The sequence below is a fragment of the Schistocerca piceifrons genome, chromosome 6 (genome assembly GCF_021461385.2).
Source record: "Schistocerca piceifrons isolate TAMUIC-IGC-003096 chromosome 6, iqSchPice1.1, whole genome shotgun sequence".
Taxonomy (NCBI): domain Eukaryota; kingdom Metazoa; phylum Arthropoda; class Insecta; order Orthoptera; family Acrididae; genus Schistocerca; species Schistocerca piceifrons.
In genome coordinates this window covers 183402500-183546678 of record NC_060143.1, presented here as the reverse complement: position 1 = coordinate 183546678, position 144179 = coordinate 183402500, and positions in this window count along the sequence as shown.

The following is a 144179-nucleotide window of genomic DNA, read 5'->3' as shown; positions in this document are numbered from 1 at the left end:
TATACAAGTCTACAGGAAGCGATTCTGATGATTTCATTTTATTTATAGCCTTCATAAAAATTGACATATAATCTACATCTATATGCGCAAATAACACTTCATTTCAGTCTGCCTCCTATTATTGTCTGTATTTTGCATCTGTCTCAATAACTGGCCTACACTGGTTGTATTGACACTTCTGCTTGTTGTAATGTCTACACGTGCCATAGACACCGGAAAATTTTCGAGCAGCTGGCGGAGTGAAATGCATAGGGAAGGGTCTTGCGTGCTTGTGTATGTATGTGTGTGTGTGTCTGTGTATGTTTGCGTAGGCCTATGTGGCCCAGCGGTTCTAGGCGCTTTAGTCCAGAGTCACGCTGCCGCTACGGTGACTGGTTCGAATCCTGCCTCGCGTGTGTGTGTGTGTGTGTGTGTGTGTGTGTGTGTGTGTGTGTGTGTGTGTGTGTGTGTTGTGTGTGCGTGTGCGTGTGTGTGTGTGTGTGTGGGCCGGTCGCTGTGGCCGAGCGGTTCTAGGAGCTTCAGTCCGGAACCGCACTGCTGCTACGGTCGCAGGTTCGAATCCGGCCTCGGGCATGGATGTGTGTGATGTCCTTAGATTAGTTAGGTTTAAGTAGTTCTAAGTCTAGTGGACTGGTGACCACAGATGTTAAGTCCCATAGCGCTTAGAGCCATTTGAACCATTTTGTGTGTGTTTGTGTATGTACATACAATGGCGAGGTAGTCAGCGTCCTTACGAAATTTGTGGAAACAAATGTGGTTGAAACGTCTGACTTAGCACAAAACAAGTATTGAATGAGACGTGAGAACCGTGAAATGGGAAGAAGTAAGGGCTCATGTTATAATGAGCAACAACGATAATTCAGTTACCTCCCACAAATATGTTTTCGTCTCTGTGTCATGGAAGAAGTCGAAGCAAACAGTCCTACAGCTCTGTTAAGATCACTCTTAACATCCCAACACTTAGATCTTGACATGTTACGTCCTGTCGACATAACAAATCACCTGATCATCGTCGCCCATGAGTATTAGTGTGCAAAACTCATTTAGCAGCTTTATCTATCCTAATTTCGTGTACCGTTATTACTGTTATTTAGGCAACGAATAATGAACATACGTAGAACCTGTGTTCCTTGGCAGTCCATACTAATATATGTGAGTAGTTAAAAGTAAAATATTGAATTTCTAGATCTTAGGAATTGAATGGGCAGTCTCACATTCTGTGTCGTGTGTGTTACTTAATTACTGAACGAGTACTTTTTTTTTCTTCGTGTAGCGTAGCACTGTGCTTCAGGAATCAAAATAAAATGGCGCAGCCTGTTCATAAATTGGCCCGTTGTGTGGTAATTCGTTCTTCGTATTTGAAGGGGATCACCGCTGCAACAGTCGAGGGTGAGTTGCGGAATTACGGCAAAAATTCACCATCATATAAATCTAAGGTGCAGTTGCGGAAACGTTTCCCGTGTGGTCAAAGAATCCTGAATGACGTAGAAGAAAGTGGCATAACATCCCTCTATGAAGAAACCGATCTTGGAAGAAAAGTGGGTGCTTTGGAACCCGAAAACCGGTCTTTGCAAATAGTGGCATACTACTACAAACTTCTGACGAGACTTTGGAAGCTCACTAGACGAAGCTTCACGTTAAGACACCCATCAGACTAATTTTGGTCCACAACCACGCTCCAACTCATTCATCGCAGGACGCACTTACGCAGGCTGCTTCTTTGGATCAGCAAAATTTGTCTCACCCGCCCTGGCCAGCCTTCTTCCCTGTGTTCCCTTATCATGGCATCCAGTGACTTCCTCTTTCCCCCATTGAACAGTCCATTTCGTGGCGAGAATTTCCAGAATGATGACACGATGGCTTTCGTAGCGAAACCTTTCCTCAATACACACAATGCAAACTCCTACAAATCAGGTCTCAGTTACGTTAACTGTCAATCAGGAAAAGGTGTCACATTAAAAGGCAAATACGCACAGAAATATTCATGAACCGTGAATTTACTATCAAAACTCTTTCTCTACTATTTACTTTATTTACTAGCGATTCATCAAGAACATTAACACATTTAATCACACTATGTGAGCGTGGAAGTAGTTGCCAGTGGGTAACTGATGAAAACAAATCAAATTTCTTTCAACCAATGGGAATTTTATTCCTAAAAGCCAATTTTTTAAACAGATTTAAAATTATAATCATAAAGCACCCTCTAAATGACAAGTTACAATTTATTCAGAGGCAGAATGAACAAGTTTTGACTGTATGAGCTTTCGGGCTGAGAACTTTGCCGCTCCCTTTTGACACGGCCGTAGTCACAGCTCACAACAACCTCTGAAAGAATAGACAGGTGCAAATCTGCAACACACCGGATTACTTTAAACTAAAAATTTTAACAACTCACACAAGCACATAAACTATGCACCCCGTAGGAGGGATGGAAATAGTACAAAACGCTAATATTAAAATATTAACTTGCCACCGAAGGTGCACCTTGATTTTTTAAAAAAAAAAAAGTCTTACGGTGGAAGGGTGATGACTTTATATACTAAAATGACCATCTAAATAAAAACCCATGAAGTGCAGTCTTACATAAAATATACAAGGTTGGCCCAAACAAGCTCTATATTACACATATACCGCCTCTCAAGATGATAGGCAAGATAAAAACATATTTCAGGAAATCGGCCGTTACACTTCAAGCAATAAATTCGTTAACACCGAATCCGACAAACATGACAGAGGCACTATTAACGTACGGCAGACCGACAGACAGACAGACGGACACTAACTGCCTAACAAATGCGGACGGGAGACAGACGAGCAAGCTGGGTACGAGAGACTGACCAAGAAAACAAGTAGAATTCAACAAGTAAATGATACAGTATATTACGAATCACTTAACTTCTAATAAACTGCAATGTCTGGCGAAGGCCTGTCGCAGCACCCACAAAACGCTCTCCCGAACCGTCCTCTGCCAGCCGCTTCAACGGACGCAGGAAGGCGCGCCGATCTCCCGTCTCACGGCGTCGCAGCTCGCACCGGCCAGACCGGTGTCGGCTCCTGTTGCTCTCGTGTCGGCCGCGAAGCCACTATCTCTCGCTATACGGCGCGGCCCACTGGACTGAAGTGGCGACCTCACATGCGCCGACGCTCAAGACGGACAAGTCGTCTTGTGTTCTAGTGCGCGACCGAGCAACCGATCGATCCAACCGCCAATGACCATTGCCTGAACAAACTCGAGCAGACTGACGGCCTAACGCATATTAGCACTCCGGACGACAGACAGACACTTACTGCCCCACACTGACCCGGCTGACCAACTGACCCACTGGCGAGCTCATAGCGCTCCTTAAATGCACGTGAACAGGCAATCTTCCCTCTTTCCTACCAGAGGGAGACACCAAAGCTGCGATTGCCTCAGCGGCGCCACCGCCAGAAACGGAGGGCGACTGCTTCACACTACGCGTTGCAGCGCGTTCTTCAAAACAGAAACTTTTACCACGGCTCAATTCACACCAAAGCCAAGTTTTCGCCTGATTTTTTCAACGTTGAATTTTAAATTTTACGCCTACCTCGTGTATTTAGTTCAATTTAATCGTTAAATGTCGATCGTCTAGTAACAAATTTTGTATTTTTCATGTTTTCATGTGTGGTTGTAGGTTTGGTATCGCGGCGGACAAAAATTCGGAAGCATTTCGAAAAATGTTCCTAGCCAAGTTTGTGCCGTTGCATTTGACCACATACAGTACCTATGTATTGTCCTCAATAACCTGCAATTGTCCTTCGTGGTCGGAACAGTGTTGAGTGTAATTGTCGGACCTAAGAGAGGTCGAACGTGGGCAAGTTGTTGGTGCTCCTATGGTGGATGCTTCCATAACCAAGGTACCAGAGGTGTTTGTGTTTAAGGAGACACCGTACCGCAGATTTGTACGGCACATAGGAAGAAACCTCAGCCGCTAAATCACAGCGTGGACGACAGTACGTGTTGAGTGATTGTACTCTTCCCCGTGCCCTTATGTGTTCTTTACACCTGCCATTTCTCATCACGAAATAAATTTGTTAAAGTCTCTGCAATCGAGCTGTTAGGTGCTAGACCGTTGACAGTTGCATGATTTTGGTTTAAGTTTTGGGTTTCGTTTCTGTATTGAGGTATTAGTTTTGTCCGAAATATTATTCCTTGTTTTCTAAATATATTTCCCATTTGGTATGTGAGTTGATTGGGAAAATTAATTTATACTGTTTTCTTCTAACTATGCTACTTGTTTTAGTTTTTACATTGTTTATGTCACTGTGTTGTCAGCGAGTCTTCATCTGTTTCTTTTTCATATTTTTGTGTTTGTTGGACTGTGCATTTTTCTGTTAAGTTCATCTTCTAGTGTTTCTTTGTGTCCATTTTTAATGCCGCCTGTTTTAAAATGGTTATTTCCTTCAGTAAAGTGTTTAGCGATAAGTTTATCAATCTGTTTATCGTTTATCTGACTACAGCTTGTTTATATTTCCGTGGGAAGTTTTACTTTTCGTTTACTCTTGTGGGTAACGGCCTTGCCGCAGAGGATACACTGGTTCCCGTGAGAGCACCGAAGTTAAGCGCTGTTGGGCGTGGCCGGCACTTGGATGTGTGACCTTCCGGCCCCCATGCGCTGTTGCCATTTTTCGGGGTGCACTCAGCCTCGTGATGCCAATTGAGGAGCTACTCGACCGATTTGTTGCGGCTTCGGTCAAGAATACCATCATGACGACCGGGAGAGCGGTGTGCTGAACCCACGCCCCTCCTATCCGCATCCTCCTCTGAGGATGACACGGCGGTCGGATGGTCCCGGTAGGCCACTCGTGGCCTGAAGACGGAGTGCATGGTTTCTATTCTGTGTTTTCTCTATAACGTGAAATATGTTGTTGTAATTACCCTGTCTTTTGGTTAGGAATTTTGGATCATCGAAAACAGTTTTCAACATCTTCGTCATTATCTTTACGACGAGAGCACCGGTTTCCTTGATCTCAGACAATGTATTGTTAAGGTGAGTGATACGGGCGACTGCCAGCGACAAGTGAAACGTCAGGTGTCGCCCCCTTCCGCCGCGGGGGAGCCTGTGCAGACACGTCGCTGGCGGTGCCTATCGGAAAGCCGTATTTCGCACTAAGCCCTCGCCTGCGACCTGCCCCCTCACTCCCCTTGCCACCAGAGTGTCCACGGAGGTAACGGCGTTTCTCGTAAGCTCTTCCACGCAATCGACTTCTCTTGTAAACAGAGGCGGCTCGTGGTACACACGGCTTGCTCTCCCCATCACTCACCCACTCGGCTGGAATAAGCTGCCTTCTCTTGCTGCACTTCCTGCAACGTAGTCTACTGTCCAACGCATGCTCCAAGCAATTGGTATTCGCACTGCCAACATTACGATAAATAATTCAGCACTGTCTTCCTTTTATATAACTAGTCCCACATATATTCACTTCAAATATCTTCTTACATTGTAAAATGTTATTCAGATAGTGTTCATAAGGCAGTAACGAACGCCTTTTCGTTACTTTACTAATCAATCAGACAATTTTACTGGGTTTTTTGTAAAACTGGCAATCTAATGCTTGTCAGATATGCATTTAAAATATAATTTTTTTGTGGAGCAGAGGCGGTTGAATGATGTAGAGGAGAATGTCCATAGGTGAGGTAATTTCAATTAAATTTTATTATGATTAACCAAAAGCAACCTTAATTTTACTGTGTCTAATTTACTTTGATTAAGATTGACAAGTTTACTGCGTACACAAGAAAAGATATTAATTAAGAAAGATGCTGTTTACATACCACGAGGTTTCCAAGCCCCATGGACTAATGGTAGTGCGTTCATATGTCACGCTGTTCAAATACTGAAACGGAAACGCATGTTTTTACCTAAGATATACTAAAGTGCATTATGCAGTTCATGTTATTAAACAAAACTGCCTTTTGAAGGAGAAAAAAGTTGAGAACTTGTGTATTTGGCACCTTTTGTACTAAATTTTCTTACGCTTGTTATTCCAAATTCATTTGCGTTGTACGTAAATATGCAGTTTGGTATGAAGTCAAATTTAGAAAACAACTTCTTCTAAGCTGTAAAAATATTATACAATATATTTTCGATTACAATAAGTAAACTTGTTACTTGTTGTTGCTTTGAGTGTCTGATGTTAAATTTTATGCTATGTTTCAGAAATTCTTTACTGGAAAACGTATGAGGATTGTTACTTCTTTCCGATAGTTCAGTCGCAACTTCCTGTAATTCTTTTACTGACTATCCACAGAATACATCGGCTAACCATCTTACCGGCCTACTTAGTGCCTCCTCTTGCTGAGAATCGAAAATAGCCGCCTTTTCTCTAAAGGGTTTTGTATTTTTTCAGAGTTTTCTTTCCTCTTGAAGGGAGCTGTTTGCAGCTGTTATTGAATTTACTTTCCCGTAAGATTTAATGCGTTTTGTATTGTTTGCTGAGAAAAACGTATCCTATTTATCTTGTGTTTCCAAATCCACAGCACAGAGCATTCTGTTTTACTTTCATTACGATTAACATGCTTTTTTATAACTTTATGAGTTTATCACTGTAAGCGCCGGTAGCCGTAGCGATCTCCCATGGCTACCTGTTCGACACAGTGTGAGAAAAACTTAGACAACGCTAGTCAATTAAGAATCTACCGAACTCAAGTTTAATAAGAAGTTTATGAGTACACAATGACCATACATCGAAAAGTAACAAGTACAGATACTACGGAAAAATATTAGAAATAAGAATATAAGATCACAAAACAAACAGGAGGATATAACACAGCAAAATATCCTCCATTCAGTTCATTTAATAGATGTAGTGAGGGCAGAACCGGTAAAAGTGCGGAGCTATAAAAAGAGAGAGTAAAACAACTTGCCTGAGCTACTGAGCTACCCTCATTCACATGAATCTAAAAAGTGTGAAATTTGTCGTCAAGATAGAAGACAGTTCACACATGCCATATTCCCTCTCAGAGAACTCAAATTAACTGAAATGTCTTCATGACTTATGTCAGTCGTATAGTAGACTAGACTTATTTCCTATCTAGTTATCCCAAAATCATTTCCAGAAAATAGACTTATTGTCCATCTACCAACCGCTGTTGACCAGACGGATTTCGGGCTATGTCGCTTATCTTCAGATAATTTATCATAGTTACAAAGTAACTGAAGTCTTAGAGTCTTAAATGACGAACTAAGGTTTCCTCCGTCGTATGACAAGGGAAATACAATATTTTTCCCGATTTGGCAAATTGTTGCTTAAAATTCACGAACGTTTATAAGTCTAGCTGCTGTAGAAGATACAGTCAACCGGCCCTAGACCTCATTTCACTAGTCAAATTGTGACGCCTTACTTTTTTCAAGTACGTCAGTTCTTACTACAACTGTGGACACTTATGCAGAGTTATATAGTGGCAACGCAGACCACAATAAATTCCCGTAGTGATGTCTCTGCTTAAAATAAAGTGGCACTGTCCACATCGACGTTTAGTAACTAAGTTGAATGATAACTAAAAGAAAATGCGCCATTTACTATAGAAACGAAAGAGAAACTATTAGCAATGATTGGAGCATTCGACGTAAGGAAAAGCTCGTGGGACAGATGTAAGGTCTATTTCTCGACATGACTTGTACTCAGTTGGTCTAGCATGTGTGTGACTCTTAGGAGATTCAGCCAGGTTACAAGCTATCCTCGGTGCGCGTTGTTTCGTCCTGTTTCACCAAACTGGCAAACCAAATCATTGTGAACCCTACAGTGGAAGAGAATTTCATAAATCATCTGTAAATTGCCAAGCAGTTTGGCCTCAGGGAAAAGCCCAACATTCTTGCAGTTACAGCGATACGTGCCTTTCATCCATGTTACTCGGCCTTAGTCGAGTGCCGTTCTTTAAGCTAAAACTTGCTAGGACTTTAAGAGTTACAAGACGGGCAGTGTTGCAAAATACGCAAGGTGAGAACGAAGTGTATCATCAGTTGAGCGTTCCGTAGGTTCTCGACACAATATCTTATATAGCTAAGACAAAACGGAAAAACGACGTACTGCGAAGCGATTGTCCGTATTGGATGCACGAGCATAAACAGAAGTCTACATTTGCATCCGTACTCCACAAGCCACTTGACGGTGTGTGGCGGAGGGTACCTTGAGTACCTCTATCGGTTCTCCCTTCTATTCCAGTCTCGTATCGTTCCTGGAAAGAAAGATTGTCGATATGCCCCTGTGTGGGCTGTAATCTCTCTGATTTTATCCTCATGGTCTCTTCGCGAGATATATGTAGGAGGGAGCAATATACTGCTTGACTCCTCGGTGAAGGTATGTTCTCTAAACTTCAACAAAAGCCCGTACCGTAGCGTCTTTTTTTCAGAGTCTTCCACTGGAATTTATCTATCACCTCAGAAATGCTTTCTCGATTACTAAATGATCCTGTAACGAAGCGCGCTGCTCTCCATTGGATCTTCCCTATCTTTTCTATCAACTCTATCTGGTACGGACCCCACACCGGTGGGCAGTATTCAATCAGTGGGCGAACAAGTGTACTGTAACCTACTTCCTATACTTTCGGACTGCATTTCCTTAGTATTCTTCTAATGAATCTCAGTCTGGCATCTACTTTACCGACGATTAATTTTATTTGGTCCTTCCTTTTTAAACCACTCCTAATGACTGTTCCCTGATAATTATGGAATTATCTGCTTCCAGTTGCTGACCCGCTATATTGTAGCTAAATGATAAACGATCTTCCTTTCAATGTATTCGCAGCACATTACACTTGTCTACATTGAGATTTAATTGCCATTCCCTGCACCATGCGTCAATTCGTTGCATATCCCCCTGCATTTCAGTAGAATTTCCATTGTTACAACCTCTCCATATACTACAGCATCATCTGCAAAAAGCCTCAGTGAACTTCCGATGTTATCCACAAGGTCGTCTACATATATTGTGAATAGCAACGGTCTTATGACACTCCACTGGAGCACACCTGAAATCACTCTTACTGTGGAAGAATTCTCTCCTTTGAGTATCACATGCTGCGTTCTGTTATCTAGGAACTCATCAATCCTATCACACAATTGGTCTGATAGACCATATGCTCTTACTTTGTTGATTAAACGACTGTGGGGAACTGTATCAAACGCCTTGCGGAAGTGAAGAAAGACGGCATCTACCTGGGAACCCGTGTCTATGGCTCTCTGAGTCTCGTGAACGAACAGCGCGAGCTGGGTTTCACACGATCGTCTTTTTCGAAATCCATGCTGATTCCTACAGAGTAGATTTGTAGTCTCCAGAAAAGTCATTATACTCGTACATAATACTTGTTCCAATATCCTACAACTGGCCAACGTTATAGATATAGTGTATAGTTTGGCACGTCTGTTCGACGTCCATTCTAGAAAACGGCGATGACCTGTGCCCTTTTCCAATCTCTACTAGAGACCTACGGTACACCGCTGCAAGAAGGGGGGCGCGTTCCTTCGCGCACTCTGTGTAAAATCGAACTGGTATCCCATCAGGTCCAGCAGCTCTTCCTCTTTTGAGCAATTTTAATTGTTTTTCTATCCCTCTGTCATCTATTTCGATATCTCACATTTTGTCATCTGTGTAACAATCTAGAGAAGGACCCACAGTGCAGTCTTCCACTTACAATTACAGAAAATGGATGATTTATTCAAGAAAAAGAGCTTCGCAGAGTGAAGTCAATAACACGTTGTTCCACCTCTCGCTCTTATGGAAGCAGTTATTCGGCTTGGGGTTTCATTGACAGAGCTGTTGATGGTACGAGGGATATCGTGCAAAATTCTGTCCAACTGGCGCGTCAGATCGTCAACATCCCGAGCTGGTTGGAGGAGCCTGCCCGTAATCCTCCAAACGGTCTCAATTGGGGAGGGATCCGGCGACGTCGCTGGCCAAGGTAGGATTTCACATACACGAAGACATGTATTAGAAACTCTCACTACGTACGGGCGGGCATTTTCTTGCAGAAATTAATCCCGGACTTCTTGTCATGAAGGGAAACGAATCGGGGCATATAATATTGTCGACCTACGACTGTGCTGTAAGGGTGATGAGGGTGGCAACCAAAGGGGTCCCGCTGTGAAATGCAATGGTATCCCAGACCGTCGGTCCTGCTTTTTGGGCTGTATGACGGTTGAAACTCACGTATCTCTGTTCACTGATTAACACTGTTAATGACGTATGCATCTTACCTGAGTAAAACTTCTTGTGTGTTCCGGGTCAAAGGGATACCGAAGGGGACAGAATTTACATGCACTAGCAATACTACGTCATGGAAATCCACATTATTCCTTCGTGTGTGGCTTCTAGTTCGAAGGCAGTACCAAGAAAGAACTCAGCCCATTGCCCGGATATCAATACTTTTGATACTGTCATAACAATTCAAATTTTACAAAAAGGTAAAGTATTTCAAGTGAGACTAAGTAGGTCAGGGGAACAACGCTAATTATATAAAACACTTTTTTGAACGAGACAGAAGTAAAGATAAACGAGGTATGTGAGTGGTCTGGGTGGGAATGTTAGCAGTGTATTATTTAGAAGCGGCGAGTAAGTGAAATTTGTCTGATCGTTCAGTACATACCTTCAGCAATAGGCCTTATCTTTGTTTATTTCCATTATTTCAAGGTAGTTCATCTTCCCCGCTTTTTGGATGTTATGTAAGGGCTCTTTTCCACCATTGAGTTGTACCCTTCCTTAAGCAGGTGGTCTGCAAAAGTAGAGTCTTCTTTTTCCAAATCTCCAACTTCTATATGGTTGTACCTTACAGCGGATGGATATTGCCCTGGCAGACTGGCCTGTACAGAATGTTCCACCTTACAAGTGATTTTGTATGTTCTACTGTTTTCCAAAGTTGAAGTGCTGTTTTCACATTTAACAAAACGTTGTAAGTAGGCTGTTTAGGTTTTTATGTTGGTAACGCCACGTAGCACTCTGTATGAAAATCACTGACTGTGCTGTGTGCAGTCTATGGCTGGTTGGCATTGTTGTAATATTCGCTATTGTAGTGTTGGGCAGTTGGAGGTGAGCCGCCAGCAGTGGTGGATGTGGGGAGAGAGATGGCGGAGTTTTGACAGCGGATGATCTGGACGCGTGTCCTTCACAGAGAGTAAATTTGTAAGACTGGATGTTATGAACTGATATATACATATACTATGACTTTCGAACACTATTAAGGTAAATACATTGTCTGTTCTCTATCGAAATCTTTCATTAGCTAACTAAGCCTGTCAGTAGTTTGTGACTTCAGTAGTTAGAATCTTTTATTTAGCTGGCAGTATTGGCGCTCGCTGTATTGCAGTAGTTCGAGTAACGAAGATTTTTGTGAGGTAAGTGATTCATGAAAGCTATAGGTTATTGTTAGTCAGGGCCATTCTTTTGTAGGGATTATTGAAAGTCAGATTGCGTTGTGGTAAAAATATTGTGTGTCAGTTTAGTGATGATAAGAACAAGTAAAGAGATAAATGTCTAAGTACGTTCAGTTTTGCTCAGCTGTTTGAAAATCAAATAACGTAAGAGATTTATCAGCACAATCATTCATGAGTTTTTCTAAGGGGAGGTTTCAATGTGTACAGCAGTGTCGTGCACATAAAAATATATTCTAAATGTGCTTGATTTAATCTTTCGACTACATTCAGAGAGACTTCCCAAATATAGAACCGTGCCCCCTGTATCAAAGTGTTGAGGTGGTGAGTCGAACACAGGGCAATGAAGACATGAGGTCTGTTGGTTTTGTATTTTATGCGTTGCGGAGTGCGCCAAGGCAGAACTGTAACCATAGTTTGATGCTGTTTTTGTTTGTACTTAACTACGTCTACAAGTTGTCATCTCTAATGGAATGAATAATAGGCGCTGAATCACTGAATGAAAGGCAGAATGTTTGTGGATCACTGAGTGTTAAGGATTGGCAGATATTGCGTCAGTGGGGAGGAGCTTCCTGTACATCTTGAAAGTACGACTGTAATTATCAATATCTGTGGTCAGGCATAAATAATTTATGCAGTTATTTTCTAAATTCCGTTGTGAATCTGATATTCTTGTGCTTAGAATATAACTATTTGAGGAATGTTTATAGTTATCTGGCAGCGCCCATCCATAACCAGAATACACGATCAAAATAATTATACCACCCCTCAACCTAGCAAGAACGTGGATTATTTTCCACGAAATGTCTTAAAAAATTATCCGTGAAGATTTCCTCTAAGACTGGAGTCAGGGGGGATCCCATAGCTAGACCACCTAATCGTCTGTCTATGTTTCCGTTAAAACGGAAATAATTTTGTATTAGGTAAGTGTATGTTCCTAAATCTAATGTAATTTCTGACAAGTGAGTTAATTCCTGATTTATCAACTAAGTCTGTGAGATAGATTAGTCACTACTGAAGAGGTACGTTAGTTAATAAGCTGCTGACACCAGAATAATCTCGTTTATTATTAGAAGCGATTTGGATTTCTTTAGAACTATTCATAATTCGCCTGAATTAATAATGTCATGATTGGATATTAACTTAGTTTTGATTATAAACCAGGTTATTTTACACTCTGATTAATTTGTATCATGGAGGTGCGAATGAAAACACTACAGAAGGAACTGGGATATTGTTTTTATGGGATTTAGTGAGGCCATAAAGTATGTGAGCTATAGATTTTATAATTTTACACAGTTCAATAACACTTTTCAGTATATCATTAAAACTGAAAAAATATCTAAACTTGTCCCCATTGCCTCAATACATAAGGAAATCGAAGTTTTAAACAGCTTTAGGAGGAAAGTGTTAGAGCAGTCTAATCAGACGAAGGGAATACTTGTGTCTTAATGAACATACGTAACTACAAAATCGAAATACAAGACTTCCTAAATTCCCTCAGATTCCAACAGTTGCAGAAATATTCTACAGAATCATACTTTTGTAAAGTTAAAAGTATTACTACACTGTTAATGTGTTATTAAAGTAGCACAGAAATTGTCAATTTGCTAGATACCAGGAAGCTGAGCAATTCAGGGAAAGAAGAATGAGTGAAACAGTCAATGTACCAGCTGCGAGTGCTGATACTGGCTTCAGAGCCATTGCATGCGTTCTTCTAACTACTCAGACAAGATGAATTTCCTCTCATTTAACTGTTTCCATCTCGAGAAGACGCTCCATTAATACGCAGTGCACACTTGTGTCGTACTGCTTTGTGTGTGCCTCACTTTTACAGATGAAATTTATGCCAGGATAGGGGTTAGAGACTATCTTATCAACTGATTTGCCACTTAGGAATAACAGATGTAGGGGCAGATGTGATGCCATTAGAAAATGGTAAATGCTTCCGATCTGTTGCAAAGGAGAATGGGAAGGGGCTTTGTTTATGCAAGAGATAAGACAGATTTTAAATTCTCTGAGATGGAATTTTGTCAGGAGGGCGAGTTGCGTCGAAATTTTGAACGTTGAGAGATATTTCTACTGAATTACTATATTATGTATTCTGATGTTTTATATACGTTCAGCAATGATTATTCTAAACTCAGCCTTAACTAGGTTACTGTTGAATTACACACACACACACACACACACACACACACACACACTCACTCACGCTAGATAATTTCGGACTGTTTAATGAAAGATGGAATTAAAACTATTGTGACGTTACGTTTAATGGTACCGAGCATCTCCTTGCGCTTTTTAAATTGGACGGAGGTTATACAGGGTTTCGTTAGGGATGTAAATGAGGGTATAATAACACAGATGGCCTTTAAGGATGAGAAATATGCTACTTTTGAGAGCGATTGTATCTATCTGCTGTGTTGATGGCTATTTTGCAGCGTGAGCGATTTTGTGTATCAGCTGTATTGGTAGCTGCTTTAAGGGGTAGTTCAACGCACTCAGCACTAAGTTTATTTGAAAAATAAATAGATATTTACGGTTGCTAAGGAAACTGACAGCGAGAATAAACTATGTGTAGGCGATGCTACTCTTTGCTGATATATCATATTTGACACTGGATTAGTAGCCTAATGCTTTTTACTATGGCTTAAGATATTCGAACAGAAAGATGTGTTATCAGAGAGGGGCTAATTTTATTGTTGCACAGCAGCAGTTATGGAATTAGTTCGATTTAAGTTGATTTAAATGCTGGTGGGTAATACCTTGTGAATGGAAATACAAAAATGATTGTTTTGTTAAAGAGAACTCTGTCTTTCTCTTTCCAAGCATTTATCCCGGCTGGCGGGGTCTGCTGTTACGGTTAACTGGATTTGGCGTGTTGATTTTAAGGGGTGGGCAGATGTCCTTCCTATCACCACGCTGTACCCCTCCCCCCCCCCCCCCCTCGGACAGAATGTCTGTACCCCAACTGTCTGCATCTAGTGCAATCCAAGGACTAATGCGAACATGTTACAAATGTCTGATAGTCGTGTAAATGAGGCGGAGAGAGGGGACCAGCCCGGTATTCCCTAGCAGGATGTGGATAACCGCCTAAAAACCAAATCCAGGCTGGCTGGCACACTGGTCCTCGTCGTTAGACCGCCGGACAGATTCGATCTGGGGCCGGCGCGTTCACTCGAGTCCAGGAAGCAGCGCGTTAGCGCGAGAACTATCGCATAAATAAATATTTATTTGTAGCAACGTTGGGCGTCAGCCGGAACAGACGTCAGTTAATCTGCTGATAGGCCGGCGCATGTCAATAGGGTTCGCGCGGTGACCGCCAGGAGCGCTGTCAGACGCTTTCTCCTTGCTGCAACGCGCGCTCCATGAGTTTAGTAATTTGCTTCGACTTTTTAGTGTTCCTTTTACTGTTTTACTTACTTAGTTAACAAAAAAATTTAATATTCGTTGCTCTGGAAATGTTTCATAGTGTTTTTCCTGCTGTTACGTGAGCTTAAAATAAGCTCCTCGTGTAAATAAGCGTTGAACAGATATATGTCGCCCGGATATTAATCTGGCTGCGGAGATTCGAGGGTTGCATTCCCTCATTTCCTCATCGAGGACTCGCACTGCCTGGGCTACTCTCAGGGTGTATCTTCGACGTGGAAGAGCTCCAACCGTGCTTGTCGCGTTGTTGCCCGTTTGCGCGCCGTCACTGCTGCCTGCCTGCCTGCCTGCCTGCCGCCGCCTGGTGCTTGCCGCCGCCGCCGCCGCCGCCGTCGCTTGGTCGCCGTCTGTCCGTGCTCGCCGCTTCTTCTTCTGCCGCCGCAACCTGGTCGCCGCTTCTTCAGCCGCCGCCGCCGCCGCCGCCGCCGCCGCCGCTGTCGCCGTCTCTTGGTGCTCGCCGCTTCTGCTGCCGCCGTCTCTCGGTGCTCGCCGCTGTCGCCGTCTCTCGGTGTTCGCTGCCGCCTGCGACCATGGACGCCCCGACTACCACCATCATCTACACCTCTCCTTCACCTGCCCCCACTGTAACGTCATGGAGTGCTTCCTCTGGGATTCACCCGTCTCATGCACCTCCCCTACTCACAGTCTCCTCCCCATCTATCTCCTCTCCATCGATGTATCCCCACCTGTACGTCACTCCTGCTCCTACCCCTGTTACTGCCCCTGCTGCTTCTCCCGCTCCTGCCTCTGTCCCCGCTCCCAACCCCCCTCCCCCTCCTGTCACCCGCCGAGACGACTTTCCCCCTCTCCCCCCTGCGACTACCGCTGCTTCCCCTGCCAGAGTCTCCGCCCGCCGCGCCACAGTCGCCGCCACAGAGCGCCCTACCCTCTCATCCAGTGCTACTGCCTCACAGGAGGGCCCTGCCTCCCACCACCTCCCCATCCATCCAGTCCCTCATCCCTCCTCCCAGGCCACACCTGCCAAAAAATCTTCCAAACGGCCCAGTGGCGACCTCTCCTCTACTCCTTCCTCCAAAAAGCCACTGCCCGCCCCACCTCCCACTGACCCCGCTATGGATACCACCCCACCTCCATCCTCTCCAGCCCCCTTCCTGCAATACCTTTGTCCTAGCCAACCCTGATCCGAAATTCCTGGATGCCCGTACCCTCACCCTTGAAATCCGGAGGTACATCCCCAGTGCACCCATCACCCAACTTATCCCTCGCAGAGACTCTGTCCTCACCAAGTCTCCCTCTCCGTCCTTCCATACTGATCTCCTCCGGCGCCTTCCCCGCATCACCTTTGGGCCCCACGCATCCCTAACCCCATTGCTTACATCCTCCTCTCCTCATCAACCCCAACCGCCTCGTCGTCCGCCGACCCTCACTGCCATCATCACAAAACTCAGCCCTGTGATCACGGAGGCTGAGGTGTTGGCGGAACTGAATGCCCACCCCTCCCTGGAAGTCCGCTCTGCCCGCCGTATTTACAACTCCTCTGGCCCTACTTTCATCATGCATATCTTTACAGAGTCCGCCTCCTCCATCGACCACCTCCTCACGCAGGGAGACCTGATTTTCAACCGCCGCCACCCTGTTGACCCGTCCCATTCCCCTCCTCAATCCTACCGCTGCCAGCGTTGTCTTCTGTACAATGACCACCTCACCCAAAACTGCAAGAACCCACCCACCTGCCCCCATTGTAAAGCCTCCCACTTCCTCAAACAGTGTCCCAACCTCACCTCCCCCCCCCATCCTGCAACACCTGCAATGAACGTCACCCCACCTATTCCTCCAAATGCAAAGCCAAGCCCCCTCCCACCAACCCTGAACTAACTGTCCCCGTTCGCCCCATTGACCCACCTATCCACCCTAACAATTCCCTCCGCCCTCCCCCTACAGCAGAAGACATCATCCGGTTCCTCACCGTCGTCCTGCAGAACATCCACCCCTTCCAGCGCCCCCACACACTCCAGCATATTTCCCTCGCTGCCCGCTCTGTTTTCCACTTAAACACCTACGCTACATATTCCCACAACCAAGCCCACTTTACCTCCACCCGCCTAGACACCCTCGTTTAAGCCCCTCTCTCCCCTTCCCACACCCTTCCCACACCCAACCCCATGGCTCGTCAACAGCATCGTCTCCTCTACCTCAACATTCGCTCCCTCCCTGCACACAAATACCTCTTCATGCATACCCTCTCCCAGCACCAGGTTGACTCCTTCATCCTTAATGAAACCTTCCTCCGACCCCACCATGTTGCCCGCATCTCCCCTTATCTCCTTCACCGCACTGACAATCCCCTTCCCCTAGCTCGAGGCGGGGTCGCTATCGGCCACCTCAGGCATCTCCCTGTCCGGCCACAACCCCTCCTAAATGACACAACCAAACACCTTCTCCTCAGCCTCTTTTTTCCCTCCCTCACCGTCACCTGTGCCACTATCTATATTCGCCCCGCAGCTCCTCTCCCCTTTGACTTCATTTCCCATGTCGACCGTACCTTCTCCACCTATGTGATCGCCGCTGACCTCAACATCCAGAGCCGTGACCCTGCCACCCTTCGGCGGTGGCATCAGTTCCTTGCCACCCTCCATGGTGACCTTGTTCCTCTCCCACAGCACACCCGTCCTGAAAGTAACTCCACCCCCAATGTTATCCTCGCTTCCCCCAACCTCCTTGGTCGCACTGCCGTTGATGTCCTCGATCCCATCGGTAGTGACCATCTCCCTGTCCTTCTCACCATCTCCTCTACCCGTCCTGCCACTGCAGCCACCCGCCCACCTGCCCCTCCAAAATCTGTCCATGACTACCACCGTGCCAATTGGGATGCCTACCGGGAATCCATTGCCTTACAGGTCGAAAGCCACCCCCTCACTTTCCACCACCCTGATGACATCACCCATGCCTCTTCCTTCCTTCAGCAGACCATCACTGATGCTGTGGAGGCTCATGTCCCTACCAAACTCATCCACCCTCACCGCCCTACACTTCCTCCACAGGCCGTCCTTCTTCTGCGTGAATCCCGCCGGCTCTACCGCTCCTTCCTCCGCACTCGTGACCGGGATACTCTCACTCGCCACCGGCAATTACAGCGATATATCCGGAACCTCCTTACAGCAAAGAAATGCCGGGACTGGTGTCAGACATACACACGTCTCAGCTCCACCCTCCCTGTCAACTCCTCCAAGTACTGGTCAGCCTTCCACCGCCTTACTGGTAGCCATCCCACCCCGCATTACCCCATCCTCCATGACGATCGACCCTTTCCTGACAACCTCAGTAAGGCTAACCATTTTGCTTCCCACCTGTCCGAGGTCTTCTCCATTCCTGACGATCCCCATTTTGATTCCTCCCTCTTCCCCACTGTCCTTGACCGCACTGACACCTCTGTCCCCCCACTCGCCCCTAGCTTCCAGTACTTGGATCGGCTACCCCCCTCCGACATCAACACTCCCATCACCATGCAAGACATCACACTCGTCCTCCGCTCCAAACGAAACACCGCCCCTGGTCATGATGGCATCACCTACCGTCACCTCAAGGAATCCCCCCCATCCTTCCTGTCTGTCCTTGCTACCCTGTACAATGTCCTCCTCTCCACTGGATTTTACCCTGACCTGTGGAAGACTTCCCGTGTCCTGCTGTTCCCTAAGCCTAACAAACCCCCCTCTGCTACCTCTTCCTATCGTCCCATCTGCCTCACCTCCGTGTTCAGTAAGGTCTTTGAGGCCATCCTCTCTCGCCGTATCCACCGCCACCTTAACCAGCACCGCCTCCTTCCTCTTACCCAATGTGGCTTCCGGCCTTCCTTCTCTGCTGACGACCAGCTCCTTAACCTTACCCATCTTCTTTCCCTCCAACTTAACTCCCGTCGCTCTGCTATCTTTGTTTCCCTTGATCTCCAGAACGCCTATGACCGTGTCTGGCATCCTGGGCTCCTTTTCAAACTCCAGACCTATGCTCTCCCCATCAACTTCGTCCATCTCGTTGCTTCCTTCCTCTCCCATCGTCCCTCCTATGTGACTATCCACAATTCCAACTCCCGTACTTTCTACCCCTCCGCCGGCGTGCCCCAAGGTTCTGTCCTTTCCCCTCTCCTCTATCTCCTGTACACTGCTGATATGCCCAAACCTCCCCCTCCTGTTCATCTTCTCCAGTTCGCTGATGACACCGCCTTCCTAGCCCTTTATCCTACCCTTCAACGGTCCCAACGTACCCTCCAAACCCACCTTGACCACTTCACCGCTTGGTGCAACCAGTGGTTCCTCCGTGCTAATCCCTCCAAGACCCAGGCGATCATCATAGGCCGCACCACCCACTCCTTCCGCCTCCATGATTTCTACCTCACCATTTACGGCCGTCCTATCCACCTCACTCCTACCCTCAAATACCTTGGCCTCACACTCGACCGCCACCTCACCTGGACCCCCATCTCCTTACCATCCACAACAAAGCTCACAATCGCCTCCGCCTCCTGAAACTCCTGTCCGGCCGGACGTGGGGTCTGCATCCTTCCACCATCCTTCACACCTACAAATCCATGATCCGCCCCATCCTTTGTTATGCCAGCATCGCTTGGATTTCCGCCCCTCCCTGGTTCTATAAAGCCCTCCAAATCCTCGAACGCCATGCACTCCGCCTCGCCTTCCGCATCCGCCTTCCGTCCCCTATGCGCATCCTCTATGACCTCATCCCCTTCCCCCACCTTCTCCTTTTCCTTGAACACATCCGCACACTATATATTGTCCGCCGCCCTGAACCCCTGGTGTTTCCCTTCCTCTCCACTCCCAACCAGTTGCCGCATCTTTACCGTTGTGTCCCTCCCTCTCTCCATCTCCACACCCTCCATCTCCTTTCCCAACACAACTTCCACCGTCTACCACTCCCGGATGATGAGCTTCGCGCTGACATCTACCCTTCCTACCAACTCCAGCCCCCTCTTCCTGCCTCCTCCTCAGGGCTCCCTCTCCTCCCCCTCCCTCCTTCTGAGCGGACTTCCCCTCCTACTCCCCGTCCGTCTCTTGTGCCTTCTTTCAGTGTCTCTGCGCTCCCTCCTGCCCTGTCTTCCCTTTTCCTCTCCCGCCCCATGTGTCTCCTGCCTCTTCGTGAACCCACGGTTGCCCCTCCTCTCTTCATCCCGCCGCTTCCCCAGCTGCCCCGTGCTCTCCCCTCCTTTTCCATCCTCTCTGACCTTTCCCTCGGCAGGTACCGCCTGGTAGTTTTATTCCTCGTCGTGTGTGCTCCAAGTGGGTTTTAAGTGTGTTGTTTCGGAGTGTTTTTTTATACTGTGGCCAACTTTTAACCTGTGCATGCGCATCCACTGTCTTCTCTGTGTCTTAAGAATCGCCAACTGTGTTTTTTAACTTTCTGGTGACTTTTTTAACTGTTCCCAATGAACTTCTACATGACAGTGTATTTTTACCTCCATTTTCTCCCCTTACTCTGTTTTATTTTCCCCTTTTTTATCTCCTTATGTATGTATTAATTTATTCTTGTTTTAGTTACCATGTCACTCGGCTGAAGAGCGGCGGATTGTGCTGCTGACAGCCCTCCCCTGCCCATATGGGGCAGGGGCATGAAATCACAATAAAGAAAAAAAAAAAAAAAAAACTGGCTGCGGACAAGAACACGATAACGAGATCGCAAGTACAACACATACAGCTTGCGACAGTGGTGACTCCGACGTGATCGCAGCTAGAGAGAGAATAAATCAGAAGCCCAAATGGCTAACAGCGAACTTCAAGAATCAGAAATTGGTGCGGGGACGGACCCGCCAACAATGTCGAGACTGGCCTTGGGGCTACCTCCGTTTTGGGCCCACAACCCAGCATTATGGTTTGCAGCGGTGGAAGAGACTTTCCTCTGCGCCGGAGTGACCGCCGAGATGGCACTAAGTTCGCACTGGTGGTCCGTCAGCTGGACCACCACTACGCACCTGAGGTTCAAAATATTATAACTTCACGTCAGAACACGGAATCATACTCGAAATTAAAGACTGAATTAATACGAAGAGTGTCCGCTTCACAGGAACAACGAGTGCGGCAGGTTCTCACACAAGAGGATGTCGGTGACCGAAAACCCTTGCAGTACCTCTGTCATTTAAGAAGCAAGTTTGACGCGCGCACGGTGCCTGTTACATTATTACGCACGTTGCGGAGCAGCCGTCTGCTGGCACAGGTGATGGCCATTATAGCATCGCAAACGGACATGTCGCTAGATGCCGTTGCGGACCTCGCGGATCGCATTCAACACGCTATCGTGCCGACATACTGCTCTGAAATTATGACGGCGTGTAATAGCCCCTCGCTGGTAACGCGGGCAGATTACGATAGTCTCGTGAGCAAGGTCGATGCGATGAGTAAGCAGATGGGCGATCTGCTCTCCGACAGGTACAGGACGTTTCTGCACAAGATATAGAAGTCGTTCCTCGGCGAAAAACGCCGCGGCCACAGATTCAAGCCGGGGAGAGATTTGTTGGTACCGCAGGAAATTTGGCGGTCAGGCGCACAAGTGTACTTCGCCGTGTACATTTCTCAGTTGTAAGCAACAGGCAGAAGTAATCGCCCCGGGCTGTCGGTCGCCGTCCTTGAGTCTCTTTATGACAGATCGCTTCCGCGGCTAATAATTCTACCATCGCGAATTATGAATGCAGCAGTCGAGATGACCTGGGATCACGTCGCCCCTTGAAGCGGAATTTCACCGTGGCGGACGTAACCGAGCCTCTAATCTCAGCCGATTTCTGAGCGCATTATCGACTGCTGACATACGTCGCCAACGTCCGCCTAATAGACAACGTCACGGGACTACCTGCCGATGGATAACGACGTAGCGCGGCAGTATACGACGCCAAATTAATCCAGTCGAAGAGCGATGCATATACCGTACTTCTAATACAATTCCCGGCTATCAGAAGGCCTCCTGGAGCCCCACAAATGGTATGTCACAACACTGTACATTATATCAATACTGCCGCAGGTCCTCCGATTTCGTGTAGACCCAGGCGTCTTGCTCCTGACCGATACGCTGTTGCCAAGGAGGAATTTAATACAATGTTGGAAGAAGGCCACATTCGCCCGCCTAGAGGGCCTTGGCCGTCACCCCTTCACTTACTGCCAATATAGAACGGTGCATGGCGTCCTTGTGATGACTACAGAGCCTTGGCTTAAATGGTTCAAATGGCTCTGAGCACTATGGCACTTTACTGCTGTGCTCCTCAGTCCCCTAGAACTTAGAACTACTTAAACCTAACTAACCTCAGGACACCACACACATCCATGCCCAGCCGGCCTACAGAGCCTTGAATGCTAGGAAAATACAGGATCGGCACCCTGTTCCCCTCCTGAAAGATTATAAATACGCATTATGTGGAAAAAGGAGTTAAGAGCGTTAGGCTGCGCAAAGGCACATACACAAATTCCCGTTGCCGTGAGAGGCATTCCAAAAACGGCATTATAACGCCGTTTTGTCTGATCGAAAGCCTGTTTATGACGTTCGGCCTGAGAAATGTTGCCCAGACATGGCACAAATTTATAGATCCCGTATTTCAAGGCTTGTAGTGTTGCTTTGCATATCTTGATGATATACTCATCTTTTCAGCGACCCCAGGAGAACACAAACAGCCGCTGTTGAGGTATTTAAACGCCTTGATGAATACGGAGTACCATTACATTTCGGGCAAATAGCCTCGCAAATAAGACTTCCTCCACTGATATTTCGGCCGCGTATCGTCCGGCCATCCTCAGAGTGAGCCACAAGACTGACGACAAGATGCTAAGCGCGGCCTTATGTGCTCCACCGCTGTGGTACTGCGCATGCGGGTCACAGACGCTGGTCAGCGGCATAGGAATACGCTTACACATGTGCTGACTCTGGCGAAGGCGTACATACATTAGATTAGCTTATCGATGTATGTTCGGCTGCGGTGACATCATGACTTCTCTGCAGTTTAATCACCCGATGAGCCGGATTCCATGCTTTGTCCAAATTAAAAATATTATCTCTATTTATTAAGTTATTAGCTAATCTGATCTCAATAGCTCCCTTGGAAACAGAATCCCAAAAGGAACAGGTGGATGTTAAAGTCTTAACATCACTGTAATTCATGGAATGCCCTGTATCAATACAATGTTCGGCCACCGCTGATTTGACTGACTGTGATAAGCGTGTGTCGGGGCGATGCTCCACACATCTCTCATGAACAGTGCGAGTTGTTTCACCTGTGTATGATTTCCCACAATTTCCGCAAGGAATCTGATACACACTTGCTTTACGAAGCAGTAAATCGTCCTTTACAGAACCGAGTAAAGCAGCAATCTTCAGGGGTGGCCAGAAGATCACCTTAACACAGCGTTCTGGGGGACTGATGACCTCAGAAGTTAAGTCCCATAGTGCTCAGAGCCATTTGAACCACCATTTCTGTCGATACATTTTTGTAGACGCTGTGGCAGTTTTTGTATGCTCATGTCATGCCAGCTCGCCGCCATGTTGTTCAGAAAGTTATGAACCTCTTCTTTCACCTCGTCGTCGGAGGTGATTCGCTGGGACCACAATTAACGCTGACAGCTACTGTGAGACTCTGAAAAAGCTCAAACGGGCAATTCTGAAGCGGAGAAGAGGAATCTTTAGCAAGGGCGCACACATCCTCCATGACAATGCTCGCCCACACATCGCTCGGCAAACCGTTGCTCTCCTGCAACAGTGTCAGTGGAACGTAAGCACCCACCCAACCTATAGTCCTGACTTGGCGCCCAGTGACTATCACCTGTTCCCTAGGTTAAAAGAACATCTGGCCGGAAAGTGATTCAGCTTCGACGAAGAGGTGAAAGAAGAGGTTCATAACTTTCTGAACAGTATGGCGGGGAACTGGTATGACACGGCTATACAAAAACTGCCACAGCGTCTACAAAAATGCATCGACAGAAATGGTGATTATGTCGAAAAATAGCTAAATGTTCAAGCTGTAAACTGATGTAAACCATTGTAGAAATAAACAGGTCTATGTATGGCTCTGTGCACTATGGGACTTAGCTTCTGAGGACATCAGTGCCCTAGAACTTAGAACTACTTAAACCTAACTAACCTAAGGACATCACACACATCCATGCCATAGGCAGAATTCGAACCGGCGGCCGTAGCGGTCGCGCGTTTCCAGATGTAGCGCCTAGAACCGCTTGGCCACTCCGGCCGGCCAGGTCTATGTACTTACAGAAAAATAGCAGACCTTACTTTTGGGATTACCCTCATACTGTCTTCTTCCCCAGCACATGCCTTCATTCTAGGTTTTACATTGAATGCTCTATGTGGTGTCACCGCCAGACACCACACTTGCTAGGTGGTAGCCTTTAAATCGGCCGCGGTCCGGTAGTATACGTCGGACCCGCGTGTCGCCACTATCAGTGATTGCAGACCGAGCGCCGCCATACGGCAGGTCTAGAGAGACGTCCTAGCACTCGCCCCAGTTGTACAGGCGACTTTGATAGCGATGGTTCACTGACAAATTACGCTCTCATTTGCCGAGACGATAGTTAGCATAGCCTTCAGCTACGTCATTTTCTACGACCCAGCAAGGCGCCATTATCATTTGCTATTTATCTTGTGATGCATGTACCGTCAGACCGATGTTCACGAATTATGGATTAAAGTTAAGTATTCCAGAAGCTACGTACTTTTTTACTAGACTCAACTCCTTTAACTGTTCCAGACCTCACGCCAGCCTGCGTGAGCTTAAACGCGTGCCTTTCGGCTTCCTCTCATAGTGGCTTGCCTGTCTTGCCAAGTCACAACACTCTACAAATCTGTTGTGGAGAAAATTCATTCGCTTTAAAAATGCTCTTGAGGTATGTGAGGTCTCTTGCAAATTGCCTTTATGCGATATAAAGTGCGCCCTATGCACTAAGGTCTTAAGGACACCTACGGTCTGTGAAGGGTGATGGCAGCTACTACACAGTTGGAAGCTGGAGTTTTAGTTATTTTTACAGACCATAAACCCCTCACCTGTGCCATTCGGTAAAATAGTGATAAATGTTCTCCTTGACAATATAATGAAGTGCAGTTCATCTCACAATTCACCACTGATGTTCGGCATATATAGAGAATCGACGATGTCGTTGCAGAATCAAGAAGACTGTAGATTTCGCACAGCTATCCCAAGCACAATAGTCTGACCTGGAACTTCGAGACCGTTTACGAATGACGCGTCTGGCCTTCGACTTGAGCCAATCGACGTTCCACCTACAAACGCAACACTATATTGTGAGGTTTCAATTGGGAAAACTCGTCCGTTCGTTTCTTCGGCGCTACGCAAGCAAGCCTTTGAAAGGCTATATACTTTATGTCACCCCGGCGTGAAGGCAACGACTAATAGCTGCCGCGCGGGTTAGCCTAGCGGTCTTAGGCGCTGCAGTCATGGGCTGTACGGCTGGTCCCGGCGGAGGTTCGAGTCCTCCCTCGGGCATGGGTGTGTGTGTTTGTCCTTAGCATAATTTGGGTTAATTAGTGCGGAAGCTTAGGGACTGATGACCTTAGCAGTTAAGACCCATACGATTTCACGCACATTTGAGCATTTGACTAATAGCTAGCCGTTTGGTATGGCCTGGAATTAAAAAAAAAAGCCTGTCGCACAAGGGCTCGTGCATGCGTACAGACCCAGCGAAGCAAGACTTCTCGCCATGTCTCTACGTCGGTTGGCATATTTCCAGACACAACAGCGCGGTTTGAGCATATTCATATTGATGTAGTAGGTCCGCTGCCCCTTCAGAAAGACAACCTTATCTACTGACAGTCATAATCCGATTCACGCGCTGGCCAAATGCCGTTCCGCTAGATAACATTTCTACAAAGACGCTAGCCACTGCATTTGTGTCACACTGGATCGCCACGGACAGAGGAATGCAATTCTAATCTGACCTGTTTGCCAAACTAAGTAAATTTTGCGTTGCATTGCATCACACAAAAAGTTCATCCTGCCAGTAACAGCATAATTGAACGCTGAAACCTGTCGCTTAAAGCCAAATTAATGTGCCATGAATCACAATGGACCTCCGCTCAACCTATGTAATATGTATAAACCGGATCCAGACGCCTCGTCGGCAGTCCTAGGGCTTTCCGATGAGTTCGTGGAACCATACGCAATTCCGCTGGACGATGTTAACGCACCAATATGTGTTGCCCACCTCAGAGATAGACTGACGCAGATCCGACCGCGACAAGCATCGCACCATCGTACAACGCAAACATTCGTACCCCGAGAGCTACGATCCTGTATACAGGCAATGTTGCGAGTAGAGGCGTCTAACTGCTAGTCACACCACCACATACTGGTCCGCATCGTATCGTCATTAGAGGTGACAAAACATTTGATATCACCGTCAACGGCAAAATGAATGCTGTTTCCATTGATAGAGTGAAACCAGAGTTTGTCCTACTAGACTCTTCACATTCACATCTGCAACGCAATCAGGTGGAACCTCCGCCCGCCACCCAGCAACCTTCAACCGCACCATCACCGGCTCCAATTGAAAGGCAAACGCGTTCCGGACGACGGGTACACTTCCCGGCACGCTTCAGGGGCGTCACTTCCGTCATCATGCAAGGACAGCGCTCCACTTTCTCGAAGGGATCTGGTGTAGCGACATCGGGCGTCAGCGATACAGATGTCAGTTAATCAGCTGGTCGGCCGGCTCATGTCAATAGGATTCGTGCGCTGATCGCCAGGAGCGCTGTGAGACGCATTCTCCTTGCTACAGCGCGCGCTCCATGTAATTAATAATTTGCTCTGACTTTTTAGTATCTTTTTACTGTTTTCCTCACTTAGTAACCAAAAAACTAGTAACATTCGTTGATCTGGAAATGTTTCATAATTTTTTCCTGCCTTTATGTGAGCTTAAAATTAACTTATCGTGTAAGTAAAGTGTTGAACAGAATTATGCGTCGCGCTTATCTTATTCTCGCTGCAGACAAGAACAAGATAACGAGATCGCAAGTACAACACACACAACTTGCGACATATTAAAAAAATGGCTCTGAGCACTATGGGACTTAACTTCTGAGGTCATCAGTCCCCTAAAACTTAGAACTACATAAACCTAACTAACCTATGGACATCACACACATCCATACCCGAGGCAGAATTCGAACCTGCAACCGTAGCGGCCACGCGGTTCCGGACTGTATCACCCAGAACCGCTCGGCCACATCTGCCGGCGGCATATTCAAAGCTGAGCAATTTAATTACTTTAACAACTTTAGAAATTTGTGCCTCAAGTGCACATGCAATCACCATTAGACATTCACCACTCCAGTTTTATGAGTGTTAATTCGAGTCAGCTCGCGGTCCGGTTCATTTGCAATGGCCATGTTGGCGTTGGGGCTGTAACTTACTAATATTTTCTCCGCCAAAACTGAAACGACTGCATTCATACATCCCAAAGTTTGCCGTGAGTGTAGGTGGCCTCACATGTCTAACGTGAGAAATAAACCTGAATAAACATTTCAGGGAGTACATGTGGTCTAGGGGTGGTTCCAGCTTTGCACGGGGGCGGACGGGGGGGGTGGAGGACGGGAGGAAGTCCTTCGTGTTCGTGCCTCTATCATAATGCTGCGAGAGCTTCCTTGTTTGTCCTCAGTGTCAGGCGAGTCATTGTGTCAGTCATATTGTTGTGTGTCTCTCAGCGTCTCGTGTTTGTGATTCAATTCTGATGCGGTGTTGTCGTGGACCGTGATGTTGTCCATGGTTCCCAGGAACATTCGAGACGCAGGTACAGTCAGTTTTAGTTTTGACAAATCTTTGCAGCACGTGCAGCCAGTTCCGTTGGAAATTCTTTATCGGCTTACGTTCAAGGCCACTTCAGAGCAGGTTCACATGGCTTACTTTGATTTTGAATCATATGTGTTTCTAGACCCGCTTCAGGTTACCAGGATCCTTTGGCGTCATGGACAACAAGCCCCGTTCACTCACTGCGATGGTTCTAATTGTAAAGATATTGTGGCGGGCGCGGAATATACGAATGTTAGAGTGTTCAAATTTCTGTCGAAAGTGATGATAGCTTTCCCAAGACCGTCCAGCTTCCGTTTGGAGATTCACGGATTATACGGCGCGAACCCTGGACTGCTCAACGTTGTTTACCAGTTTATAGTGGTGCTTGATCTGTTTACGTAGTGGCCAAACCGAGTACACCCTCTCATTTGTAGGTGTGTGGATACCAGATGCATTTAATAAACAAATGACAAGAAGGGACATGTTTAATATGTAATGTGAGTGGACACCTCCACACCAATTGCTCGTGTTGTGTCACAGTCTTAACATCCACTTATGAACAGTGTAAAAGACTAACTTTAGTGGACTTGGTTCCCCAAGTGACAGCCAATGTGCCCAATAAAGTTTCTGAGGGTCAATGCGAGCCATTGCGTGATGGTCCCAGCGCATTTCCACCGTTAACCTTGGTTAGGGACTTGGCCACTGTAGCTTCAGCGCCACCTCCACTTCAAAATATGTGTAGGATCCATGTTACACCTAGATGCAGCTATTGGCTGATCTGCAGGAGTTTCAGTAACTGGCTGAGCTCCAGATTGCTGTTCACACTGTGTTTTGTAATCGATGCCATAACACAGTAACAACAAACGAATCTTGCACCCGACCTATTCTCGCACTGAATTCACAGAACACAAGAATCAAATGTAATACACAGAACTACAATCAACCTACAAACCACTGACTACTAGAAAATACATACAATACATGACGTGCTCTTGTTAAAGAGTTTCTGTGTTAGAAGTCTGGTACAAGAATCTATAGTAAAAGACACTTATGATGATGACGAACGAGTCGCCGCCAATGTTGACTGGTGGCCAATGCTAAACAGAAACATATAGATCACAGCAGGTATGTCAGTAACGTCGTTAAGTTGCTGGCTGCACGGTCTGGATTTGCAACGACTAAAATAATTAGAAGTCGTTGGTAAAAAATAATAAATATTGTACTTAACTGGTTGCACATGATTCTTCTTGGCTGCCTACATGTAATTATTTACAGATAGCTATTGAGGCCTCACTTGGGCCATACTTTACTAAGCGCCTTGGTAGAGGTTGCTTACTATCAGCTGAAGGCTATGGTACTTGACTGCTGGACGTCCCGATCAAGAGTGGACGAGAGCTCGCTAGAAACTTGATACAAGCCGCGGAGCGGCGCTAGTGGCGCTGGTCGTGAATCGCGAGTACATCGATACTAATACGGACCGCGGTCGATAACTGCAACCTCTAACAAGTGTGGTATCGAACGTTGATACCACAAAGATAATAACGGCTGAGTCTAGAAGTTCGTTTGTGAAGGCCCAGACTACTCAGCCACGGCGAGTGCAATCACATCTACAGCAAACTTGAAATATAATTTACAAAATAGGGATTACAAGCTGTAAAAGTTTTGAAATACACAAATTTCCTCCATAATTGTTACTGATAATCCAGTACGTCAATTTTACATGGCGTCAGAGAAATGAAGGGAGAAAAATTTAAACTGCGATTAATTACAATGAATATTTAACTTGAAGAGTTAAAATTGGAAAGAAAGTTACTTAAACGTTAAGTTAAATGTTAATGTGCTTCACAAATGTTAATGTGCTCCCCCTTACTTAAGAATGCCTTTAAATGGATCTAAGCTTTCAGGACTGTCCAGCTATGCCTACGTTTAATATGTTTACTTGTATGCTGCAGGTTCGTGCAGTACGCGTAATGATGAAATCGTAGCTATAAGAAGCTGTAGCCTCTGCACCACTGCTGTTGCGCGCCACTCTCTTGAAAAGCTTTTTCAAGGTTATTTCTCACGTTAGATATGTGTCGTCATATGCACTGTGTGAAATCTTATGAGACTTAACTGGTAAGGTCATCAGTCCTTTCATATGCACTCTAGCACATTCTGGGATCTATGAATGCAGTCGTCTCAGTTTTTGTGGGAGAAAACATAAGTAAATTGCAGTTCCAGTGGAAAGAGGGCCTATTGCGACGGAACCGAACCTCATACAGGCTCGAACTAACACTCATCAAACCGCAGAGATGAATATCTAATAGTACGTGTATGTAAACTTGAAACACAAAGTTGTTAGAATGATGAATTTGCTCAGCTTTGAATTAATATTTATTGATATGGAAGTTCTCTTTAACAAAACAACAACTTTAGTATTTCCATTCACAAGATATTACGACGCAGCGATTAAATTAACTTTAATTAGCAGAAGCATTAGAAATACCTCTGGAGATATCAATTCTGTGGAAAGTTGCATTAAACAGATGTTTTACTGGACGAGCGACATGAGGTGTCATGAATACAGTGGTTTTTGCGCTCTTCCAAAGCAGGAATCACATGCTGTAGTACGAGGTCTCCATAAAGTGTAGACATCACGATACATCTGACAGGCCTTCAGGGTTTATTCTCTTCAAAGAAAAACGGACCGAGAATAAAGGTGCTCTTGAATCCACACCACAGAACCATATACGGCGAGCGCAATGGCTCTTTGAACAACAAGTGGCTTAACAGTGTAGCAAATTCCGCAGTTCTGTGTATTCACTGCGCTCTGTAGTGCATAATTTGCCTAGTCACTCCACAGAATATTGCCTGGCCAAAAATTAACAACTTCAGTCCACGCTAGAAATCGAAGAACAAATTCTGAACGTCGCTGCAGATCTTGAGGTTCTAATTACTGTACCATGTGGATCTTGTTCGTGTGTCAGGGTGAAACAGACTGCAGAACATTCGTTATTGTTGACTGTGAGATGAACAATCCTCTTGACACAACCTGAGCAGTAGCGCTACCCGGAGAACCTGCTGCGTGGAGCTGGCCGCGGTGGCCGCGCGGTTCTAGGCGCTACATTCCGGAATCGCGGGACTACTACGGTCGCAGGTTCGAATCCTGCCTCGGGCATGGATGTGTGTGATGTCCTTAGGTTAGCTAGGTTTAAGTAGTTCCAAGTCCTAGGGGACTGATGTCCTAAGATGTTAAGTCCCATAGTGCTCAGAACAATTTGAACCATTTTTTTGAAACTGCTGCGTGGTCAGTTGCAGCAACAGCAACCTTGTCAATAACTCCCACTGAGATAGGATTCCTGCCTCTTCCATGTGCCACACCAAGCTCACTCGATTTCTCGAATTTCATTGCAATCTTCTTTAAATCATTAGATGGCATTTTCCTCTCCTCAAATCTTTCAGTCGGCGATACTCTCTCAATGCCTAACTGTAATTGCTGTCTTTCATATAAAAAAATTCACTAATAGCACATCATCTTTCTTCTCGATAGCCACACTGTTCGCTCACCTTAGGGCACGTTATATGACGAAATGGATCTCATATCGTCACACTAACAGTGTAGAGCGCCATATTTGCACCTGATAGCCAAAACTGGTCCTTTTTTTTTTCAGCGTAAATCGGTTCCGCATTAATGCATTAGTATATCTAACAAGTTTTGCTGCCAGACCATAAGTACAGTCCGCACTGAGCATCGGTGTGTTCTTGCACTTTCATTATAATTACCGGGTATATCGAGCTATTTCATTCTCAGACTGCTTGGTCGGCCACCTCTATGTGTGTGCCGGAGACCAGTTAGTTTATTTATCATCGTCAATTAACTAACATAAAAACAAGCAACAGATATTATTTGAAGTGATAATTAATCGAAACCCTCAGCTGCCAACAGGTGTTGTTGATATACCTCAATGGGGATTGCTGGAAATGTGTGCCCCGACCGGGGCTCGAACCTGGGATCTCCTGCTTACATGGTAGACGCTCTATCCGTCTGAGCCACCGACGGCGCAGTAGACAGCGCAACTGCAGGGACTTATCCCTTGCACGCTTCCCGTGAGACCCACATTCTCAACTGTCCACAACCTACATTCGTATTGAAACTTCCTGGCATATGAAAACTCTGTGCTGGACTGAGACTCAAACTCCGGACCTTTGGCTTTCGCCGGCAAGTGCTCTACCAACTCAGCTACCCAAGCACTACTCACGCCCCGTCCTCACAGCTTTACTTCTGCCAGTACCTCGTCTCCTACCTTCCAAGTTTTACAGAAGCACTCCTGCGAACCTTCGCGTGAGTCGTGCTTGGGTAGCTCAGTTGATAGAGCACTTCCCCGCGAAAGGCAAAGGTCCCGAGTTCGAGTCTCGGTCCATCACACAGTTTTAATCTGCCAGGAAGTTTCATATCAGCGCACATTCCGCTGCAGAGTGAAAATCTCATTCTGGATAAATTCGTACTATTCCTAAGGGATATTTTCCCATTCATTCATGGGAATGTGGATCTCACGGGAGGCTTGCAAGGGATACGAGTCGTGGAATTCTCTGTGCCCTCGGTGGCTCAGATGGATAGAGCGTCAACCACGTAAGCAGGAGATCACGGGTTCGAGTCGCGGTCGAGGCACACATTTTCAGCTGTCCCCATTGAGGTATATCAACAACACCTGTTGGCAGCTGGGGGCTTCGATTAATTGTCATTTATTTCTAGGGAAGCTGCTTGGTCATCATTGGTATCTGTTCTTTGAAACAATACTATCTTCTAATATTATTTGTTAGTCGAGTTGTTCTAAAATGTTTCAGGGAATCATTATGTACTTGGGCCCCTGCGTACACAGTATCCACTGCGTATCCATTGTGGGCGAAGACAGCCGAACCGCATCGCTAACAGGGTTGCTCGCAGCCACGTCAGAGGAGAAGAAAACGCAATTTACGTCAGCCAGTGTGCCCGCACCGCGCCGGCGACGGTAACCATATTATCCGGCAGGCAGCGGCACATTAAGGTAATGCGCCGGTAGATTGTTTTGCTAAACAGTTGTACCGACTGTAATGCAGTTTTCTCATTACGAGAGCGGCGCTCACGTTACCTTATGAATGCGTCGGCGGGCGGCGCCCAAAGTGAGCAGCATGTCGAGGGGCTCGAAGTAACAATCCGGCACATTAGCTTTTATGCTACTTGGCACGAGATCCCCTTCGTACGCGGAGAGTAGCTCTCGCGTTGCAGGCAGAAGAGTGTTAGTGTCGCGCCCGCCGTTGCATTTGAGATATTGCCAGCCTCTACTGCAAAAACATGCTTCGTGCAGCCAGACTTCGGTTAGTATGCAATGCTGCAGGGATGAAATAACACTGTAAAACTAGGTGCTATGAAAGTGGTAAGCCGCATCACTTTTGTATGTCGTGCATTTCACGAAAATGATATCTTCCTTTCTGTGCTTCGATCCAAAATCATAAAAAAGCAGTGTTCAGGCCACGAGTGGCTTACCGGGACCGTCCGACCGCCCTGTCATCCTCATGGAGGACGCGGATTGGAGGGGCGTGGGGTCAGCACACCACTCTCCCGATCGTTATGATGGTATTCTTGACCGAAGCCTCTACTATTCGGTCGAGTAGCTCCTCAATTGGCATCACGAGACTGAGTGCACCCCGAAAAATGGCAACAGCGCATGGCGGCCTGGATGGTCCCCCATCCAAGTGCCGACCACGCCCGACAGAGCTTAACTTCGGTGAACTCACGGGAACCGGTGTATTCACTGCGACAAGGCCGTTGCCTCGATCAAAAATCATGCAGCATTTTATTTTTTAGACATAAACACCGGTTAATGTCGATCAGTATTCCGTAGATAAAAATCAAATAAGAGAAATATTAGTCTTTCTAATAGGGTCATTCGCGTGGTTCTAGTTCATTACGGAGGGGCCTCATGGTTGATTCAGTGTTTCATTACACTTTTTACCTACTTTAATGTCACCACGTGTCAAAAGCCATGATAATCTCCTTTTGGAGCGCAGACCGCTGCGAGACGTGAGGGAAGAGAGTCACAGAAGTTATGAAAGGTACCGATCGAGATTTGGAGTTATGCTGACTCCAGTGCCGTGGCTGCGCTAGGTTTCTCGGTTCGGATACCAAGACACAAAGAGCCCAATTGAGGTGGTCCCATAGATTCCCGATTCCGGAAAGCCTGTGGCCGGGGGATTACGGTGAACTCATCCTGTTGCTCCTCCGATCAGGCACGTACACTGGAAGCTGATGCAGTGCCCCTTTCTGATAGTAAATGCCATCTTATCGAGAAAGACCAAACTGCCTGTAGAGTGGGCGTGGTCCCCTAGAAGAGAGGCATACTTGTGTTGCTCCAGTGTGTCTTCCACATCACCCAGGGGATACCGTGAATACATTCCCCAGACAATAACACTGCCTCCTCCGGCCTGAACCCTTCTGACTATTGTTGCAGTGTGTTTGCTTTTAGACGTTTTACACCACAGACATTTTCTGTGCGATGGAGCATAAAACGTGATTCATTTGGAAAGACCAACTGTCGTTACTCAGTTTACCTTAACTTGGGGATATTGTTTTTTCATTTCTTTCTTTGAGTCATCAGTCTTCTGACCCGATTGATGCAGCTCGCCACGAATTCCTCTCCTGTGCCAACCTCTTCATCTCAGAGTAGCACTTAGAACATACGTTCTCAATTATTTGCTGGATGTATTCCATGTTCTACCTTCCTCTACAGCTTTACCCTCCACAGCTCCCTCTGGTACCATTCCCTGATGTCGTAACAGATGTCCTGTAATCCTGTCCCTTCTTCTTGTGAGTGTTTTCCATATATTAGCCGCGCGGGGTAGTCGTGCGGTCTTGGGCGCCTTGTCACAGTTCGCGCGGCTTCCCCCGCCAGAGGTTCGAATCCTCCCTCGGGCAGGGGTGTATGTGTTGTCCTTGGGGTAAGTTAGTGTTGGTTAAATTAAGTAGTGTGTAAGCCTAGGGACAGATGACCTCAGCAGTTTCGTCCCATATTCCTTACCACCAGCTTTCATATATTACTATAAATAAAAAGAAATAATGATGTGTAACCTTCCCGAACAGAAAATAAAACATAAAAATAATTAAATTTGGATAATTAAATTCTTACGTATGAAAACTGATAAATCTTAACTCATGAAAAACTGATAAGTTTTGACGTAAGCAGCGCTACACTATAGCCCTGTGAAATCAATCTGAATCAATCCCTGAGGAATAAACTGAAAAATTCTTACCTCGTGATGGTGTCGCCGGATAACGCTGTCTATATATCTGCTTGTCAATGGCGCAGCTTAGTGTAATGCTGGTCTATCTACTAATACTGAATAACATTTGTCTCAGATCGGAATTACAAGAAAAACTGGCTTTTCTTAGTGACACAGCTGTACAGCTGGTCGTCTGATTACTAAAGAGCACATGACAATGATCTGACAAAAATTCTGGAATATTTTAACTTACATAAATTACTGGATAGGAACTGTCAATGACTTAAGGGGAAATTATACTTGTATAGTTGACTGGTAAAAACAACTATATTCAGTAAATTTTTTACGTTATTGATAAAGATCCTCAATCCATTACACGGGAAAATTGATTATATTACAAATCTGGGTCAACTGGTGCTGATTAATCACAAAAGAAAAGATTGAAACAAATTCATATTAACTTCTCAGACAAGTGACTTAAGTACACGCATGCCATTTAAAATAATAACATATATGGTTGACTTAATTACACTGTTGATTTTTCATTATATCAACAATTATTCATTTGTTCATCAACATCTCATTCCATGGTACCATTTAGCTCTGTGGATGATCACAATTATTATTCAGTGCCATATAATAATTTGTTCTGCAGTGTGACTTTTAAAAACTACTAACTATAAACTGTGCTGTACCAGTGACAGATTACAACTACACTGTAGCAGCGAGCGACTGAAACAGCAGCAAAGACTGCTCTGACCTGCGACTCAAGTGCACCTCTCTCTTAACAGGGGCAAAGACATTTTATGTCTGAGGCAGTGCCTGTGAATTGTCGTTCCAGCAAGTGAGCAATACATCGAGATTACATTTGCTCCAGCAGGGTGGTGAATCCTTTACAACTTTTCTCTCCGATTCTTCCTTGCCTTACCATTCTATCTAATTTTCAAATTCCTGTAGCATCACTATTCAAATGCTTCGATTCCCTTCTGTTCCGCTTTACCCAAATTGCCATGATATGCTGTGCTCTGAACGTACATTTTTTTCTCAATGTGAGACCTATGTTTGATACTAGTAGACATGCCTTGGCCAGGAATGTCGTTTTTGCCAGTGCTAGTCAGCTTTTGATGTCCTCATTCTTCCGTACGTCTCCGATTATTTTGCTGCCCAGGAAGGAGAATTCCTTAACTTCATATACTTTGTGATCACTAACCTCGACATTAAGTTGCTCTCTGTTTTCATTTATGATACTTCTCGTTACTTCCGTGTTTCTTCGATTTACTGTCAATTCATATTCTGTACTCATTAGACTGTTCATTCCTTTCAACAAATCCAGCAATTCTTCTTCAATTTCGTTGAGAATAGCAATGTCTTCAGCGAATCATTGATATCCATTCACCTTGAGTCCTTCTTCTATTTCCGTCATTGCTCCTTCGATGTATACATTGAGGTGTAGAGACTAAGACTACCTCCCGATCTTACAACCTTCTTAATCCGAGCACTTCGTTCTTGGTCTTCCACTCTTATTGTTCCCTCCTAGCTCTTGTACATATTCTACATTACCCGTCTTTCCCTATAGGTTACCCATATTTTTTTTAGAATTTTGAACATCTTGCACCTATAACACTGTCGAACGCTTTTCCAAGGTCGACAAATTCTATGAAGTGTCTTGATTTTTCATTAGTCTTGCTTCCACTATGAATGTTAATGTCAGTACTGCCTCTCGGTTCCCTTTACCTCTCCTAAAACGAAACTGATCGTCATCTTACACACCCTCAATTTCCTTTTCCGTTCTCCTGTTTATTATTCATGTTAGCACCTTAGATGCGTTAACTGTTAAGCTGATTGTGTGATAAATTCTCGCAGTCTTCGTCTCTTGGAATCTTTGTATTTAAGAGGAAGAGGTTTTTCCCAAAGCCAGATGGTGTGTCACCAGAGTCATACATTCTACACACCAACGTGAATCAGCGTTTTGTTGCACTTCCCTAAAGATCTTAGAAATTCTGATGGAATATTATCTTTACTTTCTGACTTGTTTGAATTTAAGTCTTCAAAAGCTCTTTCAGATTCTGATTCTAATACTGGATAACCTGTTTCGTGTATATCGAGTCCTGTTTCTTCTGTCACTTTATTCAGACAAGTCTTCTCCCTCATAGAGGCTTTCAACGTATTGTTTCCATATATTCGTCACCTCTTCGCTCTCTGGTTTGCGTATATCTGTGGAATACCCATTGCACTCTTGAAGTTACCACCACTGCATTTAATTTCACCGAAAGTTGTTTTCACTTTCCTGTATGCTGAGTCAGTCCTTCCGACAGTCATTTATTTTTCCAAAGACAAAAGAAACAAAAAAAGAGAAAATGATGCAAATGGCTCTGAGTACTGTGGGACTTAACATCTAACGTCATTCATCAGTCCCCTAGAACTTAGAACTACTTAAACCTAACTAGTCTGAGGACATCACACACATTCTTGCCCGAGGCAGGGTTCGAACCTGCGACCGTAGCAGTCGCACGGTTCCGGACTGAAGCGCCTAGAACCGCTCGGCCACCTCTGCCGGCTTTGTTTTCCAATTTCTTACATTTTTTATTCAGCCATTTTACCTTTGTTTCCATTTCGTCTTAGCTTCCCAGCACTTCCGATTTATTTCAGTCCTAAGTGATTTGTATTTCTGTATTCCTGAACATCTTCGACCATTTTCGTACTTCCTAGATTAATCGATGAACTTAAGCATTTCTCTTGTTATCAGTGGTTTCTGCGTAGTTACCCTCTTTGTATCTGAGTTTTTGTTTCCAACTTCCGAGATTGCTCTTTTTAGAAATGACCATTACTCTTCAAGTGAACTGTCAACTGATCTACTCATTATCGCAGTCTTTACAGTCTTAGAAATCTTCAAGCTATTTCATATTTTAGTACTTCCGTATCCAACTTCTTTGCACACCGATTCTTCCTGACTAGTCCCTTAAACTTAAAATCTACTCTTCATCACTACCAAACTGTTTTCTGAAGCTATAACTGCTCTGGTGTATGCTTTAAAATCCAGTAGCTGATTTCTACCTGACCTTTATGTAATATAACTGAATATCTCCCAGCCTTCTCCAAGTATACCTCCTCCTCATGTGATTTTTAAATTTTTTGCAGAATTCAAGTGGTCTTTCTCTTGTCTCATTCCTTGTACTGAGCCCATATTCTCCTGTAACGCTTCCTTCTGCACCTGCTACTACAACCACTTTCCAGTCCCACGTGACGATTACATTTTCGTCTCCCTTTACGTACTGAATTACCGTTTAATATTTTCACATACATTCTGTCTCTTCTTCTTCTTCTTATGCTTGAGATTTCGGCATGTATACCCTTACTACCGTGGTCGATGTTGGTCTGTACTGTATTCTGATGGAGACCACCCTGTCACTGAACTGTTGACAGTAACAGACTCTCTACCCTATCTTCCTATTCATAATGAATCCTTCTCCAGTTATACCATTTCTTGCTACTGTTGACATTGCCATAAACTCACTCGTTTTACAGGTGGGGTGCATGAACTAGGCACCTGCTGCGGAGGCTGAAACGTAGGAACGTTCGCCGTACGGTCGTTATGGAGACACCGTTGCTATCCCTTTGCCGTATCTGGGCGCCCAGATGCTCAGACGTGGCACGTCTACTAGCTCTTACACATCTACGCAGCCGTCCTGTCGTCTATAGTTCATCATGAACCACAGCTGCCTTGGCGTCGGTTTCTGATAGCGTCACTTTGCCATGCAAGGTGCACTTTAAACAAATCGGCACGTGAACACTTGGCTCTGAGCACTATGCGACTTAACTTCTGAGGTCATAAGTCGCCTAGGAGCTAGAACTAATTAAACCTAACTAACCTAAGGAAATCACACACATCCATGCCCGAGGCAGGATTCGAACCTGCTACCGTAACGGTCGCACGGTTCCAGACTGTAGCGCCTAGAACCGCTCGGCCACTCCTGCCGGCTGGAAAATATATTTGGGAGAAATTATGCCAAAGTGGGCAGGCTGTTTTAGAATCAGTTACTTCACCTCTCTTGTTATATACGGAAGGGAGAAGGTGGCTGTCAATGGTAGTATGTTATAGAGCCAAAGAGTATAAAGTATATGAAGTGAAACTGGTTTAAATCATTCATTAATGACTTACATTAAGCTTTGTTCTCAAAAAAGTAACAAACAACCTTCTTCGTATTTTTTAAATATTAGAAGGCACATATTGTAAGTGATTGCGTTAATAATTAACTGATGTTATAGGCGTTAGGAGGATGAATATCTGAACTTGCAGAAAAGAGAATTAGGAAAACTAACTAAAAGTGTCTTCTATTAATATTTTGGAGCTGATGACGATGCTTGTCATGGGAAGTTTGTTGCTATAAGAGAGTGGGGATGAGTTATAAGTTAGGTTTTTCAATTTTATGGTTGAAGTGTTCAGTAGACGAAAATGGTGCTATGACTACTTTTTACGAACCCGATGATGGTCAGATGACTGAAATTGTTTGTATGAATGAAGTATTTTACCTGCAGCTCATGATAGTAGTAAGACAGTTTTGAAATACATAGAACTACAAACTTCTAAGACTTCTGCAGTGAATAGGCAATATTTTGAACTGGAAGCCATGTCCAAAAACGCACCGTTTCCGTGCTACAGCCATTCTAAAACCCGTTGGTAATTTTATCGCTTTTACAAGTAACTGATTAGGCGTGACCCAGAACATCACTTGTTCAGTTGCAGTCATTAATAGCCAAAAATATTGCTCGTATACTCGTTGACGCATTCTGTTCAACCTTATGCAGCACGGCCTCTTCTACTTAGGATGTGTGGCGTCTCGTTGGAGCAGCATAATCACGCCTGGTGACGGTGAAGATACCTTTTCTCGTAGCCGTTTCATAATTACGGCAAAAGGTTATGGGACGGAGTCGGACGTTGTGGAGAGCTATCTTGATAAAAGCTACTAGCTACTCTTCCATTATCGTGAGCTTAACCACTCTGAAGGATCACTTCAGTGTATTCTGCAAACGTGTACCTAACCAAGTTGCTCTAACATTCACAGACACGTGAATGAGTCTCGAACCAGGTCAGAGAGGTAGCATAGACGTAAAGATGACATCAGCCTATCCGTTTTAACAACCCGTCACCTATCTAGCAAACATGTTCGTACGCTCTATAAGTCCTAAACGTTTGTAACGGGAATTTCCGCACTCCCTGTATAACAGATGTTGGGCACTAACTCATAATAATACCTTGTAATCGGCAGGTGTGGATCTGATAAAAGAGACAAATCATTTGCCTTATACGTAAGAGTGTGCTTGGGAAAAGAGTGTGTTGGAAATTTTAGTTACAAAGGAAGGACAGGCATGGGAAGAAAAGTTTCTCTGACATGGAGAGAAAATTCGGTAGTATGTTGCACGTCTGACCATGGGTAGCCCACTTGGAGCATTTCGTACTTTCACAAGTAGGAAATACGGAGAGAGTTTAGTTTTACGATAGTGAGGATGTGCTGGTTAATCTACACGGGATGGGACAGGACTGCAAATTAGCAATGAAACGATTTGATGGTTGGTGCCAGGTTAACTATATGTGAAGTTTGAACCTGTTTAACGTGAGATGAGAGGAGCACGTCTAATGATGTAATGCAGGCGGATGTTGAAGACGTCGTGGACAGCATGGCGTTCAAAATTGTCCGACAAATGATAGAAATTAGGTGGAGCAGAAACGCCGGTGGCTTTATCATAGAAGACGATAATGAGACTATGAGAAGAGATTCAATACCCTTGATCAGGTAAACAAGAGTTTTAGTCTAAGGCGTGATTTCGATATTACTTTACCGTTTTACTGTCGAGGTATTTGCCGGTATTAGTAGTAAGACAGTACGGTTTTTAAGCCTGAGACAGATGTCATAAGGACAGTAGCTGATAGCGGTTCGTCCTCTAGTTATTGCCTACGTCTTGTGTGGGCTGATCCGTACGCCCTCGTGATTCAGTGAGAAGGTAAACGCTGGAGTCGAAGAGATCGGGATTTCTGCAGCATAGAAAGTCTCTTAATCGCCGGTGTGTTGACGTTAACAAATGGGAGGTGGAGGTTCAGGCCAACTACTGTTGCACGCAGTTACCTGTTGCTCGGCACCCGACTCTACATGTACTGACGCGCTAAAAAGTATCTGAACAATTGCGTTCCGAATGATTTTCGTGCAGCCCTAATAACACAACTTCTTTGTAAGTCCTCCAGTCACTGTCTGCTTCGATGGTTTGAGTGTATAGGAGGGTTTCAAACAAGAATAAGAGGTTTCGCAAAAATATCTGGTCTCTTAACTATCCTTTGATAATACGAAGTATTCTTTTTCTCCAAATAGCGCGATTAACAGCACCATGCGCTCTGAGAAAAACTCAGCTACGTATCACTAGTAATTTCAGTGTACTCAAGGTCATACGTGGATCTACACGCAGTTCTGGAGTTATCCATCACTCTTGTCATCTAGCACGTAGCTACATTTAACATCTAAGGTATTCGTGAGCAGCTAGGCATACAAATGTTTAGACTTTAAATGAAACGACGAATTGTATTGTTCTTAATCCGAATTCAAACGCAGTACCTACAGTCATTGTTAACTAAATAAAACTTTTGATTGAGACAGTAGTAGTAGTAGTAGTAGCAGGAGCAGCAGCAGCTTTATTCATCAATAGATCTCTTTTTACTAGGATGTAGGATACATCAAAGTATTTACAAGTTTAGACCAATTTAAAATAAGCTAATTCGTATACACATACATTTACAGACTTCTAGTTAGAGACAATCATTAGATATACTCCTGGTATGAAACACTTTTTCTACAAATAACTTAATAAATAATGTAATGCCACACTGTTCACTCGTATCTCACTATCAGTCACTGCACTCAGTATACACACATTGTTTCATAACACTTCACTCACTACACACACAAACACAAACACACACACACACACACACACACACACACACACACACACTGGTGATCTCTGGGCCATTTAATGTATCACAACATCCTATTTGTTATCCTGAAAAACTAAGTCGGGATACCCCGATAATAAGTGAGATGTTGATCTCAGAAAGAGGAAGAGGTGTTAGTACTGCGCTATGCATAGCTTGGGGGTAAGTTTTTCATAGCTAAGGAGGCGTTTCCACCAGCATCAGTTTGCAACGGCTGCTTAGTGTTCTCGAAACGTGATGTGGAAAATTATTCAGAACTTTTTTTTCCGATAGTAGTGTGCAATTATTTTAAATAACTTAATACCTGTTCAAACGGTTGCCTTACAAGATGGTTATAATGAAATCATTTTTGCTCTGAAAAGAAGTACTTGTAATATATCTTCACTATACCACATTATCTAAGCAGCTACTCAATGGAGCAGTTGCAGAGCGCCAAAACTCTGACCTAAATTAACATTAACGTAATCGATATCAGGAGGCTGAATTATATACTGAATTACTGCCATTAATTAACTGTATTACTTCTCACCTGCTTAATCTCCTTTAATATCATCACAGTTTTTGGTAGTGCAAAGAAGATCGGATAAGACGGAAACTACTACTTACATTAGAGAAGTCACGTAAAAGTTTTTAATTTTACAAAATTTTATGCTAAGTTTGCATCGGAAAATTGAATCCATCAAAATCCACACGATATTTTTTGGCAGTAAATTTGAGAAAGCAGAACCACTTCATTTACTAGCGAAGAGAAATTGTGTAAGCGTTAACAATGTCTATCTCAATGAACTTTGAGAGAAAAGCAAAATTTTTCGTTTACTTGCAAAGCTAAAGAGCTGTAGCTATAGTATTGTGTTATAACTGATCTTTAATGATGAAAAGTACTCCACTAGCTATCAAAGTATATCGCGATTGTAGTGGAAATGATTCTTCCTAATGCCTTCAGTCCAAACAAAAAATTTAGCAGAATTCATGGCTAAAGATTCCTAATGTTTAAGTCAATCCAAACAGAACAATAAAAGGTAAGCACTTTAATAATTCACTCCTAAGTGTGAAGCATCGTTGGTTTTTTCACCGTGTTAAAAGTCGTTAGTAAAACTACAAGTCCGCAGTTCGTGGTCGTGCTGTAGCGTTCTCGCTTCCCGCGCCGGGGTTCTCGGGTTCGATTCCCGGTGGGGTCAGGGATTTTCTCTGCCTCGTGATGACTGGGTGTTGTGTGAAGCCCTTAGGTTAGTTAGGTTTAAGTAGTTCTAAGTTCTAGGAGACTGATGTCCATAGATGTTAAGTCCCATAGTGGTCAGAGCCATTTGAACTTTTTTTTTTTTTAACTAAAACTGAATGTACTTCCTTTTACAGAATTATTACTTTCTCCTAGGTGTACACTGGAGATGTATATCGCATTTTACTTTGTTTCCCTGTATGCTGCTTCAATGTACCCTGCTTACGCACACAAAATTACACAAAAAATTTGATTGACGTGGTAGTCGGTAGCCACTAAAATAAGTTGTATCTAAGAGTTCCTATATATCGTGCAAAATTTAGAGAAATATTAACGTCTATCCTGTGACAAATTTAAGCATATAGATGAAGCATATCTTACGTGTTGTTTTCAACGATGGTGTCTTTAATACTCAATCAAAAGGGCTCAATATGCTGCGTCATAGGCCTACTGTATAGCCCGTGTACTATTGGCTTATCCTTCTTCATGGCATGCAACATTACGTGCAGTTATTACCCCAACTACTGTAGCTATTAAAAAGTATCCGATCGAAACCACTAGTTATAAATTAGAGCAAGAAAACCTACACATTTTGTCCATACTAATATTCTCCTCCCATCTTACACACCTGAGCGTACGACACTACGAACTCAGGATCTGAAATGACTGAGTTTTCTGCCAACCTGCGCCGCGCTTTCAAGGCACAGGGGTTCCCAGTTCCAAAATAGTAGAAATTATTATCCTTATTAGTGAGAGATTATACATCCCTTTCGTTAGTCGTAGCTTCTCTGAAATAATTTCAAACACTTCTACCGAAAACATTTTAAGTGAAAGAAAACAATAGTGAAATACCGTTAAATAATTACAGTATATTTTTTGATAAATTTGATAAGCCGATTTTTAAAAAATGAAAAAAGACGCGACGAACCTATTAAAATATGTGTTTTCTGTCTGTATGTTGGCAGTGTAGTTAGTTACAAGTTAGCAATTCTGAACTTTGATTTTTAACCCTATCTGAAGACACAGACATTGATCCAATATTGCAGCTGTACTATATTTTTGAAATATATTCTCAATTGCCGAATCTTTATGAAACTAGCTGCTTTAGGCATAAAGATGTTACCTAACGAAGAAACGAAAATTTTGCCGTAACGGGACTTGAACCCGAATACCCGGTTTGTGGGATCGAGTAGCGGTCCGGCAGGAATTTTCATGTATCACGAATATATAGTATCGCCATGCCCGTTGCAGAAAGTGTCACAAAGATAATGCTACTGCGAAAAAAAATTTAAAGTTTGAAATTACACTCCGAAAATATTTCTACTGGGCAGGGATCTTATCCAACGACTATTGTCAGTGTTAACAAACCATGGAAAACGTAAAATATGTTTCACTTCACAAGTAGAAAAGTATGTGCATGTATTACCATGAAATGAAATGACGTTTAGTGATAGGTGGGGTTTCGAATCCAGCACCTACTGTGTTTCTTAACTAAGCAAAATCAAATGATAGACGTGAATTTTTTCATCTGAAGTGAAATGTTGAAACTTCATATGACGAGACAGAAATATTTTTTTCCTTCATGAGACTTGAACCCGGCATCTGCGGCGTTGTTTTCTGGCCTCTAATAGACTTTATTCACCTGTAGCGTAATGTCTGCATGTCTGAGCTAGTAGTAGAATCACGAGCACTTGTTCTGATTCGAACATGGAATACACAGTCGTTGTCGACAACACATGGAGAGGCAATAGCTACTGATTTCTTGTTGACCAGTAGCTAGGAGTCGTAGTTTTGAACTTGAAGTAACGTAACAAAATATTCCTCTGTTGTTACTGATGAAGCGGCGACGATAACTGTAAAACTTATTTTTTCGCAGGTAGTTACTTGTATACATGCTAGAGATCCATAAAACATGATAAACCCGTTTCTGTCGAATTAGAAATCGACCATAGATGCACGTTTTCCTGCATACCTTGACGAATTACGAGTCTTGCATGAAACAACGAAAATATGAAACCATATCGTCTCGAGTGGGCAAAGTTCCCTTAGAAGAGAGACTCGATTTCAGATCCCATTCCCACACCAACATTTTTAACATGTTAAGCTCGAAAGAAACAAAAAGGCATAAGTGACCCTTGATCTGGTGCCAATCTGTACTTCGGTGGTGGTCATTTATTTGGTTCCCAAAATAATGAAACTGATCATGTAAATTTACTGTACTGTCTACATTCCATTACCAGTGTTTCACCCTCGTTGATGTTCATTTCATACTCTGTTTTCAGGACACTATACATTTCGCCCAACGGCTCTTCCTAATACCTTGACGTCTCTGACAGAATTACTGTGTCATCGGCCAATCTCATATTTCTTCTCCCTGAATTGTACTTCCGTTTCCTAATCTCTCCTAAGTTTCACTTGCAGACTGCTCGATGCGTTTTCAATGAAATCTATTAATGGTGGTTTATTTTGATATCTACCTTGTACACTCCTGGAAATTGAAATAAGAACACCGTGAATTCATTGTCCCAGGAAGGAGAAATTTTATTGACACATTCCTGGGGTCAGATACATCACATGATCACACTGACAGAACCACAGGCACATAGACACAGGCAACAGAGCATGCACAATGTCGGCACTAGTACAGTGTATATCCACCTTAAGCAGCAATGCAGGCTGCTATTCTCCCATGGAGACGATCGTAGAGATGCTGGATGTAGTCCTGTGGAACGGCTTGCCATGCCATTTCCACCTGGCGCCTCAGTTGGACCAGCGTTCGTGCTGGACGTGCAGACCGCGTGAGTTGACGCTTCATCCAGTCCCAAACATGCTCAATGGGGGACAGATCCGGAGATCTTGCTGGCCAGGGTAGTTGACTTACACCTTCTAGAGCACGTTGGGTGGCACGGGATACATGCGGACGTGCATTGTCCTGTTGGAACAGCAAGTTCCCTTGCCGGTCTAGGAATGGTAGAACGATGGGTTCGATGACGGTTTGGATGTACCGTGCACTATTCAGTGTCCCCTCGACGATCACCAGTGGTGTACGGCCAGTGTAGGAGATCGCTCCCCACACCATGATGCCGGGTGTTGGCCCTGTGTGCCTCGGTCGTATGCAGTCCTGATTGTGGCGCTCACCTGCACGGCGCCAAACACGCATACGGCCATCATTGGCACCAAGGCAGAAGCGACTCTCATCGCTGAAGACGACACGTCTCCATTCGTCCCTCCATTCACGCCTGTCGCGACACCACTGGAGGCGGGCTGCATGATGTTGGGGCGTGAGCGGAAGACGGCCTAACGGTGTGCGGGACCGTAGCCCAGCTTCATGGAGACGGTTGCGAATGGTCCTCGCCCATACCCCAGGAGCAACAGTGTCCCTAATTTGCTGGGAAGTGGCGGTGCGGTCCCCTACGGCACTGCGTAGGATCCTACGGTCTTGGCGTGCATCCGTGCGTCGCTGCGGTCCGGTCCCACGTCGACGGGCACGTGCACCTTCCGCCGACCACTGGCGACAACATCGATGTACTGTGGAGACCTCACGCCCCACGTGTTGAGCAATTCGGCGGTACGTCCACCCGGCCTCCCACATGCCCACTATACGCCCTCGCTCAAAGTCCGTCAACTGCACATACGGTTCACGTCCACGCTGTCGCGGCATGCTACCAGTGTTAAAGACTGCGATGGAGCTCCGTATGCCACGGCAAACTGGCTGACACTGACGGCGGCGGTGCACAAATGCTGCGCAGCTAGCGCCATTCGACGGCCAACACCGCGGTTCCTGGTGTGTCCGCTGTGCCGTGCGCGTGATCATTGCTTGTACAGCCCTCTCGCAGTGTCCGGAGCAAGTATGGTGGGTCTGACACACCGGTGTCAATGTGTTCTTTTTTCCATTTCCAGGAGTGTAGTTTATGTTTACACCTGCATCTACATGAAACCAGTGAGGCTCTTTTGGGATGGTGTTTTGTAGATGGATCGTAGAACAACTGTCAGATTAATTTTGGAACGTTTCACTGTCGGTTATCACGTGTGAAAAATGCATGCCTGAGTCCTTCCGTACGATGTCTGATGTCTGTTACTTTATCACAATGGTCATTTCTCCTTACGTAGGTGGGAGGAAGGAGTTGATGACTGACATGTCGTGAAGAGGTCTCGCCACAGTGAACAACGCCTTTGTGAAATATGTCCTCTCCAAATCTCTTATCATATCCCTGATACTCTCTCTCCCTGATTTCGTGATAAAGCGAAACGAGCTGCCCATCTTTGAACTCTGTCGCCGCCGCGAAGGGATTAGCCGAGCGGCCTAAGGCACAGCAGTCGTGGACTGTGCGTCTGGTCCCGGCGGAGGTTCGAGTCCTCCCTCGGGCATGGGTAATTTAGGTTAAGTAGTGTGTAAGCTTAGGGACTGATGACCTTAGCAGTTAAGTCACATATGATTCCACACACAGTTTTTTGAACTCTGTCGCCCTCCCCCATTGTTTCTATCCAACACGGCGCAACTAAATGTGGATGGACATGGGTAGCGCAGAGAGTTTCTTTACAAGATTTGTTGCATCTCCGAAGTGTTAATACAACGAATCAGTCATAGGTTCGCCTTCTGCACAAAATTTACGATGTGGTAGTTCTCCGAGAGCTACTTTATGTTCTCAACCTCTGATGGTTTCCAAAATTAAGACCGGATGTGTTCCGCAGTGTCTTCAGCACTCCCGTTTATGGCGTAATTTTGCACTTTTCCGTTCCGATCGCAAAGTGAGAACGTAAAGATGCCCATAACAATAGCGTCTGCCACCAAGAGTGAATTGTCAGTTGAGGGGTTTCACCTAGATTCATGCAGCCCGCAAAATGTAACTGTTCTGCATTTCCTTCTTCACGACAGTTATCGCCCACATGGTGCAGGTGCAATGAAGATGCTCCTGCAGCGGTTTTCATGAGAAGTATTTGATCACCCACTAAGCAGCATGGACTTGGCTCCCTCTAATTCCCATCTCTTCGATCTCGTGGACCGCTGGCCATGAGGACAGCATTTTCGTGCAGCAACGAGCTGAAGACCAGCATAGGTAACTGGCGAGGTTACTGGAAATTTGCTACAATGTCACAAAAAATCTCCAAGTCGGAGCGGCACCTACGTACAGAAGGATTTTTTTATTTTCACTGTGGTTTTCATTTCAGCATTGGAACACGTATTATGTTCGGGTATAATGACTTTTCTGGAGACTGCGTTTCGAAAAAGACGATCATGTGAAACCCAGCTCGCGCTATTCGTCCACGAGACTCAGAGGGCCATAGACACGGGTTCCCAGGTAGATTCCGTGTCTCTTGACTTCCATAAGGCGTTCGATACAGTTCCCCACTGTCATTTAATGAACAAAGCAAGAGCATATGGACTATCAGACGAATTGTGTGATTGGATTGAAGAGTTCCTAGATAACAGAACGCAGCATGTCATTCTCAATGGAGGGAAGTCTTCCGAAGAAAGAATGATTTCAGGTGTGCCGCAGGGGAGTGTCGTAGGACCGTTGCTATTAACAATATACATAAAGGACCTTGTGGATGACATAGGAAGTTCACTGATGCTTTTTGCGGATGATGTTGTAGTATATCGAGAGGTTGTACCAATGGAAAATTGTACTGAAATGCAGGAGGATCTGAAACGAATTGACGCTTGGTGCAGGGAATGGCAATTCAATCTCAATTTAGACTAGTGTAATGTGCTGCGAATGCATAGAAAGAAAGATCCTTTACCATTTAGCTACAATATAGTAGGTCAGCAACTGGAAGCAGTTAATTCCATAAATTATCTGGGAGTAGGGATTAGGAGTGATTTAAAATGGAATGATCATATAAAGTTGATCGTCGGTAAAGCAGATGCCAGACTGAGATTCATTGGAAGAATCCTAAGGAAATGCAATCCAAAAACAAAGGAAGTAGGTTACAGTACACTTGTTCGCCCACTACTTGAATATTCCTCACCAGTGGGGAACCCGTACCAGATAGGGTTGATAGAAGAGATAGAGAAGATCCAACGGAGAACAGCGCGCTTCGTTACAGGATCACTAAACAATCGCGATAGCGTTACGGAGATGATAGATAAACTCCAGTGGAGGACTCTTCCGGAGAGACGCTCAGTAGCTCGGTACGGGCTTTTGTTGGAGTTTGGAGATCATAGCTTCACCGAGGAGTCAAGCAGTATATTGCTCCCTCCTACGTATATCCTCATCTACATCTACTTCCCCACTTCGCAAGCCACCTGACAGTGTGTGGTGGAGGGTACCTTGAATACCTCTAACTGTTCTCCCTTCTTTTCCAGTCTCGTATTGTTCGTGGAAAGAAGGATTGTCGGTATGCCTCTGTGTGGGCTCTAATCTCTCTGATTTTAACCTCTTGGTCTCTTCGCGAGATATACGTAGGGGGGAGCAATTTACTGCTTGACTCCTCGGTGAAGGTATGTTCTCGAATCTTCAACAAAAGCCCGTACCGAACTACTGAGCGTCTCTCCTGCAGAGTCTTCCACTGGAGTTTATCTGTCATCTCCTTATCGCTTTTGCGATTACTAAATGATCCTGTAACGAAGTGCGCTGCTCTCCGTTGGATCTTCTCTATCTCTTCTATCAACCGTATCTGGTACGGATCCCACACTGGTGAGCAGTATTCGAGCAGTGGGCGAACAAGTGTACTGTAACCTACTCCCTTTGTTTTCGGATTGCATATCTCGCGAAGGGATTATGAGAATAAAATCAGAGAGATTAGAGCCCACACAGAGGCATTCCGACAATCTTTCTTTTCACGAACAATACGAGATCTCGCTTCCCACGCCCGGATTCCCGGGTTCGATTCCCGGCGGGGTCGGGAATTTTTTCTGCCTCGTGATAACTGGGTGTTTTGTGTGATGTCCTTAGGTTAGTTAGGTTTAAGTAGTTCTAAGTTCTAGGGGACTGATGACCATAGATGTTAAGTCCCATAGTGCTCAGAGCCATTTGAACAATACGAGACTGGAATAGAAGGGAGAACCGATAGAGGTACTCAAAGTACCCTCCGCCACACACCTTTAGGTGGCTTGCGGAGTATGGATGTAGGTGTAGAACATCGTTTGGAAATTAAAAAATAATCTCGTATCATAGCAAGTAGAATGCACTCAGTCCTTGTGAGGCTATTTGATAGAGCAGTAGCAGCTATGGTCACTAAACGTGACAACGGCTGGGAGAATGGTATGCTGATCACATGCCTATCGGCCGAGGATGACACGGCGGGTGGGAAATACCGTTGGTCATTCCGCGGCCTGTTCGGTCGGAGTTTAAGGTAAGTTTTTCGTAATTGTATTCCCGTAGTATTTATCTTCACTGACGGCCTTTAAAATTTTTTCAATCACTGTGAAACTAAAATTTAAGTGAAAGTGTCATTTTGGAATGACCTGCTTTCATGTGAAACGTTTCGAATACAGAAGAACATCCCACCTCAGATGGAAGTGGCTAATCCCGCCCGATGCAGGAGCGGAAGTGGCAGAATGCCGCGCCTTGGCGCACGGCTGAGGTTGCCAAATCTCGGCTCATTTGCATAGTAATAGCATGTCGCGCCTGTGCTCGCCTCGCGACTTAAACTGCCCGCCTGCGGCACGACGCAACTCGAGCACAATCGCGGGAGCCTCGGGCCTGGGCTTGTAGAAAATGCCACCTGCCACTTGCCACTGTGTGAGACCTCACTACGGGGCAGACACACGACTTCTGTCTAGTAAGGGCAGGTTTACTATTCCAGCTTAACTGTTCAGGTAGCGGCACTAGAAACCTTCAAACATTATCAACACGCGCTAAAGTTAAGGTAGCTTCAGGTAAAGATTAAGTTTATGAATTAGTATATTATAGAGCGCGAGACTGTATAATTTCCACGAAGCCAGAAAACTACATCCAGTCACTTTTGGAAACATTCGTTTCTTTCTATAAACTAGTTTTTTAATCTTTTCAGATTGATCTTCAGCTGCAACACGTGGAAGTAACATACTGTTGCCCACAGCGTGATGCTTGTACTGCATCTTTGGCAAGAAGACACTTGTCTATGGTGCAAGGGGTAGCCAGCCTATCTATTGAATCAGTGGAGTAGTTGAAGGGAGAAAGAAATGTGAATTTTTATTTAAACTCTATAAATGTAATGCAAGGAGGGCTGTTCAACATGTAAGTGGTTCATTCAGTGAAACTGCATATGCAATAATTATTGAAATATTATCAAATTCATTAAACATTCACTCACAAATTATTCAAATAATAATAAACGAAAATTAAAAAAATTTGGGTCGCCAGATACTGGAGAAAGCGTAAAAAAAAAAAAATTGAATTGAATTGGCACCAAGAGCTCACAACAAGTGAATTATATAAGGTGCCTGCCCTGGCATTTGTCTTTAAACATGAGCATTCTATGACTTCATTCTAATTTAACATATATATAAATTACTCGAGACGGGTTGACCTGGTGTAATAAATAAGGAAGGAATAAAAAGAAAAATAACAGCTGAACAGATGACTCTCTTAACGGGTAAACGGTGAATACTTTGCCTTGCGTCTTTATGAGCATCTAACACATTGAAAAGAAGAAAGCGAAAGAAGAATGCGCAGCTAGGAAAGCGGGCGTTTTCTGTATTACCATATTCATAGCATGGTCGGCGTGGCGGTGGAGTTGGCTGATTGCGTGCGGCTGCCGGCGACGTAGTTGATAGTGTCTAACAAGCCCTACGCTGAAAATAGTGACCGAAACCTGCTACTGGAAGTTATCATTACTGGACGACGGTATGCGTCAATCTGCAAGTGCAAACCTACGTGAAACTGCATTAAACAAAGCTCAAAACGATTCTAACAGTACTACCGTCATCGGACATGTAAATAAAAATGTGATCCTGAGTTAAGCTCTAGATAAGGCGCACAGTGAGTGAAGCTCACCTACTTGGATCTAAGAAACTTTGCTAAGTAGTAGACTTATTAGGTCTAATTGTGCACCTGCAACCTTTAAGCCGCCATCATGAAAGTTGCCAGTCCAGTAATCCACCTTTGATACATGGGAAATTGAGTACAACTATTTCACAAGCCTTTGGCATGAGTGAAACATAAACTTATTTCCAGCGCTGGTCGTTAGAAGAAAATCTGTCTAGTGGGTGTCACAATGAGTGCAAGGACATGATGAAATTTAGATTTGGTATGTCTAAGATGTTCACATTGTGTAGGGGCTTTGTGGCTTTATGTTTCTGTATCAGCTGCTGTTAACAACTATCTCGACGGGATGTGCCCAGAGGACAGGTCGAGGATTTTTCTTTCAGTAAGTCTCAATTATTTTCTAAGTTACAAATGTTGGTTCCTAGCATTGAAAATGTCCGCTGCAGTGATGAGTAGTGTGTTCCAGTACCCTTTATTTCTTGAACCCATGAGGAAACGTCAGCTAGTCAATATGAAAAACCTAATTCTTTGGTGTGACGTCATAAGCGAGTGACTGCGTGTGAGATCGCTCTATTTAAGTTTTTATATATTTTTAAGTTTCAGATACATATTTTAACGGTTTTTGTGATAATATTTACTATATAAGTGACTTATTAGTGGCTTCTTCATTCACCTCTGCCTTTCTTGTGTTGTGACTTGATATTTGTGAGTGTTTCGTATCGAGCAACGTAACCTCGTACCTGTCTTTACATTCCGCGCTGACCAGTTGCAGCTGTAGTGGCGCATCGAAAGCTAAGTACTAATTAATTGTTTGTGTATAGTGGTTTATTTAGGAACTTTAGTAGTCTTCAACCGGTGTTTTTTGTGTCTTCTGGTGAAATAATTTCAGAAGAACCTTTTGGGCACTGTTTTCAGTTTCGTTACTGTGACATTAGACGTTTGATTCTCTTTCTGTATTAGTCTTTTGTTATATTTACATTTGTTGTTTATTAATACTGTTAATAATAGTAGTTACTTCCCTTGTAGGGTAAGTTTGTGATTATTGTAGTCAGGTTTTTAACATCTACTTATTGTAGTAGCGGAACTTAGAACAAGTAAAATTTTACCATGAGTGAGAACTGTGGGCTTTGCCGTAGGTTCGTGAGTAGTGGATTGCGGTGTGAGACTTGTTCGAAGTATTTTCACTGGGGGGAATGCAGTGGGGAAGCGAGTGGTCATTCTCGTGAGATCCTCTCCTGGAACTGCAGGTTGTGTTGCAAGAGTAAGTAGATAGAGGAGCAGGAGCGTAAGATCTGTGCCCTTCAGGTGCAGTTGAAAAACGCACAGGAGGCGCTAGATAGGATGAGGAGGGAGAAGGGGGTTGGGGAATGGGAGCTGGCTGTTGGCAAGAGATCTGCTAGGAGAAGAAGATTTTCAGATAGTTTTACTTTTGGTGTTTACAATAGATGTGACCAACTGTCAGAGTCTAGTGGAGAGGAACCTCTAGTAGCTGTAGATGTAGGAAGTATGCAGCAGACCTCAGAAGTTACGGTGGCTAAAACAGTTGCAAAGTCGAAGAGGAAGAAGAACGTTCTGCTGTTAGGTAGTTCTCATGGCAGAGGTGTAGGCCAGCAGTTGCAGGAAGTGCTGGGGAGTGAGTACCAGGTCACCAGCATTGTGAAGCCTAATGCAGGATTGGCTCAGGTGACTGTTAACATAGGGCGGTTATGTAGGGATTTTACTAAAGAGGATCAGGTAGTGATTGTGGGTGGGGCTGGTAATAGTATTGATAGGGATGGGGAGTATAACATAGATGGTGACCTGGAAAAGATATCCACTCAGACTGGCAACACGAATGTGCATTTCGTGGAACTCTTTCAGCGTCACGATCGGCCTCATATTAATACAGCCGTCAGGCATAATAACATGGGACTTGGGGGTGCGGCTGATGACAGAAAGCATGGGTCACATTTCAGTGGTGTCGGTGGAGTCTATCAGCAGGACGGGTTTCACTAGACATGTCCTGCACCTCAACAGGTATGGGAAGGGAAGGTTGGCAAAGTTTATAGTTGACAGCATGGGTGGGGTTGGTGGGATCACTCATGGGAAAATTCCTGCAATAATGGATGTTAGAGCTGCACCTTTTTTAGATTGAAGTCCGCTGATAGGTATTTCTGCTTAAGGGAAGTCTCTCTAACAAAGGAATCACTTTTTACAAAGCTTAGGTATCCGAGTAATGAGGGAATTAGTATATTTCATCAAAATATACAAGGTATTAAAGATAAAGTTAGTGAACTGCTTATAGATGTTGACTCTGAAATTATTGGTATATCTCAACACTTCTTAATTAAGGAGATAATTCAGAGGCTTCCTTTACCTGGATACAGGTTGGGTGGCGGCTTTTCGAGGAGCGCTTTGCGGTGTGGGAGAGTAGCCACGTATGGGATAACGGCATCCCATTGGAGTACATTGATGTTTCAAAGTACTGCACTGAAAAGGTGTTTGAATGTTGTGCAGGTGTGGTTAAATTTAATGGAGCTAAACTTCTAACTGTTGTTAATTATAGATCCCCAGACTCCGATTTCACAACATTTTTGCTAAAGCTAGAGGAGGTTCTTGGTTCACTTTATAGGAAATACTAAAAGTTACTTATATGCGGTGACTTCAATATTAATTGTATAAGTGATTGTGCAAGGAAGAGGATGCTGGTAGACCTCCTTAATTCATATAATCTAATGCAAACCGTATTCTTTCCAACGAGAGTGCAAGGGAACCATAGACAAATTTTTTGTTCATTCCTCATTACTAGAAGGGCATTCTGTTAGGAAAAAGGTGAATGGCCTTTCAGATCATGATGCACAAATTTTAACTCTAAATGATTTTAGTGCTGCAACGCGTGTTAAATATAGTCATCAGATGTTTAGGAAAGCTAATCCAGTTATTGTAGAGACCTTTGTGAACCTTATCAAGGAACAAGAGTGGCAAGATGTTTATAGCGCTGATACAGTAGACGATAAATTTAATGCTTTTCTCAAGACTTTTCTCGTGCTCTTTGAAAGTTGGTTTCCGTTAGAACGTTCAAAAGAGGGTACTAGCACAAACAGGCAGCCTGGGTGGCTGACTAGAGGGCTAAGAATATCTTGTAGAACAAAGTGGAAATTATATCAAAACGTTAGAAACAGTCAAAATCTAAATGCAGCAGCCCATTACAAACAGTATTGTAAGGTGCTTAAAAATGTTATTAGGAAGGCAAAAAGTATGTGGTATGCAGATAGAATAACCATAAGGTCAGTCGTAAAGGAAGTGGCTGGTCTGCAGAGACAGGTCAAGGATATAGAATCAGTGCGTAGTGGGAATGTCCGTGCTACTGATAAGTCGCATATATGTACAGTATTTAATAATCACTTTCTGAATATAGCAGGTGAACTAAATAGAAACCTAATCCCAACAGGGAATCATACAGCGCTCCTAGAAGAAAGTGTTCCGAAACTGTTACCTGAAATGCTCCTCCATGATACTGACAAGAGGGAGATTGAGTTAATAATTAAATCACTAAAGACCAAGAACTCTCATGGATATGGCGGGGTATCTAGCAGAATACTGAAGTATTGTTCTATGTATGTTAGCTCAGTACTGTAACTTTTTCTTTAGGAGTGGTCGATTTCCTGACCGATTAAAGTACTCGGTAGTGAAGCCACTTTATAAAAAGAGAGACACTGATAATGTTGACAATTTTAGACCTATTTCTATGCCATCGGTGCTTGCTAAAGTTATCGAGAAGGTTGTATATACAAGGTTACTGGAGCATTTAAATACACATAATTTGCTGTCAAATGTTCAGTTTGATTTTAGAAATGGTTTAACAACTGAAAATGCTACATTCTCTTTTCTCTGTGGGGTTCTGAACGGATTAAATAAAAGGTTTCCAACGCTAGGTGTTTTCTTTGATTTAACGAAGGCTTTTGACTCTGTTGACCACAAAATATTACTGCAGAAGTTGAACAATTATGGAGTAAGGGGAGTAGCTTACAATTGGTTCGCCTCTTACTTTAAGAACAGAAAGCAGAAGCTAATTCTCCGCAATATTGAAAGTGATAGTGATGTTAAGTCCCAATGGGGCACTGTTAAGTGGGGCGTTCCCCAAGGGTCGGTGCCGGGGCCACTGCTGTTTCTTATTTATACAAATGATATGCCTTCTAGTGTTACAGGTGATTCAAAAATATTTCTGTTTGCTGATGACACCAGCTTCGTAGTGAAGGATCTTGTGTGTAATATTGAAACAGTATCAAATAATGTAGTTCATGAAATAAGTTCGTGTCTTGTCGAAAATAATTTGATGTTAAATCACAGTAAGACTCGGTTTTTACAGTGTCTAACTGACAACTCAACTAGAACAGATAATTTGATCAGACAGAATGGGCATATTATAAGCGAGACGGAACAGTTCAAGTTCCTAGGCGTTCGGATAGATAGTAAGCTGTTGCGGAAAGCCCATGCTCAGGATCTTGTTCAGAAACTAAATGCTGCTTTATTTACCATTAGAACAGTATCTGAAATAAGTAACACTTCAACACGAAAAGTTGTCTACTTCGCATATTTTCATACGCTTATGTCGTATGGTATTATTTTTTGGGGTAATTCTTCTGATTCAAAATGGGTATTTTTAGCTCAAAAACGAGCTGTTCGAGCTATATGTGGTGTAAGTTCGAGAACCTCTTGTCGACCCCTATTCAATAGTCTGGGAATTCTGACATTGCCCTCACAGTATATATTTTCTTTAATGTCGTTTGTTGTTAGCAATATTAGACTATTCCCAAGAGTTAGCAGCTTTCACTCAGTTAATACTAGGCAGAAATCCAAATTGCATGTGGATTGCACTTCCTTGACTCTTGCGCAGAAAGGAGTGCAGAATTCTGCTGCATCCATTTTCAATAAGCTACCACAAGAACTCAAAAATCTTAACAGTAGCCCAAACTCTTTTAAGTCTAAACTGAAGAGTTTCCTCATGGCTCACTCCTTCCATTCTGTCGAGGAGCTCCTGGAAGAGCTAAAAAATTAAGCAAATTCCAGTGTTACATTTTGATTTTCTTTATTTAAACTTACGACTTGTCACCTGAATATGTTTTTTTATATTTCATTTAACTGTTTCTAATATCGTGTTATAATTTCATGTATTGACTCGTTCCATGACCATAGAGACCTCTCTTTAATTTGGTCCCACGGAATAATAAATAAATAAATAAAAAATAATTAATGTTAAACCCAAATCTCAGAGGTCTTGTTTTCAGTGTCATCAAGTCATGCACTTGGTGTTGATCAACAGAGTACCACGAGAAACAGGGGGTAGTGTTGACACCCTCTGCACATGGAAGTTTTGATTTTAGAGGTACGACCGGCTTGTTAAAACTAGAGCCGGCCTGCCGCGGCCAGATAGGCAACCAGCTAAAATACCTTTGAGACCAGATTTTCGCCCCTATGAACAAATATTATTGAGGATTTAGCATCACAGGGTACCCCAGAGAACACCCCAGGGTGCCCCAGAGAGCTACAACACCAAGAAGAAACGCTTCTCGGCTTTTGCCAAGATCAATGTGTAGTTTTTTTAATAGATAATGGTTAAGGATAAGGAAAGGAACCTTATTTAATTTCTATAATAATGACTCAGATCACCAGCGAGTGCGATCTTTTTACAGTTGTCAACACCTTTCACCCACACTGAGACAGATTCTGATTCATTTATTTTACGACGATTCCTGGTCCTGAGAACCAATGGCTAGTCGACATGCTTGTTTTCAGTGTCACCAAGTCATGCACTTGGTGTTGAACAATAGAGTGCCACGAGAAACAGGGGGCAGAGTTGACACCCTCTGCGCACGAGCTGTTGTGTGAGTTTGTGCAGATTAATGAAACACTGTAGTAAGGTCGACTACTGCGCGACTTAACCTACCATTTCTGAGAACTGCTATTAATCACGTACTAGTTTGTGCCGTGCTAGATTCCACTAGTAACGTGTCACAGGTAAATTGTGAATCACGCAGTGAGCTATGCTATATTTTTAAGTTGCCTGTTGCATAAAATTCAAATATGGCGCCCTTTCTGTGATTGGGGGGCCAGTATTGGTGGTTGGCAAAGTGCGACTACATCTTGGAATTCAAGGGCTCTCTTGGCTAATTAAATTTGCCGTTACTGACGGTCTGAGCACTATTATGCTCTGAGGATGCGATTTCCTTGAACACATTAGGTGATTATTAGCTTATTTACGAAAGGCCATTATGTTCAAATTTAGGCCAGTGGAGAGGTATTAGTCGTGCATGCTCCAGCACAAGAGTAGGGTCTGTTCTGCAAAGGCAGAATGGGCTATTTGATGTATCCCACTGAGTGAAGAGCAAGGACTTGGCTTGTTGGAGGTACCCAGAAGAACTTACCAACTGACTGTTGTTCATCAACAATCTTGTATAAAAAGAGGTACCATTTCGGCAGTCGCCCTATCGATTGTCAACCCCAAAGAGGAGGGAATTAAGGAAGACAGTTTATGAGCTCCGTTCATTGGTCTTGGCATATTCATCACCAATCCTGTTGGTTCCCAAGCCCAGTGTGCGGTGGTATTGCCCAGTGGTGCATTATATGGCACTGAATCGAACGCTGATTCGATAATCTGTACCATTGCCTGACCTTCATAAATGCTTTACTTGTTTTTCGTGTGCTTGTTCTTGACCTGAATAAGACCTACCATCATATGCCTCTTCCAGAGGAATCGAATTTTCGTTTCGGTTTGCTCCCAGAGAAGTCACATGCTTATTAGATTATGTGCAGTGCGACTTAAATGCCTAAGGCTATTCACTTGCTTCTAGGACCCACGGCTAACAATTATGCTGCTAGGTTTATGGGTATGGTTAATATGTCCTGTAAATTCATTACCAGTTTTGCCAGCTGGTTGTCAACCGTTAACCAGGAATGGCGAGATTTTTCAGGGAGGGGGGGGGGGGGGGGGGAGACCTCAGCAGGCATCCTTTGATGCATTGAAGGAAGCAATGGCTAGTGCACACATTCGACTGATAACCAGGGTCTGGCAGTGAGTTTATCTTGGAGGAGATACCTATAAATTTGTTATCATGATCTCCTCCAAGTGAAGGAGGGAGAGAGGAAGTCTACCTACCGGCTACATCTTTCGACCCTTACCGATTGCAGAAGACGAATATTCAGTAAACCAACTATAAGTGTTGGCCACGTTGTCGGGCTTAGAATAATTGTAGTTCTGTCATGAACATAAGCTATTCTCCTTATACACCTACGACCGAGACTCAACAAGGTGATAACTATGCTACAAAAACTGGGAGGGCAGCCAGGGGGGCTGTGAACATATTCACATTCTACTGTAACTGTGAGTCGTGTTCAAAACATTTAACAATAGGAAAGAAATTTGTGCTTAATAAGTGATTTCCACATAGTACGTTTCGCACCTACTAGGTATTTGTGTCTTCACTTATGGAGATGGGGCCTGGATAAACTGAAAGAACCAGAGAGTGTGGAGAGTTTCTGAGGGACCTTTAGGGAACGACTGATAAAGACAGGAGAAAGGAATATAGTAGAAGAAGAATGGGTAGCTCTGAGAGATGTAGTGAAGGCAGCAGAGAATCAAGCAAGTAAAAAGAAGAGGGCTGGTAGATATCCTTGGGTAACGTAGATGAAAGGAGAAAATACGAAAATGCAGTAAATGAAGCGAGCAAAAGGGAATAGACAGGAAGTGCAAAATGGCTAAGCAGAAATGGCTAGAGGACAAATGTAAGGATGTAGAAGCATAAGTCACTAGAGGTGAGATACATGTTGCCTACAGCCGGCTGGTGTGGCCGTGCGGTTCTAGGCGCTTCAGTCTGGATCCGCGTGACCGCTACGGTCCCAGGTTCGAATCCTGCCTTTAGTCATGGATGTGTGTGATGTCCTTAGGTTAGTTAGGTTTAAATAGTTCTAGGTTCTAGGGGACTGATGACCTCTAATATTAAGTCCCATAGTGCTCAGAGCCAATTTTGAACCATGTTGCCCACAGGAAAATTAAAGAGACCACTGGAGAAGAGAGAACCCCCTGTATGAATATCAGGAACTCAGATGGAAAACTAGTCCTAAGCGAAGAAGGAAAAGCAGAAAGGTGGAAGCAGTGTATACACGGTCTGTAAACAGGACATGTACTTAAAAACAATATTCTGGAAATGGAAGAGGATGTAGATGAAGATGAGAAGGGAGATATGGCACTGCGTGAAGAATTTGACAAAACAGTGAATGACTTATGTCGAAACAGAGCCTAAGGAGTAGACAACATTCCATTAGTACTACTGATAGCTTTTGAAGATCCAGGCGTGGTTCAACTCCTCCATTTGGTGATCAAGATCTTTGAGGCAAGCGAAATACCCCAGACTTCACGAAGAATATAATAATTCCATTTCCAACGAAAGTAGGAGCTAACCGGTGTGAAAATTAACTAACTGTATGTTGAGAAGTCACGGTTGCAAATTACTAACACAAATTCTTTGCAGAAGAATGGAAAAATTGGTAGCAGCCGGCCTCGGGGAAGATAAGTTCCGGAGAAATGTAGGAACACAGGAGGCAATACTGACCCTACGACCTCTCATAGAAGAAAGGGTAAGGAAAGGAAATCCTAATCTTACAGCATGAGTAGACTTAGAGAAAGCTTTTGAAAAAGTTGAATGGAATACTATCTTTCAAATTCTGAAGGCGACAGATGTAAAATATAGGGAGCGAAAGGATATGTACAATTTGTGCTGAGGCCAGATGGCAGTTGGGACCATGACAGAGTGAGACAGGGTTGTAGCAAATCTCCGGAGTTATTCAATCTGTATAAAGAACAACAGTAAGGAAGCAAAAGAAAAACTTGGAGTAGGAATTATAGTCCAGGGAGAAGAAATAAAAACTTCGAGGTTTCTGACGACACTGTAATCCTGTCAGAGACATCAAAGAACTTGGAAGAGTAGTTGAACCGAATGGACATTGTCTTGCAACGAGGATATAAGATGAACATCAACAAAAGCAGAACAAGGATAATAGAAAACAGTCGAATTAAATCAGGTGAGGCTGAGAGAATTAAATTAGGGAATGAAACACCTAAAGTAGTAAATGAGTTTTCATATTTGGGAAGCAATATAACAGATGATAGTAGAAGTAAGAGGATGTAAAATGTAGACTGGTAATGGGATGAAAAGCGTTTCAAAAGAAGAGAAATTTATTAACACCAAGCATAGATTTAAGTATCAGGAAGACCTTCCTCAAAGAATTTGTATGAAGTTTAGCCATGTGTGGAAGTGAAACACGGACGATAAACAGTTAGGACAAGAAGAGAATTGAACTTAAGAATATCGGTGCTACAGAATAATGCTCAAAATTATGTGGGTAAATCATGTAACTAATGAGGAGGTACTGAGTAGAATTGGGGAGAAGATAAATTTGTGGTAAAACCTGGCTAGAAGAGGGGATCGGTTGGTAGGACACATTCTGAAGCATCAAGGATTCACCAATATACTATTGGAGGGCAAGTGTGTGGAGTAAAAGTAGTAGGAGACGATGAGATAAATACAGTAAGCGGATTCCGAAGGAAGTAAGTTGCAGATGAATAGCCGTTCACACTACAGAGTAGCATAGAGAGCTGCATGAAACCAGTCTTCGTACTGAAGATCAAACAACAACACTCCAGTCTCATGTTGATCTGATGGCGCTCGTGTATGTTCTTCACATATTGCACGTTTCCGCAAATTGTGGCGAACGTGCAATAAGTTTGTTGTATACTCTCCAGAATACAGACTGGCGTGGGTGGCTTACATTGTCTTCCAGGAGCTGTCTAAATTCTACTCTGTAAACGTTTTGCCGTGTTCTTTTATATTATGCCTGCTAGTTTTACTTTTGAGGCTTGCCGACGACATTGTGATTCTGTCAGAGTCATCAAAGGACCTGGGAAAGCAGTTTAACGGAGTGGACAGTGTCTTAGGACGAGGATATAAGGTGAACATCAACAAAAGCAAAACGAGAAAAATAGCATGTAGTCTAATTAACTAGGTGATGCTGAGGGAATTAGGTTAGGAAATGAGACATTTAAAGCAGTAGAATAGTTCTGCTATTTTGGGAGCAAAATAACTGATGATGGTCGAAGTGGAGAAGACATACAGGGTGTTACAAAAAGATAAGGCCAAACTTTCAGGAAACATTCCTCACACACAAAGAAAGAAATTGTGTTATCTGGATATGTGTCCGGAAACGCTTACTTTTAATGTTAGAGCTCATTTTATTACTTCTCTTCAAATCACATTAATCATGGAATGGAAACACACAACAACAGAACGTACCAGCGTGACTTCAAACTCTTTGTTACAGGAAATGTTCAAAATGTCCTCCGTTAGCGAGGATACATGCATCCACCCTCCGTCGCATGGAATCCCTGATGCGCTGAAGGAGCCCTGGAGAATGGCGTAATGTATCACTGCCGTCCACAATACGAGCACGAAGAGTCTCTAAATTTGGCACCAGGGTTGCGTATGCAAGAGCTTTCAAATGCCCCCATAAATGAGAGTCAAGAGGGTTTAAGTCAGGAGAGCGTGGAGGCCATGGAATTGGTCCGCCTCTACCAATCCATCGGTCACCGAATCTGTTGTTGAGAAGCGTACGAACACTTCGACTGAAATGTGCAGAAGCTCCATCGCGCATGAACCACATGTTGTGTCGTACATGTAAAGACACATGTTCTAGCAGCACAGGTAGAGTATCCCGTATGAAATGATGATAACGTGCTCCATTGAGCGCAGGTGGACGAAACTAAAATGAGCTCTAACATGGAAATTAAGCGTTTCCGGACACATGTCCACATAACATCTTTTCTTTATTTGTGTGTGAGGAATGTTTCCCGAAAGTTTGGCCGTACCTTTTTGTAACACCCTGTATAATGTAGACCGGCTACGGCAAGGAAAGCGTTCCTGAAGAAGAGAAATTTGTTAACATCGAGTATCGATTTTAGTGTCAGGAAGTCCTTTCTGAAAGTAATTGTATGGAGTGCAGCCACGTATGTAAGTGATGTATAGACGGTAAATATTTATTGCCGCGTGGCACGACCGCGTGGTTTGAGGCGCCATGTTACGGGAGGGCCGCCGGAGGTTAGAGTCGTTCCTTTGAAATGGTTGTGTGTGTTGTTCGTTGCATAAGTTAGTATAAGTAGTGTGTAAGTCTAGGGACCGATGACCTCAGCCGTTTGGTCCCTTAAGAATTCACACACATTTGGAGATGTGAAAATAAATAGTTTAGACAAGAGGAGAACTGAAGCTTTCGAAATGTAGTACTACAAAAGAATGCTGAAGATTAGGTAGGTAGATCGCGTAACTAATGAGGATAGAGTAGCATGGACAGCTGCATCAAACCGGTCTCTGGATTGAAGACCACAACAACAACAACACAGTTTTCCTTATGGGAATTTGTATTTAAAAAAAATGGTTCAAATGGCTCTGAGCACTATGGGACTCAACTGCTGAGGTCATTAGTCCCCTAGAACTTAGAACTAGTTAAATCTAACTAACCTAAGGACATCACAAACATCCATGCCCGAGGCAGGATTCGAACCTGCGACTGTAGCGGTCTTGCGGTTCCAGACTGCAGCGCCTTTAACCGCACGGCCACTTCGGCCGGCGTTTGTATTTCATTACCGACTTTTAGTATAGAGGCATTTTAATGAAAATGGTATTAATCTTAAGTTGACAGCCTCTGCTGAATTTTGCATTTTATTTAAATACTATTTTACCTCATTTGTATGAACCCACTAACGATGGTGGAAATTCACCGACACATGTTAAGCGCTAAAGGAGAATGAAGCGTTCCCTTAAGACAGAACCATATTGCCAGATATAATATCCGAACTGCGCAAAGAAGCGTGAGATAACGGAAACATCTACATCTACATTTATACTCCGCAAGCCACCCAACGGTGTGTGGTGGAGGGCACTTTACGTGCCACTGTCATTGCCTCCCTTTTCTGTTCCAGTCGCGTAAGTTTCGCGTGAAGTACGACTGCCGGAAAGCCTCCGTGCGCGCTCGAATCTCTCTAATTTTACATTCGTGGTCTCCTCGGGAGTTATAAGTAGGGGGAAGCAATATATTCGATACCACATCCTGAAACGCACCCTCTTGAAACCTGGCGAGCAAGCTACACCGCGATGCAGAGCGCCTCTCTTGCAGATTCTGCCACTTGAGTTTGCTAAACATCTCCGTAACGCTATCACGGTTACCAAATAACCCTGTGACGAAACGCGCCGCTCTTCTTTGGATCTTCTCTATCTCCTCCATCAACCCGATCTGGTACGGATCCCACACTGATGAGCAATACTCAAGTTTAAGTCGAATGAGTGTCTTCTAAGCCACCTCCTTTGTAGATGGACTACATTTGCTAAGGACTCTCCCAATGAATCTAAACTTGGTACCCGCCTTACCAAGAATTAATTTTATATGATCATTCCACTTCAAATCGTTCCGCACGCATACTCCCAGATATTTTGCAGAAGTAACTGCTACCAGTGTTTGTTCCGCTATCATATAATCATACAATAAAGGATCCTTCTTTCTATGTATTCGCAATACATTACATTTGTCTACGTTAAGGGTCAGTTGCCACTCTCTGCACCAAGGGCCTATCCGCTGCAGATCTTCCTGCATTTCGCTACAATTTTCTAATGCTGCAACTTCTCTGTATACTACAGCATCATCCGCGAAAAGCCGCATGGAACTTCCGACACTATCTACTAGGTCATTTATATATACTGTGGAAAGCAATGGTCCCATAACACTCCCATGTGGCATGCCAGAAGTTACTTTAACGTCTGTAGACGTCTCTCCATTGATAACAACATGCTGTTTTCTGTTTGCTAAAAACTCTTCAATCCAGCCACACAGCTGGTCTGATATTCCGTAGGCACTTACTTTGTTTATCAGGCGAGAGTGCGGAACTGTATCGAACGCCTTCCGGAAGAAAAATAACATCTACCTGGGAGCCTGTATCTAATATTTCTGGGTCTCGTGAACAAATAAAGCGAGTTGGACCTCACACGATGGCTGTTTCCGGAATCCATGTTGATTCCTACACAGTAGATCCTGGGTTTCCAAAAACGACATGATACTCGAGGAAAAAACATGTTCTAAAATTCTACAACAGATCGACGTCAGATATATAGGTCTATAGTTTTGCGCATCTGTTCGACGACCCTTCTTGAAGACTGGGACTACCTGTGCTCTTTTCCAATCATTTGGAACCTTCCGTGCCTCTAGAGACTTGCAGCACACGGCTGTTAGAAGGGAGGCAAGTTCTTTCGCGTACTCTGTGTAGAATCGAACTGGTATCCCGTCGGGTCCAGTGGACTTTCCTCTGTTGAGTGATTTCAGTTGCTTTTCTATTCGTTGGACACTTATTTCGACGTCAGCCATTTTTCCTTTCGTGCGAGGATTTAGAGAAGGAACTGCAGTGTGGTCTTCCTCTGTGAAACAGCTTTGGAAAAAAGTGGTTAGTGTTTCAGCTTTACGCGTGTCATCCTCTGTTTCATTGCCATCATCATCCCGGAGTGCCTGGATATGCTGTTTCGAGCCACTTAAGGATTTAACGTAAGACCAGAACTTCCTAGGATTTTCTGTCAAGTCGGTACATAGAATTTTACTTTCGAATTCACTGAACGCTTCACGCATAGCCCTCCTCACGCTAACTTTGACATCGTTTAGCTTCTGTTTGTCTGAGAGATTTTGGCTGCGTTTAAACTTGGAGTGAAGCTCTCTTTGCTTTCGCAGTTGTTTCCTAACTTTGTTGTTGAACCAGGATACCGAGCAGCATACATAGCACACGCCCGTTGGTCATCTTGACCACAATAGCCATACATCATCACGACATCAACCTTTTCGCTATTCGTAAACGGTCCATTTTAACACAGGTAATGTATCACGAAGCTACCACATACTTATACGTTTGTGACTATTACAGCGTCATCCATCACAAAGCGAAAAAAGTGCGCGAACTAAAACATTCATATTTCTTTACGCACTACTCGAATATGTAATAAAATGGGGGTTCCTATTTATAAAAAAACGCAGTTGATATCTCTTTGATATATGGCAGCGCCATCTAGCGGGCCAATCATAGCGCCATCTGGTTTCCCCCATCAAGGTAGACGAGTTTCGTTCTTTGTAGTTTTTTTGTTTGATGCTTATTTCGTGAGATATTTTAGCTGGTCACAATCAATGGACCATCCTGTACATACCCTATCGGTGTAAAAAATTTACGATTCTAAGTCAATGCAATCAAATGGTATTGTCATCTACATCATATATTTTGATACCCGCCTACTCTATCTCTCAAAACCACATAGTAGAGTTCTTTACGTAGGATAATGAACTACAAGGCACAGCCCCATCTGGAAGTGTGTGCGGTTCGCTGCATCCACAACTCAGCTGACCCTACCCGCCTTATATGGGACTTTTCCGAACACGCCCCCTCCATAGACCGTCTCCTGAAGGAGCGTGCCATTCTATTACACCAACACTGCCAAGTTGACCCTTCCCGTTCCCCTCCCCAATCCCTCCGCTGCCAGAGGTGCTTGAGGTATAATGCACACATGACATCTGAGTGCTGCGAGGCCCCCACCTGCCCGCACTGTAGACAAGCCCACTTCTTACGGCAGTGCCCCAATCTCCAGTCCCCCCACCCCCTTCCTGTAATACCTGTAACCGCCCTCTTCCTACTTCCTCCCAGAAATGTAAGGCCCGACCCCCTCCTACCACTCCTGAACTCACCGTTCCTGTCTGACCTCTGGACGCCACCACCCCTCCTGGGAATTCCCTTCGCCCACCCCCTACCGCTGAGGTCATTATCAGATTCCTCATCATCATCCTTTAGAATGTTCATCCTATTCAGCGCCCTCACATCCTACAACAGATATCCCTCGCCGCCCATTCCGTTTTCCACTTTCTCCCGTCTTGACAACCTCATCTAAATTGCTGTCATAGTGCGACAGCACTGTATCCTTTTCAACAACATCCGCTCCCTTCCCGCCAACAAGAAACTCTTCCTGCACACCCTTGCCACCCACCGCGTGGATGCCCTCCTTCTCAATGAAACCTTCCTCCTACCCCACCACACCGTTCACAATTCGCCCAACCTCCTACACCGCTCCAATAATCCCCTCCCGATTGCGCGTGGCAGAGTTGCCATTGGTCACCACCGCCAGATCCCCGTACGCCTCCAACCTCTCCTTCCCGACCCCAGCGAACACCTGATCCTTAGTCTCTTCTTCCACGGCCTTACCGCCACCTGCACCACCATCTATGTCCGCCCTAACGCCCCTATTCCCTTCGACTTCCTCTCCCGCATTGACCGTTCCTTCTCCTCCTACGTGATCGCCGCCGACCTCAACATCCATATTCGTTCCGCCGCCCAGTTACGGCGGTGGCATCGGTTATTCTCCTCCCTTCAGGGCGACCTCATCCCCATCCCCCAGCACACCCATCCTGAATCCAACTCCACTCCCAATCTTATCCTTTCCTCCCCTAACCTCCTTGGCCGCATAACAGTGGATGTCCTGGAGCCTATTGGTAGTGACCATCTCCCTGTCCTACTCACCATTTTAGACGGTCGTCGCCCCCGCCCCGACCCTCGTAATGACCCTCCCCCCAAGTATGTCCATGACTATTCCCGTGCCAACTGGAATGCCTACTGGGATAACCTCTCCACCCAGGTCGATGGCCACCCCTTCACCTACCACCACCCTAACGATGTAACCCATGCCACCTCCTTTCTCCAGCAGACCTTGTCTGAGGCCGCCAAGGCCCACGTCCCTACTGTCGCCATCCACCCCCACCAACCTACCCTACCCCCACAGGCCGTCCTCTTCCTCCGTGGTCCCGTCGTCTCTACTGTGCCTTTCTTCACACACGTGTTCCAGTCACACTACGACGCCACCGGCAACTACAGCGACATATTCGTAATTTGCTTGGGGCTAAAAACGCCGGGACTGGCGACAGACATGCACCCGTTTAAACGCTACCCTACCTATAAACTCGTCCAAGTTCTGGTCGGCCATCCGTCACCTTACCGAAACTAAACCCTACCCGTACTATCCTCTTCTCCATGATGACCACCCCTTCCCTGACACACTTGGTAAGGCCAATCACTTTGCCTCCTATCTCTCTGATGTATTTTCCATCACTGATGATCCCCAGGTCGATTACTCCCTCTTCCCGGATGTCCGCGATCGAACTGACACCTCTGTCCCTCCCCTTGCACCTGGTTGCCAGTACTTGGACAACATTGCACACACGAAACTCAATGCCCCTATCACTACACAGGACCTCACTGCTACGCTCCCCCCAAAACGCAACACCGCTCCTGGTCACGATCGTGTCACCTACCGTCACCTTCGTGAAGCGCCTGGCTCTTTCCTCTCCACCCTGGCCAGGCTCTACAATGTAGTCCTCTCCACTGGTTACTACCCCGACCTGTGGAAAACCTCCCATATCCTGATGTTCCTTAAACCTGGCAAACCGCCGTCCGCCATCTCCTCCTACCATCCCATTAGCCTTACCTCGGTCTTCAGCAAGGTCCTGGAATCTATCCTCACCCGACGCATCCACCAGCATCTCCGCCAGCACTGCCTCCTTCCCGTTACCCAGTGTGGCTTTCGGCCATCCATCTCTTACGCCGACCTTCTCCTTCACCTCACTCATTTCCTTTCCGAACAGCTTAATTCCTGTCGCTCTGCAATCTTCCTCTACCTGGACTTCGAACGTGCTTATGACGGTATATGGCATTCCGGTCTCCTCTTCAAGCTCCAAGCCTTCGCCCTTCCCATTAATTACGTCCGTCTGATCGGCTCCTTTCTCTCCCACTGTCCTTCCTACATCACCATCCATAACACGGGTTCCTACACCTTTTTTCCCTCCGCTGGTGTGCTCCAAGGCTCCATCCTCTCCCCACTTCAGTTCCTTATGTATACGGCGGACATGCCGCCACCGTCACCCCCCGTCCACCTTCTCCAGTTTGCCGATGACACCGCATTCCTTGCCCTATCCCTCACCCTGCAACGCTCCCAACACCTTCTCCAATCCCATCTTGATCAGTTCACCGCTAGGTGCAACCAGTGGTTGCACATGGTCAATCCCTCCAAAACCCAGGCGATCATTGTAGGCAAAACCACCCCTTCCTTCCGCCTCCTTAATTTCTATCTAACCATCTATGGCTGTGCTATCGCCCTCACCCCCACCCTCAAGTACCGTGGCGTCACCTTCGACCATCGCCTCTCCTGGACCCCCCATCTCCAGACAATCCAAGCCAAGGTACACTCCCGTCTCCATCTCGTCAAGCTCCTTTCTGGCCGTACGTGGGGTTTGGACCCCTCCACCATCCTCCACACCCATAAATCCCTCATCCGCCCTATCCATTATTATGCCCATCTGGCCTGGATCTCCGCCCCCCTACCGTTTATAAATCTCTTCAAATCCTTGAACGCCATGCTCTCCACCTCGCCTATCGCATCTGTCTCCCCTCCCCCATGCGGATCCTGTATGATCTCATTCTGTTCCCCCACCTCGTCCTTTTCCTTGAAAGTATACAGATCCTGTACACCTCCCGCAAACTCGATCCTCCTCACCCGCTTGCCTCACCCATCCTCTCCCACCCCTGCCTCTGCCGCGCCTGTATTCCTACATCCCACCCGGTCTCCATCTCTCCACCCTCCTTACCCTCTCCCAAGGTGGCTTCCGCCAGCTCTCCCTCCCTGATGGTGTCCTCCTCCCCTCCATCTACCCCTGCTATCAACTTTGATCCTACCCGCCCCCACTACCTGTATCCTTTCCTTTAGGCACCCTTCCTCCCTTCTCTTTCCTTTTCCCCCATCCCCTTCCTCCAGCCCTCTTCCCGCGGGCTTCCCCTCCCCCCTTCCTCCCTTCCCCCTTTCTCACCCGCCCATGGAATCTGCTTTCCCTCTCCCTCTCCTACCCCCCCCTCCTCCTCTATTGGCAGGTCCCCAGACTCGTACACGGTTAGTGAACATTCGCGCACTGGAGATCAACGCCTCGTGTTCCTGTTGTGCCGTCGTTTTGTGCTTAAGTGGTTCAGTGTTATTCGTTTTGTGCACCCACGTTCTCGTGTGACAAATTTCGTCTATGTATGTGTCCAAGTGTCTGAACAAATTTTATCTTGGACTCTACGCCCGTGAACGGCTCCATGTGTTTTAAAAAGTGTTTGTCTCCGTTTCTATGTCCACCATATTTTTTCTCTCTAATTGTCTTCATTTGTATCTTTAATGTTTCTCTGCGGCCAAAGAGCGGTATAGTATGCTGCTGCTGGCCTGCTTGCCTGTAAACAGGTTTCAAAATAACAATAAAGAAAAAAAAAGAAATATAATGAACTTGATGAAGGAGCAAGGTTCACAGTACAAGTAAGGGAAAAATATGAAAATAGTTAATTTTTGTTTTAGGCACACGAAAATAAAATATATTTACCCATTTCTTAATCGAATGACTGTCCGTCTCTTAAGACTCCTTTTTCCCCGCAATTGAGTGACGTAACATACTACGATGAAAATTCCCTTGGTGGTATTAAAACAATAAGCTTCTAAGTTAATGTAGTTAGAAAATACTGCCATTTAATTCAAAAATTTTGCACTCGCAAACTCACTCATGAAAATCCACTTAGGGGCTCCCATTGACACAGAATCATGAAATTTGGCAAGACGCAAGGTTTCATAGTACAAGCAAAGGGATAATGCAAGGATAGCGTCTTTGACTATTCATTAAAACTTCCTCAGTCCTGGATTCGAACCCGCTTTAATTTGGAATAGAAATTCTTAGCGAAGGCAGTCGAAGCCTTCCAGCCTAACAAGTCACCCCTTTCAGCCAAGGACCTCATCAAAGAGGACAAAGGAGCGGACTGATGTTCAGGACACTCGCTTGCCTTTAAAGTGGCAAAATGCCCCTAAGAGGCGGAAGATTCAGCAATGATGAATGGCATGGGGGTTCAGAAGTCATGGGAAACTACTGCATTAAAGACACATCGTATGTATCCACAGGACATGTGGCATGTAAATGAGAGTCATGATGACTACTGACCATTCTGTTATACTGGTGGGGTCTGCCAAGTGGAAGGTGCTACGAGAAATGATGGAATGACCAACGAAAGGGTAACAATCCACGAGTTTGGGCGTGGAATATCAGAAGTCTGAACGTGTAAAGGAAGCTATAGAATCTGGAAAGGGAAGTGCTACGGCTCGGTCTACACATAGTGACAGTCATTAAAGTGAAAGAAAAGGAAGACAATGATTTCTGGAGAGATTAGTTTAGGGTAATATCAACAACAGCATACAATGTTGCAGCGGGAGTAGGATTCGTAATGAATAGGCAGATAGGGCAGAGAGATACTTACTGTGAGCAATTCAGTGAAAAGCCAGTTCCCATCATAACCGACAGCAGATCAACACCGAAAGTGATAATTCAAATATATAAGCAGACATGCAAGCATAGGATGAAGTGAAAGAGGAAGTATATGAGAACACTGAAAGAATAATATACTACATAAAGGGGGCTGAAAATCTCATAGTCGTGGAATGCAGTAGCTGGAAAAGGAACGGAAGAAATGGTTCTGGGAATATCCCACTCCTGGAGTAGATTTAGCTTAATGCTTTCTTCAACATTAGAGCTTACTGAATCGATCAGGAAATCCACTCCATTCACATTAGTGTCACCACTTGTCAAAAGCCTGAATAGCCACGTGTTGTAGTGCGAAACGCTTCTAGACGTACAGGAAGTGTGTCAAGAGTTCTGGAAGATACCTAAAGCGATGTGGAGCCATGCCGACTCCAGTGCTTCGTGAGCTAGGTTTCTCGGTAGAGGATCCGTGGGGCGAACAGCTCGATCAAAATGGTTGCACAGATTCTTGGCTGGGATTAAGTCCAGGGAGAGGGGTGGGAACAGGACTACAGCAAGGCCATCTTGCTGCTCTTCGAGTCACGCAGCTACACTGCGATCTGTGTGACAAGTAGCACTGTCCTACTTGTAGACGCCTTTGTATGGACGAAAAACGGACTGCATGTAGCAGTGGCATTGGTTGTCAAAGAATGATGCGTACTTGTGTCGATTCATTGTGCCTTCCAAAGTGCTGTGGTCACCCAGGGAGTGTCGCAAAGACATTCCCCAGGCCATAATATTCCTTCCTCCTATCTGGACCCTACCAACAACTGTTGCAGGATGTTCGTTCTCAATGCAGCTGAAGACAACGGCCATCTGTCCTATGGAGCATAAAACGTAAAACCGCCACCTGTTGCTACTCAGTGGACGTGCAGCTAAGGTACTGGTGTGCATAATCGATCCTTCATCGCCGATGAACAGTGCCATGAACAGGCGCCTCCTTTGGAGGCCCGTACACAGGAACATTCTCAGCATAGTTTATGAGGAGCCACTGTTAGTAGCCCCACTACTCATCTGTATGGTAGGCTGCTCAGCAATTGTGCGTCTATTCGCCTGAACACATCTCTGCAGCCATCGTTCACCTCTGTCGTCTATGGCCTGTAGTGCATTACAGCTGCGTCGGCTCCGGTCTTGGATAGCGACCCACAACTGCACGGTATACATCAACCATGGCAGCACGCGAACTGTTCACAAAATTAGCTGTTCCGAAAAATCTTCTACCCTTAGCGAGAAAGCTAATGATGCCCGTTTGGCTCTGTTTTCGCATTCTGACAATGACTGCACTGTCGTCCGCATCTCTCCCCCCGAAACGCTTTATATACACTACTGGCCATTAAAATTGCTACAACAAGAAGGAATACAGTTGATAAACGGGTAATCGTTGGACAAATATATTATACTACAACTGACATGTGATTACATTTTCAGGCAATTTGGGTGCATAGATCCTGAGAAATCAGTACTCAGAAAAACCACCTCTAGCTGTTATAACAGCCTTGATACGCTGGGCATTCAGTCAAGCAGAGCTTGAATGGCGTGTACAGGTACAGCTGCCCATGCAGCTTCAAAACGATACCACAGTTCATCAAGATTAGTGACTGGCATATTGTGACGAGCCAGTTGCTCGTCCACCATTGACCAGACATTTTCAGTTGGTGAGAGATCTGGAGAATGTGCTGGTCAGGGCTGCAGTCAAACATTTTCAGTATCCAGAAAGGCCTGTACAGGACCTGCAACATGCGGTCGTGCATTATCCTGCTGAAATGTAGGGTTTCGCAGGAATCGAATGAAGGGTAGAGCCACGGGTCGTAACACATCTGAAATATAACTTCCACTGTTCAAAGTGCAGTCAATGCGAACAAGAGGTGACCAAGGCGTCTACCAATGGTACCCCATCCCATTACGCCTTGTGATACGCCAATATGGCGATGACGAATACACGCTTCCGATGTGAGTTGGATGTCGCCAAACACGGATGCGACCATCATGATGCTGTAAACAGAACCTGGATTCATTCGACAAAAAGACGTTTTGCCATTCGTGCACACACGTTCGTCGTTGAGTACACCATTACAGGCACTCCTGTCTGTGATGCAGTGTCAAGGGTAGCCACAGCCATCGTCTGCGAGCTGATAGTCCATGCTGCTGCAAACGTCGTCGAACTGTTCGTGCAGATGGTTGCTGTCCTTCAAACGTCCCCATCTGTTGGCTCAGGGATCGAGACATGGCTGCACGATCCGTTACAGCCATGCGGATAAGATGCCTGTCATCTCGCCTGCTAGTGATACGAGGCCGTTGGGATTCAGCAGGGACTCCCGTAATACCCTCCTGAACCCACCGATATTTTTTTCTTTATTGTTATTTTATACCTGTAACAGGCAAGCCATCAGCGGCAGAGTACGCCGCTCCTTGGCCACAGAGAATACAAAAGATACAAATCAAGACAATGAGAGAAAAAATACGGTGGATATAGAAACGGAGACATACACTTTTAAAATACATGGAGCCGTTCATGGGCGTAGAATCCAAGATAAAATTTGTTCAGACACTTGGACACACACAAAGACGAAAATTGTGACCCACGAAAGGAGGAGCACAAAACGAATAACACTGAAACACTTGAGCACACACGACAGCTCACACAGAAACACGAGGCGATGATCTCTGGCGTGCGAATGTTCACTGAGCTTGTACGAGTCCGGTGACCTGCCAAGAGAGGCGGTGGGGGGTGGGAAAGGGAGAGGGGAGAGTACAGATCCCAAGAGAATGGGAGATAGCGGGAGGAAGGGAGGGGGAAGGGGGAGGGGTTGGGGAAGCTGGGGGGGAGGGGGTGGAGGAAGGGGGATGGAAGGAAAACGAGAGAGAAGGAAGGGAGGGGTGAGAGGGTGACCAAAGGGAAAAACACTGGAAGGCAGAGGGGAAGATCAAAGTTGGTAGGAAGGGTAGATGCAGCGGAGGAGGGCAGGATCAGGGAGGGGGAGCTGGCGGAAGTCACCTTGGGAGAAGGTAAGGAGAGTGGAGAGATGGAGAGTAGGTGGACATAGGAATACAGGCGCGGCAGCGGGCTGGGATGGGATAGGATGGGGGAGACAAGCGGGTGAGGAGGATCAAGTTTACAGGAGGTGTAGACGATCCGTATCCTTTCAAGGAAAAGGAGGAGGTGGGGGAACGGAATGAGGTCATACAGGATCCACGTGGGGGAGGGGAGACAGATGCAAGAGACATGGCGGAGTGCATGGCGTTCAAGGATCTGAAGGGATATCTAAAAGGTAGGGGAGGGGGCGGAAATCCAGGTAGGATGGGCGTAACAGAGGATAGGGCGGATGAGGGATTTATAGGTGTGGAGGATGGTGGAGGGTTCCAGACCCCACGTATGGGTGGAAAGGAGCTTGGATTATCTGGAGATGGGGGGTCCATGAGAGACGACGGTCGAAGGTGACGCCAAGGTACTTAAGGTTGGGGGTGAGGGCGATAGCACAGCCATAGATGGTTAGATAGAAATCAAGGGGGCGGAAGGAAGGGGTGGTTTAGTCTACAATGATCGCCTGGGTTTTAGAGGGATTGATCTTGAGCAACCACTGGATGCACCAAGCGATGAACCGGTCAAGATGCGATTGGAGAAGGTGTTGGGAACACTGCAGGGTGGGGGCGAGGAGAGGGAAGCCGGTGTCATCGGCAAACTGGAGAAGGTGGATGGGGGGGTGACGGTGGTGGCATGTCAGCCGTATAAAAGAGGTACAGAAGGGGGGAGAGGACAGAGCCTTGGAGCACACCGGCAGAGGGAAAGAAGGTGTAGGAATCCGTGTTATGGATGGTGATTTAGTAAGGACGGTGGGAGAGAAAGGAGCCAATCTGACAGACGTAGTTAATGGGAAGGGCGAAGGTTTGGAGCTTGAAGAGGGGACCGGAATGCCATACGTGGTCATAGACATGTTCGAGGTCCAGGGAGAGGAAGATTGCGGAGCGATGGGATTTAAGCTGTTCAGAAAGGATATGAGTGAGGTGAAGGTCGTCGGAAGAGATGGACGGCCAAAAGCCACACTGGGTAATGGGAAGGAGGCGGTGCTGGTGGAGATGCTGGTGGATGCGTCGGGTGAGGATAGATTCCAGGACCTTGCTGAAGACCGAGGTAAGGCTGATGGGATGGTAGGAGGAGACGGCAGACAGCGGTTTGCCAGGTTTAAGGAACATCAGGATATGGGAGGTTTTCCACAGGTCGGGGTAGTAACTGGTGGACAGGACTACATTGTAGAGCCTGTCCAGGGTGGAGAGGAAAGAGGCAGGAGCTTCACAAAAGTGGCGGTAGGTGACACGATCGTGACCAGGAGCGGTTTCTCGTTTTGTGTAGCAATGAGATCCGTGACCAGGAGCGGTTTCTCGTTTTGTGTAGCAATGAGATCCGTGTAGTGATAGGGGCATTTAGTTCCGTGTGTGCAATGTTGTCCAAGTACTGGAAACCAGGTGCGAGGGGGGGGGGGACAGAAGTGTCGCGGACATCTGGGAAGAGGGAGTAATCAAACTGGGGATTGTCGCGGATGAAAAGACATCGGAAAGGTAGGAGGCAAAGTGATTGGCCTTACTAAGGGTGTTAGGGGAGGGGTGATCATCATGGAGAATAGGATAGTAGGGGGAGGGTTTAGTTCCGGTAAGGCGACGGAAGGCTGACCAGAACTTGCACAAGTTTATAGGTAGGGTAGCATTTAAATGGCCGCATGTCTGTCGCCAGTCCCGGCATTTCGTAGCCGTGAGCAAGTTTTGGGTGTGTCGCTGGAGTTGCCAGTGGCATCGTAGTGTGTGTGGGTCATGCGTGTGGAGGAAGTCACGGTAGAAACGGCGGGACTCACGGAAGAGGAGGATGGACTGTGGGGGTAAGGTATGACGGTGTGGGTGGATGGCGGGAGTAGGTATGTGGGCCTCCACGGCCTCAGAAAAGGTCTGCTGGAGAAAGGAGGCGGCATGGGTAAGATCATCAGGGTGGTGGTAGGTGAAGGGGTGGCCTTCAACCTGGGTGGAGAGTTTATCCCGGTAGGCATTCCAGTCAGCACAAGAATAATCATGGAACCGATGCCACCGCCGTAACTGGGCTGCGGAACGACTATGGATGCTGAGGTCGGCGGCGATCACGTAGGAGGAGAAGGTACGATCGATGTGGTAGAGGAAGTCGAAAGGAATAGGGGCGTTAGGGCAGACATAGATGGTGGTGCAGGTGACGGTAAGGACGGGGAGGAAGAGACTAAGGATCAGGTGTTCAGTGGGGTCAGGAAGGAGAGGTTGGAGCTGAACCGGGATATGGCAGTGGTGTTCAATGGCAACTCTGCCACGCGCAATCGGGAGGGGATTATCGGAGTGGTGGAGAAGGTAGGGCGAACTGTGGATGGTGTGGCGGGGTTGGGGGAAGATTTCATTGAGGAGGAAGGCATCCACACGGTGAGTTGCAAAGGTGTACATGAAGTGGTTCTTGTTGGCGGGAAGGGAACAGATGTTGTTGAACAGGATACAGTGCTGTCGCGCCATGACAGGGATTTAGACGAGGGTGTCGAGACGGGAGAAGGTGAAATGGGCCTTGTTGTAGGAGTAGGTGGCATACATTTTTAGGTAGAAGATGGAACGGATGGCGAGGGAGACCTGTTGGAGGGTGTGAGGGCGCTGAGAAGGGTGGACGTTTTGCAGGACAATGGTGAGGAACCTGATGATGCCCTCAGCGGGGGGGGGGAGGGGGGGGATGGGAATTGCCAGAGGAGTGGGGGTGTCCAGAGGACGGACAGGGACGGTGAGTTCAGCAGTGGTCGGAGGGGATCGGGCTTTACATTTTTGGGAGTAGGTGGGATGGGGGAGATTGCAGGTATTACAGGAAGGAGGGGACTGAAGGTTAGGGCACTGCCAGAGGAAGTGGGCTTGCCTACAATGTGGACAGGTGGGGGCCTCACGGCACTCAGCCGTTGGGTGTGCGTTGCAGTGCAGACACCTCTGGCAGTGAAGGGATTGAGGAGGGGAATGGGTGGGGTCGACCTGATATCGCTGGTTGAAGAGGAGGGCACCCTCCTTCAGGAGATGGTCAATGGAGAGGGCGTCCGTGGAGAAAACCCGCATAAGGCAGGTGGGGCCGGCTGAGTTAAAAATGTGGCAGACCGCCCGCATCTCCAGCGAGGGATGCACCTTGGGCTCCGCCAAAACCTCCTCCTCTGTGATCGTCTGACTAAGCCCAGCACCGAGCGGGGTGGTGCAGTGGTTAGACACTAGACTCGCATTCGGAAGGACGATGGTTCAATCCCGCGTCCGGCCATCCTGATTTAGGTTTTCCGTGATTTCCCTAAATCACTCCAGCAAATGCCGGGGTGGTTTCTCTGAAAGGGCACGGCCGACTTCCTTCCCAATCGTTCCCTAATCCGATGAGACCGATGACCACACTGTCTTGTCTCCTTCCCGAAACCAACCAACAAACTAAGTCCAGTGATCATGGCGGTGAGGGTCGGCGGGCGACGCAGGGGTTGGGGTTGGCGGGTAGGAGATGGAGAAGGAGCAGGGGTGAGGGAGGCGTTGCGGCCAAACCGGGTGATGGGGAGGCGGGAGAGGATGTCAGTATGGAGGGTGGCGCTGGGGAAGGAGTTCAGAACTGAATCCCATTTGGGAGTGAAGAGTGAGGTGTAGGCACCAGGGAAGTTTCCAGAATGAGATTTTCACTCTGCAGCGGACTGTTTGCTGATAAGAAACTTCCTGGAAGATAAAAACTGTGTGCCTGACTGAGACTCGAACTCGGGACCTTTGCCTTTTGCGGGCAAGTGCTATACCATCTGAACTACTGAAACATGACTCACGCCCGGGCCTCACAGCATCATTTCTGCCAGTATCTCGTCTCCTACCTTCCAAACTTTACAGAAGCTCTCTTGTGAACCTTGCACCACTAGCACTCCTGAAAGAAAGGATGCTGCGGAGACATGGCTTAGCCACAGCCTGGGGGATGTTTCCAGAATGAGATTTTCCCTCTGCAGCGGAGTGTGCTCTGATATGAAACTTCCTGGCAGATTAAAACTGTGTGCCCGACCGAGACTCGAAATTGGGACCTTTGCCTTTCGTGGGCAAGTGCTGTGCCATCTGAGCTACCGAAGCACGACTCAAGCCCGGTCCTCACAGCCTCACATCTTCCAGTATCTCGTCTCCTACCTTCCAAACTTTCCTGCTAGTTCTGCATGGTTCGCAGGAGAGCTTCTGTAAAGTTTGGAAGGTAAGAGATGAGATACTGGCAGAAGTGAGGCTGTGAGGACCGGGCGTGAGCCGTGCTTTGGTAGCTCAGATGGTAGAACACTTGCCCGCAAACGGAAAAGGTCCCAAGTTTGAGTCTCGGTCGGGCACACAGTTTTAATCTCCCAGGAAGTTTCACACCAGGGAAGTGTTGGCGGAGGAGGAGGGAGACGTTCTGGGTCTCGAGAAGAGAAGGATCGGGATGGGAGAAAAGGTATTTGAATAAAAAGTGGAGGGAGGAGGAGGCGGAGGGTGCAGGGCCAGGCGGGGTGACATCCATGGCATCCTCGGGGGGGGGGGGGGGGGGAAGGAGGACAGGGTGGGACCTTCTTGGGAGTGGAGGAGGTGGGGGTGCCACAAGGGCGTTTAAGGGTGGCGGAAGGGTGGGTGGTGATATGAGGGACTGGAGCTACAGGGAGGTGGCGGGAAGTGGCAGGTCCCAGCATGGACACAGTAGTCAGCGCCGGAGATGGTGATGGTGATGGTGATGGCGACGGCGACGGCGACGGCGACGGCGACGGCGGTGGCGCTGATGGCGAAGGCGATGGGGAGGGCTGGGCATGGGCAGTGGCCCATGGGGCCACCACCCTAACTGGAGCTGCAGTGACAGGCTAGGGGGTCCGCAGCTCGTGGTCCTGCGGTAGCATTCTCGCTTCCCGCGCCCGGGTTTCCGGAGTCGATTCCCGGCGGGGTCAGGGATTTTCTCTGCCTCAGGTGACTGGGTATTGTGTGATATCCTTAGGTTAGTTAGGTTTAAGTAGTTCTAAGTTCTAGGGGACTGATGAGCATAGATGTTAAGTCCCATAGTGCTCAGAGCCATTTGAACCATTTGAACAGGCTGGGGGAGTGGGGGGAAAGGATCAGAGGTAGAGGAGCGGGAGGAAGAAGTTGGGGAGGGGGCGACAAAGAAAGAGCAAGCGAGAAGGGAGAGTTAGAAGAGGAGGGATGGAAAGAGGGGAGGGCGACTGGGCACACCATGTAATGGTGGTGGTGGCGGCGGAGGGCGAAGTATACACTATGGTAGTGGTGGTAGTAGTGGCAGTGGTGATGAGGCCTGACATGACGACAGGGAAGAACTAAAACAGTACAGGAAGAAAAAGAGAGGAAAAAACTGGGGACGGACGAAGACGGACGAAGATGAGGACCAGAGTCCCACGCTGCTGGCGCTGGCGACAGCTGGCAGGAACGCCACTGCTGCTGCTGCCACGGACGGGGCCAGGGCCGCTGCTGCTGCTGCTGCTGCTGGCCGGCTGGACTGCTGCTGCTGCTGCTGGCCAGCTGGACTGATGCTGCTGCAGCTGCTGCTGCTGGCTGGACCGCTGGTGCTGATGCTGCTGCTGGCTGGACCGCTGCTGGCTGGCTGGCTGGCTGGACCGCTGCGACCGCCGCGACCGCTGCTGGTGCTGGTGCTACTGCTGCTCGGCTGGCTGGCTGGGTGGCTGGCTGGCTGGCTGGCTGGACGGCTGGCACCTGCAACCCTAACGCTTCGATTAGTGCTGGAATGGCACAATCGAAGGGCGGTAGTCGTAGCGAGGTACCGCCGGAGATGAACCCGCCGATTCCATATTCTGCTAACAGTCATTGGATCTCGACCAACGCGAGCAGCAGTGTCACGATACGATAAACCGCAATCGCGATAGGCCACAATCCGACCTTTATTAAAGTCGTGATGGTAAGCATTTCTCCTCCTTACACGAGGCATCACAACAACGTTTCACCAGGGAACGCCGGTCAACAGCTGTTTGTGTATGAGATATCGGTTGGAAGCTTTCCTCATGTCATCACGTTGTAGGTGTCACCACCCGCGCCAACCTTGTGTGACTGCTCTGAAAAGCTAATCGCTTGCATATCACGGCATGTTCTTCCTGTCGGTTAAATTCCACGTCTGAAGTACGTCATCTTCGTGGTGTAGCAATTTTAACGGCCAGTAGTGTATCTTCCACTGCTAGGGCTGCTACTCGCCGTTAGTGAGTGGTTAGTCCACATCGTGTTGAACGTTCTCACTTTAATTTGACAGCAACGTGCATATATATGGAGAATTCATCACCTTTCTAGTTTTCCATCGTTCCTCAGCTGCTTCAAAATTCATGGAGGTATGTTCCGTCATTGCGACTAAATTAAAGGCTGTTCTCTGCGGTTTTCTTTCGTTTGGTGTTCCTTGCGATTTCCAACGTTGTTAGTTCATGTGTCGTTTAGGAGGTGTGTTTACTCCGATCCCACACTTCATATCTCACCCACATTTATTACAACACGCCACTTGCACGTTTCCCTCTCTCTCTCTCTCTGTGTGTGTGTGTGTGTGTGTGTGTGTGTGTGTGTGTGTGTGTGCGTGTGTGTGTTTGCCTGCGTGTGCTGCGTTAGCGAGAGAGAGAGGGAGAGGGAGAGAGAGAGAGAGAGACAGGGGCGGGGCTGGATGGAGATTAATTAATTATTTAGTTTAGTTAATTTTTAAATTTCTATTTGTTATTGCTTTAGTGGCTAACATGATCAGAAAAAGAAAATAGTTAACAACCAAATCAGTAAAAGTAGACATAGGCAATTGCTATTAACTATATGGGTGTGAATTATTTTCTTATCCTCACCTCTGAATTAGTTAAGAATGGCAAAAACAGGTTATAATCTAAGGAAGTTTACTAACTTAAATTAGATGTTCAAGTTTCGTGAACTTATCTGGAATATTAGCAATTCATAATCGCTCTTTAGACTAGTCGTAGTTTGCTGATTTATTAATCTGCTACACTTGTCAAATATAAACGTCCATTTATTCAGATTAAATTCCACAACAATTAGAAATCCCTTCCAATGCCAAATACCACAAGACAAGACGGATGAAATTCCCCTGTTTAATACCAGTACTCCGAAACAAAGTACAGTTTTCCCTTCTACCAACGTACTCCAAGTTCTATTATAGTGCCCCGCAAGCGCTACTGCGTAAGGTCAGATACTTCAAGACGTAGGCTCTCTCTGTTCAACCAGACTTGATCGTAAAATCAGTTTCTAATATGGGCAAAAGCGGTTTGGAGATTTTATATACAGGGTGGTCCATTGATAGTGCCCGGGCCAAATATCTCAGGAAATAAGCATCAAACAAAAAAACTACAAAGCACGAAACTTGTCTAGCTTGAAGGCTAAACCAGATGTCCCTATTGTTGGTGCACTAGGTGGCGCTGCCATTGGTCAAACGGATATCAACTGCGTTTTTCAAAATAGGAATCCTCATTTTTTATTACATATTCGTGTAGTACGTAAAGAAATATGAATGTTTTAGTAGGACCACTATTTTCGCTATGTGATAGATGAGTACGTGCTATCATGTAACATTATTCCAGTGCGGCCGGTATTTGCTTCGTGATACATTACCCGTGTTAAAATGGACCGTTTACTAATTGAGGAAAAGGTCGATATCGTGTTGATGCATGGCTATTGTGATCAGAATGCCCAACGGGCTTGTGCTATGTATGCTGCTCGGTATCCTGGACGACGTCATCCAAATGTCAGGACCGTTCGCCGGATAGTTACTTTATTTAAGGAAACACGAAGTGTTCAGCCACATGCGAAACGTCAACCACGACCTGCAACAAATGATGATGCCCAAGTAGGTGTTTTAGCTGCTGTCGCGGCTAATCCGCACATCAGTAGCAGACAAGTTGCGCGAGAATTGGGAATCTTAAAAACGTCGGTGGTGAGAATGTTACATAAAAATCTATTGCACACGTACCATATTTCTATGCACCAGGAATTGCATGGCGACGACTTTGAACGTCGTGTACAGTTCTGCCACTGGGCAAAAGAGAAATTACGGGACGATGACAAATATTTTGCATGCGTTCTATTTATGGACGAAGCGTCATTCACCAACAGCGGTAACGTAAACCGGCATAATATGCTCTATTGGGCAACGGAAAATCCATGATGGCTGCGACAAGTGGAACATCAGCGACCTTGGCGGGTTAATGTAAGGTGCGGCATTATGGGAAGAAGGATAGTTGGCCACCATTTTATCGATGGCAATCTAAATGGTGCAATGTATGCTCATTTCCTACGTAATATTCTACCGATGTTACCACAAAATGTTTCACTGCATGACAGAATGGCGATGTACTTCCAACATTGTGGATATGCGGCACATACCTCGCGTGCTGTTGAAGCGGTGTTGAATAGGATATTTCATGACAGGTAGATTGGTCGTCGAAGCACCATACCATGGCCCGAACTTTCACCAGATCTGACGTCCTCGGATTTCTTTCTGTGGGGAAAGTTGAAATATATTTGCTATCGTCATCCAACTACAACGCCTGAAAACATGCGTCATCTGATTGTCAATGCATGTGCGAACATTACGGAAGGCGAACTACTCGCTGTTGAGAGGAAGGTCTTTACAAGTATTGCCAAATGCATTGAGGCTGACGGACATCATTTTGAGCATTTATTGCATTAATGTGGTATTTACAGGTAATCACGCTGTAACAGCATACGTTCTCAGAAATGGTAAGTTCACAAAGGTATATGTATCACATTGGAATAACCGAAATAAAATGTTCAAACGTACCTGCGTTCGGTATTTTAATTTAAAAAAACCTGACTGTTACCAACTGTTCTTCTAAAATTGTGAGCCATATGTGTCTGACTATTACAGTGCCATCTATCACAAAGCGAAAAAAGTGGTCCAACTAAAACATTCATATTTCTTTATGTACTACGCGAATATGTAATAAAAAATTGGGTGTTCCTATTTAGAAAAAACGCAGTTGACATCCGTTTGACCTATGGAAGCTCCATCTAGCGGGCCAACCATAGCGCCATCTAGTTTTCCCCTTCAAGCTAGACAAGTTTAGTTCTTTGTAGATATTTCTATTGACGCTTATTTCGTGAAATATTTGGCCCGGTCACGATCAGTGGACCACCCTGTATATACTAGAACGATACGTAACAGTTACAGTAGCAATGCTCGAAAAGTAGAGTTGGTAAGTAGCAGCCGGGAACAAATACTGAAAGAAAAAGTGGATTTTATTTCGGATAATTGGTTCGGAGGGAAAAAGATATCAGTATAAAGTAAGGGAGAAGTAAGAATTTGTATGAGGAGACGAGAGCTTCGAGGGATCACATTACCTTCGTTATGCCCTTCTAAATGAATCGAATTGGTGAAGGGGCCTTTCCGTAGAAAGACGAAACAGAGATTTAAGGAACCGTAATAACCTCTGCACACAGCCGCGCAGCACGTCACGTCACGGCGGGGAAAGAGCCCCTGAGGAGCTTCCACAGCGCCTGCAATGAGGCGGTTCATCCGGCTCTCCATAAAATGTTTGTGTAATAATCGCGGATATTACAACACCGCGCGAAGCTGAGGCCACCCGTCTCCCGGATAATCCAATTTGCAATTCCATTTGGTAGGCGGTTTTCTTAATGATGTCATCCACGAAGCTCTGCCTCTTCTTAAGCAGCCGCGTCGTTTCACTGTTAGCGTCTTCGGTCTTGGTCGGAATTCAAGAGAGGGAGAAATTTCCCACCAAAATCACAGTCCTCAACGATCAGCAATTTTATTAGAACTGTATGCAGTGACGAGGGTATCGTGATGGATACTTGCCTTTCTAGAACATAGCCGGACGAATACATGTCTTTTGGTATGAGTGAAAGGAGGCAACCACATACAACAAAAAGTTCCATCCAAATTGCGGGTGTATCGGCCTCACTTTCACTAACATTTAGAGTGAATTCATAGCAGCAAAATATGTAACAGGGGTACAGAAAGATACACTGTCAGAGTTCCCAAATGTTACCTCATGAAGCAGGTCGTCCGTCCTGGCAACACTGGACAAGTCTGCAGAGGCCGAGCAAACCTCGCGGATGCGTCCACCCGCGACCGTAGAGGACACTCCCCACCCCCACCCCCCCACCCCCACCTGCAAATTCCGGTCACACCAGGCGGAAGAAGTGGAAGGTGCGCTGCAGGACGACCGCATCACCGAGGAAACTCGATGAAGAAAGCTTCATTGCACCCTCCCAATGCCACTCACCGAGAACGAGGGCATCCAAACTGGTGACGCCGGAACAGGTGCAGGCCGCAAACCGGTATGCAGATTAATGGAAGCAGCCGCGACTGAAGGGGACGGGACCACACAGACCACGGGAACGAAACCACCCCGCCGCCCACCGCCGATCACCATCCATTGGCGCGAGGCTACGAGGATCTGCTAGAGAAGCTCTGCTCGGTCGTAAAACCGATCACGGGAACCGACACCTACAATGTTAGACCAGAAAGCATTGAGGACCACTCGAAACTCATGCAGCTCTGCGAAATCGAGAAGTGGCCCTGCTTCACGCAGAGTACTAAATAGCTGAAGCAGCTGAAGGTCGTCTTTCGCCACCTGCCGCTGATGATTGAACATGCGTTCCTAAAGCGGCAGCTGGAGGAGGTCGGCTTCCAGGCCCACCACGTCAGACTTATGCGGTCGCCCAGGACCCACAGGGACATGCCCTTGTTCCAAGTGGTGTTGGCTGGCAACGTTGACAACCCGAAAATTTTTCAGGTTGACAACACTGCCGACTTCGACGTAAAAGCCGAACCACTCCGTGCGAAAAGCAGGCGAGCCCAGTGCTTCAACTGCCAGCGCGTGGATCAAATGGCTAAATATTGCAGGATGCTTGAGCTCTGCTGCAAATGCCCCGAGGAGCATCAGTCGTGGGATTGCCCCAAAAAGAAGGAAGACCGGCCGAAGTGCTGCAGCTGCAACGAGGACCAAGTCCCCTGCTACCGAGGATGCGCTGCAATCAATCGCGGGAAGCGCGCCAGCCGCGTAAACCCGAGTCGCAGCTATGCGGATGTCGCTAACGGGAAGCCGGCCGCCCCCTCCGACAAGCCAGAGCCGCTCGCACGGGAGGCTGCACCGGCACCGCAACCGTCGCAGCTGTCTTCGTCGGCGGCCCCGCCTGCAGTCGAGGGAGTCGGCTTGCCGTCGCCTGTGGCTGCGAGGGGCTTTGCCGCCCACGCAGGGCGTTCCCAGCGCGCCGCTCCTCTGCCGATTACGGGAAACGTCGCGATGGAGTCAAACCTTTCCGAAACAGCAAAGGAAGACACCACCGAGCTGGCCGCGCTTCTGAGGTCGCTCAACCAGCTGATGACTCAGCTACTGGTGCTCGTGGGAGCAGTGACGGCGGCCCTCCAGGCCACCGCCGGGAGAAGTCAGCCTTAAAATGGATAACGACCATATTTATGGGTTAATCATTTGCACTTTCAACGGTAGGAGCCTCCACCCCCAGCAGGGTGAATTTCGCCAATTCCTACGGGACGAGGGGGTCGACATCTGCCTTGCGCAGGAGACCTTCCTCAAACCCGGGGTCATTGTGCGAGCAGTAAATTTTTGCTGCTACCGAGATGACAGAGCCACCCACAGGGCGGCACTGCCATCTACTTGAAGAAGTCACTGCGCTTAATGCGCTGGAGACCAGAGGAGTGGCCGTCAGTACTACCGTCGGAAGGATTCTCTTCGTGTCGGTAAACCGGCAGCCCGGTACACCGCTAGATACAGTGGACTTCGACGCCCTGTTATCACTGCCGGGGATTTCAATGCGAAACACACTAATGGAACTCGCTAACTGCCAACTGCAGCGTGCGCCGCCTTTCCCGCTCTGTTCACCGTAACGGCGCGATCACTGTGGGGCCGTTTGACCCGGAGATCTTCCCTGTACGGGGACAACCGGACGTGCTCGATATTGCTCTTCTCAAGGGCATAGGACTGTTCGGGACCGCCGAGACGCAAAACGTCCTGTCCTCCGACCACGTTCCGGTCATCTTTGGCCTCGATGCCGTCGGAGCTTCTCTTCCAGAGAGCCGTCCGAGCCATGGTAGGCCGGATGCCGAGCCCTTTCGGACGAAAGCCCTCGAACTCATCGAGGAATCGCCAAAACCCCACAGATGTAGGGGCAGACTCCGCCCTAGCATTCTTCACCCGAAGAATACTCCGAGCAGCAGATGAAGCTACGCCGAGACCTCGCCAAGGGTCACGAGGCCTCTCGCGTCAGCTACCGAATCCTAATCTGGAGGCGATCACCGAGAAGAACCGACTGTTTCGTGAATGGTAGCACACTCGCCACCCTGACACGAAGCGCCACTTAAACCACATTGACACGGAACCAGGAATGGGCAGATCTTGTCTCTACGCTCAATCCTGAGGATGGTAGTGCGTGGAGGGTGGTAAAGTCCTTCCTATGCCAGCGACAGCGAAAACCGCCCTTACTGTTCGGAACGACTTCGCCAGCGACCCAGACGCAAAACCCAGTGCTCTGGCTGACACATTCGCAGCGAACTTCACACCGATGGCCGACGTAGAGCGCATGCGGCGGGCCCACGAGCAACTACCAACCTTCCGCGCGGCAAGGAAGAAAGGCGACGTTATCGAGCCGATAACGGAGGAAGAAGTTGCTGCACAGCTTCACTCACTGCACTCCAAGAAAGCTGGAGGCAGCGATGTCACAAACCTCCTGCTGAAGAACCTTCCGCCGGGATTACACCGGCAACTTGCTGACGTTTTCAACGAGATCCTCCGATCAGGTGTCTACCCCACTGTGTGGAAACATGCGAAGGATGCGGCCATCCTGAAATCCGGTAAGGATCCACACCAGGCATCCAGCTACCGACCCATCAGCCTGATCCCGTCCCTCTCCAAGGTCTTCGGGAGGCTGCGGGTGGTAGAACCGGCGATAAGAGAACTGGAAACAAGGGAGTACCTTGAGTCACTGTTCCTCGACGTCTCCCGAGCGTTTGATTCACTGTGGCACGACGGTCTCGAGTTTAAATTCTTTGAACAAGGGATACTGACTTCACCAATGACGCTACTGCGGTCATACCTGGCTGAACGAACCTTTCACGTGAGAGCCGACGACGGTACGTCCACAGACCGGCAGATACGTGTAGGGGTGCCGCAGGGGTCGATACTCGACCCCCTGCTGTACTCCCTGTATCCTGATGCTCAAGTGCTGAGAAACCGCCTCCAACGCGGGTGCAACTCCCTGGACTCAAGATCAATAAATGGCGGCTGCGGGTGCAACTCTCTGGACTCAAGATCAATAAATGGCGGCTGAAATTCAATGTCACGAAGAGCCAGACAGTTGTCTTCACCCAAAGACTCCTGCCACCGGGGCTTACGCCAGTCGAAATCCTGGGAGAACCTATCCCATGGAGTGGGACGGCGAAATACCTAGGGGTTACCCTAGACCGCAGGCTCACTTGGAAGCATCACATTCGTTATGTAAAAGGGAGAGTAGTAGGAGGCCTTCGCGCCCTGTATCCACTGATAAACCCGCAGTCGTCACTGCCACCGCAACACGGCATTACGCTATACCTAACAATGATCTGCCAACTGTTAGAGTATGCGGCCGCGGTCTGGGCGAAAGCCGCAGATGTTCACATTGGGACCATGCAGCGCATACAAAATCGCGCCCTCAAGACTGGCATGCATCTTCCGAGACGCTAATCGACGCGCCAACTCCACGAGGACACCGGGATCTTGCCGTTCAGGACAGGATCCACGCCATCGAAAGGACGTTCTACGAGAAAACGGGCCACTCCCGCAACCGGCGCACATGAGGAGTGGGCCAACAACCGCACCACAGGCCAATCACGCATTGGCCTGACCTGCTGAGGGATTGTTACTAATCCCCCAGCAGAGCGTTTACTTCTTTTTTACAGGTACCCACCAGCAAGGACGAAGAAAGGTAATACCTATTTTTCCACCGCTTAGGAAACGCAGGAACGACAATTAATGTCTAAACTGCACCACCTCGAGCCAAGGTCAGGCTCGTCTTTCCAGCGTCAGCGTCAGCATCCTGACACAAAAGCCAGCGTGCTGGCCGACGCATCCACCGTAAACTTCACACCAGTGACCGGCGTCGTAGACGAGGCACACAGCCTTCGGTCCGACGAGCAATTCCCGATCTTCCTAGCAACTAGGAATGAAGAAGACGTAATCGAGCCCGTTACAGAGGAAGGAACTGGGGTACAACTTAGTTCCCTGAACACCAGGAAAGTAGGAGGCAGCGACGGTATAACCAACCAACTGCTGCAGAATCTCCCGCCAGGAACACATCAACATTTAGCTGACGTGTTGAACCAGATACTCCGCACAGGCAGCTACCCTGCAGCGCTTAATCACGCTGAAGTTGTGGCCGTCCCGAAGACCCGGCAAAGACCTAAGCCAGGCCACCAGCTACCGACACATCAGCCTGCTCCAGTCCCTCTCGAGAGGCTGTACGCGAAAAGGCTAATGGAATACGTCACCCAGGAGGGGCAGCTCGTGGTCGTGCGGTAGCGTTCTCGCTTCCCGCGCCCGGGTTCCCGGGTTCGATTCCCGGCGGGGTCAGGGATTTTCTCTGCCTCGTGATGACTGGGTGTTGTGTGATGTCCTTAGGTTAGTTAGGTTTAAGTAGTTCTAAATTCTAGGGGACTGATGACCATAGATGTTAAGTCCCACAGTGCTCAGAGCCATTTGAACCATTTGAACCCGGGAGGGTGCTATCCCAAAGAGCAGTCTGGATTTCGTAGTGATCATTCTAGCATTCATCAGGTTCTGAGAGTGATAGAGCTGGCAATGAGAGCGCTGGAAACAAGAGAATAGGTTGGGTCAGTGTTCCTCGACATGTCCAGATCGTCCGGTTGTGTCTGGCACGACGGTCTCGCGTACAAACTCCTTATACTCGGGATACCAACATCACATGCAGTCGTCCTAGCGGAGCGATCGTTCCACGTCAAGGCAGACAATGATACGTCCACAGTCCGAACAGTCCGACAGATACTTGCTGGGCTTCGGCAGTGGTTGGTGCTCGGCCGCTTGCTGTATTCACTGTACACTACCGACATGCCGCGTGTAGCGCGCGTAGAATTCGCTCTCTGCACCGATGACACAGTGCTGTACATCTGCAGCATGAACATGTGCACGATGCATTGCTATTCCAACTCGGGTGCGGCGCCCTGGGTTAGTGGTAAACCTAATGGTGTCTGACATTCAATCCAACGAAGAGCCAAGGACTGATCTTCATCCGAAGAATGTTGCGCATGACCTCCCGCCTGTCGAAATCCTGTGACCACCTATCCTATGGAGCAAGACGGTGAAGTATCTAGGTGTTACCCTAGATCAAAGACTCTCCTGGGCGTCTCATATCGGACACATCAGAAGCAGTCATAGGGCTCTTCGCGACCTTTACCCGCTGCTGAACACGCTGTCGACACTGCCGCCGCATCTCGGCATTACGCTGTACTTAACACTGGTCCGACCAGTGTTACAATAGGCAACAGTGGTGTGTGGACACAGATTCGCTCATCGCAACGCTGAAAAGGATCCAAAATCGGCTCTGAAGACCGCTCATCGGGGGAATTTTCTACTCGCCTGCTGTAGAAGGACACAGGCAACCCGCTTCAGAAGGGCAGATTCGGGATCATCACGGGACCCTTCTACGAGAAGGCGACGCTATCCCGTAACAGGTTCACCGGTGACCTGGGCCACCTACCACGCCACAGGCCAGCAACACGTTGGCCTGACCTGCTGCGAGAATAATTTTCTCGCAGCAGATACAGGATATCATCTCCACATTACCCAAGGACAATTCATAAAGGTAAGGTTCTTTATTTCTTCCACACAGTTACAGTAGGAACAGCATTTTATGCTTACACTGCTTAACATGCCAAGCTACTAAAGTTCGCCAATGGAGCGACAGCTACAGCATCCTGACACTTCGCTTGAAGATGACGAGTACGAAACTGATCGAAATGTTGCGACAAGGCGACACCGCTACTTGTTCGATCGTCCGACAAGATTCCGCCATTGGAATAGACCGAGAAACCGTACAAAAACAGGTTGTCAAATTATCTCTGAAACCGACAGTAAGTCTTGTATCTTTGAATCGTCATCAAAGTTCTGGATGGAAAGTTAAACTATAATCTTCATTCGACTTTTGAAGCAGTATGATGTATGTAACTACAGACTGTGGTAACCCTATTCAGAATTAATACACTTACAGTGTGTGTCTGACCACTTGATTTTATAAAATGTTAGAGAACTACAACTACAGAATAATAGTATATATTACAAAAAATACAAGATATTTTTGAAACTGTTACCTACATCAGTTATTGAGATAGGAAAACGCATATAAATGAGGCCATGCTGTTTACGTGTTGTGAAAAATGTGAGCTATGTTCGAAGTAACATAAGTATGTTCAATGTCTGTAGTACTTTCCATTTGCCTTAACGCATGCGCTACCAGGGTTATCTTACTCTTTCAGGTTCTCAAGGGGGTAAAATGACTACCCCTGGTCATCATTCTAAGATTTTACTATAGGTCACACCCTTACATAATAATTTACAATGGCAATTATTAACGTAAATTCCGCATTAGTTCAAAAGTTGAAGCAATCACTGATGGTTTACTGTCCAAACATACAGAATTTAGGATCCAAGGTATGCTATGACACTGCAGACAGGATACAAAAGCAAAAATTACATGACTTCTGGTAATATTCGTAACATTTTTCCACAACAGGTATAGTTAGTGGATTTGCCACGTTATTTTTTCACTTTGTTCACATGAACCTGTTTTTTTTTTCATTTCAATATTTTTTCCCTTTGGTAATTTGGTAGACTCTTCTTTCGTACCTTCAGCAGAATGTGTCTTCTTTACTTCAGTCACAATAGCTTCTTTTACTCATACAATCTCTTTATGTAGCCCAGTTTAATTTCTTCCTCGTTCTCACAAGTGCAGTTTCGCTAGCTTCAGGAAAAGTTCCTGAAGGAAATGCCTGTTCCCTGCTGCGAAATCTGTCTGTCAATCTGGATATTTTTATGACCACAGGATAGATGCATTGAAAGCAGCTACGTCCATCGTTTCCGTGAATATCCGGTATGGCCATCGTGTAAGGTGTCAGGCAAATCCAACACCTTCCATGATAAACCTGACAGATAACAAATCCGGCAGTATGTCACATAGCTCCGAATAAATCCTGACATTAAATTAACCAAAGTAATACGATCAACGAGTGAACAAATGGAATACCACAGACTAACACAAGAACGCCTAAATGCATGTCATACCTTCCCACCGTGAAACAGACGCAGTTCCAAGGGAAGAAACGAGAACAGAAACCGAGAGCAGAGTAGTGTAGGCTAGGAGGCCCTACGATAAGGGACGGACACCCACGTCGCCAGCCGACTACCAGGACCACCCCCTAGCCCATGTTAAAAGATAGAGCCCTCCAGAAGAACAGTATAGATCTTACCATAACACTAAAAGGGCCACACCAGCTGAAAGTTTTAGCGTGAGACTATACGTGTCTCTGTTACGTTGCAAACGTTTAAAACATTGTCCCACCACAAACAGTATAACGTTGCTCATTGTATAGACAGAAGTTTTGAAGGCGGAGCTTAAGGTTAACATTGAGACCCTGATTGGTCAGTTGAAAACACAGCCAGATAGCTTTTCTAAAACCAACTTCGGTAAATTGTAGTAAGGAGAAGTTAGAAGAGAGTTGCTTCCGAGACGGCGAGGTGCGTGGAGCTGCGCTGCCCGCCACACCCTGACGCTACCTAAACACCGTCAAGGTAATGAACGCACGCGGCGCCGCCATAAGGCTTCACTCAGAACTCCAGAGGTCTTATCTGCTACATCCCATTTCTACGTAATGCTAGTGTCTATCGTCAATTAATCTTCGTGGTATTCACATTTGCTACTAGAAGTTAAAATCTGAAACGCGATGATTTTTCTGTTATATAATTATTGAGAAGCCACATCAGCCACTGTAATTTATGACAAGTTAAATAAGTGATTAAAGATAACTGAGGGTCACTGTAGACCATTTTTGATAGTTTTCTCTTTTATGAAATTTAATTTAAACCTAGATTATAGATGTGATATGGCATAGGTCATCCTTCGATCCATTGTAGAACTTGGAAACCCATTCATGGAATATTCGTTCACATTTTTGTTGAACACAGTTGGTTTTTATCATCCTGTATTAAAATATTTCCTTTTATCAATAGTGAAATTTATAAACAATGTTTTGTGAGCAGAATAAAATTTCCAATGGTAAACTTAACTGCTTTTTCGACGTTATTTATACCAGCTAACTAAAAATAGGAAAGCCTTGAACCCCTTCCACTAAATTTAGTTAGTATTAAGATTCCTTTACAGGGAGTGCAGTGGAGCTGACGCTGAAATCATTAAGTATTTGATTATATCATCACTAGTCTCACTGAACTCTTCTGAACTATACATGTCATGTGTAGTCTAGCGTCTCCTTACCAGCAACAGCTCCCAGGTTCAAACTAGTCAATTCCCTAAAAAACACTCTCAGAACGTCGTTGCGCGAAAGTGGTAGGGAGACACGACTTAGAACAAACAGACACCACGCAGAATGTTAGAATCGATTTGTTGTACGTACACAGCTGTATTTTTTTGTCCTTGTATCGCTCAGGTTGCTTCCACATTAATCTAATTATAGCGAAAAATTTAGTATGTGTATTCTTTATTTCCTTCAGAGTCATCATGGTGTTGGTATGAAATCAGAAGAATTCACATCTCTTTCTGTGGAATATAGGAGAAAATAGTCATGTTTCTTATCAATGCAAATAGTGCTGAATTTCCTATTTGTTGCATCAGGCAAAATCTCTTGTGGTTTCCTCTATCGTTTGCTCTTAGAGTTCCAGTTGTTGTTAATGTGATCCAATAATATTTCAACTTGCAATAAGCAAGTAAAAATTTTATCAGTAGTTACTAATCTTCCAGAATGAACATTTTTTCGAACATATGTGACACAAACATTGCCCTTATTTACTTCTCTCTAGTTGTCCTTCAGTTGTATATTGCGTTCTTATCCAGTTTTTCATCTGCACGTACGCTTACCTATATTCCGTTCTTCCCTCGTTTTGACTTCTATTCTCGAAATCGGCAGCTGCCATGGAAAGTACCCAGTCATTAAGACCGTAATTTGTCGTGCAGTCAATCACAAATGTATCAAAAACCTCTCTCAAAACCACTATTCTGATGTTGCATCAACCCTGTAAACAGATTATGGTTAAAATCTGATACTTGGGGTAACAGCAGTGAAAATTGGCTTTCTAAAAGCAGTGTGGGTAGTCCGTAAAATACTAGTGCGACTTCCATGTGTTCCGACAGCCAGTAGTGTGGAAAAAAAATGCCAACAACTCCTGTTCTGTTATGTTTTCTCATCCTTGAGGTAGTTTGGGTAAGTTTCATTGTATTTATCAAAAACTTCTCGATTTTTTCCATCATTGTGTCAGCATATAATATCAAGGAAGATTTCAGGAAAAAGCAGGGCAAACATATTCACAATTGAATCAATATTTTTTTGCCATTTATTAGACCAGATTTTTGTTGAAGTATATTTTGAGCTACCCTTATTCATTTCTGCCCAAGTGTGTATAGTGCCATGCTAGACGGCGTTTGGATTTGAATATACTTGAAAGAGTTGCATCTTCATCCTCCATTACGTGTTCTGACCCAAATGGCTCTGTCGTTTGAAGCACTTTACTCATTTCTGTGACACCATGAACGTTTTCAATAATTTCGGAATTATCGTTTTCGTCGTCATGAGACCTTGAATTATAGACATCACGATCTTCGTCAGACGTTTCATCTGGATTAGGAATATCTATGATTCCTTTAAGCTCCTTCAGACTCTAAGCTTGGCAACTTTTAAACTCAGAAGTAAAAGCTAAGAACGCCACGCCGGCCGCGGTGGTCTCGCGGTTAAGGTGCTCAGTCCGGAACCACGCGACCACTACGGTCGCAGGTTCGAATCCTGCCTCGGGCATGGATGTGTGTGATGTCCTTAGGTTAATTAGGTTTAAGTAGTTCTAAGTTCTAGGGGACTGATGACCACAGAAGTTAAGTCCCATAGTGCTCAGAGCCATTTTTTTAAGAACGCCACATATCAAAAACACAACAAGTAACTGCTATATGCTCATTGCTGCCTGGCTGTCATAGATAAATTATGAAAACTCAAGAATAATATGACAACAGTATTTATGAAAGTATGCTTTTTTTGTTTATGCACGGAGTAACAAGGCTACCAACTTCATAGCAAACCCTACCAATGGAGCTAACAAGAACACCTCACGGAAATAATAGAAAGTAAATCGAAACTGCATAATGATATTCGGATGTGTTAAATGGAACACGCCAGTGGAAATATAATGGACTTCTATAGAAGTGGTATGTTAAAATTAATGGAAAATAAATAATCAGGGGTTGTAAGATCAAAAATACGCGCAATATGGTAACTGCGCAATTCCATAACCCCACTCATTTGCAAAACGTTGATGTAATTTGTACATACATTGCAGTAAATACTGTTACTGATGTAAGTATTCGTAACATATGGCGAAACGCATAAATGCGCTTCAGTGGGGGGAACCTACTGATAATGTAATGGACTCAAAGGACTTGAAACGCTTTATACTTTAACAGCATAATGATCACGAATGAACAGACTGTATTAGCCTATTAATGATTTATGTTGTTAGGGCTGACGTTCTATTAATTTAATTTTACGGCAGCTCATGAGGAAAACTGTACCGCTTCAAAAATTCATAGCAGTATGGATACCAATGTAACAGTGCTACAGTTTGAAATTTTGTCTCATTGAACAAAATGAAGCTAAACTATTCTCTCAAAAAGGGAGCAACGAAACTAATTATGTGCTTTATTTTGCGCTAGTACTAACAAGTATAATAATTATATAGCGTGTGTAAAAGCCAGTGTCATTTGATGAACAGAATTTAAAAAAATTAATGTTCATTTCATACAAAGTAAACGTTTGATATTATGATGAGCACTTGTGAACATCTACATCTACATCTACATGGTTACGCCGCAATTCACACTAAAGTGCCTGGCAGAGGGTTCATCGAACTATTTTCATACTAGTTCTCTGTCATTCCACTCTCGAATGGCGCGTGGGAAAAAGGAACACCTAAATCGTTTCGTTCGAGCTCTGATTTCTCTTATTTTATTATGACGATCATTTCTCCCTACGTAGGTGGGTGTCAACAAAATATTTATGCATTCGGAAGAAAAAGTTGATGACTGAATTTTCGTAAATAGATCTCGCCGTAAAGAAAACCGCCTTTGTTTCACTGACACTCTAACCCCTATTGCGCGATAACACGAAACGAGATGTCCTTCTTTGCACTTTTCCGATGTCCTCCGTCAATCCTACCTGGTAAGGATCTCACACAGCGCACCAATATTCCAGCAGACGTCGGACAAGTGTAATGTAAGCTGTCTGTTTAGTGGGTTTGTCGCATCTTCTAAGTGTTCTGCCAACAAAGCGCAGTCTTTCTTTCGCCTTCCTCACAATATTATCTGTGTGGTCCTTTCATTTTAAGTTGCTCGTAACTGTAATTCCTAGGTATTTAGTCGAATTGACAGCCCTTAGATTGTGCGATTATCGTATACCCAAAATTTATCGGATTTCTCTCAGTGCCTATGTGGATGATCTCGCACTTTTCTTTGTTTAGTGCTAGTTGCCACTCTTCGCACCATACAGAAATTCTCTCTAGATCATTTTGTAATTGGAAATGATCGTCTGATCATTTTACTAGACAGTAAATTACTGCGTCATCTACAAACAATCTAAGGGGGCTGCTCAGATTATCACCTAGATCATTTACATAAATCAGGAACAGCAGAGGGCCTATGGCACTACCTTGCGGAACGCCAGATATCTGTTCTACTCGATGATTTACCGTCTATCACTACGAACTGTGAGCTCTCTGAGAAGAAATCACGAATCCAGTCACACAACTGAGACGAAACTCCATATGCACGCAATTTGATTAATAGTCGCTTGTGAGGAACGGTATCAGAAGCCTTCTGGAAATCTAGGAATATGGAATCGATCTGAGATCCCTTGTAAACAGCGCTCATTACTTCATGGGAATAAAGAGCTAGGTGTGTTGCACAAGATCGATACTTTCTGAATCCGTGTTGGTTATGTATCAATAAGTCATTAATTTCAAGGTGATTCATAATGTTCGAGTACAGTATATGCTCCAAATTCCTACAGCAAATTGAGGTCAGTGATATGGGTCTGTAATTCAATGGGTTACTCTTATTTCCTTTCTTGAATATTGGTGTGACCTGTGCTACTTTCCTGTCTTTAGGAACTGACCTTTCGTCAAGTGAGCGGTTGTATATGATTGCTAGGAAAGGCGCTATTGTGTCAGCATACTCAGAGAGGGATCTAATTGGTATACCATCTGGACCGGAAGACTTCCTTTCTTAAGTGATTTGAGTGATTTCGCAACACCTAAGATACCTACTTTCATGTCATTCATGCTAACAGGTGTTCTGGTTTCGAATTCAGGAATATTTACTTCGTCTTCTTTCGTGAAGGAATTACGGAAAACAGTATTTAGTTACTCCGCTTTAGTGACACCATCGTCGGTAACATTTCCATCGCTGTCGCGCAGTGACGGTATTGACTGTTTTTTGTCACTAGCGTACTTTACATATGACCAGAATCTCTTTGGGTTTTCTACCATATTTTGAGACAATATTTCACGGCGGAAACTATTAAAAGCATCTCGCATGGACGTCCGCACTAAATTTCGTGCTTCCGTGAAACTTAGCCAGTCTTGGGGATTTTGCGTTGTTCTGAATTTGGCATGCTTTCTTCGTTCCTTCTGCGACAGTTTTCTGAAGTGTTTTGTATACCATGGTGGATCAGTCCCGTCTCTTATTAAATTCTGTGGTATGAATCTCCCTATTGCTGTCGATACTGTATCTTTGAATTTGAGCCATATCTGGTCTACACTTACATAATTAGCTTGGAAGGAATGGAGAATCTCACTTAGGAAGGGATCAAGCGAATTTTTATCTGCTGTTTTAAATAGATATATTTTGCCTTTATTTTTAGTGGTTTTGGTTAATATGGTATTAAGCCACGCTACAATGACCTTGTGTTCACTAATCCCTGGATCCGTCATGACGCTCTCTATTAGATCAGGATTATTTGTAGCTAAGAGGTCAAGTGTGTTTTCGCAACAATTTACAATTCGTGTGGGCTCATTAACTAATTGTTCAATTAATTCTCAGAGAAAGCATTTAGTACAATTTAAGAAGATGTTTTCTGTCTACCACCAGCTTTGAACATGTATTTCCGCCAACAAATCGAGGGTAGATTGAAGTCTCCACCAATTACAAATGTATGAGTGGGGTGCTTATTTGTAATGAGATTCAAGTTTTCTTTGAAGCGTTCAGCTATTATATCATCTGAGTCGGGGAGTCGGTAGAAGGACCCAATTATTATTTTGGTACTGCTGTTGAGTATAACCTCTACCCATAGTAATTCGCAGGAACTATCTATTTCAACTACACTGCAAAATAAACTACTACCAACAGACACTAAAACATCACCACGTACTTTATTTAACCTATTCTTTCTGAACACGGTTTGCCCCTCTGTAAAAATTTCGGCAGAATTTATCTCCGGCTTTAGCCAGCTTTCTGTTTCTATAACGATTTCAGCTTCAGTGCTTTGTTTCAGCGCTTGAAGCTCTGGTACTTTTACAACACAGCTACGACAATTTGCAACTACAATACCGACTGTTCCTTTGTCGATTCTCCTCGTTTCTTTGCCCTGTACCCTTTGAGACTGGAGCCCATTTTGATTTTTCCGAAGACTGTCTAACCGAAAAAACCGCCCAGTAAACGCCATACAGCCCCTGCTACCCGTGTAGCCGCCTCCTGTGTGTAGTGGACACCTGACCTATTTAGCGGATCCCGAAACCCCACCACCCGATGGCAACAATCTTGTTCCGCGAAATGATTTCAGGATATTTCCAGAATGAGATTTTAACTCTGCAGCGGAATGTGCGCTGATATGAGACTTACTGGCAGATTAAAACTGTGTGCCGGACCGATACTCGGACTTGAGACCTTTGTCTTTCGCGGGCAAGTGCTCAAACAACTGAGCTACCCAAGCACGACTCACGCCCCTTTGGAAGGTAGGAGACGAGGTACTGGCAGAAGTAAAACTGTGAGGACGGAGCGTGAGCCGTGCTTGGGTAGCTCAGTTGGTACAGCACTTGCCAGCGAAAGGCAAAGTTCCCGAGTTCGAGTCTCGGTTCGGCACACAGATTTAATCTGCCAGGAGTTTTTAAGGATACTCCAGATTTAGTTGAAATGGTTGCAGATTTGCGCCATGGAATGTATAAACAGAGGAAACTGACGACTTCTGTAACTGTCAATAAAAATGACTGTCTTAGCTGTATATGGTCGTCTACTGACGAAAGGAGGAAATGGATGGATTATTTGCGTAAATCAATTACTCAATTGAATATTTCTGTAGGATATCCTTCTTTCTATAGAACTGGTATGTTAAAATTAATGGAAAATAGATAATCAGATGACAGAAACGCAAAATAATTAGTTTAGGAGTCTGTGAAACTAAATGGACAGACGACAGCGTATACTTACATGTCGAGTCCGTATGAACCTTGGCCTAGGGCGATTGAGAGATACGTCGTGGAAATTTTGTTCCACGAAATGATTTAAGTTACTTCTGATTCAGTTGAAATGATTGCTGGTTTGCATCATAGAATTCGTATAAACAGAGGAAACTGAGGACCTCTGTAACTGTCAAAAAAATGACTGTCTTTGCTGTCTGTGGTCTTCTACTAAGGAAAGGAGGAAATGGATGGATTATTTGAGAAAAATGAGTTAGGCACAGAAAAAAGGAAGGGACATGTGTTCATCTAATCACCTTACAGACGATCAATGGACCATTCATTACTGTAGGGATCATAAGAGGAAGGATTGGAACCAGTGGATCCTAAGTTCAGCTAATGTGTTCAGATTAGTTCAGCAAAATACTGAACGGAACACAAGAAAGAAGAAAAGACTTGGAAAAAAGTCATTTATTGTGGTCTAAACACTCGCTTTCTTTGTAAATAACTGGTACAAACAGTTGCTAGATATTTATGTCTCCTGCTAATACATTTGTAAGGAATTTCTAAGATCTTAAAGGGAAAGCCTGAGAATCGGGACCAAATAAAATTGTTTTTGAAAGAATCGTTAAAATTAATCATCTTCAGAGAAATAAACAGACGTCAGCTTACTGAAAACCGCCGGCCGGAGTGGCCGAGCGGTTCTAGACGCTGCAGTCTGGAGCCGGGCGACCACTACGGTCGCAGGTTCGAATCCGCTTTCGGGCATGGATGTGTATGATGTCCTTAGGTTAGTTAGGTTTAAGTAGTTCTAAGATCTAGGGGACTGATGACCTCAGAAGTTAAGTCCAATAGCGCTCAGAGCCATATTGAAAACCATGAAGGAGAAGAATATTTCAACAACGTCTGAGGAGAAAAAGTTGATGTGGCGCGTCAATTTATTTACCACTGATGGAGCAGTTCGTTATATCTCCCACCGATTTCTATCACGAATTTCGTGTCACAATGTGGATAATACAGTAAAATACTTCCTTTTTTGGCCTAATAATGAAAAATATGGATGCATGTTGTAGAATACTCAGAAAACCATTGGTATCACATATTTGAATAATTTATTGAATCAGTCCGAAGACTCACACTATTAGAATGACCCCTCAAGGTTAGAAAACTAAGACCAGAATTGCCCCCACAGCAGTGCCAAGAATAACTGCAGATATTTCAATAAGGAGTAAACCGAAAATGGAGATGCAATTGAATAACTGAAAGAAACGTTTCCTTCCTTCTTTTCACTTATTACCCCGTCTGACAAATAATAAATGAACATAAATTCGATTAAGTCACATGTTGACAGTATAACTCGCCACCACGTACTCGCACTTCCAAGTAATGACCACACCCATGTGATAGCATAACGGAGATGGAAAAAAAGTCAATATAAAATATCTTTTGAGTGACAGCAAACTTTCGATGCGTACAAAGTAGTGCAACTGTAGCACATGATGCGTCAGCAATTAAAAATTATAATCGTTGAACGGGAGTGTAATCAATTGCTACGAAAGCAGCTTGTCGAGTGCTAAAGTTTCTTGTTAGAGCTGAAATTTCCATAGAATAACTTCGAGGAAAGGAGTTATAAATGTTAGCAACATAGCTCATGAAAGGAGTCTTAATTATGGCCTTTATATTTCAGGCCAGCCCTCTGGGATTAAATTTTAATTTACGGTGTTACTTGGGTTCACTGTAAATTTAATAAAGAAGGATATGAGCAAATGAGTTCATATTAAAGACATAAATAACTGGAAATATAGGCATTCGCTGTGTCCTGTCCCAGTGGGTCGTTTGGCAGCTCAATTAAATTCTGTGGAGAAATGAACGTCGATATTATCCAACAGAAAATTGCTCACCTAAGTAATTCACAGCTTAGGGAGTATATCTTACGGAATTCGTTAGTAACCATTATTTTGTATCGGCATGTTAAAGAAATTAGGAATTGAATAGCAACCTGCTTGCAATGCTACGTATTTCAGGGTTTTGTTGCAAAAAAACTGACTGACAACTAATGTTAGTACCGGAAAGGACGTGTACGGCTATATGATTTCGTTGTTTACTGATCTTAATTTTCACTCTTTATTTTTTTATTTTTTATTTTTTTTATTTTGCAATGTTAGGAAATTATTTTTAAAGCAGTCACAAAAGTGTGTGTTTACCCAAAGTCGGATCTAAAATGCAGAAATCTACACAGCAATTCTCACAGTTAGCTAGATCTTTATGCAGCATTCCGACACACTTCGCTAACGGTTGGTGCAGACTTTAAATTGTACAAGCTTCCGTACACCGTCTTTTCTTGTACAATTCACAATACGTATTTAAGTAAATGTTTAGAAGTGTTATTATTAATAAATATTACTTCAGAAATTCGTAGAGATGTGTAGACGATGCTTCTTGTTATCCTCTAAAAGCTGTGTAAAAAGCCAGTGTCAGGTTTCATTCGAATTGCATCGTACCATTTCGAGTAAAAAGTAGGAAGAAATATGACAGAGCCCCTTGTGCAGGTCGAATACAACAGTGCCAGTCATATATATCGGTGGATTATTGTTTCCACAGCTTTACCTCGGTCTTCAGGGACATCAAGGCATGTCAGGACCAAAAATTCAATAACAGGGCTGTTTACTTGCAAGTCTTGTGTTCGACGTAACAGCTCCTGGAAAAATCGGAGGGAATAATTCTCTAAGCTAGATCCGGAACGTCTTCTGACTATTTGTTGAACTCTTGATCAGAACGACGGCACCTCTGTCTTTAGGAGGACTACAAGAAGACTGTTAATATAATTCGGATGTCACCTGGAAGTAATTGTGATTCCGCCTCTCGATGATAAAGGTTTGTTCATGATGCAAAACATTTTTTTAGAAAATTGTCAGACACTATAATTTCTTATAGGCCTTTGTTATTTCAGGTTTACCAGCGGAACACTATTATTGCACTTCAGTCATTTCTACATTGCCAGTCTGCAAAACCACATTTTACGAAATCGGTGAAGTACGTCTTGTACGCTGCACAGTATGCACAACAACGTCCACGATATTATGTTACTCTGTTCCAGTTCTGTCTTTATAAAACTGGAAATACTGTGAAGTGACTGAATGAATTATTTTTTCTCGTGTTAGGTGTGCCTGGTGTAAGGAAAATGTTTGACTTCGTCATTCAATAGACACTTCGCATTTTTGTGACGACTACGTGGAATAAACGAGGAACTGTTTCATTGTTAGCAAATTATATCTTATTAAAAACTTATCATAAGGATTGTGCTACAATAATTATTATAAAATTAATGGAAGTCGTCTATAGAGTAATAACATTTACTGCCTTGATTTTCATTCCTCTGCTACTAACTTGTGTAGCAATTACATCTCCCACAGTTTAGCTGTCGATATGAAATGCAAGTTATTCAAAAAAATTAATGATATGAGACATTTCTGGCATGGTTTAAATGCTGAAATTTCGTGTGTGCACTTTGGACATCGCACAACGCAGCGCTACGTCCTCTTGTCATGGTTGTGTTTGCTTATTTGCCAATTTGCGCGCTAATCCGGAAGGGCTGTACAAACAATTGTATTAACTGTTACAAGCTGTTTTTCGTACTGCTAGAATGAATACCATTTAATATTTAAAGAAAAAATACTTGCAGTGCGCCTTAGCAGATAAAAGTTTGACAGTAAATTTCTCTCGCTGTGTTCTTCCTGCTTAAAAAATTTCAGGGTAGAATTCGACATGTTGGACTGGCGCCACCCCTTGTGAAATCGGTTGGACACTTCAAAACTACAATACTGTCATTAGCTTAAGGAAACACTAATATTACATATAAGAAAGATAATACCCACGAAACGAGAACTCGTATAGTGGAACAACAGCTGGTTTACCAGTAACACTCGCAGATTCATGTCTGAAGCCCTTCAGAAGTAGCAAAGATATATTGTTTACCTCACCCAATTTCCTGTCTAATGCGGGAGCCGTTAGATGAGTGCACCTGCCTTGCCATTAATAAATGTCTCTACCGTTATCACAGGGAGCTCGCGCTATTGCAGTATTAATAGCCCCAAGATGAAATATTGTTTGGTATCTTCCTCCATTCCCTTCTGCGGATAGCGGGCTTCTTGGAGTAAATTACGTTGCACATCCTCATGTCATGGTACAATGTAACTGCTTTAACTACAGCGTCCTTCTCTCTTTCTGTTTTTGTTGTACAGACAGGAACTTTTTCATTTATCTTTCATAAATGTTCAATATGCGCTCCAAATGGGACACGACAATTATCCAGTCTCTAGTGAAACAAATCTTTGCGATCATAAGGGGGACCAGGGATAATTGGTATTGATTTTAGTTTTTGGTTTTTGATTTATCTCCACTTCGCACAATACTTGGATAGACTGTGGTGAACGCGGTAAAGCTGACCGCGAAGTTAAACTCTGTTTAATTTAAACGAGAATAGCTCCAGAATATGTTTCCATCACCAAATAATTTTTTTTTTAAAAATCAACGCTATGAAACTTCCCTCAGCTGTTCTACTTTTACAAAGGCATTGGCCGTTTTCGTATTTTTCTGTCATGTAACAATAAAACATCAGCTTCCTCTTACAACGACAGAGCTATAGCCGCGGTCGAGTTACCAGTTACCGGGTCTCTCACAGTTCTTACAAGCGACTACACGACTTGTCTGCCCCCGCGTTGTTTCGCAAGCCATCCACGGCAGGAGACAGCGTTGCCGTCTGTCATCTGTAGTTTTTGTCGGTCGCTATCATCAAGTTCGGAATCGCTTCTCTACAGGCATTGACATGAACGAAAATATGTAACTGCCAGCAATGTTAAATTCTAGTTCCACCCCGCCCCCCTCCATAAGGCAAAACCCATTCCAGATTTCTGTTTTCATCCTTGTGGAAGATATATACTAGTGAAATGGGGCGAATCTTTTATAAAGAGTTTGTGCACTCTGTAAATATGACTCATTCTACGTGCAGGTTCCCAACGATAACACTGCCCTTGTTAGTTTTATTTTCTCTGTCACTTCAAATGAGGTACTCTTGAAAAATCTGAGGTCATTTGAGGGCTCGGTATCACAGTTTGAAGTACGTACCTCAACAGTTACCGATTAATAGAACAGTATAGATTGCAAAGATCATTTATTTAGTTATGATAACCGTTTTCGGCATCTATGCTTGACATTTTCTGATCAAACGCATTGTAAAGACATAAGAAGTGCTAAATTGTATAGTGAAGTCGGAAGGTGACATACTGTGCGAGGATAGGCAGACCATCAGTACTTCAAATAACGTAGCGTTTACCCATATAGCGGCAGTCGACGGTGCACGGAAAAGTCTCGTGAAATCACAGTCGTTTACCGCTGCTGATAGATGATCTGGCATGAGATAAAAAGAGTGGAAAAGGTGCGCTTATGTCGCATTACGTTAGCCTCAGCCAATTGGGAATAAACGTGCGTGAGATACAGTACGTACAAATGAACGAATAAATATATGAAAAAAATTATTAAAAAAACTGTTTAATATACGATAAGCACTTAAACATATTTTAAATGAGAAAATTTGTGTGTGTTTGTTACTGCGTCACGCTAAAACAGCTGAACGGATTTTGATGAAATTGGCGATACCTTATGCCCGGGATTAACCTACCTTGAACACCTCTGAATATCCTGCATTACCCTGAACATGACATACCCATCCCTAATTCCCATCCTACTCACTGATCGTGGTGCTCTAACGCACCTATACCACACGTTCTCCGAACACTACACCTCTACACCCTCAACATCTTCTCCCAACGAAACATCTATCATCTTCCCTTCCCCGACCCCGATATATACCGTTATACCAGATCTAGGAGATCCGTACCACCCACTACTTGTCAGGGATCCCTTCCCCTGCAATCCTCTCTTTCCAGAGCTTGAGTCTTGGTTCGGAACCACATACCTCCCCACTCTTCCCTCATCCATACTCCAAACGTCCACCCAACAAACCCCGTCCTTCACACTACCTGTAAATGCTATATTCCCATGATACCGTTCTCCCTGGCTGTCTACATCCACTGGTCTCCCCAATAATCTATGTATCTTTTTCAATGAGTCACACATCGTCCTTTCTGTTTTACTTTACGCAACTGTCTGTCTGTTTTCGTATCTTTCTGTGCGACACTCAATTTCCAATCACCTGTGTCTATATTTTAACTACTCACCATATTTTAACTTATGCAACTGACGATGTGTGTTCTTATTATGCAAATCGTTCTTCCCTTCAACCTCCATGTTGACATTTTATGTTATGCTTTGTTTTTTAAATTTCGTCTCATGAGACTGAAGAGCTGCAAATTGTCCCCACTGACATCCCATCCCGCCCACATGGGGCGGGGGAATGAATTACGAGGGTGGTTTGCAAAGTTCGTGGAACGGAATAGCAAAAAAGTACTTATAACACTGAAACTTTTTTAATTTCAATGTAGTCTTCTTGTAGATTAATACAATTGGTCCAACGATGTTCCAATGCCTTGATCCCATCTCGAAAATCAGTTTCCTCCAGCCCTGCAAAATAGTTGTCAACTCCGGCTATCACTTCTTCGTTTACGTTTTGGGAAGACATCGATATCTGACGCAGCCATATCAGGTGAATAAGGCGGGTGTGGCAACAATTCATATCTTAGTTCGTGTAGTTTTTCCATGACGACGGCACATGTGTGCGGGCACTCGTCAAGAATCGCGGCACCCATCCTTGAGATAATTTTTTCATTCCTAATTCTTCATTTAACATATGATATACCCTTTCAGATGACATCTGGCAAGCGTGAGCAATTTCACACACTTCCAATCGGAGATCCTTCATGACCATTGTAGGACTTTGGCAATGATCTCTGGAGTAGTGACACATCTTGACCAACCTTGGATCATCATCTAAGCTCTCCTGACCAAAAGTAAATTCATTAATTCACTTGGCAACAGTTGAAAATGAAGGGGCACATTACCCCAGTGTATTCTGGAAATCGGCATGAATGTCCTTTGCTTTCATACTTTTCTTTACGAAGTACTTAATCATTGCTCGAATCTAGATTTTTTCCATCTTCGCAAATCACTACGCGGGAACACCAACAGAGCCACGTCACCGCCACAGCTCTCTTCCAAGAGCACTGAAGTGGCACGAGTTTACAGGCAACGGTCCAATGAATATCACGTTAACAGCTCGTTGCGCTTGCGCTAGCGCTGACCTCTCGTTGTGATTCCGAGAACTTACCGGAAGTGTAGGGAAACATTTCCAAAAATGAGTGCTTACCATAGACATCTGCTAGTTTAGAAACGTACATGCTGCCGCCTTTTTGCTACAAAATATCTCTCATCTTCTCAAGGAGACCGACATACCATGATCAGACAGAATACTGTGACCACCGCCGTATTAGCGATATAAACTCTTCCGGGCGATAGCAGCGTTACCTGACGGGGAATGACTGAGTCTGACCTAGGGCAGACTGTGCCTTAAGGCTCGGCACGAGCATGTCGGGAACCATATGACATGACAAATGTTCGAGGAGTGCAGTTGTGAGTGTCTTCAATTCGTGGTGAAACCAAAGTGAAACCACGTCCAAAGTCGTGGAGTTGGGCGGCTACCCATTACAGGTGTCAACGCTCTAGGCTGTGCAGACTGGTAAAACAGGACAGGCGGCGAACTGTGGCGGAACTGTCATCAGGCTTTACTGATGGGCAGAGTACAGATGTGTCTGAACACAGAGTTCGTCGAACACTCCTAACGATGGGCTCCCACAGCCAATGACCCATGTATGTGCTACGACTGAAATGGGCACGTGACCATCGGTACTGATGGAAGGATCCTGTAGCCACCTTTCATAAATCCGGTGGCCCATTTTCACAAGCATTTCTCTTTCTCTTCCTTGTTTCTCTTTTCTCGTAACTCTCATAGTAGTGTGATTGAATGAATGCGGTTGTGTGTCACGTTGCTAGACGGTGGCGTAGTCTGCTGCAGAAAGTCTGCGATAGTCATAGAGATTCAGCAGCAGTTGTACAGAATAGTGAACTCTTGTAGAGGTGAATAGGCAAAGAGGTTTGCACTACTTGTGAGAAATCCACCAGCGTTAGGTTGGTGGCGGAAATGGCATCTTTGGGTTTCTCGGGCCACGCAGAGCGTGGAAGAGGCTGGAGAGGAAATAGGGAAGCAGTCTGCCGCCGGTACGGGAAGCGTCCACAGCTGTGCTCCAGTCGAAGAAGGGTGAGATAGACTGACCGCGTAGCGCGTTGTTACTTGGCGAGGGGAGAGCTGTTAGCTTTTGGTCTCGCTTTTCAACTCTGAAAGATTGCTTGGCCTTGTCGCAGCAAGGAATGCAAAACGTTCGCAGATTTTTCTTTTAGCAAATGTCTATAGCAGACTTGGATCCACCTGAAGAGCGCCACACAAAGGTGTCGATAAGAAGTGAGCACACGTTTCTGTATGAATGTCTGTTTGCCTTCAGCTTTGCATGCATAAGCTTTTATTTTTCTGAAAATTAATAGCTTTGCCTTTTCGTAAATTTTCCTTGCTTAATGTATCTTTCGTCCGTGGAGATCCAACCACTTGGTTGAACATTAGAATTTGTTGTGCTACCGTCAACACTAACTGTCCAATCTCATGTTTGTTGTAGAGAATGTTAACTGTTCATGATTACGTGCTGTGATATTGTTGCAACTTGGCCACGATACCTAGAAAGTGCGTCTCCACAAACCATGTGGGCATGCGGGTGAACTGCGAAACGTGTACCGTTTCACGAGTTATTGCGATCAGTTATCAGGCAACAGCAGTCGTATGAATGATTCACACTAGTGCTTTTAGGTGTAGATTATAACTGTGAATTTATCGATGCTTTTCTTTAATGTTTTAGAAATTAATGTTATCACGAATTGTTTACATGCCTCACATCCATATCTTAGGGATAAATGATTTTATCCACAATTTTCTCTTGTACTCCGAGGTTACGTTTTTGCACCTAAGCCACTCACTTCATAGCTTTTCCGTTAGCACATCCAACGCGTTTCCTTATGCACAGGTTCAGTGATTAGTTTCCCCTTTTATTTTAAAACAAATGCTTTAGATTAAGTCTTATTTTCAGGTGTGTTGCAGGGAGCTGATCTTATGCACAGTGTTCACGGATATGCTATTTTATTTTAAATGGTTGATTCTCGTGAACAGTGCCCGGGAGATACAATTAATTACATCGCATACCCTAAGAGCAATATATCAACGTATGCAATTTTATGAGTTTTTGGTTTGTGATCAAATTAATTTATTTTCCGACTCGGCCAAACCTTTGCTTAGTTGTATGGTTAGAGTCGGTGGCGACCCTAATCTTAATGTAATGTCCCGTAGAAACAGGTTAGTTACACTGGACGTGGACACAGTGGCAGAGCGTTGTATGGTCTGATGAAACCCGACACCTTCTTCATCATGCCTATGGGAGGACACGAATCCAACCTCCAGTGGAACAGCTCCATGATATAAGTACTGTGGGACAGCAGGAACCGCTACGGTTGCAGGTTCGACTCCTGCCTCGAGCATGGATGTGTGCGATGCACTTAGGTTTAAGTAGCACAGGTCACACCAATATTCTGGAAAGGAAATAGGAGTAACCCATTCAATTACAGACCCATATCACTGACCTCAATTTGCCGTAGGATTTTGGAGCATATACTGTACTCGAACATTATGAATCACCTTGAAGGAAATGACTTATTGATACATAACCAGCACGGATTCAGAAAATATATTTCTAGTGAAACGCAGCTAGCTCTTTATTCCCATGAACTAATGAGTGCTGTCGACAAGGGATCTCAGATCGATTCCGTATTCCTAGATTACCAGAAGGATTTTAATACCGTTCCTCACAGGCGACTATTAATCAAATTGCGTGCATATGGAGTATCGTCTCAGTTGTGTGACTGGATTCGTGATTTCCTTTCATAAAGGTCACCGTAGTGATAGACGGTAATTCATCAAGCAGAACAGAAGTGATATCTGGCGTTCCGCATGGTAGTGTCATAGGCCGTCTGCTGTTCCTGATTTACATAAATAATCTAGGTGATGATCTGAGCAGCCTCCTTAGATTCTCTGGAGATGACGCTACAATTTACTGTCTAGTAACATCATCAGACGGTCAATTAAAATTACACAATGATCTAGAGAGAATTTCTGTATGGTGCTAAAAGTGGCCACTGGCACTAAACAAAGACAAATGCGAGGTCATCCAGATGGTTACTAAAGGAAATGCGATAAATTTTGGGTATACGATAAATCGCGCAAATCAAAGGGCTGTCAATTCGACTAAATAACTAGGAATTACAATTACGAGCCACTTAAATTGAAAGGACCACATAGATAATATTGTGGGGAAGGCGAAAGAAAGACTGCGCTTTGTTGCAGAACACTTAGAAGATGCGACAAACCAACTAAAGAGACAGCCTACATTACACCTGTCCTTCCTCTGCTGGAATATTGCTGCGGGGTGGGGGATCCTTACCAGGTAGGATTGACGGAGGACATGGAAAAATGCAAAGAAGGGCAGCTAGTTTCGTGTTATCGCGCAACAGGGGCGAGAGTGTCACTGATATGATACGCGAGTCGGGGTGGCAGTCACTGAAACAAAGGCGGTTTTCTTCGCGGCGAGATCTATTTACGAAATTTCAATCACCAACTTTTTTTTCCGAATGTGAAATTATTTTTTTGACGCCCACCTACGTAGGGAGGAATGATCATCGTAATAAAATAACAGCAATCACAGCTCGAACGAAAAGATTTAGGTGTTCCCTTTTCCCACGCGCCATTCGAGAGTGGAATGGTAGAGAAGTAGTATGAAAATGATTCGATGAACCCTCTGCCAGGCACTTAAGTGTGAATTGCAGAGTAACGATGTAGATGTAGACGTAGGTTTATGAGTCCACATCGCTTTAATACTAGGTACATTGATGAAAACGATCTCTTCTGTACGTTCTTGCTTGTGTAGGTGGACGGATGTAGAATGTTATGGTGTAGGCTCATTATTTTATTCTTGTTTTAGCTACAGAACTGCTGATCGTCACACAGTGATTGAAATCAATTTGCAACAGAAGTAAAGATTTATATTTTAACAACCAGGGCTGATCCTTCCTCTGTTATAAATATTCTTGGAATTTAATCGCTGATGCCCTCCCTCCATGAACCATGAATATAGCCGTTGGTGGAGAGGCTTGCGTGCCTCAACGATACGGATAGCCGTATCATAGCTGCAATTCAGTGGTATCTGTTGAAGCGCCTGATAGACGTGTGGTTCCTGAAAGCAGCCTTTCCAGTAGTTGTAGGGGCCACAGTTTGGATGACTGACTGATATCGCCTTGTATCTTAAACCATAAAGACCTTGCTGTGTTGGTAGTGCGAACGGCTGAAATCAAAGGGAAACTACAACCGTAATTTTCCCTATGGGCATGCAGCTCTACTGCAGGGTTAAATGATGATGGCATCCCCTTAGGTAAAATTTTCCGGTGGTATAATAGTCCCTCCATTCGTATTTCCGGGCTTGGACTGCTCAGGAGAACGTTGTTATCAGGATAAAAGATACTGGCGCCCTACGGATCGGAGCGTGGAATGTCAGATCCCTTAATCAGGCAGGTAGGTTAGAAAATTTAAAAAGAAAAATTGATGGGTTAAAGTTAGACATAGTAGGGGTTAGTGAAGTTCGGTGGAAGGAGGAACAGGACTTCTGGTCAGGAGAGCATAAGTCAAACAGGGGTAATACAGGAGTAGGTTTAATAATTGATGAGAAAATAGGAATGCGGTTAAGCTACTATAAACAACATGACGAACGCATTATTGTAGCCACGATAGACACAAAGCCCACAGTTACCAAAGAAGTACAAGTTTATAAAGCAACTAGCTCCGCAGAAGATGAAGATGTTGAAGAAACATATGATGAGGTAAATTATCCACATGGTTAAGGGAGACGAAAATTTAATAGTCATGGAGACAGGAATTCAAGTAATAGACAGAGAAACAGAAAGAAAGACAGTGGGTGAATATAGAGACCTGGGAAAATAAATGAAAGAGGAAGCCGCTTGGTAGAATATTACACAGAGCGCAAAAGACTAATAGCTAACATTTGGTTTGAGAATCATAAAAATAGGTTGTATACGTGGAAGACACCTGGAGACAACGGAAAGTTTCAGATTGATTATATAATGGTAAGACAGATGTTTTTTCGGAACCAGATTTTCATTTGTAAGACATTTCCAGGGGCAGATGCGGACTCTGACCCCAGTTATGAACCGTAGATTAAAACTGAAGAAACTACAAAAAGGTAGCAATTTAAGGAGATGAGACCTGGTTAAACTTAAAGAACCAGAGAGTATTCAGAGTTGCAGGGGGAACACTAGAGAACGATTGAAAAGAACAGTGGAAAGGAATACTGTAGAAGAAGGGTGGATAAGTTCAAGAGACGAAATAGTGCAGCTAGCAGTGGTTGAAGTACGTAAAAAGACTAGAGCTAGCACAAATCCTGGGTACCACAAGCGATATTGAATTTAATTAATGATAAAATATAAAAGCATAGCGAAGGAAGCAGGCGATAGGAAATACAAACGTCTAAAAAAAGGGGTTGACAGGCAGTGAATAACGGCTAAGCAGGAATGGCTTGAGCACAGTGTAAGGATTTGGGAGCATATATCGCAAGGGGAAAGATAGATGCCGGCTACAGGAAAACTAAGGAACCTTTGGAGAAAAGAGAACGAACTGTATTAAAATCAAGAGCTCAGATGGGAAACCAATCCTAAGCAAAGAAAGGAAAGCAAAAGGTGGAAGGAGTATATAGAGGGTCGGTACAAGGGGGATGTACTTGAGGGCAATGTTATGGAAATGGAAGAGGACGTAGATGACGATGAGATGGGAGATATGATACCGCGTGCAGAATTTGGCAGCGCGCTGAAAGACCTAAGTCCAAACAAAGGCTCTAGAATAAACACATTCCGTTGCAACTACTGACCGCCTTGGGAGAGCCAGCCATGACCAAACTCCACCATCTGGTATGCTAGATGTATGAGACGGGGACTTTATAAGAATGTATTACACCCAATTAAAAGGGAAGCAGGTGTTGGCAGGTATGAAAATTGCCGAGCTATTAGTTTAATAAGTTACGGTAACAAAATATTAACACAAATTCTTTACAGATGAATGAAAAAACTGGTAGAAGCCGACCTCGGGGAAGATCAGTTTGGATTCCGAAGAGATATAGGAACACGCGAGCAATACTAACTCTACGACTTCTCATAGAAGATAGGTTATAAAAAGGCAAACCTACGTTTATGCCATTTGTAGACTTCGAGAAAAATTTTCACTATGTTGAATGAAATACCCTCTTCCAAACTCTAAAGGTGGCAGGGGTGAAACACATGGAAGCGGAAGGTTATTTAGAATTTGTACAGAAACCAGATGGCAGTTATATGAGTCGATGGGCACGAAAGGGAAACAGTGGTGGAGAAGGGAGCGACGCAGGTTTGTAGCCTTTTCCCGATGTTATTCAGTCTGTATATTGAGCAAGTATTAAAGAAACAAAAGAAAAATCTGGAGTAGGAATTAAAGTCCAGAGAGCAGAATTAAAATCTTTGAGGTATTCCGATGACATTTTAGTTCTGTCAGAGACAGCAAAATGCTTGGAATAGCAGTTGACCGGTATGGACAGTGTCTTGAAAGGAGCATATAACATGAACATCAACAAAAGCAATACAAGGTTAATGGAACGTAGTCGAATTACATCAGGTGATCCTGAGGGAATGAGATTAGAAAATGAGACTCTTTAAAATATAGATGAGTAGCAACGTAACTGATTATTGTCGAAGTAGAGAGGATATAAAATATAGACTGGCAATGACAGGAAAAGCATTTCTGAAAAGAGAAATTTGTTAACATCGAGCACGGTTTTAAGTGTCAGGAACTCTTTCCTAAAGGTACGGTGTTTGTAAGGAGTCTGGCAGTGAATGAAAGTGAAACGAGGACCATTAACAGATTAGACCCCAAGATAATAGAAGATTTTGAAGTGTGGTGCTACAGAAGAATGCATGGGCAGATCACATAAGTGATGAGAAGGCACTGATCAGAAATGGGGAGAAAAGAAATTTTTGGTGCAGCCTGATTAGAAGAAGGGCCCGTTTCGTAGGACACATTCTGAGACATCAATGGATCGCAAAATTAGTACCGGAGCGGAGTAAAAAGTAAAAATCCTAGAGCGAGACCAATAGATGAAAACAGTAAGCAGATTCAGAGGGATGTAGGTTGCAGTAGTTACTCGGAGATGAAGAGACATGGAGACATGCGCAGGACAGTGTAGATAGCTGCATTATTTATTTTTTTATTTATTTTACACATCTAGTTCCGTAGGACCTAATCGAGGAGCAAATCCCCTAGGTCATGGAACGTGCCAGTGTATGAGATTATAAAATGAAAGTAATAACAGATGAAATAAAATATTTATGAAACCAAAAAAAGACAATGCATGCGTTTAAGTAAACGCAAACAACAAAGGAATCAGCTTAATTGTTAAAGGAACTCCTCGACAGAATAGAAGGCGTGACCCATGAGGAGACGCTTCAGTTTCGACTGGAAAACTCCTCGATTACTGCTGACATTTTTGAATTCTTTTGGTAACTTACTGAAACGGGATGCAGCAGTATACTGTAAAACTTTCTGCACAAGATGTAAGGAAGTCCTATCCAAATGCAGACTTGATTTCTGCCTAGTAATAACAGAGTGAAGGCTGCTAATTCTTGGGAATAAGCTAACATTGTTAACAAGAAACGACAGTAAAGGATATACATATAGAGATGCCATTGTCAGAATACGTAGACTAACGAACAGGGGTCGACAAAAGGTTCGCGAACTTACACCACTTATTGCGCGAACTGCCCGTTACTGTGCCAAAATTAACCTTTGAGAATAGGAAGAGTTACCCCAAAATATAATACCATCAGAAATAAGCGATGAAAATAAACAAAGTAGGCAAATTTTCGTGTTGAGCTGTGACTTACTTCACATACCATTCGAATAGCAATACTGGCAGCATTAAGTCTTTCAACAGGATCCTGGACTTGTGATTTCCACGACACTTTACTATCTATCTAAACACCTAGAAATATTAACTGTCCAGTTTCAATAATATATGCCCATTCTGTGAAATTAAAAGATTGGGTTTTGTTGAATTGTGTGTTAGAAACTGTAAAACACTGATTCGTGCTGTGATTTAGCGTTGGTTTATTTTCTACAAGCCATCAACTTATGTAATGAACTGCACTATTTGAAGCCAAGCACACAACATCCTTTACCATCAAGCTATCAAGCTAGCGTCATTAGCAAGCATAAATATTTAGAATTAGCCATAATACTAGAGGGCATATCATTTATATAAATAAGGAACGGGAGTGACCTCAACACTGCTCGCTGGGGTACCCCCCCCCCCCCCCCACGGCCACCGTCACTCAAACCCCACATCACAGCCATTCTGAACACTGTGAGTGAAAACATTTTGCCATCAGTTGTTAAAGTATTAAAGTAAGAGATGAACAGGTTGTGAGCTACTTCCTGTATTCCATAGTGGTCCAAATTCTGGAGCAATATTTTGTGATCAACACAATCAAACGCTTTGGTTGAATAAAAATATATGCCTAGCGTCCGAAACGTTTTGTTTGATCCATCCAGTATGTAACAGAGAAAAGAGAATATAGCACTTCCTGTTGCTAAACCACTTTTAAAGTCGAACTGTACATTTGACAACAAATTTTGTGATATAAAATATTCAATTACCATTACATAAACAGCCTTTTCAGTAACTTTAGCTAACACTGATGGCATAGAAATAGATATAAAATTCATCAGGTTGCCCTCCATGGGGTGGGTGCACGCAACGACTGTGGTTGTATTGGGTTAGATAGAGCAACAATCAGTCGTAGAATTAAGTTGCTTTAATATGACATTTATAGTCACAACGCAGATCAGATTTCGACCGGTGTCAGGCCATTATCAATGCTAAAACAAATACAAGAGTATATATTACAGTGTGATTTACAAAAGTTATAAGTCCACCACATCGTTGTCTTTTAATGTTAACATTACATACCAGTGCGGAATTGTAGCAGTTGTTCGTGCTCAAGTGAATGTTTACACACGTCAACCATTACTGTCGTAAAATTATATGTCGGTTTCACAGGACACATCGGTTTTGCGTAGGCGCCCTCTATGAGCTGCGCCTGAAGTTTACAGTTTTGACGACATTTTTTGTAATATTTATGTTGTATAGTAACTAAGTCGTAACACGAAGTTATTATGAGTAAAACTATGTAAAATTACAATTCTTGCTTTTTCTCATGTCTGTAATGTGCTAAATGTTAAAAATCACTATATCACGTAACAGTGACAGTTTAAGCCTGATGGGCTAAAATAAATTATAAAAGTGATATGGCTACGTAAAGTACGTAATAGGAAGTATTGCATATTTTGTCGTGTTGGGACCTGTCTTAACTTAATTAGTTGTTACTTGACAAAAGATATAACGTGAACTTTATTTACAAAATGCACTTTGTTGGTGCTAGTAGCGATTGTAAGCATCATTTCAGTATGTCGCACTTAGTGGCCGAGAAATAAGAGGAATATGATAAAGCGTGATCTTTGGAACTCTTATTTTGAAAAATGACAGTTTTACGTATTTATTGTTGCTAACAGTTACCCTCATGAGTTAGTGTGTTATTCTAATGCAATAAGTTATGTAAATATAGTGTCATGAAAGAGGTACTCGTTTAGATCTTATGCAAGTGGCTGCTACATAATGGCGTGAATTTGCGACTGGTTTTTGAGCGGTTCACCACTTGGTGCAATCAGTGGTTGCTGAAGGTCAATCCTGCCAAATGCCAGGCGATCATGGTAGGCAAAACGACTCCTTCCTTCCGCCTCCTCGATTTCTACATTACCATCTATAGCCTTCCTATCGCCCTCACCCCCACACTTAAGCACCTTGGTGTCACCCTTGATCGTCGCCTCTCCTGGACTCCCAACCTCTGGACGATCGAAGCCAAGGCACGCTCCCATCTGTGTCTCCTCAAACTCCTCTCTGGCCAAACATGGGGTCTGGACCCCTCTACCATCCTCCATACCTATAAATCCCTCCTTTGCCCTATCCTTTGCTATGCCCACACTGCCTGGATCTCCACTCCCCTTACCTTTTACAAATCGGTTTATATCCTGGAACGCCATGCTCTTCGCCTCACCTATCGCATCCGTCTCCCCTCACCCACGCGGATCCTGTACGACCTAATTCCCTTCCCCCACCTCCTCCTTTTCCTTGAACGGATACGGATCCTCTACACCTCCAGCAAACTCGATCCTCCTCACCCGCTGGTCTCTCCCATCCTCTCCCGCCCCTATCCGCTGCCGTGCCTCTACTTCCATGTCCCACTTGCTCTCCATCTCTCCACTTTCCACACCGTCTCCCAGGTGGCTTCCGCCAGCTCCCCCTCCCTGATGATGCCCTGCTCCCCTCCATCTACCCCTCCTACCAACTTTGATCCTCCCTCCCTCTTCCTGTGTTGGTTTCCTTTGGGCACCCTCTCTCCCTTCTCTCCCCCTTCCCTCCCTCCTCCCTTTCTCCCCACTCCCCCTCTGGGCTTCCCCTACTCCCATCCCTCCACACCTCCTCCCATCTCCTCTGCCATTGGCATCATTGCTCTCCCCTCTCCCTCCCCCTCACCCTTCTACTCTTATTGGCAGGTCCCCGGACTCGCACACGTTACGTGGACATTCACGTGCTGGAGATCATCGCCATCAGTGTCTCGTATGTATGCCGTCGTGTTTTGTGTTCAGTGCTCACCGTTACGCTCCATCGTTCCCATGTGTCATCGCAATCATCGATATTTGTGCGTCGTGTCAACAGCTTGTGGTGTGATTTGTCGTCGAGAGTGAACGGCTCCGTGTTTTGTATTTTATGCCTACTGCTTTTTACCCACCATTCTGTTATTTCTGAGTATTCTTTCTGTCTGTTATCATTGTCTCCTCTAAGGCTGAAGAGCGGCGTAGAATGGTGCTGCCAGCCTACCTACTGTATGTGCAGGTATCAAATAACAATGAAGGAAAAAAACGACTGATCTTTGAGACCCCCTGGGTCGAATTTTTCACTGCTTTCAAGTAGGCAGTTTTCATTATGATCTGATCACTGATCAGGTTACACTTCCCGTTTCTTTGGTGGCAAAACATCTCCATCTCCTCAAAAAGATCGAGGAGTCGACGTTATATCTTTTGTAAAGTAACAATTAATTGAGTTAAGACAGGTCCCAACACGACAAAATATGCAATACCTCCTATAACGCACTTTACGTAGCCGTATCACTCTTATAATTAATTTTAGCCCATGAGGCTTAAACTGTCACTGTTACGTGCTATAGTAAGTTTAAACATTTAGCACATAACAGGCATGAGAAAAAGCAAGAACTGTAATTTTACATAGTTTTACTCATAATAATTTCATGTTACGACTTAGTTACTATACAACATAAATATTACAAAAAATGTCGTCAAAACTGTAAACTTCAGGCGCAGCTCATAGAGGGCGCCTACGCAAAACCAATGTGTATTGTGAAACCAACATATAATTTTACGACAGTAATGGTTGAAGTGTGTAAACATTCACTTGAGCACGAACTGCTACAATCCCGCACTGGTATGTAATGTTAACATTAAAAGACAACGATGTGATGGACTTATAACTTTTGTAAATCAAATCGTAATATACACTCTTGTATTCGTTTTAGCATTGATAATGACCTGACACAGGTCGAAATCTGATCTGCGTTGTGACTATAAATGTCATATTAAAGCAACTTAATTCTACGACTGATTGCTGCTCTATCTAACCCACGTATAAAATTGTCTATGTTATCGCTTTCTGCCTTTTTACAAATTGGCTTTCCTACTGAGTTCTTTAATCGTTCAGGAAACTGCCCATTCTTAAAGAAAAAATTACAAATATGGGTAAGTACAGGACGAACATATGCAGCACAGAGCTTTAATGTTCCGCTTGCCGCTGCATTATATCCGTGAGAGTCCTTAGCCTTCAGTGATTTAATTATTAACTCCATCTCCACCTTGTCAGTACCACAGAGGAGTATTTCAGACCTCAGTCTCGGAAAGGCATTTTCCAAGAGAGTTGTATGATTCCCTGTAGAAACAAAGTTTTTATTTTATTCGCCAGCAATGCTCAGAAAATTACTGTTAAATTCTGTACATATATTTGAGTTATCAGTAACAGAAATATTTTTAGTACGAACTGACTTTGTATCGTCGACCTTGTGCTGCTGATCAGGCACTTCCTTCACAACTGACCATATGGTTTTAATTTAATCCTGTGAATTAGCTTTTCTATTTTCGTACCACATACTATTTGTCTACCTAATAATATTTTTAAGCACCTTACAATTATGTTTGTAATGGGTTACTGTAGCTTGATTGTGACAACAGCTAACATTTTGATATGATTCCCACTTTGTTCTACATGATATCCGTATCTCACTGGTCAGCTACGCAGGCTGCCTTCTACTGCTAGTACCCCTTTTATAATGTTCTAATGGAAAGCAACTCTCAAAGAGCTTGAGAAACGTGTTAAGGAAAGCATTACATTTGTCATCTTTCTTATCGGAGCTATAAACATCCTGCCACTCTTGTTCCTTAACGAGGTTTGAATACTATCTATTGCCGTTGGTGTAGCTCCTCCACGTAATTTGTAATGATATATAACATTTGTTTGAGTAAAAAATCCTTTCAGTGTTGAAATTTGTGCATCATAGTCTGAAAGGCTATTCACCCGTTTACTAACAGAATTCCTATCTTGTAATGAAGACGAATAAAAATATTGTCCATAGCTGTGTTACTGTTCCCCCGCACCCCTGTTGGAAAAACACAGTCGCATCGGATCATATGAGTTTAGGAGATCTACCAATATCCTTTTCCCTGCACAATGACTTACCAAATTAATATTGAAGTCAGCACATATAACTAATTTCAGGCGCTTCCTATAAAGTGAAACAAGAACCATCTCTAGCTTGGGCAGAAATGCTCTGAAGCTAGAGATGGGGGACCTATAAACAACAACAATTAGAAGTTCAATATCACTGAATTCAACATTCAATGGATAACATCCAAATACCTGTTCAGAGCAGTGCCATGATACATCTTCGGACTCACTGTTTTTTACATACATGGCCACTCCTCTACTCCGTAAAGAGCTCATTGAAAAACAGCCAGCTAATCTGTATCCTGGTAAAGGAAGCCTGTGAACTGTAAAATAATTTAAGTGGTGCTCCGATGTCAGTATCTATTTGCAGTTTACTAACTCTGTCTCTAATAGGCCTATCTCTCATATTTTGATGAAATATGCTAGTTCCTTCTCTACTTGGAAACCTGAACTCCTCTGAAGGTGATTACTTTCTTAGAGGGGATTTCTTGAAGCTGGTTTTCCTGTCAGCTGACTTCAGTAGCCAGTTCTAACACCAACTACCACAGTAATTTTTCATGACAGATCCCACCATCAACCACTACACTATCTTCTACATAGTGTTCGTAGTTGCTTTAAAATTCTTGAGTGTATTTTTGTTCCGTCATTGCCACTACAAAAATGCGTGACTTTTTCACAAGACGCGTTTCGCTTTATTCAGGTAAAGCAGAAGAACAACGATGATCTAGTAGACGGCATTTTCCGACGTAAGCGAGAAATCAACCCGAAAATCACCACCACTGATGATGCTTTACCTCAATAAAGCGAAACGCGTCTGACGAAAAAAAAATCACCCATTTTTGTAGTTGTAACGACAGAACAAAAATACCTTCAAGGACTACACTATCACTTATAAGCTATGCCAACCTCCACTTCCCGTACCTACTGAAGGTCAGGCCATGTCTAGTGAAACCCAATGTATTGATAGACTCAACTGGCACCACTGCAATATGAGTCATACCTTCTGCCGTTAGTACCTTCTCCAGCCCCATACCTAACGTGCCCCATACCTGACACGCCTAACAGCAGTATTAATATGAGGTCGATCACGACGCTGAAACAGTTGCACGAAGTGCACGTTAGTGCCACCGGTTAGAGTAGCTATCTTTACCAGGTCACCACCTACATCATATTCCCCGACCTGATCCTCTTTAGTAAAAATTCCTACATAACTCCCCGATGCTGTCAGTCATCTCAGCCAACCCTGCAGTATGCTTCACAATGCTGGTGACTTAGCATTCACTCCCCAACACTTCCTGCAACTACTAGCCCACATCTCTACCGTGCGAACTACCTAGCAGCAGAATCTTGCTCTTTCGCTTAGGATTTGCTACTGACTAAGGCTTTCTAACTGATGAGGACTGCTGCATGTTTCCTACACCTACAGATACAAGACACTACTCTCCCCTCAACACCTGACCGTCGGTCAAATCAATTGCTTATACAACAGTCCGAATATCTTCTCCTCCTATTCTCCCGATTTAAGACCACAACAACAAACAACAACAACAATCTCTGATGCAGTGACTTATTGCGACACTCAGTGCTGTGACGTTGTTACCATCTGCCAGTTGGAACAACACTAGCGCCGAGAAAGCGATTCGTAAGATTAACGTTAGATTTTAATTATTCCTCCACTTAATTAATGAAACCGTTAGTGGCTTTTGCATTCGAAGCATTAGTAAATAATCAAGAGACATGGAAGGTAGTGCGTGAAAAAAGCCGACTATTAGTGATTCAGTGACATAAGGTACAAATTATTCATGAAGACTTATGTTAGAATATGTATGTAATAGCAGCTTACTCAGCTGAAAACGAAGAAATACAGACCCATTGTCCTGCATGAAAACACATGTAACTGTTGTCTGTTCTTGTTATGGTACGCACTTTCTTGACACATATAAATTTTGCATACAGTCTAAGGATTTGCTCATTCTTAAAATTCCCTATACTTTCTAATACAGGAACGTTTTGGTAAATATGATAACGGTTGCTTCAAAAGCAAATGTCTTGAGCGTTCTTGTCATTTGAGACTCAAGTGTTGCAAAAATTGTGCAATTGATTTCTTACGAGTTTGGTAATATTTTTAATGATTCTGGCGCTTTATTGCCACTTCTGCCGTGGTTCCTTCTTCATCTACAGTTTCAGTGGCTATTTTAGTTGGTTAAATAACGTAGATATTGCCTTCCATATCAGTTTTCTGCATTCCACTTTCGATGATTTGGCTGGAAGTGAAATTCTGGAGCAGGTGTATGGCGTCTTCCTGCAAAAGGACAAGTTTTCTGCTGGTTATTGACCTTTTTTCTTGTTTTTAACAGAAGTGAATATATGTAGTAAACTGTTCTCTAATAAACCGTGTCATACACCAAGAGTTCGTTAGGGAACTAAAGAAACACAAACGTGGCGTAATTTTATAGATAGTGCGCGATTTTAAGGCACTACGGACTGTCAGTGTTACAAAAACTATTCAAATTTAAAGAAGTACAGCCATCAATCACATAATTCGTCAACAGATCAAGATTTCGACTATTACGTAGTCATCATCGGTGCACTTACCAAAGGGTGACACAGGTCCCAACACTTTACGGCATTAACGCTGAAAAATACACAAGCCTTTACGTGTCACGATGGCGGATATAAATTCGAATACTCAACAGTCGCGGCGCACGCTAGGATCTACTACTTTCCTACTACGCAAAAGCTGTGCTAGAATCAACATAAAGGCACATCCGACGTCGTAGTCAGAAGCGTACCATTCTATCCGCTTTGAGGGCCACTGTGTCAGTGTGTAATATACACTTGTCGGCGTGTCTTGACTGTAATGTTAGACTGTGACAACCTACATCCTGGCTGAAACAGAGAGTGTACATACACAACTGAGTTATCTAACGTCGTGGTCGAGAAAGGTAATTTTTTATGTGAGTTACAAAACACGTAGGGTCTCTAACCAGAATTCATTATCGTCATTTAAATAGACGTAGCTCTACAATAGTGGAACGATGGTAAAGACATAAGAGGAGTTATAGTCCACTGCACAGTCAACGTCACTCCTGACAAAAACGACATTGCAAAATAAATTTCTAAGTACCTTTGTTTCAAGAACTATCAAGGATTCGCTTTTAAACTTTTACTGAATGTTCGAAGCACTTAAATATGATTGGTCTCATGAGACTTTCACTCCGCCCCTTATTAAAAAAAGTTGCTTTCGATTGGATGCACTTGCATTATTATTTTTGACGCTCATAATACGGAAATGGATATGGGAGAGAAAAACATGGACGAAGATGAGGATATCAAATGATCAACTAACTGCAGGAATATTAGGGAACGTGTTGTCGTGAAAACTGGAAAAATACTGCTGGAAATGCTATCCATCCAGAAAGTTTACTGGCATGTTCATGATGATGGAACGTCTCGAATATTCATGAAGTGATATCGTTTGGTTGCAAAATAGTTCACTTCCCGAGTGGAAAAGTTCATCGGTCCACTCACACTTGCAATATTATGCTACCGTACCCTCTCCTCAGCGTAAAGACAACGGCAATCAAAAGATTCTAAGAAACTTTTCGCTGAGGCGAAGTCAAGGCATGAGGACCCTCCGTCACGTGAGTTTGCCCGTGGTTAATTCATCTTTCGGAGTAGCGGAACGGGGCTGGCAGTTTACTTAATAAATGAACTGCCAGTGCGAGCACGGTAGATGATGAATGGCATGGCGTATCTGAGGTCACATTCAGCGGCGGACTTAGCTAATTTGGTTCCCCGCGTGCTTCTGCGATGGTGACGAGCTTCAGAATCCTATCTGATGCTCACATGCTTTCGATGGCAAATCTCCACCGTAGAGCAGAATCCTTTACTTAAATAAATAGTAACCAAGGTCTCATTAAGCAACAGTTATTTTCAAGACATAGGAATGTTACATACAGAGAAACCGCTGCGAAGTACAGTTTTAGAATGGAAGTATACTAATTTCTGTTGTATCGTAGTCGTAAATGGGACGAGTACAACAACCTCAACATTCCAAATCTGAATTTGTTTCGGATAGATCTGAATTGGTTTCGGATAAATAACGATATTTTGAACATAAGAATTTTTATTTTTTTTCGACAGCATACTGATTGCTAATTTACGCTGATGTTTGTGATATCAAACCAAAGAACGTAAATACAGAAAAGCTGTGAAAGGTGCGCTCTGCAGAGGTTAAATTTCTACTCCTCCATTTTTACACCAGTACGACGCAGATATTCATTTTCCTTCTTATCCAATGTGACGCATTTTCTCCGTTGGGTACATTAGTATGAGCTTACTCTCAAGACTACAATCACTTTGATAACCACAGGAGTATTACTTCTCGGAAGCCAATAATATTATTTTAGCCAGCGAAATACCATTATTTATTTTGTTTTAAATTACGATACAGTAAACATAATTACTATACAGCTATTTGAAAAAGAAAATCGGATATTTTTGTAAAAGGACGTTCTTGCAGCTATAAAATCTAATCGCAGTAGCTTGAAAAATTCTAAAAAAAGTTTGAATTTAACTATCGTAAAAGAAAAGAACGACAGCAAACTGACAAGCATTTTTATGGTCAGAATTCGCCCAAATATTTTTTTCGATACGCCATTTCGGCGGGTAAGTCATTTCCGGTCACGCTGTAATGGAAACTAAGTGAACACACCGTTGTAACCTATGATTTGGGGAACTACATTAATAAGCTACACAAGTGTGTTGTTACACTATATAAAAATAATGAATTAACCAGGAAATGAATCCTGGCTTAAGACTGCATTGTAATCTGTTGAGCGTCTTGCGCCCCGAACAAACATAAGTGTTGCGTTCGTGGCAAGCAAGTGACCAAGTGAGACAGGCATTTCGTCTTTGGAATTACGTTTGCTGGTTATACGCCATCGGTAGCTGCCACTGTACTTGGGGGGATGCCATATATTGTGTTGAAAGTAGGTTATATTGTTACTATGTAAGCTGTCATATAACATTTGTATACTCTATGCTACTTCAGAGGGGTACGCTTATGTGAACCTTTATGCACTTAAGTCAAACCGTAAGCCCAACCAGAGCCAAGTCAGCCTATGAAGGAACTACTTAAGGCTGGCACTAATCGTAGGCAGACTTGGGCGAGATATGATGAGGTTAGATAGATTAAGACGTAGCTGTGGCACGATAGACATAATGTGGTACTTGTGTTAAACTTCACCAATGTATTTGGAAAATAAATAAAATTTATCAGTCTAGTACAGTTGTATATGCACTGGGGTGACAAGTCACAGGATACGCCCTAGTATCGAGTGGGATATCCTTTTGCCCGGCTTAGTGCGACAGCTGGTAGAGGTATGGTATTAATAACTCGTTGGAAATCCCCTACAGAAGCAATGAGCCATGCTGCCTCTATAGCCGTCGACAGTTGCGGAAGCACTGCGTGTCCGGGATTTTGAGCAGGAACTGTTCTCTCGGTTATGTCACATAAATGTTCGATGAGATTCATGTCGAGCGATCTGGGCCCGGCCACATTGCTTGCTTGAATTGTCAAGAAAGTTCTCCAAACCAATTGCGATCAGTTGTGGCCAGATGACATCGCGCATCGTCATCCATAAGTATTTCAACGTTATTTGGGAACATGAAGTCCACGAAGGGCTGCAAATGATCAGTGATCAATAGAGATGGACCATAGGACTGTTCGATGTAAGAACCTGAAGATGGCTATTATACTACAATGCAAATTAAAGTAAGGTTTTGGAAGTATAGCTTCTATAATGTTAGTGTGTTTGAGCCCATAATGGCTTTTAATTTTTCCAATATATGTATTTGGGGTTCTCTGATTTCATTGCAAGTGGCCAAAATAGTTCATTCAAAATTCTTCATTTACGCATACCCAAAGTTTGATTTTCATATAATGTTTATCTAAATATTACACGTCTGAGAGAAGAAGCTTGTCTTTCATACTAAGGTCTCTTCGCACTGCGTTGTATACCACTAGAATGTGGTTTTCAGTGTCCACTGATCCATATTTTTTCCTATTTCAGTGACCACAGTATATGCGAGATCGAGTGTAAACTACAGAAAGTTGAGACTAATAAAGAGAAAATTGAGGTTAACAATAACGCTTTGAGATGACATAGTAAGCTAAGCTAGTATGGATGTCGGACAAAGCAATGAGATCAAAATGAGTAGAAAAAACAGACAAATAGGGCTTTCCCTGGCAAAAAAGTCTACAGGTATCCAACATGAACCTCAGATTGAGGGTCTAATTTCTGACAATTTACATCTAGAGCACAGCACTGATCGGATGTGAATTATGGACTAAGAGAAAAGAAGACTAAAAAAAAAAAAAAGAACCATTTGATAAATGGTGATGTAGACAATTAGTTAACTTGCTGATACCGAGTAATAAAGGGCGATCTGTAAATATTCACTTACAGGAATACCACTTCTCAACCAAGATCGCATTCGTAAAACCTTTATTAATGATTCCCGTTTTCGTTTAAACGAAGTTATCTTCATTTGATTTGTGAACAGTATACATAAAGTGTAAGATATATCTAATTACGAAAATAGCGTTCAATGTCTTAAATGTTGCGCACGGAGTGAATTGAATAATTATTACATACAAATCGCTAATGGTTAATACATGGGTCCAGTTAGAGGTACAAAAATGGTCCATATCTTAATGAGCTGGATAGTTGGCGTAAGAAGTATTGGAATGTCAAAGTTAAAATGTATGTCAAAGCTAAAACCAGTGTCTACAATACGTTTCGCCGAGTGCAGGTATATCCCACATTGCAAGTCACATAGTAGAACACAGATACAAGAGCGCCGCCGAACCGACATATGGCTAAAGTTCACAGTGAACATATTCACAATTAGTACCTCAGGAGGACGCATGCGAATTAATGTCAATGTCAACAGAAAGTATAAAGACGTAATCTTAATAAACATATGGTAATTGGTATACAGTTATAAAAAAAGGGAATTCTCTCAAGCAAGATAGTAATATGAGATAGGCCACAAAGAATACCCACTGAGAGTCTGAAAGATTTAGATAACATAGGATACTGTACGCTATTTTTCATATTTTAACATGCTTTACACATTATGTACAATATTTACAGTGAAGGTGATGGTCTTCCGTTTCTCCGAAACTGGTCACCACAAATAAAGGTTTTACAAATGAGACCTTAGGTGAGAAATTATCTTCTTCGAAGTGTTGAAAATTAGACGAACTGGTGTGATAAGAAAACTGGAGGTCCTCCACAGATGGGCAAGACAGAGAATATGTGGAAAGTACAAAAAATCCTAATGGATATGATGATACAAAACATATTAAGATATCATGGAATATCTTCTATCGTACTAGAGGGAACTGTAGAAGGCCGAAAGCGTAGAGGAAGAATTGAATTGACATACATCCAACAATCCAACAAATAACTGAGGACGTTGAAAGTAATTGCTGCCTTGGGATGAAGACGTTGGCACGGGAGAGAGAGTTGCAGGGCACATGAAACAATCCAGAAGATTGATGACCCATAGCGAAGAAGCTTCGAGAGTGGCAACTTACATGGCCCTGTGGCACATACGCAAACGTTAGGGTGTAGAATCTATACTTGGACACACTGGCTGTGGGTCTTCGATGGCTACGATGGCTAGCTATCACAGTAAATTAACATTCCGAGGAACGCTCATTCCAGTACCATCAATTGCACTGATAGTGCAAATTGACGCATAGATTGCTAGACATCGATGGTGAGTGTCTCTGTTATTCTACTTTATGCCAACAAAACGACGCAAAATGCATTTTTTATTGTAGCTACTAAATGTTTTACGCCATGACTCGTAAGGGAAGTAAGAGTAAATTTTTAATGATACTTGTTTGGATACAGAGAAGGGTTTTATGGTCATAGAAAGAACATTATAATCAAACATTCATGACACAGTCATTAAACAGCTACATTTACGGTAGATTAGATATCACTGTGGACCCTTATTCACTGTGGATGAACCCGTAAGAAGTTAATTTCAACAATATTCCATTTATATTTCGCTGCCTATTCCCAGTGTGAGATAAATATCCATATATCATTCATAAGTAAAACAATTTGTCGGTATATTTTTATCCATTCGTTGACTAAACGTCAGCACGATCCGTAAAGTGAGATAAAGAGGGCATTGGGCAAGGAACTAGCTAACTGTCTCAATAAGGGGAGTATTCTATAATTTGAATTAATGTTATTCCATAATCAAAAATCGAATTGTGTGTTTGTTGATTAATTAATGTAGTGGCTTGTTTATCCTGCCAAGATTAAACCATTGGGTTCTCTCCTTCTTCTGATCATGTACAGTACCTGTGGAAACGTACCCAGATAACTATCACTGGGCACTATTTTGGAGTGTAGCCACCCTTCGTCTTATGAGGAACGCTTAAACAATGAAGTGCTTGACAATTCTGTGGACTAATGGCAGGCCATTTTCCTCAGGAGCGGAACCTAGAGAGGGTCGTCGTTATGGATGCTGGGAACTGGAGTCGACGTTCAAAGTTATTCAGAAGATTTTCGTTCGGCTTCAGGTCGGGATTCTGGGCGGGTCAGTCCATAACAGGTATGTTATTGTCCACTAACTATCGCCTCACAATTGCTGCTTTCCACTCTTTAATTCTCAATGTTTACAAGAAGTCGTTTTTTCGCACTAGCCTTGTTTGTTGCTCATTCTGATGTATGATGGGGTGCAGGTGACACTCGTCACTTCAAGTCAGTGATTGGCGAATTGCTGGCGACCAGGTGCTGCTGTCGTTCAGCACAGAATGGTCTCTTGCGAATTGCTGGAGTGTCGTCGGTCCCACTCTGAATTATATGATGACTCATCCACTATTTATCTCACGTTACTGGTCGTATGGTCGTTTGATCTCCTGCCAACCGCTGGTACGTTTCAACACCTGGAGGTGCCTGAGTGTTGATCAGGAATGCAGACTCCTAGAGGCCTATTTGCTGGTTTGTACAATGCGACACACCGGCCACTTGCAGCTTCTGCCTTTGTTTCTTGTATAGCTTTGGCTGTGGCAATGTTTCTTATTTCTACCCCTTACTGTTCTAAGCCGTAACACAGGTGTCATGGAATAACTAGTCCATGTTCGAAGTCACTGAACTGACACAGCCGAGCCATCCTGCTGTTACTGCTTCTGACCTGACATTATTTCTGAGCTTTCACCCCATTGCGACAAACGCATTTAACAAGCCACTAGAAATAACAAAATAACGATTAATTAAGTAGTGTATACAATAGCAACTATGGTGGCAAAACAAAAATAGTTTTTCTCAGTTCATAAAATGTTAAACAACAAAGACGAATTACTGACAGGAAGATTTAAGTTATGGGCAAGCGACAGCAGTTGGTGTGAGAGAAGAGACAGGTAAAAGGGACAAGTACTGCAGAGACGGGATAGAGAAATAGAAATTAATGAAAAAGTAAAGCAATCGTAGCTTAACTGATTAGGGAACAACTTCACCGCATATTTTGAGGAATAAATAGCAGACTTGCAAGATACTAGGCCCACAAATCGGCCCCGCACGAAAATTTGATCATAATTATGAGAGTATGCAGTTATGACCTTCTCAAATTACAGCTTTTAAGCTTTCGAAGTCACTGGTGGTCTATCACTCGCTCCTCCCCACTGCAGCCGTCGAACGCCCACACGCGAAGTACTCCACAATAGAGTGAATAAGAGGTTTGTCAATTACTGTTATAGCATTGGTAACATGCTAGCTTCATTGTATCAAAGTACCTGCAGCGGTGAAAGAAATTTCTGCTTTGAATACCTTTTTTATTTTGCAATTCGCATGTACAGTACAAACTAATGAAACGTATCATTATGGGGTTAAGGAAGTAGGGTAGCGTTATATAATTGTTAACATCGCTGTTGTCCGTTATTTACTTTGGATTCTGAAAGTGACACTGTTAAGAAGAGATGCTTTGTTCTTTACCGTGATCGACATGACAAAATTGTAAACCGAGAATATTTAACTTCTTGTACAATAGTTGTTCAGTTCCTTATGTTGAACTATTCTGAGTTTTAGGCGTAAATATATTTGCACGGCAGGCGAATATTGTTAAAATAATATGAAATGTATTTCTGTGTGAGGCTGAAATATTAGGTATCCGTACTACTATTTTCTCATAGAGTAATGTGTTTCCAAACGAGATTTCAAAACTTGATTGGCTGGTGTGTCCATCTCCCGCCTTAGTAAGAGTGTTCCGGATGTCATTCCGCTGCATAGTACGAGGGCAGTTAAATAAGTAATGCAACACATTTTTTTTCTGAAACAGGGGTTGTTTTATTCAGTATTGAAATACACCAGGTTATTCCCCAGTCTTTTAGCTACACAACACTATATTTCAACGTAATCTCCATTCAATGCTACGGCCTTACGCCACCTTGAAATGAGGGCCTGTATGCCTGCATGGTACCATTCCACTGGTCGATGTCGGAGCCAACGTCGTACTGCATCAATAACTTCTTCATCATCCGCGTAGTGCCTCCCACGGATTGCGTCCTTCATTGGGCCAAACATATGGAAATCCGACGGTGCGAGATAGGGGCTGTAGGGTGCATGAGGAAGAACAGTCCACCGAAGTTTTGTGAGCTCCTCTCGGGTGCGAAGACTTGTGTGAAGTCTTGCGTTGTCATGAAGAAGGAGATGTTCGTTCAGATTTTTGTGCCTACGAACACGCTGAAGTCGTTTCTTCAATTTATGAAGAGTAGCACAATACACTTCAGAGTTGATCGTTTGACCATGGGGAAGGACATCGAACAGAATAACTCCTTCAGCGTCCCAGAAGACTGTAACCATGACTTTACTGGCTGAGGGTATGGCTTTAAACTTTTTCTTGGTAGGGGAGTGGGTGTGGCGCCACTCCATTGATTGCCGTTTTGTTTCAGGTTCGAAGTGATGAACCCATGTTTCATCGCCTGTAACAATCTTTGACAAGAAATTGTCACCCTCAGCCACATGACGAGCAAGCAATTCCGCACAGATGGTTCTCCTTTGCTCTTCATGGTGTTCGGTTAGACAACGAGGGACCCAGCGGGAACAAACCTTTGAATATCCCAACTGGTGAACAATTGTGACAGCACTACCAACAGAGATGTCAAGTTGAGCACTGAGTTGTTGGATGGTGATCCGTCGATCATCTCGAACGAGTGTGTTCGCACGCTCCGCCATTGCAGGAGTCACAGCTGTGCACGGCCGGCACGCACGCGGGAGATCAAACAGTCTTGCTTGACCTTGCGGCGATGATGACACACGCTTTGCCCAACGACTCACCGTGCTTTTGTCCACTGCTAGATCACCGTAGACATTCTACAAGCGCCTATGAATATCTGAGATGCCCTGGTTTTCCGCCAAAAGAAACTCGATCACTGCCCGTTGTTTGCAACGCACATCCGTAACAGACGCCATTTTAACAGCTCCGTACAGCGTGCCACCTGTCGGAAGTCAATGAAACTATACGAGACGAAGCGGGAATGTTTGAAAATATTCCACAAGAAATTTCCGGTTTTTTCAACCAAAATTGGCCGAGAAAAAAAATGTGTTGCATTACTTATTGAACTGCCCTCGTACTTTGGCTCAGACATTTGACGGCAGTAGTGGGGCGAAGCGAGTGACAATCAGTGACTGCGAAAGCTTAAAAGTTTCAATTGCAGAAGGTCATAACTCTGTACTGTCACGATTACGTCTCAAATTTTAGCGTGCGATCTATTACTGGGCCTACTCTCTTACATGCGTGCTTTTCTCTCGTTAAAATATGATTTCAAGGTACTGATGTTCGGCTTGTGAAAGCACATGGGAGAGTGTGCTTTGTTGTTTAACAGATGGAAACAGGCGATATATGTTGACTTCCAAGGAACTGAATTCATCGCAGAATGAAGAGTAAAATGCTCCAGAGAAGGACAGCTAGGACAGGTAAAAAATTTGGAAAAGCTTTGGTTTTGTGAGTAGGTTACAGGCAAAATGTAAATAAGATAGGCCTTGTGTGATGATGAGGTGAGAAGTACGGGATGCCCATAATTAAAGTTCCAGTTTCAAAACATGTATCAGACTGACGTCGATTTTCAACAGAATATTATTGACGTAGGGGAAACGTCATGGGAAAAAAAACGGAAATTTGAGCAAAGGCTGACGCTGTAAGCGTCTTAATGTAAACGAATAGGTGAATCGCAATACGATGGCTATGGTTTGAGTTCCACATTGCGCCCTCCATTCTGTTCAATGTACACGACTGCCCAAGTTCAGCAGTCAATAGTTGGGGCACTGTTGGTTAGGTAAGCCCATCCACCACGCCAAGGTCGTGCCACATCAGATGGAAAAGTCGATTTTTAATAGTCCTGGCGTCAACAACCGCATTAAAAGCAAACTAACATCGGTAAAATGTTCCTGCTGCCACAAACCACATAAGAAACAAATCTACATAGGTTTCTTACAGTCGTGAGACTGAAGCCAGACGTGTTCTGTGTGCTGTCCACCGTTTTGTGCCCCAAACTGAAATCGAAACACAGTTTGCTGTTCTAATCTGACGTCATTACGAGCAGTGCTTCTGTTTATACAGCGCTTTGACACTGGAACTTTAATTTTGGACACCCTGTACTTGATGTCTGATGTGAAGTACTGGGCGAGCCCACACCGTCGTGCTGAAAACGTAGACGCAGCGTGTGGCAGGTAGTGTGTGTCACATATTAACTTGTCTAGCAGCAGCCATTCTAAAGCTCGTTTCACACTGGGACACTGGTGACGGTCGCCAGTGATGGTCACAGGTGACTGTGATGAACACTTCTGGACCACTGGTGTCCAACAAGGGTAGCAACAGATTTTCGCAAGCCTTTTATGGTCCGAAAAATAAGGTGTTTAATTTGAAAAGAGACCATACAACTTACTAATTTTGTTTTTCTAATCTATGCTCTTCTAATTGAAATCAGGCACAAACTTCGTTATAATTTCTTGCCACGCATTCGTTTTCATCACTTTGTTGCTATATAAATCGCTTTTCATATCCCAAATAGCAGGACGACTTTGTACTTCAGTTAGAAAACCTTCCGTGTTAATCAAATCTAAGCTCATGACTACGATGTGTACAGAATAATGTATAATGAATGTTTCGCGTAACTGTCTCAAAAACGACTGCCTGTCGGTTGGCAAATCTGCAGCTTTGTGTCTGTGATTTGTGTTCCAGTGTGAACACTCCAGTTCAGACTAATGCACGTGTGGCGGTGACTGCTGTAAACACATGTGGCGAGGGTGAGTCACTGCTGGGTCACAGTGGCTCGGTGAGGCAGTATAGTGTCCCCGTGTGAATGCTCCAGTTCAAACTAATGTATCTTTGTTGGTGACCGTCACTGGTGACCGTCACCAATGTCCCAGTCTGAAACGGGCCTAATATGGCGTGGAACCACTCACAGGGTCAAACAGATGTATGTTTCGGATTTAAACCTCATAAGCGTTCCTAGTTAGTGTTACTCGTCTAGAGTTTTCACTACTCGTGCCACGTTGGATTACATCACAATAGTCAAGGTTCGGTAGAAGGAGTGATTTAAAAAGTTATGTTCCACATTCTGTAGCAAAAGTACTTCCAGTCCAGCAGAGGTGCTCTTTCAAGTATACAAGCTTCTCACAATCTTCTGATACGTTATCGAGGTACTGTTGAGAAGTATAGTGACTGAGTGCACCAACCTCGGTCAAAAAGCAAGATAACCAAGATACAGTGATCACATTTAAAAGTTAACCACGTTTAAAACGCCTTTGCAGTGAACTAACAGAAACCATTGTCAGCGAACCGTGCATCTCACCGTCTGGAACGCGGAGACATGAATTTGCATACGGCCGCCTATATACGTAACTTCTAACAAAGTCTCTGGTGAGTGACGTCATTGGCATACGCTCGCACTTTTGGCAACAAACACATCGGCGTGGTGCAGTAACTCGACCTCGCATGGACCCAACAACTCGCTGGAAGTTCTCTGCAAAAATACTGAGCCATGCTCCCTCTATAACTGTCCACAATTGCGAAAATGTTGCCACTGCAGAATTTTGTGCAATAACTGACCTAACGATTATGTTCCACAAGGTTGGAAGGGATTCATCTCCGTCAATCTGGGTGGCTAAATCATTCCCTCGAGTTGTCCAGAACGTTCTTCAAACGAACAGCAAACAATTGTGGCTCCATCACTTGTCACACTAGCATAGATAAAAATGTCTTCGTTATTTGGGAACATGAAGTCCATGAATGGCTGCAGATGGTTAATTATCGTTTCATCTGGACCAGAGGACGCATTCCATTCCATTTAAACACATCCCACGACCTTAGGGAGCTACCACCAGCTTGCACAGTGCCTTGTTGACAACTTCAGTCCACGGCTTCGTGGGATAAGCGCCACACTCGAACCCTACTGCCAGCTCTTAAGAACGGAAGTCGGGACTCACCTGACCAGGCCACGGGTTTCAAATCGCCTAGGATTTAACAGATATGGTAATGAGCCCAGGAGAGGTGCTGCAGGCGATGTCGAGCTTATAGCAAAGACACTCGCGTCGGTCGTCAGCTGTCGTAGCCCATTAACACCAAATTTCGCCGCACTGACCTAGCGGATATATTTATCGTACGTCCCACACTGATTTCTGCGGTTACTTCACGCATTGTTTCTTACCTTTTAGCACTGAAAACACTACGCAAATCCTTCTCCTCTCGATAGTTAGTCGAAGGGCTTCGGTCACTGCCTTGTCCATGGTGAGACGTAGAATCTGAAATATGGTCTTCTCAGCACACTCTTGACACTGTGGTTCTCATAATATTAAATTCCCTAAAATGAAATGCCCCATGCATCTAGCTCCAGCTACTTTTCCTCGTTCAAAATCTGTTTATTCCCATGGTGCAGCCACAATCACGTCGGAAACTCTTTCACATGAATCACCAGGGTACCAGTGACAGCTGCAGCAACGCAGTGCCCTTTTATATGTTGTGTGCATGATACTACAGCCCTATGTATATGTGTATATCGCTGTTCCATGACTTTGGACATCTCGGTCTATTGATAATATAGGCCCACAAAATGACTTTCGTGTTCCCTGTAAGTAAAGATTATTCTTCTTATAAATCAAGCAATGGAATACAAGACAAGACAGGCACTTAATATAAAGTAATAAAACATCTGCTCATCCGCAATATTGTGTTATTCCAATCAGTAGGAATTTCGAAGCTCTCATTAATTTGGTTTAACAACCACCATAGTTTTATTTGACAAACGAAATCTTTCCTCAGTCTTTCTGTCACCATAATCTTCAATTGAGTTTCTTGTTTCGAAAGTCACTCCAATATTATTTCGGCCACGAGTTAAATGTTCAAGGTGCAGCAATTCTTTGTCCGTGCCATCCATAACACGAAAGCGCTCCCCCCATCTTAGTACTGTACACTTGTAAAACCCCGATTCTCTCGAGAAAACCAGCCGTGAACCATAGTCAAACTTAATTACATTCAACTGCTTCGTTTAACTTTGATCCACGCCAGCGCAACAGAGTCTGAATGGGGTTAAATGCCGATTTAACTGCGGTGAATTTCCAGTCGAGGTTGGTGCACTCAACCGCAGAAAGCTTACGTAAAGTTATGAACTAACAATTTCTAATGGGATACTAAATAACTTCAGGCTTCTTCGAAGTCCAAGAATTTGAGCCCATCTAGACAATAGGAGACCTGTCGATATTTATTTGGACTACAGTGCTACTGATCTCTTCATCTCTGGCACTTGAATAAAGCTGGAGATGGTCGGAAGCAAATTGATATTCACAGAAAGGAAGACTCCACGACATTTGATTGACATACAGAGAGAACAGCAGTGGGTCCAGGACTGAACACTGCGGCACTTCTCATTGGAAATGCTTGCTGGATGACGGTCCACTCCCACAGACAACACGCTGCTATCACGTTTTTAAGTAGCTTCCCTACTGTTCTAGACTACTACATCAAAATTTCTGCTTTATCATTATTCGGAGTAATATGTCGATACTGACGGTTTCATATCCTTTTATTAAGTGTCTTATGTTGACAGCGTGGCTGGCCTCACAGTTGTCTTTGACAAACACCGTCTGTCTAAAATGGGAGGCACTCAGAAGACATGGTTGAACGTCAATGTACACGTACATGTACACATCATGGGCTGGTATGTTTACGAAGGGAGTGGATTTTTCTGTGTCAGGTAGACCTTTAGTGTTATTAAAGACCCTGACAGGGTATATAACGAGCATAAACATGATCAGATGTTGAGTGATCTCTGCGAAAGGTTCACAGGTGTCACGTGAGAGAGGGTTGTCAGCACCTTAAAGAGGGTCTCCACTAGGGCAGCTGGTCAAATCGTGCTGTATATAGATTTGTTAGACTTTTTGCTGCGACTATGGCCCGATGTTGAGCTGCAGCGGAATGTGAGGGCAGGCAATCTCTTCAAGGGCCAGGTCAGCCACAAGTGACCACCACAATGGAGCAACCTCGCATTATGAGCCAGTAATATTGAAACGTCCCCTTAGAAAAATTATTGAATTACTGTGCTGATAAACCTCTTACATTATTTGATTTTCAAACAGCTGAGCAGAACTGAACGTACTGAGACATTTCGCTCCTTACTTATTCCGATCAACACTAAGCTGACACACAATAGTTTTAGCTCAACGCAATCTGACTTTCAAAAATCCCTACAAAAGAATGGCCCTGACTAACATTAACCTATACCTCTCACAAATCACTTACCTCACAAAAATCTTCGTTACTCGAACTACTGCAATACAGCGAGCGCCACTACTGCCAGCTAAATTAAAGATTCTAACTACAGAAGGCACTAACTACTGATAGGCATAGTTATCAAATGAAAGATTTTGATAAAGAACAAACAATGTATTTAGCTTAATAGTGTTCAAAAGTCTTTATATATATATATCAGTTCATGATATGCATTATCACAAATTTACTGTCTCTGATGGACACACGTCCAGATCCGCTCTCAGCACTCCACCATCTCTCTCCCCGCATCCACCACTGCTGGCGGCTCGCCTCCAACTGCGCAACGCTACGCTGCACAACACTACAATAGCCAACAACACGGCAAACCAGCCACAGACTGCACACAGCACAGCCAGTGATTTTCATACAGAGCGCAACGTGGCGTTACCAATAAAAAAACTTAAACAGGCTACTTACATAGCCCCCATGCTCCCCACAAAAAATTTTACAAATTGTTTTGGGCAGTGGACAATACAGATTTGAAAAAAAATTGTTATAATTACAATAACAAAGAAATCAAATGCACACACTTATTGATACAATGTTGGTCAAAAGCTGAAATTTCCCACAGTCCATCAAGACAGTCCTGGTCATTCATCACAGCAAAATGCAGTATTTTTTTGTTTTCTCAAAGTCTGAGCACGAAGAGAAAATGCGCACGGAAGTAGTGGATTTCCATGAAATCTGGAAGAATTAGTGTTATCCTTCTAACGGAAAGACAGTGCTGACTCTTGACATGCAGACAGGTAATGGGCCACAACAGAGCAAACCCACAGCACAGCCAGTCGAAGTTTTGAAGAATATTGGTGGGTAGGTCATCACAGAGCAGACCCACTGTAGTCCTGGTAGAGATGATGGTATTGGTGGGCCATCAAAGATGCAGACCTACTGTAGTCCTTGTAGAGACGGCTAGCAGCCATCTGTTGCGACTGTGCAGGTGCACAATCACCATCGAAGAGTCTTGCGGATAATATATCAAGTCCATAAACCACCACTTGTGCACTCACAAACCTTTTGGAATTGTCCTTAGAACCAGCAATGCTGTTAACCAGTCCCTCGCTGCATTATTAACACACATGCAAACACTAACAGTCGCAACTTCTCACATACTGTGTATACACTACGACCAACAGAAATGTGTGCAGTGAAATGTAACTTACAAGTTACTTAATTTGATGAACTGGTGTCAATTACAATTTTAAATTTACGACATGAGAATACAATTACAAAGGTACAAAAATATATCATTAAAGAACATAATAATATAGATAACATTTGTAGTAATACAGACTTTACAAAAGAATAGAAATAAACATATACATCAGTGTTACAGAAATTATGACATAAGTAAATACATAAAAGGTCAGAATAACTTTCGAAACATCAACTTCACACGTTAGCATTAAAACAGAACAGAATAAAGTACGTCTAAACATCTTTACAAAGTAAATGACATATTATGAATGCAAATTATGTTTGAGGATAAGAGTATTCCTCATCACAGTGAACGTAGCTGAGTATTAGAAAAATTCTACAACATAAGTCTTATCAGATAAAAATATAAAGACAGGAAGAAAACAAATACACAAGGGTACACAATCACATAGCGGAATAATACAAAAGGGAAGGACAGGGTTTGTTTTACTGCGGTATTTTGCAAACAAAACTTTCTTTACTTCTTGGAGATCTCCCTTCAATCATCATTATTCCCAAAAAGTCCTATCTCTACCTGATTTCTGTATTCTATTCATATTTCTTTCAAAATAATTATTTCTCAGTGTACAATACCCATTTTCGCCCAAATCTTTTTCATATAACTTCTCAATGCATTCTTTCCCCATTCAGCATAGCTAGTTTCTTATATAGTCTACCCCCTCTTAAGCTAACTTAAACCTACTGAGCTTGATACAAATACTAAGGGACGACGCAGTGCAGCTGTACAAAACAATTAACACAAACAGCAATGCCAAAAAAATGCAAATAGGCAAAGCAAGCAGCAGTATATCTAAATTAGCAGAGCAAATGCAACATTACAACTAATATGAGCCAATGTGCAGCAACAAATAAATTAGTAATAAAACTGGCTTAACAGAGTAATACAAAGTGAAATTTAGTAGCACTATGCCTGGCAAACAGCAGCAGCAAATGCAATAACTAATATCTAAACATGACAAAGCTCAAGCAGAAAAAATATTACAGTAAAGATGGCCATGTCTAATACCTATGTCACATCTTAACACTAGAGTGATGCATCACCTTCACGTACTGTACCAAAAAAGTTACCAAGTCATTGACAAAAATTATCTATGCAGTTCCTGTGAAGGGAAATGTCTTTTTGTGCTCCCTCGTTTTTTTGGAAGTAGATCATAAAATTATTATTTACTGGATCTGTAGGCATAATATATATATATTAGTACATCTATTAAATTTTATTTTAACCAATGCTGCTGCAGCTAGAAACTAGATATTAAACGAAATGAGCAAATATATACATAAAGCAACATATGAAACGTCATTTACTGGGCAAATGGCGTCTCCAAAGGCAAAAATTCTCTCAACTAGAAAGACAATAGATGTAAAATGTTTCTCATCATTTTATTAGGCATTTTAGTAAATATCATAAATTAAGAGCTCCACAGTGTAATCGTATGTTTTTAAGTTTGAGTGTGCCGTATTTGCGATGCTTTCGACAAAGAAATGTCAATAGCGAGAATAATGGCCTGTTTTTATTCTCAACATATTTGGCTTTCTTTTGTCAGATGACTGTCTCTCAGCTGGGCGCCCAAAACGCATTATGTCAAGGTCACTTACCTTTCTTACCGAAATATTTACGACAGCAGTTTCTGCTACAGTGATAGTCTCATATAAAAATTTCACAGGTCGAGAATTTGCGTTACAAATGTGTAGAAACAAAATCCTGTAATTATAACAGTGTCCAAAAAATTTTCGCCGGCATTGTGATACATTCACGCATGTACACACATTTCATAAGTCTTAAAGTACGATTATTGGTTTCCAACATCCTTTTTCACAAACCAGAGTCCCTAACTTCTATTCATTATTCATATACATATAAACACGTAATCACATTCCTCATATATGGTAGCATCATTTTATTGATCATAAACATACCTCAACAGCATAATATACATCATCATTGTAATAATATCATAAAAACTCTGCCAAATCTCAAAAACGTCGTAGCTTTCTGCAATAATTTCAAAACCTAAAAACAATTCTCTGCTCATTTCGACAGTGTCATCTACCTCAAACGTACTTTAAAAATCATGATCCCATTCCAAATACTTAATTCAAAGCTCTCATAGCATCACAAAGGTTCCGAAAAGAATATGAACAGTTCACAAAGTACAGACAAAATACAATTTCATAAGTGTGAAATTATCCAACTGTATAATTACATAAACCTCTGTCACTGATGTAGTAAAAAAATTTTTAGTCTCTCTCAGATAAATGATCAGATAGCTGTGTAATTTATGTGTTAGAGAAATATGGTACCGATGTGTAAAGTTGTATAAGCAAATACCATATTAGCTAGGGCTCCTTGTGCTTGCCAAACACATGGTACACAATGTAAGCGTGTACCCCCCTGAGAATTAATGTAATTATACCCTCAGGTGTTACAGATTACAGCAATCGAATGAAATGTGTCGCGGACAACCTTTGTATCATTGTAATTCAAAAATCTTTAAAAATAAATGTTTTAAGTACAAAATTAATCACTCAAATATGTGTCTTTTAGCGCTAAACTGTGCGTCTTCCTGTAAGATAATTCTGTGGAAGTGTCGTAGTTATCATCCTTCGAAAGCTAAGTTCTACGGAAGTCAATGTACTTACCTCATCATAAACAAAAGTGAAATGCTGTGCCTATAGATATCGTAGCTATTACGTACATTACCGTGATGAATAAAGTACTATACTGTAACGTATTGTTGTGCTACGAAAATGGTTGTCTCATTGTAGCTATACCACAAAAGTTACTACTAAAACATGTTTTACTTTCCAGAAGAATTCAGAAAAACTGTGCAGATATAAACCACATACAGCACAAAAGCAGCAATGTAAATTGTGTCACACATTAGTAGCGTCATGATATAATCGTGTAGCTGTCAAAGAAACCAAATACTAACTCATCTTAAACTCACAGAAACTACTTCAAATAAGGAATGTCTTTTCAAGTAAACCAAAATGATGCATTAAAATCTCATTAGCAGTATATGTCAAAGTTAGCGTAAGGAGGGCTATGCGTGAAGCGTTCATTGAATTCGAAAGTAAAATTCTATGTACCGACTTGACAGAAAATCCTAGGAAGTTCTGGTCTTACGTTAAATCAGTAAGTGGCTCGAAACAGCATATCCAGACACTACGGGATGATGATGGCATTGAAACAGAGGATGACACGCGTAAAGCTGAAATACTAAACACCTTTTTCCAAAGCTGTTTCACAGAGGAAGACCGCACTGCAGTTCCTTCTCTAAATCCTCGCACAAACGAAAAAATGGCTGACATCGAAATAAGTGTCCAAGGAATAGAAAAGCAACTGGAATCACTCAATAGAGGAAAGTCCACTGGACCTGACGGGATACCAATTCGATTCTACACAGAGTACGCGAAAGAACTTGCCCCCCTTCTAACAGCCGTGTACCGCAAGTCTCTAGAGGAACGGAGGGTTCCAAATGATTGGAAAAGAGCACAGATAGTCCCAGTCTTCAAGAAGGGTCGTCGAGCAGATCCGCAAAACTATAGACCTATATCTCTTAGGTCGATCTCTTGTAGAATTTTAGAACATGTTTTTTGCTCGCGTATCATGTCATTTCTGGAAACCCAGAATCTACTATGTAGGAATCAACATGGATTCCGGAAACAGCGATCGTGTGAGACCCAACTCGCCTTATTTGTTCATGAGACCCAGAAAATATTAGATACAGGCTCCCAGGTAGATGCTATTTTTCTTGACTTCCGGAAGGCGTTCGATACAGTTCCGCACTGTCGCCTGATAAACAAAGTAAGAGCCTACGGAATATCAGACCAGCTGTGTGGCTGGATTGAAGAGTTTTTAGCAAACAGAACACAGCATGTTGTTATCAATGGAGAGACGTCTACAGACGTTAAAGTAACCTCTGGCGTGCCACAGGGGAGTGTTATGGGACCATTGCTTTTCACAATATATATAAATGACTTAGTAGATAGTGTCGGAAGTTCCATGCGGCTTTTCGCGGATGATGCTGTAGTATACAGAGAAGTTGCTGCATTAGAAAATTGTAGCGAAATACAGGAAGATCTGCAGCGGATAGGCACTTGGTGCAGGGAGTGGCAACTGACCCTTAACATAGACAAATGTAATGTATTGCGAATACATAGAAAGAAGGATCCTTTATTGTATGATTATATGATAGCGGAACAAACACTGGTAGCAGTTACTTCTGCAAAATATCTGGGAGTATGCGTACGGAACGATTTGAAGTGGAATGATCATATAAAACTAATTGTTGGTAAGGCGGGTACCAGGTTGAGATTCATTGCGAGAGTGCTTAGAAAATGTAGTCCATCAACAAAGGAGGTGGCTTACAAAACACTCGTTCGACCTATACTTGAGTATTGCTCATCAGTGTGGGATCCGTACCAGGTCGGGTTGACGGAGGAGATAGAGAAGATCCAAAGAAGAGCGGCGCGTTTCGTCACTGGGTTATTTGGTAACCGTGATAGCGTTACGGAGATGTTTAATAAACTCAAGTGGCAGACTCTGCAAGAGAGGCGCTCTGCATCGCGGTGTAGCTTGCTCGCCAGGTTTCGACAGGGTGCGTTTCTGGATGAGGTATCGAATATATTGCTTCCCCCTACTTATACTTCCCGAGGAGATCACGAATGCAAAATTAGAGAGATTAGAGCGCGCACGGAGGCTTTCAGACAGTCGTTCTTCCCGCGAACCATACGCGATTGGAACAGGAAAGGGAGGTAATGACAGTGGCACGTAAAGTGCCCTCCGCCACACACCGTTGGGTGGCTTGCGGAGAATCAATGTAGATGTAGATGTAGATGTAGATTGTTGCGGACGCACTGTCACGCGCACCGGCTGGGCTTGAGAAAAGTAACACAGAAGGCAACCTCGAGAAAAATATCAGTATTTTTTACATTCAGAAAGTCGCCTTTGAAAACTTCATCACCACATCTTTAAAGGACATTGCTCATGAACAAGATAAAGATCCGATTTGGAAAGACATCAAAAGTAAATGGAATCAAAAGACACACACTCAAATTCGGCATCATTATCTGGTTAGAAACAACATACTCTTCAAACGCTGCACTGTTGATGACGAGCTATGGGTACTTAGCATTCCAGACAATTTTGTTAATAAGCTCATTTGGTATATTCATTTCAGCCACGCACATTTTGGTCCACGAAAATGTTACCATATTCTTCGAACGGCTTGTTATTTTAACAATACGGAAAAGAGAATTCGAAGTCTTGTCTATTTGTAAACTTTATCAAACGGCTAAACCATCTACTATCTCACATCGTGCTCCGTTGTTTCCTTTCATTCCTTCTAAATTAAAAGAATTTTCTGCTGTTGATCTCTTAGGACCCCTTGTCAGAACATCGAATGGAATTTCGTACGTTCTAGTCGCTGTTGAACTTACTTCAAAATTTGTTTCTTTCACACCGTTACGTAAAGCCACTGGACGGTCTGTATCCAACGCCTTTGTTAAAAATTTCTTCCGTGGAGTTAGACACGTTAGTAAAGTCATTTCAGATATCGGACCGCAATTCAGATTTGCTGTTTGGTCAGGCATGCTTCGGAACCGTAAAATCAAACCTGTTTTTATTTCATTGTATTCACCGAATTGTAACCCGTCTGAACGGATTATGAAAGAAATCAATAAGCTTTGCAGACTTTATTGTCACAGAAAGCATCAGCACTGGGACAGATATTTACACTTATTTCAAAACGTGCTGAATGAAATGCCTCATGACTGCACTGCTTTACCACCTATTCTTGTAATGAAGAATTAAGAACCACCGAACAGAACCAGAGAGCTTGTACTTTTCCTGAATACACGTAAACTTCGACACAAAGACATCACTGATTTGGCTATTAAAAATATAAAATCTGTATCAGACAAAAGGAGAAAACTACACGGTAAGGCAAATGCAAAGAAATTATATATTGGTCAGAAGGTTCTCATTAAAGCTCATTCGTTGTCACATAAAAACAAACACTTGAGTCACAAATTCTTTCTGATTTACAATGGACCTTACAGAATCCGACGTATACCACATGATAATTGCGTTGAAGTTGAAACTCTGCATACTAGGAAGAGTAAAGGATTGCACCACATTTCACTTGTAAAACCGTTTATTGAAAGATAATCTGCTTTTTCACTTAGTCTTTGCTATAAAATTTTTCACTTCACGCTACTAGTACGCGTTGTCACACTTACAAACTGTTATCATGCAACAATGTTTTCAAAATAACTATACAGTCTAGAACCTAGGGAACATATTTAGACAGTAATTACCCCTGCGGGGAATGTAGACTATTGTGAAGTGGAATTCTTGCAGAAACAGTGCCCAACGTTTTAACCTGTCATGATTTAATTTTGAAGACATAAGAAATTGTAATGCACGAAGATCACTGTATACTTTTACGTGCTTACCAGAAATAAAGAAACGGAATTTGTTAAATGCCCAAACGATAGCTAAAGCTTCTCATTCAGTAACGGAATAATTTTTTTCAGATTTTGTTAGCACTCGGCTAGCAAAATTAATGGTTTTCTGAACAGTAGTGTCATTTTCTATGGCTTCTTGAAATAAATGGGCACCAAGACCGACTTTAGAAGAATCCGTGCTAAGGCAGAAATCTTGTGACAGATCTGGATGAGCTAGTATAGGGGCATCAAGTAGTGCTACTTTCAAAGAATTGAATTCCAACTGTGCCTATTCGTCCCAGTTCCTAATAGTATTTTTTCCAGTGGGAGAACAATGTTTTGGTGTAACTAGAATTAGAATATTCAGAAAACGACGGTAAAAATTTACGAGACCTAGAAAACTGCGGACTTGTTTTTTTGTGGATTGAACTGGAATGGCACTGATTGCTTCTAACTTTTCAGGAGAAATAATATGTCCCTAAAACCTCACCTTTGACCAAGTTAACTGTAATTCCAGATTCTGCAAAAATACGTAACAAACTGTTGAGAATG